Source organism: Carica papaya, chromosome 2 (genome assembly GCF_054855325.1).
Source record: "Carica papaya isolate Zhongbai chromosome 2, ASM5485532v1, whole genome shotgun sequence".
NCBI classification, from domain to species: Eukaryota; Viridiplantae; Streptophyta; class Magnoliopsida; order Brassicales; family Caricaceae; genus Carica; species Carica papaya.
In genome coordinates this window covers 7,646,684-7,772,063 of record NC_142310.1, presented here as the reverse complement: position 1 = coordinate 7,772,063, position 125,380 = coordinate 7,646,684, and the positions used below count along the sequence as shown (strand labels likewise).

General features: G+C 35.2%; 16 protein-coding genes and 1 long non-coding RNA gene across 30 annotated transcripts in view; 7 read left to right on the top strand and 10 right to left on the bottom strand.

The window, feature by feature from the left end:
- The first annotated feature begins 7,085 nt into the window (after positions 1-7,085).
- On the top strand, positions 7,086-16,376 carry LOC110824092 (uncharacterized). Its single transcript, XM_022054626.2, has 13 exons — positions 7,086-7,226; positions 7,971-8,417; positions 8,946-9,192; positions 10,724-10,836; positions 11,102-11,181; positions 11,535-11,676; positions 11,803-11,883; positions 12,059-12,163; positions 14,335-14,517; positions 15,232-15,324; positions 15,532-15,671; positions 15,753-15,819; positions 16,002-16,376. The coding sequence occupies exons 2-13, from the start codon at positions 8,025-8,027 to the stop codon at positions 16,119-16,121; spliced, it is 1,764 nt and encodes a 587-aa protein (XP_021910318.1). The 5' UTR covers positions 7,086-7,226; positions 7,971-8,024; the 3' UTR covers positions 16,122-16,376.
- A 1,270-nt stretch (positions 16,377-17,646) lies between these two features.
- LOC148268732 (alpha/beta-Hydrolases superfamily protein) lies at positions 17,647-19,211 on the bottom strand. The gene has a single exon (XM_088213080.1). It carries the CDS (start codon positions 19,035-19,037, stop codon positions 17,988-17,990), a length of 1,050 nt encoding a protein of 349 aa, XP_088069206.1. The 5' UTR covers positions 19,038-19,211; the 3' UTR covers positions 17,647-17,987.
- Positions 19,212-21,120: 1,909 nt separating this feature from the next.
- On the bottom strand, positions 21,121-22,113 carry LOC110824000 (protein PLANT CADMIUM RESISTANCE 11-like). The gene is made up of 4 exons (XM_022054507.2): positions 21,948-22,113; positions 21,771-21,842; positions 21,474-21,689; positions 21,121-21,348 (listed from the first exon to the last, which is right to left on the bottom strand). The coding sequence occupies exons 1-4, from the start codon at positions 22,111-22,113 to the stop codon at positions 21,272-21,274; spliced, it is 531 nt and encodes a 176-aa protein (XP_021910199.1). The 3' UTR covers positions 21,121-21,271.
- A 418-nt stretch (positions 22,114-22,531) lies between these two features.
- On the bottom strand, positions 22,532-23,786 carry LOC110824002 (protein PLANT CADMIUM RESISTANCE 7-like). The gene is made up of 4 exons (XM_022054509.2): positions 23,429-23,786; positions 23,184-23,255; positions 22,899-23,093; positions 22,532-22,758 (listed from the first exon to the last, which is right to left on the bottom strand). The coding sequence occupies exons 1-4, from the start codon at positions 23,784-23,786 to the stop codon at positions 22,670-22,672; spliced, it is 714 nt and encodes a 237-aa protein (XP_021910201.1). The 3' UTR covers positions 22,532-22,669.
- A 1,513-nt stretch (positions 23,787-25,299) lies between these two features.
- LOC148268731 (protein PLANT CADMIUM RESISTANCE 9-like) lies at positions 25,300-26,445 on the top strand. Its single transcript, XM_088212311.1, has 4 exons — positions 25,300-25,508; positions 25,626-25,697; positions 25,808-26,017; positions 26,180-26,445. Exons 1-4 carry the CDS (start codon positions 25,403-25,405, stop codon positions 26,254-26,256), a joined length of 465 nt encoding a protein of 154 aa, XP_088068437.1. The 5' UTR covers positions 25,300-25,402; the 3' UTR covers positions 26,257-26,445.
- Positions 26,446-26,752: 307 nt separating this feature from the next.
- On the top strand, positions 26,753-29,027 carry LOC110824003 (PLAC8 family protein). 5 transcript variants are annotated; one of them, XM_088212310.1, is made up of 5 exons: positions 26,753-26,988; positions 27,105-27,260; positions 27,384-27,447; positions 28,065-28,274; positions 28,486-29,027. In XM_088212310.1, the coding sequence occupies exons 2-5, from the start codon at positions 27,135-27,137 to the stop codon at positions 28,623-28,625; spliced, it is 540 nt and encodes a 179-aa protein (XP_088068436.1). In that variant the 5' UTR covers positions 26,753-26,988; positions 27,105-27,134; the 3' UTR covers positions 28,626-29,027. The 5 variants fall into 5 exon arrangements, with proteins under 5 accessions (XP_088068436.1, XP_088068435.1, XP_088068433.1 ...); XM_088212307.1 differs by having other exon boundaries at positions 26,774-26,990; positions 27,092-27,260; positions 27,376-27,447; positions 28,486-29,018; XM_088212308.1 differs by having other exon boundaries at positions 26,779-26,988; positions 27,376-27,447; positions 28,486-29,018.
- An 843-nt stretch (positions 29,028-29,870) lies between these two features.
- On the top strand, positions 29,871-31,127 carry LOC110824144 (uncharacterized). Its single transcript, XM_022054700.2, has 2 exons — positions 29,871-30,694; positions 30,812-31,127. The coding sequence occupies exons 1-2, from the start codon at positions 30,163-30,165 to the stop codon at positions 30,919-30,921; spliced, it is 642 nt and encodes a 213-aa protein (XP_021910392.1). The 5' UTR covers positions 29,871-30,162; the 3' UTR covers positions 30,922-31,127.
- A 119-nt stretch (positions 31,128-31,246) lies between these two features.
- PAN (bZIP transcription factor family protein) lies at positions 31,247-36,267 on the bottom strand. Of its 2 annotated transcripts, none has more exons than XM_022054698.2 (11): positions 35,935-36,267; positions 35,633-35,733; positions 35,424-35,497; positions 35,137-35,331; positions 34,674-34,736; positions 34,516-34,575; positions 33,579-33,656; positions 33,328-33,385; positions 32,188-32,459; positions 31,856-32,101; positions 31,247-31,728 (listed from the first exon to the last, which is right to left on the bottom strand). In XM_022054698.2, the coding sequence occupies exons 1-11, from the start codon at positions 36,000-36,002 to the stop codon at positions 31,582-31,584; spliced, it is 1,362 nt and encodes a 453-aa protein (XP_021910390.1). In that variant the 5' UTR covers positions 36,003-36,267; the 3' UTR covers positions 31,247-31,581. The 2 variants fall into 2 exon arrangements, with proteins under 2 accessions (XP_021910390.1, XP_021910389.1); XM_022054697.2 differs by having other exon boundaries at positions 34,674-34,751; positions 35,935-36,265.
- Positions 36,268-48,255: 11,988 nt separating this feature from the next.
- Positions 48,256-60,807, bottom strand: LOC110824005 (Plasma-membrane choline transporter family protein). Of its 2 annotated transcripts, XM_088213077.1 has the most exons (8): positions 60,792-60,807; positions 59,953-60,592; positions 58,783-59,240; positions 57,300-57,483; positions 56,946-57,170; positions 56,706-56,822; positions 49,379-49,612; positions 48,256-48,606 (listed from the first exon to the last, which is right to left on the bottom strand). In XM_088213077.1, exons 2-8 carry the CDS (start codon positions 60,022-60,024, stop codon positions 48,391-48,393), a joined length of 1,506 nt encoding a protein of 501 aa, XP_088069203.1. In that variant the 5' UTR covers positions 60,025-60,592; positions 60,792-60,807; the 3' UTR covers positions 48,256-48,390. The 2 variants fall into 2 exon arrangements, with proteins under 2 accessions (XP_088069203.1, XP_088069204.1); XM_088213078.1 differs by lacking the exon at positions 60,792-60,807 and having other exon boundaries at positions 59,953-60,639.
- Positions 60,808-62,238: 1,431 nt separating this feature from the next.
- LOC110824265 (Eukaryotic aspartyl protease family protein) lies at positions 62,239-64,300 on the bottom strand. Its single transcript, XM_022054843.2, has one exon. The coding sequence runs from the start codon at positions 64,083-64,085 to the stop codon at positions 62,613-62,615; it is 1,473 nt and encodes a 490-aa protein (XP_021910535.1). The 5' UTR covers positions 64,086-64,300; the 3' UTR covers positions 62,239-62,612.
- A 5,281-nt stretch (positions 64,301-69,581) lies between these two features.
- LOC110824181 (GDT1-like protein 4) lies at positions 69,582-75,675 on the top strand. Its single transcript, XM_022054744.2, has 13 exons — positions 69,582-69,793; positions 69,908-69,976; positions 71,707-71,766; positions 71,849-71,896; positions 72,923-73,011; positions 73,127-73,163; positions 73,243-73,290; positions 74,266-74,334; positions 74,425-74,469; positions 74,555-74,616; positions 74,721-74,793; positions 74,888-74,979; positions 75,196-75,675. Exons 1-12 carry the CDS (start codon positions 69,776-69,778, stop codon positions 74,957-74,959), a joined length of 690 nt encoding a protein of 229 aa, XP_021910436.1. The 5' UTR covers positions 69,582-69,775; the 3' UTR covers positions 74,960-74,979; positions 75,196-75,675.
- Positions 75,676-78,941: 3,266 nt separating this feature from the next.
- On the bottom strand, positions 78,942-81,922 carry LOC110823944 (Ribosomal protein L12/ ATP-dependent Clp protease adaptor protein ClpS family protein). Its single transcript, XM_022054451.2, has 3 exons — positions 81,756-81,922; positions 79,810-79,960; positions 78,942-79,390 (listed from the first exon to the last, which is right to left on the bottom strand). Exons 1-3 carry the CDS (start codon positions 81,817-81,819, stop codon positions 79,129-79,131), a joined length of 477 nt encoding a protein of 158 aa, XP_021910143.1. The 5' UTR covers positions 81,820-81,922; the 3' UTR covers positions 78,942-79,128.
- A 1,882-nt stretch (positions 81,923-83,804) lies between these two features.
- Positions 83,805-86,861, bottom strand: LOC110823914 (Transmembrane amino acid transporter family protein). 4 transcript variants are annotated; one of them, XM_022054411.2, is made up of 9 exons: positions 86,543-86,861; positions 86,240-86,298; positions 86,002-86,141; positions 85,519-85,902; positions 85,031-85,424; positions 84,834-84,939; positions 84,474-84,565; positions 84,285-84,353; positions 83,805-84,202 (listed from the first exon to the last, which is right to left on the bottom strand). In XM_022054411.2, the coding sequence occupies exons 2-9, from the start codon at positions 86,261-86,263 to the stop codon at positions 84,104-84,106; spliced, it is 1,308 nt and encodes a 435-aa protein (XP_021910103.1). In that variant the 5' UTR covers positions 86,264-86,298; positions 86,543-86,861; the 3' UTR covers positions 83,805-84,103. The 4 variants fall into 4 exon arrangements, with proteins under 4 accessions (XP_021910103.1, XP_088069202.1, XP_088069200.1 ...); XM_088213076.1 differs by having other exon boundaries at positions 86,401-86,860; XM_088213074.1 differs by having other exon boundaries at positions 86,002-86,144; positions 86,401-86,858.
- Positions 86,862-88,884: 2,023 nt separating this feature from the next.
- Positions 88,885-102,288, bottom strand: PFT1 (phytochrome and flowering time regulatory protein (PFT1)). 4 transcript variants are annotated; one of them, XM_088213073.1, is made up of 16 exons: positions 101,695-102,288; positions 99,703-100,008; positions 97,991-98,021; positions 97,019-97,082; positions 96,699-96,766; positions 95,919-96,128; positions 95,771-95,836; positions 95,030-95,234; positions 94,650-94,717; positions 93,672-94,523; positions 92,186-92,239; positions 91,969-91,997; positions 91,322-91,390; positions 91,135-91,219; positions 89,999-90,085; positions 88,885-89,497 (listed from the first exon to the last, which is right to left on the bottom strand). In XM_088213073.1, the coding sequence occupies exons 5-16, from the start codon at positions 96,699-96,701 to the stop codon at positions 89,048-89,050; spliced, it is 2,178 nt and encodes a 725-aa protein (XP_088069199.1). In that variant the 5' UTR covers positions 96,702-96,766; positions 97,019-97,082; positions 97,991-98,021; positions 99,703-100,008; positions 101,695-102,288; the 3' UTR covers positions 88,885-89,047. The 4 variants fall into 4 exon arrangements, with proteins under 4 accessions (XP_088069199.1, XP_021910574.1, XP_088069197.1 ...); XM_022054882.2 differs by lacking the exon at positions 99,703-100,008 and having other exon boundaries at positions 96,699-96,829; positions 101,695-101,849; positions 101,945-102,288; XM_088213071.1 differs by lacking the exon at positions 99,703-100,008 and having other exon boundaries at positions 96,699-96,829.
- Positions 102,289-103,821: 1,533 nt separating this feature from the next.
- Positions 103,822-107,650, top strand: LOC110823936 (Endosomal targeting BRO1-like domain-containing protein). Of its 2 annotated transcripts, none has more exons than XM_088213070.1 (6): positions 103,822-104,264; positions 104,774-104,941; positions 105,110-105,362; positions 105,451-105,617; positions 105,769-105,918; positions 107,014-107,650. In XM_088213070.1, the coding sequence occupies exons 1-6, from the start codon at positions 104,223-104,225 to the stop codon at positions 107,359-107,361; spliced, it is 1,128 nt and encodes a 375-aa protein (XP_088069196.1). In that variant the 5' UTR covers positions 103,822-104,222; the 3' UTR covers positions 107,362-107,650. The 2 variants fall into 2 exon arrangements, with proteins under 2 accessions (XP_088069196.1, XP_088069195.1); XM_088213069.1 differs by having other exon boundaries at positions 103,823-104,264; positions 105,101-105,362.
- Positions 107,651-108,622: 972 nt separating this feature from the next.
- Positions 108,623-109,907, bottom strand: LOC148268730 (uncharacterized). The gene is made up of 2 exons (XR_015816919.1): positions 109,767-109,907; positions 108,623-108,824 (listed from the first exon to the last, which is right to left on the bottom strand). It is a non-coding gene; the product is annotated as an uncharacterized LOC148268730 (long non-coding RNA).
- Positions 109,908-124,909: 15,002 nt separating this feature from the next.
- The window catches only part of LOC110825065 (Metallo-hydrolase/oxidoreductase superfamily protein), a 6,357-nt gene continuing 5,886 nt past the window's right edge, over positions 124,910-125,380 (top strand). The window contains exons 1-2 of the mRNA XM_088213068.1: positions 124,910-125,256; positions 125,326-125,380. The exon at positions 125,326-125,380 is cut by the window's right edge and continues 39 nt beyond it. Of these exons, the coding sequence (XP_088069194.1) occupies positions 125,102-125,256; positions 125,326-125,380 (210 nt within the window). The 5' untranslated portion in view covers positions 124,910-125,101. The remainder of the gene's footprint in view (positions 125,257-125,325) is intronic.

Genomic DNA, 125,380 nt, shown 5'->3' with positions numbered 1-125,380 from the left:
TAAACCGAGCAGTCTGGGAGGGTTTGCTTATGAAGGATGTTGGCCGGTTATTTGAGATGATGGAGAGGCTCATTGCTGCCCAGCAGGCCCGGGAGGAAAGAAGGGAGTTACCTGACCCTTTCCTGTTGCCACAGGTTGAGCCACCCCTGTAGCGAGAGGATCTCGAGCCACCCCGATATGACTCTGCTCCTCTAAAGTACCACCCGACATTACCACAGTATGACCTAGTGCCCCAGCCACTGCATCACCCGACACCACCATAGTACAATCCGGTGCCTCCACCGTATCATCAAGTACCTCCGCAACGCCATCCAGTACATCCTCAACACAGTCTAGTCTCTCTTCCACGGGATCCAGCTCCTCCTATGATGGACCCAGAGTACATTAAAATGTATAAAAGACTAAATCTATCTACTTTTGCCGGCGGGTCCTCCTTTGAAGAGGTCAAGTACTGGTTAGTTAAGACAGAGAAGGCCTTCACGACCCTTAGGGTGATTCCCGAACAGAAAGTCATCTTTGCTACCTACATATTAGTGGGAAAAGCAGACTGCTGGTGGCAACTCAACCAGGCCACCCTACCCGTTTCAGTCACTTGGGAACAGTTTCTGATGACTTTTCATACAGAATACCTTCTAGAGCATCTTCGATATCTGAAGGAGATGGAGTTTACACACTTGGTCTAGAGGGATATGACGGTATCAGAATATGCTAGCAGGTTCCTAGAGTTTGGCTGGTATTTTCCTGCGAGCATGATATATGAAGGTAGGAAGGCTAGAAGGTTCGAGTAGGATCTTCATCCTGAGATCAGACAACAGTTATATGTGCTCAAGCTCAGTACTTATTCAACAGGCCAATCCACAGTTAATAGATATGAACCTTTGCATTTTTCCTCTAGCAGTGGGGAACCCCAGGCCCTCGGCTCCACACCGCAGACCAACACCTACTGTCCTTGTTCAACAAAACAAAAGCCTCAGGCCGATAACTCAAGCTTCAAGTTCCAATAGCAGGATGCTGTAAAACCTGTCAATACTGTGGTAAGGATCATAGGGACTGACTCTGCTATCGTCTCAACAATACTTGCCGCATATGTGGTAGCACCCAGCATTATGTAAGGGAGTGCCCGAGGAACCAGAATCAAGCCAGACCTCTTATCTAGGGTAGGACTTACAATCTCACTCAGCAGGATGTAAAAGCTAACTCGGACATGGTACATGGTATGTACACTATCTATAACTATCTTGCTCATGTTTTGATTGATACTGGTACATCACATTCATTTATTTCACATCTTTTTGCATCAAAATTAAATTTATTACATGAGAAACTTAATTATGTATTATTTGTGTATACTCTTAGGAGTAGGACACTACTGGGGGAGGCTGTATACAGAGCTTGTGTCATAGATATAGCGGATAGAAAGTTGAGTATGGACCTAATAGAAATTGACATGGGAGATTTTGATGTAATTTTAGGAATGAATTGGCTAGCGGCGTATCACGCAACTGTAGATTATTTTAGTAAGAAGGTTATATTCAACCCTCTTAATGAAGAGTCATTTACAAATTAATAAAATCGTTTAACATTGGTTCCCTTATAGTAATTTTTTTTATTATCAAGTACTTTAACCCAGCTGTTTTCTCTAACTAGACAAACTTAATAAAGAAATTTGTATTCAAGAGATTTTGGTAGTCTGAGACTTTCCAGATATGTTTCCGGATGAACTACCTGAACTGTCAGTGGACAGAGAAGTCGAATTCACCATAGACCTTCAGCCAGACACCCAGCCTATTTCGGTTGCTCCTTACCGCATGAGTCATGTTGAGATGGAGGAACTGAGGAAACAACTCACTGAATTGCAGGACAGTGGATTCATCCGACATAGTGTGTCCCTTTGGGGTGTCAGAGTCACATTTGTAAGAAAGAGAGATGAGACATTGAGATTATGTATTGAATACAGAGGTCTGAACAGGGTCACGATCAAGAATAAGTACCCTCTCCCCAAGATCGATGACCTATTTGATCAGTTAAAGGGTGCCCAGGTCTTCTCCAAGATAGACCTGCGTTCAGGTTATTATCATGTAAAAATCAGAACATAAGACATTTCTAAAATAGCCTTTCGAACTAGATACGGACACTATGAGTTCCTAGTCATGCTATTTGGACTAACCAACGCTTCAGCCATCTTTATGGACTTGATGAACAAGATTTTTAGACGATTCTTAGATCAATTTGTCATTGTATTCATTGATGATATCCTATTTTATTCAAAAAGTAAAGAGGAACAAGCTCACCATCTGACTCAGATTTTACAGGTTCTTAGAGAGAAAAAGTTGTATGCGAAGTTAAGTAAGTGTGGGTTCTGCCTTGAGCAGACTACTTTCCTATGACACATCATACCAAAGGATGGAGTGTCAGTAAACCCCAAAAAAATTGAAGAAGTGCTCGGATGGAAAAAATTGACTTTGGTTAAGGAGATCCGTAGCTTTCTGGGGATAACAGGTTATTACCACAGGTTTGTTAAAGGGTTTTCTAGTCTAGCTGCTCATCTGAGTAAGCTCACAAAGAAGAATGTCAAGTTTGAGTGAAATGAGAACTGTGAAAGAAGTTTTTCAGAATTAAAGAAATGGTTGACTACCGCACCGGTGTTGGCATTGTTGAGCGGATCAGGTGGATATACAGTTTACAGTGATCCCTCCTACCTAGGGTTGGGTTGTGTTTTGATACAGCATGAGAAGGTCATAACCTATGGGTTCAAACAGTTGAAGAGTCATGAGAAAAACTACATCACCCATGACTTAAAACTTGTTGCAATCATTCACACCTTGAAAACTTGGCCTCATTACTTGTATGGGAAAACCTTTCAGATCTATACCGATCATAAGAGCTTGAAACATATATTCACTCAAAATGATCTCAACATGCGTCAGAAGAGGTGGATAGAACTTCTCAAGGACTATGATTGCGATATCTTGTATCACCCAGGTAAGGGTAACGTGGTAGCCGACACACTCAGTAGAAAAAGTGCAAGTACATTAGCTCATTTGATGGTTTCAGAATGCAGGCAGATAGAGGTCGCACAATAGGTACAGCTTCAGGACCTGAAGAGAGTCACATGTTTGGGCTACTTAACTATTCAACCTGAGTTAATCCAAAGAATAAAGGAAGCTCAGTCCGCCGATTTCACCCTAGCAGCCCTCAAGAAAGATGCAGAATAGAGAATTAATTCAGAATTCTGAGTCTCTGCCGATGGGTTGCTCAGATTCCAAAACAGAATGTGTGTTACAGGTGACAGTGAGTTGAAAAGAGACATTATGATAGAGGCCCATAGCTCTAAGTTTGTCTTGCATCCCGGAAGTACTAAAATGTATCAAAGTATGCAACCCCAATTTTGGTAAAACGGGATGAAAAGAGATGTAACTGACTTTGTTTTAAATGTTTGGTATGTCAACAGGTCAAGATAGAGCATCAACGCCCAGCTACTTTAACCATTACCGATTCTAGAATGGAAGTGGAAATATATCACCATGGATTTCGTGACAGGATTGCCTAGAGTACGCTCAGGACATGATGCCATCTGGTTAATTATTGACTGATTTACCAAGTCTTCCCACTTATTGACCATCAGGATAATCGATCCATTGAATAAGTTAGTAAGAATGTATATTCGGAAGATAGTCAGATTACATGGAGTGCTAGTAACAGTAGTGTCCGACAGGGACTCCAGGTTCACTTCTTGATTTTGGTCTAGCTTTCAGCAAGTCATGGGAATGAAACTGTCCCTTAGTATTGTATTTCACAATCAGATCAATGAACAGTTAGAGGACGATCAGCACACTTAAGGATATGCTCCAAGCTTGTGTTCTTGACTTCGGGGGCCATTGGGATGATCATCTACCCCTGATAGAGTTCGCTACAATAACAGCCACCAAACCAGTATTGGCATGGCTCCGTATGAGGCATTGTATGGCCGCCCATGCAGATCACCGATATGTTAGGAAGAAGTGAGTGATAGAAAACTGTTCGACCCATATTTCATAGTGAAAACTAAAACAAAAATAGTTAAGATCAGGAAGAGTATTTAGACGGTTCAGAGCAGACAGAAGAGTTATGCGGACACCCGGATGAGGGATTTGGAATTTAAAAAAGGCGATCGAGTATTCTTTGAGGTCACTCCTTTCAAGGAAATCAGTAGGTTTGACAAGAGGGAAAAACTAAATCCCCGGTTTATTAGGCCATTTAAAATCTTAGACTGAATTGGATTCGCCGCCTACAGACTAACATTACCTTCAGAACTTTTCAGGGTCCATAATGTGTTTCATGTGTCTATGCTATGCAAGTACAACCCGAACTCCTCTCAAGTCTTGGCCCACGAGACTCTTTCACTCCAGGAGGATATGTCATACGAGGAAGTACTGGTCGGTATTGTGGACCGAAAGAGCAAATTACTCCACAACCAAAAAATTTCTTTTGTCAAGGTCATATGGCAGAATCACACACCGAGAGAGGCCATATGGGAGCTAGAATCAGACTTCAGAGCCCAATATCCCCAGTTGTTTGATTGAGAGTGAGAGATACAAACTTGAGAGACCAAATTTCTTTTAAGGGGGAGAGTTGTAATGCCCAAATTTAATTTAATAAAAATTAAATTAATTTATAATTGTAATTTTTTTTTAATTTTTTAATTTTAATTTAGTGTAAAAATGAAAAAAAATTTGATGGATGATGAAATTAGAAATAATTTTGGGAAAAATAGATAAAAATTTGGGTTCTATGAATATTTTTGAAAAAAAATTAGAAACTGGGAGTCAAAATACAATTTAAAAAAGTTATGCCACGTAGAATGCCCAATCAGCAGCCCCGATAAACCAGAACGCAACGCGTGGCAACGGACGCTGACGCAGTACCACGTGGGCGATCCACGCGCCCGCGATCAAACGACCCAGATCCGTTCCCGCACGCACCAATAGTCCGGATGCGTTTTCTCCCTAAACGCGATCGGACGATCAGATTTAAATGTGATCAACAATCGCAATGAACGGTTTAGATTCACTCCCTATTTAATCGCAATTAGATGGTACATATCAAACATGATAGACGTCCTAGATTAAATGGGGACCGATATAAATAACCCTGACAGACCCCCTCGCCAGAGAAGAAGACCCAGCCACTGTGAAGGAAGCCGCTGCCACCCACCACCGCACCGGAGCTCTTTCAGGCCACCAAAAGAGGTTAAAAAAATTTGTTTGCTCGGAATTCAATTTTAAATACCCCCATGGCCAAATCGGAGTAAGAGGACTGACAGATTGGCCGAAAATCACGGGCAAAACTCGGTGCCGCCGCTGCGAAAAATTGAAAAAAACTTCCTCCAATGAGGCCCTTTCCGATTCCCGTTCGGCGTAATTTTTCTACCATTTTGATTACGTTTTCTTCTCTACATGTTAATCGGAGCAAAACACCAAACTACAAAGTGAGTCGGCGGAGCCGTCGCACCGGAAAGCTCCACCGCCGGTGAATTTTGATTTTTCATTTTTTTCTGGCTAAACGAGACTCCTTAACGCGTTTTCTTGCAAGGATTGATTCAAAACTGGCCAAAAATAGCCAACCCGAGGCGAATCGTCACCACCGTGCCGGAATTCCAAAATTGGCCAAAAAGGGATCCTGACACTGTTTTTGAATTTTTTGGGATATTTGTAAGTATTTATAGCGCGTTTTAATTCCCGAAGAAAAATTCAAGGAACCTAGGGACTGCCAGTAGGTGCAGTCAACAGCTTAACTTTTCGGGTATTAAATTGAGTGAGAATCTCTCACTCTATTCCTTGTTACAAAATTAAAGTCTAATTAACGATAATACAGTATTTTATACAATTTAGAAAATATCCATAATTAATTACGGATTACTAATGGAGTCAGAACCGAAAATTATTTATTGTTGATTTTGTTTATTGATTTTACAGTTTGAATGGATGATAGTATATGATTGATTGATTTTATAGCTTTGAATGCATGGATTGTTTGTTTTGTATGGTTACGATTGAATTGAAAAACTAGAGGTTAAAGGTAAACAGAAATTGTGTGATTAAGTGAATGGATGAAACGACAGCCTTACTGGATATCTTGAAAGATGGTGGACGGACCAGGTTCATTGGAAACCCTACCTGACGGGGTGTCGAGACTTGATAATTTGACACTCATACCAGACGGGGTATGGGAACGACCTGTTTCACCCTCATACCGGACGGAGTATTGAGGTTTAGTAATTTGGTGCCCATATCAGACGGGTTATGAGGACGATCTGTTAATTGAGAATGTCCAGCAGGCTGATGAAAAGGGACAATTGTTGTTTTGATTAATTAAACATGGAATTATAATATGTGCATGTTATCGATTGAATATGAAATCATGATAAGTGTTATGCTATTGTCTCTATACGTTATTTTTATAAATCTCGTTACGTTAAGTGGACAGTAAATGATTTATTATTGATAAATGAATTTGTTTAATTAAGTGCTCAATTAATTATTTTTTATTTTTTTACCAACTTTTATTTCTGTGTCGGTGAGTAGCGTGATATTTTTATTGGGCTAATGTAGTTCATTTCTTATTTAACCATTTCAGATCAAAGAGATCAGGATCCGGAATCTAATCCACAAGAGAGTTGTGAATAAGATACCAATTTTATTTTATTTTATTATTTATTTATTTTTATAATTTTTTATATTTCATTCAAAAGGGTAATCATAACTAGTTATTTCGTTTCCACACTTAAGTTATTATTTATTTTCTTTGAATTTTCGGAGTCGTTACAATATTTTTTATTTCATTTAAATATGAATTTTTGCAAATAAATTGTACAATAATCTAAATATAACATAAATATGAAACTCTTTGAAGAACATTTGAATAATGACATTTAAAATTTTTAACATCTTTTAAAAGAGTAATAAAACAGATCCCAATATATTAAAAATACCCGCGCTTGAGAAATAACAAAATGAAATGGAAGAGGGGGTGAAGGACAAAATGGAAGCCCATTTTAAAAAGAGTTCAGTTGATCTTTTGGACCTTTTCTGGGCCTGCGCTCATACATAAATTGCACACCAATCCAGAGACGAAAAAGATTCACCTCCCTCTCTCTCTCTCTCTCTCTCTCTCTCTCTCTCTCTCTCTGTTTCTTTTTCTCTCTATCGATCGATTCAGAGACGGCCGGCGGGAACTGATTGGAACCGGTAAAAATCATTTCCATTTCTCTGTGAAGAATTGCCGTACATGTTTGATAATTTAGAGGTTGTTTTTCTTATTCCTTTTTGTGGGGAAAATAAATCGCGATAGCTTTAAATTCATTTCTTCTGTTTGGGTGGCGAGCAAGTCACTGAAATAGGAAAGGAAGTTGGATACTAAATTTAATTGATATGCCCTTGTTTTTTTTAGAATTAGCCGAATCTTGAAATTACATGGAACCTCCAGTTGCATCTGGAACTTCTTGTTGCTGCTTCTTATCTCATTGGCGTTTAGAGCTCCACTCAATTATGTTGTCGTTTTCCCATTTCCTTAATTTCTTTAGGGGATTAGAGTTTTAAGATTTGAAATCCAGTTTTTAACTCTTCTTCTTTCCCCATTAGAAACTTACTCGGCCTTCCAATTTCAATTCTAGGGTTTGTTGCGGATCCACAGTTACGATTTGACTATTTTGTATTATGTTTTGTTTAATTTCTCGAAAACTGGACGAATATGATGGAATGGTTTGTAATATTCGATTCTGTCATTGATAATGCTTAATTAGCGGTTGAAATATTTTAGATTTCTCTCCGGTTGACTGACAATTAGTTATTAATATGTTGGATAATGTGATGTATTGTTGTAAAAGATCGGATTTTTATGAAAAATACTGAACAAAAAATCTGCATGACGAAGTTGTTGGTTTAATCCTTTATTGCAAATTTATGACTAAGAATGTTTATGGTCATATGCAGTACTTTTTGGAAGATAGTTAGTATTGGAAGCTGTGCAAAAGAATTGAAAAAAAGATGTTTATGGTTGACGAACCGCTATATCCAATTGCCGTGCTCATAGATGAGCTAAAAAATGATGATATTCAACTTCGATTGAACTCGATCCGTAGGCTATCGACAATTGCTCGTGCTCTTGGAGAGGAGCGAACACGAAAGGAATTAATCCCGTTTCTGAGTGAAAACAATGATGATGATGATGAGGTGCTTCTCGCAATGGCAGAAGAGTTGGGGGTGTTTATTCCATATGTTGGAGGAGTTGAGCATGCCCATGTTCTGCTCCCGCCTTTGGAGACCCTTTGCACTGTTGAGGAAACCTGTGTCAGGGACAAAGCTGTGGAGTCACTATGCAGGATTGGATCTCAAATGAGGGAGAGTGACTTGGTTGACTGGTTTATTCCTCTAGTTAAGGTTAGATAACCATTATGCCTCTATCCTTTCCTTAAAATTGGGTTCTTTTATTCTCCAGACTGTTTTTGAAGCTGAATGCATATTATATATTTGCTGTGTGCTTATATATTCTAAATAAAAGTCTGCATTTTTGTTAAGTTCTTTGGTTCACGAAGCTTGTTCAATTGGAAATGCTTTTGCATTTCCCTGCATCAATGTGTCCATCCATTCATATCAGTCAGTAAACTTCCTCCTCTCCCTCCCCTCTTTTGTAGTGAAAGTATTTTCAAGGTTTTTCAACATAGGCTGAATTCACTAGTGTCTCTGGGAAATTTAGAGAAAGTACAAGTGTTTTATTACAACTGAAACACCTTTTTGGTTTTGGGATTCGCCCATTGTGCAAAATTTTAGGTTCGTGAGATTCAATCAGGTCCACTCGTATATCTGTTTATACATTTCTTGATTCCACTGAGAAATATTTCTTTCTTTTTCATTTTTCTGTATTTATACCACCATCTTTTTATTAATTCTTCACTTCCTACCTTCTAGAGACTGGCAGCTGGTGAATGGTTTACAGCTAGAGTTTCTGCTTGTGGTTTGTTCCATATTGCATATCCAAGTGCCCCAGATATGTTAAAGACAGAGTTGCGGTCCATATACACCCAATTGTGTCAAGATGACATGCCAATGGTTCGGAGGTCTGCTGCTTCAAATCTGGGGAGATTTGCTGCAACAGTCGAACCTGCTCATTTGAAGACTGATATTATGTCAATATTTGATGAGCTTACACAAGATGGTATTTAAATATCTATTAAAGCTTGGTTTTCATCGTTTCTGCATGTTCTTGACATGGTACATATCATTTTCTGGTAATTGATGCCTGTTGGTAGGTTTTTGTCCAATTCACTTAATTCTTCCTCTTCAACTTGTGGTTGGGTGCTTGAACTAAGGCAATATTTGTTTCTTGGATAGCCAATTGGTAGCTATTTGGGTAAGGTGAGGTAGTGATGGCTGGGATACAAGAATGAACAGGGTTGTACATGTGACCATAATACACTTTATACATTCTGTTTTAAAATATTATAATTATAGTAATCAATCAATCTAAACATATATATCTAATCATAATCCATAGATATAAGTCACCTTATTCAATTTTAGTTATACATTTAATTGAAAATAAAGAGTTGATCATAATGTATCATAATTGATGAAGCTAATGATACAATAGTTTATGTTATTCCCAAAAGAAAAGGAGGTCATAATCCTATGTGTCGACCTTTTATAGTTCAGATCTACACATTTCCAATATCTTTTCTCTTAACCAGATGTTTCCCTCATGTCTCTCTGCAACTCTCTTGCTTTTCTTTTCTTTTCACCCAACTATTGACATGCATGACGGCGTCTTGCCATAATCAAGCTGCTGTATTTAGATGGCTGATTGGGTTTCAAGTTCATCAGCAGGAGATGAAGTGAAGACAGAACTAAGATTTGTCAAGTGAAGATGGCTCCTTTTGATTTAGGTTTCCGAAAGTTATAAGATTTTTATATCATTTTGATAAATATCTATCAATTGGAAAGTTAGAGCAAGTGGGAGAGGGTGAGAAAACTGTAATGTTTTGTTGTTTGGGTGTTTTCCTGCGAGTAGATGTTTGGTAATAACATCATGTATTAATCGATGATGTGGATTGTGGGGCCTTGTTTATTTCTTATCTTTTGATCTTTTATAATTTTCTTCTGTGTGGGCTTTATCTCAAAAAAAAAAAAAAAAATTCTTCTGGGTGGGCAGCACTCACTGGGTGCCTTCTAATGATATTCCCTTGTTATCTAATAAAAGATCCTTTATTAATTGGTTGTGTGGAAGGAGAGTGTATATTTTGTAACCAAAAATAATTAATAGGTGAACTAAAGTATGCTAGCATACAATATTACACTATGCAGGTTGGGTATTCACCCCTGGTGGGGTGAGTAGCACTACCAAGTCTGGGTTGGATAGCAATTTACTCTACCCACTCTATTTCTTAAACCAAACACCTAGTATGCTGGTGTAAGGGTCTTTTACCCACCTTATTGCTTGTTCCAAAAATTGGACATCAAAATTTAAAGAACAGTACTTTTCCAAAAATCATAATGTAGTGGTTAAAAACTAGTTCTCACAATTAGTTTTGTGCGCTTGAGTTTATTCTCCATGCTGAATATTAAATATTGTGAGATGTTAACTGGAACTGTGATTTTCTTTTGCGTGTGTAGTTTTGTACTAATATATTTATGCATATTGATGCATAAGCTGGTACTAATTTATTTCTTTAATTTCTTTTCCAATTCAGATCAAGATTCTGTTAGATTACTGGCTGTTGAGGGTTGTGCTGCTCTTGGAAAATTGTTGGAGCCCCAAGATTGTGTTGCACACATTCTTCCTGTTATTGTAAATTTTTCTCAGGTAAAAACATATGGAACTGTTATATGTTCGAACATTACTATAAGTGTGTCTTTTCTAATTTTCTGACTTATGTTCATTTCAAAGTTCCTTTTTTGTTCCATGCGATTAATCAAATATCAAATTTCTAATGCACGAGGGAAAAAAAGGTCTATTCATGATTGAGCATGTATAACCTTGTAAGAAACATATGCACCTACGCATATCTGTTACTGTTCTTTGATTTTTTTATTACTGTTCTTATGTACACTTTGTTGTCCTGTGACAGGACAAGTCTTGGCGTGTGCGATATATGGTTGCAAATCAATTGTATGAACTTTGTGAAGCTGTGGGACCGGAGCCTACCAGGTATATACATATTTTGAAGCCAAATGTAGTATGTTTATTCTATACAGTTACAATTAAAGTACTACTTCCCAAACCTTGGGTTTGCGGGATTTGCCATGTCAAGTATATGATAAGATGATTTCTTTACTTTTTCTGATTAGAATTCTGTAAGTTGACTTTCTTGTGTGATGCAAGCATGGTTTCTTCTTTTGATTTTTTTCATGTGTAATTTTGGTGACAAATCACATTTCCTAAAACTTGGACATGCAATTTAAAATATGGTATAAGATGATTTCTTTATTTAGTCAAAACTCTGCAATGATAGCTCTATATATTTGGCTTCCATGTGCTTTTTCGACTTGGTGATTTTGAAGAACGGACTTGGTCCCTGCATATGTGCGGTTACTTCGAGACAATGAGGCTGAAGTAAGAATAGCAGCAGCAGGGAAAGTGACTAAGTTTTGCAGGATTCTAAATCCTGAACTTGCTATCCAACACATTCTTCCCTGTGTGAAGGTATACATTTTAGGGGAATTCAAATGTATAATCTATATGTGATCTTTAACGCAGAGTACTAACTTTCTGGGAAAAATTTCCCTTCCAGTGCTACCTGTCTGAACTCTTTCTCACTGCCTTATGCAGGAATTATCATCAGATTCTTCCCAGCATGTCCGTTCTGCTTTGGCTTCAGTTATAATGGGGATGGCTCCAGTCTTAGGAAAGGTACAACCTTATTTACTGGAAAAGAAAAAGTAAGATTTCATAGAATTGTCAATATAGTAAATGCTTATTTAGGAATATGAGGAAGAACTTGATGTTCCACTTATACTCGTGACATTGGATTTGATATTGTATATTGTCATTTTATATTCAGAACCTTATCAGTGTGTTAATGCAGGAAGCAACAATTGAGCAGCTTCTTCCAATTTTTCTTTCCCTGTTGAAGGATGAATTTCCTGATGTACGTCTCAACATCATTAGCAAGCTTGATCAAGTAAATCAGGTTTGTGACAAATCCATACTTTCTGCTTGAGTGGCTCATCTATCACCCCCTTGATAGATATGTGAATAAAAATCTTTCTTGCATAAGAAAAAGTTAAATGCCCTTGTGGTGATTAAATACCATGATTTGCTGTTTTATTGTTTTACAACTGTTTGCTTTCTGACCTGATTTTTTTTTTGAGTTGCCTAACTTGATTTATTACTTGGATTAAATGGCTATTTTATGGAACCTGATATTTGTGCAGTATTTCTTAGTCCCTAGAAGGAATGATAGTTGTTGAGTTGGATCTGAACTATCATTAGAAAATCCAATTTTTTGAACGACAAATCGTAGTGGCTCGTAAGATTCAAAACATAGTTTATTAACCAAAATCTACTGTTATTTATATGTAATTTTTTAAAAAGAAAAAACATTGAAAACTAAATTATTATAAGAAATTTATACTAATATTGTTTTCAAAGTAAATTGTGTAGATGTTGTATTTTATGCTTCAACAAAGTTATGTAATGTTTAATTAAATTTAATTTTAATTAGATTCAAGGGAATCATAAAGCTTCTTGCCTAGCCCACCATATTAACATACACAATCCTAGCTAAGCTTTAGATCAAATCCTATTTATATATATGATATATCATATCAATCACATTAACATATGGACAACCCCGGCACCTCATTTTGTGTGTGTGTGTGCATTCCAGTTCTTATGGGGAAAGTCCCTTAGAGCTTAATGTTTTCCATTATTACACATAAAAGGAAATTGAGAACAGACAAAAAAGAAAGTTCAACATTTTAACAGCAAAATTTTCTATTTTACTTTTAATTATCTGATTTGCTATTTTATTGACATTCAATTTTTCGACATGTGACCCAAACAAAGAAGAAAATATCTTGATTTTCTTTTCTTCTATCTTTTCCCCATTCGTTTTGTAATTTTATCTACACATAGAGTAAAGTAACTGCTGCCATTTGGAAAAAAAGAAGCGGAGAAATTCAATGGTACCTACTATAAAAAAATTATTTAATATTTTTACCTTGTCCATTGCATATTAATAAAGCATACAATAGAAACCGGATTGACTTAGTCATGATGGTTACTTCTCTGCTCTCCAAGATGGAGGGGGGCGGGGCTTCGAGACTCTTGCTTGATGCCTCTTCATCAAGTAGGGACTCATTGTTTGAATCAGCGTTCAGTTGCTAAGATTGTGCATTTGTAAATATTTAATAAAATTTAAAACCTTTTTTTATTGCCATTAAAAGATTGTAGAACTTTTTGTTTTGTCTTTCCTATTAAGATGAAAAAAAGTTAAACGTATATGTTTATAAACATAAAAACTAACTTCTGACAATAATATCAAATTTTCTTACCGAGAAATAATTTCAAAGATATAATGTTGAGTTGATTGAGCTTGGTTGCAAGTTTGTAAACAAAGGGAGAAGCTTCTCAATTTCATTCGTGTGTCTATTTTGTGGGTGAAAGAAAGAAAGAGGCCTATTTTTAACGCACTTGCTCTCCTTCTAATATAATTAGAGACTTTGGCTCTAGTCTCTGAGTATTTGTAAAGTTCTTTGAGGCTGTCAGGAGCTGAGCTTTAACTGTGCATGGACAATAAAAGCTTTACGAATCAGATGGTGGTATATGGTTAAGTGTTTATTGACAACTGTAAGACGGGAGAGGATACGGTGGGTTTGCTGAAATATAGTTAGTTGAGAAGATGACTCCAGAACGGATTAATTCCAACAAAGAAATCTATTTCTGATCTGCTTAAAAGAATATCTAATGTATAATCCTTGCAGTCCTTTTTCTCCTCTAAAAGATCATTAAGAGGGTATTTGAGATTGTTAAAAGAAATAGGCTTGAAGCAGTAGGATGCTTTTAAGTTCCTTAAAGCATTAGATAAACAGTTACGTGTTCAGATAAAATGTTGATTGCCAAATAAAAAATAAATAAATTACTTTGTTTTACAAAATTTTTAAGAAAAATGTATATATTTATTACAGTATTTTAGTACTTATCAGGTACTATCACCTAATTGTAAGAGGATATCAAGGCTGTTATTCATCCATAAAAGATTGATGTTTATTTGCATATGCTTGATTCTTCTTTTGTAAATCTTATACACGTGCTTTATTCCTCTTCAAGTAAGTGATGCTATAATATTCTTAATGGCAGGTTATCGGAATTGATTTGCTGTCACAATCTTTATTGCCAGCTATTGTCGAGCTTGCTGAGGATAGGCATTGGAGAGTTCGTCTTGCAATCATAGAGTATATACCTCTATTGGCAAGTCAGTTAGGTGTTGGATTTTTTGATGATAAACTAGGTGCTCTCTGCATGCAATGGTTACAGGATAAGGTATTTTTTTTTCTGTATCTTGCATTACTACAAGTAAAATTCTATATGCATTTTCCTTTCTCTTTTAGTCTTTTACTTTTTGGCGGTTGGAATGAAGCTGAATCTGTATCTATTATGAGCCCATTAAAGTCTACAAAAATATGAATGAAGACCATCGGAGAAAAAGCAATCAACTACTTCAGGCATAATCAACGCCAAAGAATTTCTTAAACTTCTAGTGCAACTGTGCAAGTGTTATGGGAAATTATCTTTGGTCCAGTACTATAGTTGATGTCCGTCTTTGATGGCTTTAAAACTGAATCCTGAGCATGGAAAACAATTTGGTAACTGGAGTGTAGCCAAATATATTGAATTTGGATATACATAATGTACTTGTAGTGTTGATCTGTGCAAATTTATTATCTTGTCTCTTTGAAGATTTAGGATACCTTTTTATCACCAATAGTAAATCCTATGGATTGTGGTATAGTTGACACTTCTAAATAACGAAAATGGTTTCAAGTAGAAGGCTTTACCTCTGCATCATAATTATCTTTATGTAGATTGTATTAAAAAATTCTGATTTAGGATACCTTTTTATCACCAATAGTGGATTGTGGTATAGTTTATACTTCTAAATAAGGAAAATGGTTTCAAGTAGAAGGCTTTAGCTCTGCATCATAATTATCTTTATGTAGATTGTATTAAAAAATTCTGATTGGGTGCTGTTTTCAGGTATACTCGATTCGTGATGCTGCAGCTAATAATTTGAAGCGACTTGCTGAAGAATTCGGTCCAGAATGGGCAATGCATCACATAATTCCACAGGTTGAAGATTAATTCCCATCAGCTTTCACAAGGGATTACTTGCTCATTTGAGTTTACACTTACACGAATATTATTATTTGTGTTGGTGCCTCAACCATACTGGAACTTGCAATTTTTTCATTTTTCCCTTTTTAAGAAATAAATGCATTTTCAAGATATTTATTTGATTGCATTTAAAATTTGCATGTTGGGATGCCATGTGGGCAGGTTTTGGAGATGACCACCAATCCACACTATTTGTATAGGATGACCATTCTGCGTGCCATTTCTCTCCTTGCACCTGTAATGGGCTTAGAAATCACATGTTGTAAACTCTTACCAGTGGTTATCAGTGCATCCAAAGACAGGTAAATACACTATCAAAACATGAATGATGTATTATAGTCCATGTGGTTTCTGATTGTTGTCTGAATCTCCTCCATTTGCAGGGTTCCTAATATAAAGTTTAATGTGGCGAAAGTGCTGCAGTCCCTCGTTCCCATAGTTGATCAGTCTGTAAGTACTGTGTGCCATTCATTTCCTTTTTACTTTTCCACGTCAAATACGTCTGTTCCCATATTGGTGATGTGACGGATGGAAATAGTTTCTCAACTTAGTTTTTCTTTTGATTGTTTTAAATCCTTTTCTCTCACAATTTTATTGTTAAACTGGGTACGAAAAAAAAAATATTACTATAGGTGGTGGAGAAGACAATTCGTCCATGTTTGGTCGAGCTAAGTGAGGACCCAGATGTTGATGTCCGTTTTTTTGCCAATCAAGCATTTCAGGCAATTGATCACATGATGATGTCTAGCTAATTCAAAGCTGATCGTGCACTTTCCATTGGAATTTTTTTTTTGGAAGTTAGGTATGCCACTGTTTTTGCTTAGTAGATGAGTTGTATGCTATTTCCTGATGGATTTGAGTGGGACAGTAGTTTTATCTTTGTGGCTAACGTGTAGGGCCATTTTTGGCTGTAGTCTTTGTAAACTAAATGAAATATTTTTTGTGAATTGTTTACGGTTTATGTACATTTTTTTATCTGTCCTGGTAAGCAAGAGCATTTTTTAGTATGTTCCTTACAGAGTGAGAATATTTTGTGTTAAAGAACATTTTTTGGATGAATCAAGTGGTATTACATATATTCACATAAAAAAAAAAAAAAAAAGAACTAAGGTCGATCGGGGCATCTGCAGCTTGATAGTCCCACAGTATTTAACTAACCATCTCACCATTTTTTGGATATCCATATTCTTTTCTTTTGTTCTTTTAAGAATTAAATGGCAATCCATTCAAAAGCCTTTTAAGCCCGAACTTGGTGAGCAAAAATGTCATGCAATCAAAGTTCAACCTATGTTACATGAAGAGAATCACGGGGTTTAAAAGTTTTTCTTTTGATCAACTCACAGGAAAATACGATGTCTCCTAGTTTATTTGTATTTGGTCTCTATCCCAGTTCTCAACCTCAATCTCAAATTTCTTGGTATCTGAATACAGTTGTCTTTCATCATGTATCCAACTACTAAAATTTATTTGACCAAGTCAGGAAAAACCAAAATAAAGAGGAGCAAATTGTCATACCATTAATCTGCCTGATGCCAATTTTGGCTTTTGTTTCTAATAAATGTAAAAATTTACAAATCCATTTGGGGTTTTTAAGTTGAAACACACTGATTTTTTAAGCCTAATTAATTTAGGATGTAATTTATTACTCTCCAAAATCACTACAAAATAAGCAAAACCCAACCCGTTTCAAAATTCATTTTGTATTACTCAAGCCCAAATTCTAGCCCTCGGCTAAAATCCAACCATAGTTGATTCTCGCCTAGTGGCTAGCCCATTCCCATTAGGCCTAACTTTATCCCATTTCCATTTAAACCCATATACAACCTGAGCCCAGTCCCATTTAAACATACATGTAAACTCACTATCTATCTTATTTTCATCTAAACATCTTATTCCGAACTTTGGATGATGTTGACCAAGGCAGAAAATTGGCGACCCACAAAAGCAAAGGAGAAGCACTGAGGGAAAATATGATGTTTTTTCTTCTTCAGGTTTAAACAAGTATAGTATTTCTTATATTACATATATCTTGGGGAGTGTGATGTAAGTTGCACGCATATATACACACACACGTGGATGTCCAGACTCCTCAATATTTGTTTGGGTAAAAGTCTACATGCATAAATAAATTTGTTGGGGTAAATGTGTGTGTGTGTGTGTGTGAGAGAGAGAGAGAGAGAGAGTACTGAATTTGTTGATTTTTCTTATGGCCCCTCTTAAAGGCACATAAGCCAATGAGTACATTGAAGAGCTAACATTAATGGTCATATTCTCTACAACGTCAAAACAGTACTTCCATTAATAGATTGATCATCAACACTTAATAGAAGCCACGATGCACCTGATTCTTATTACAGTGAGTTGACATATATACATATTGTACAAGATACAGCAAGTATGTACAGAATGTAACTACCTATAGCACACATATTCTATAACTAGCCACAGAAGGATGCACATCACACCCACAATATGTACTTTGAGGCATATATTTTTTTGTGCTCTCTAGGCCCCTATAGTTCCATAAAGACATTGAAATCAGACTAAGTTGAATACATCTACCCCTATACATACATATACACGTTGAAAAAGAAAAATTAGAGCGAAAAAGTAATATGTTATAAGCGCTGAGTAATGAAGGCCTTGACGTGGGATACAATTTCACTTGTTCGGGCTTGCGAGAGATGAGACTTGCTAAGAATCTGAAAGGCGTGGCCTACACCTTTATACACTACTTGCTCCACTTTGTGGTTGCCTGCTCTTCTCAAAGCACTGCAAAACTCCAAGTTCCTATCTCTCAGTATGTCCATCTCTGATATGCACACCATCATGCCCAAATTCCTCATCTCCTCCATCACTTTTGTTGACCCTTTTGTCAGAGGATTACACCATGGATGATCACGATTGGCCCCGCGTGGTAGCGACAACCGCCAGTACGTGTCAGAGGCCGACAAGCTCAGAGCAGACCGAGGCCGCTGCACCATATATTTCTCCGAGTTCGTGCGCGTCTCTCCACCGAAAAAGGGTTGGATCAAGATAGTGCCCTTAAATGTCAGAGGGTTTAAAGACAGAGCCTTGGCACCAACTACTCTTGTTGCCACATTGTAGGCTATATTGGCACCAGCACTGTCACCGGCTAAGAAGACAGTAGAGAAATTGCACTGCCCGCACCACCAATCATTATTGCTATTACACCCACTTAGTGCTTCTTGCTTTATCCACATTAAGCTTTTGAACCCATCTTCGTAAGCGGCTGGAAGAGGATTTTCCGGAGCTAAACGATAGTTAACTGACATGATTAGGCACCCTGCTTTAGCAGCTAGTCTAGCTAGGAACTCATGGTAGCAAATCCAAGAAGCCGAGCCAACACAAAATCCACCTCCATGGAAATAAACAATCAAAGGAAGCTGCTTTGATCCCTTGTTGGTCATATCATTCGGAACATAAAACCGTGCCCAAATGTTTGTGAACTTGTCAATCACTACGTCCCTTGACATCACACCGAGTTCCGGAGCCAGCTCGGTGTTGACATATGGAACAATCTGGGGTCTTTCCACGTGTCCATCTTTATACACTCTAATCAGACCTTCAATTTCTTCAACTATACCTCTACGTTGATTGTTAAGCATTTGGAGGGTTAAGGGTGGATCAAGAGCGGTGGCAGCCATTGTTGTTTCTTCTCAAATCTCAAAAGAATGCACACGAGGGGAGGATATTTGTCTTTTGGGTTACATCTTGTTTGTTAAGTGGAAGTTGTTTATATAGGAAAAAACGAAGAGATAAGGATAGGTCGAGTTAGTAAACGGAATAAAAGAATATAAATGTGAATTTTTTGGATGACAAGTGGCAAAGTGGGCAATTGGGAAATGGTCACATGTGTTCACGTGGATCCAAAATGTGAGGGGGATGGAGAGCTGGCATTTCAAAACGATACCTTTTAGTGTTTTAGATGAGTAGAGAATGTATCTTAAAAAGGTAAGTCAAAGAATCAACAATATTATAAATTAGTGAACGGTGTCATGCACTATGTGGCTTACACGGCCGCAGCGATTAAGTAACTTCATCTTCAAGGAATGTTTGTTGGGTTTGAACTCAAAGAACTTGTCATTTTGATTGCAACACGAGATTAAGGTGTCTAAAAAGTAATTGCAAATAATTAAGGTGGACTAATAAATATTGCTTTTCGGTTGACCGTGTATATATATTTATATCATGGCTTAACCTATCTAATTAATATATATAGAAGTCACAAGAATTCCCCATTTCCCTCCGGCCACCATCGTTGACATAATCCCTTACACACACAGTCAAGGAATTACAAACCCACTTAATGGAAAACCAACTTTAAAAAAAAAAAAAACCCATTATTAATCTATAGAAATATTAATTTATTTGTGAACTATGTGGAAACTTAGGATTGCTTCTCGTTAGAACTGGATGACCCATTTAAGATGTGAATATACATTATAATTGGAAGAGTTCACATTAGTATAATTAGAAATGGGTGGGGAAGAAAACTTTTTTATTTGAGAAAGTAAAAAAAAAAAAAAAAAAGGAAAATGGTAAACAATTATTATAGCTATAAGGTTGGCATCAGCTGATCAGAAATAAGGTTGGAAAGTGGGATGATATTGTTGACATTTTAAGAAACATGGCATGTGATGGAGTCAAAAGCACTATAAAAACCTAACTTTAGGCTGCCCCCCAATAACATCTTTTCAAAAGCAAGTGATAATTGGGTCATTTTTCTTCTAAATTTTTGGGGACATACCATTTCAGTTTTCACCATCTCCATCAAGTTGAAGGAGGATAAGTGGACTTCAATCTCGGACAAAACCACTTTCGTCATAGCTTTTCCAATTTTCACAAGACTAGTATTAGTAATCTACTCCCCCCCCTTTCCCTGTTTTTAGGCTACCCACCAAACGTGTTCCTTTACTTATTAATGGACGTACTATTCAACATATGCATATATAATATAGGTCAAGGACTCTGGCTTCGTGAGTGGGTCACACAAATTTTCTGCTTTATATTAATTATATCTGATATCAATATTGTGTGGGTATGTTCCTAAAAGCTCAAACCTCCGTATAAAAGAATTCCATGTAAATCACAGTTTTGTGGGAAAAAGGTTGGAGTCCAATGGGGATTTTACTGGGTCTACATGCAAAAGAAGTCCATATAAAGGATTTTACTGGGCCTGATACTAAAAACCCAAACCTCCACTTAAAAAGGACAGTTTAGTGGAGTGGGTTGATCGAAAAAGTCCAGTGGGGATTTTACTGGGTCTTCATATAGTCCATATAAAGGATTTTACTGGGCCCGAACGTAAAAGCCCAAACCTCAATTTAAAAGAAGTCCATGTAACTGACAGTTTAGTGGACCGGTAAATAAAAAAAAGACTGAAGTCCAATGGGGGATTTTACTGAGCTTCCATATAAAAGCAGTCCATGTAAATAATTTTACTGGGCACCTCCATTTAAAAGAAGTCCATGTAAAAGAGTTTAGTGGGTCGGGTTAATAGAAAAAGGGGCTTTTACTGGGTCTCCCTCCATATAAAGAAGTCCTTATGTTGACTGGGCCTGATCCTAAAAGCCTAAACTTCCATATAAATTAAGTAGAGATGTAAAGGACAGTTTAGTGGAGCAGGTTAATCGAAAAAGGTTGGAGTTCTATGGGGTTTTTACTGGTTCCTTTCTCAATATATTTCTCAAAACAATTCTTTGGTAAGTGATTAAAACATCCTTTTCGAAAGAAATTTATGTTCGTTACTGTAAATTTGAGTTACTGATAAATAGTTACTCTTTCAGAGTCTGTCATTTCTGTAAACAAGAAAGACAAATAGCAACTTTAAAATTTTCAGATAGATTACACAATGATGTATGAATGTATATTGGTGTATCTACCGAATCATGCCTCCTTCCGGTATTGGAGCAATTCCTGCTATTCGTTTCTGTCTTTCCATGTTTCCATGCCACCCTAAACAGAAAAATTCCATAAGTCAAAAAACACATTTTTACTGAAGTTAATCAGATATAAACACCCACATAATACATATACACAAATTTATACGTATGGATATATATATATATATATATACACACCTATAGACAAGTCGAAGCCCTGGTTCTTGAGTTCTCTGTACTCCTGGCACAAAGCACATTGCTCACAGCAGAAATGAATGCAACAATCGGTGCAGCAGACACTCTCCTCTAAAAAATATTGTCCTCTCAGTTTCGATCGATAAAAACATGAATATAAACACGAGCAACCCGTCATGCAGAGCAGCAATGTGTATAGAGCTCCACTCACTCCACATGCTAATTTTTCACAGAAAGAAAATTATAGATTAATTAATATAATCAATCTTCACTTGTTTAACCCAGAACTAGTTTACTTACAAGTCGATCCCCTGTCAACAATCTCTGCAATACGTCCAAATGCAATGCATGGACACCAGCACGTCAGGCAACCTGCACAAAATATACAATAATATTAATTTTCCTTTGGGTGGTAATTAATCAGATAAGAAAGTCAGGGTAATTTAAGAAAGGAAGGAGTGGGTCTAATGAACATACAACTGCTAAAATCAAGGCAGCAATCGCAGAGATCAGTGGACCAAGGCAAGGGACCATCTTGATGAGTGGTTGAAGGCCTTGAACGAGTGGCTGGTGGAGCACCAGTTGACAATGGTGGTGGCGGCGGACACGGCGGGGCCGATGGTGCGAAAGATAACGAGTCCATTTTGGTATTTATGTGTTGCAATAGTTGATAATACACATGATATGATGATAGAAACGGTGCCGAGGAATTAAAGGAAGTCACCGACGTGCCTTTTCGAGAAAAGCAGTTAATTTAATTAATTTATTTTATTTTTATAATTATTTTCTGGTTTTTCCTTTTAATTTTATTCATAACTTCCCCTCTCCCTCGTTATTACATATATATATATATATATATTTTAATATACAACCGTAAGTAGATAAAAGAATCATCTCTAACTTTCTTTTTAATTAAATATATATTTGCAAATCAAAATAACCACGTAAATTGTGAGATGCTCAAATCAGTCAATATGACAAAATAAATTTCAAAATTTTATTTTAAAATAAGCTTAATTACAATTAATAAAATTATGAATTATTGAAAAAGAATGCGAACATAGAGAACTACAGAAGTTAATTAGCAGACTAATTACATAAAGACAATTTTTTTCACGGGAATACAAAGTTAATTAGCACTCTCATGTGTATAAATTAAAACAACTGCCATAGTAGCAACCCTGTAAGCTCGCTCATCTTCAGTTCATCATTTGATTCTTGGGTGGTATCATCATGGTAGCACCACCTTGTTGATCAGCTTGATTTTTGTTCAAATTTCCATGATATCCTGATATAGACATACATACATATATATACACATACCACCATGCACTTAAATCAATTCATATTTGATCATTCAGTTAATTTTAAGATGTTTGTTTATGTAAATAAATAATTAGATTAATGTTGAGATAATTAATTAATTACCTAGAGCAGGGTCAATGCCACGGTTCACGAGCTCGCGGTATTCTTGACAGAGAGCACAAGGTTCAAACATGGTATGCACAATCCAATCTGCGGCGGGGGCCTCTATTAACCCAAATCTTTGGCGCAATTTTGTCCTGTACGGCCGTGACAGCAAACAAGGTGCCGACGCGTATATTATTCCACTTGTAACACAAGCTTCAATCAAACATCCAAAAATTAAAAGTCAAAACTACATCATTTGACTTTCTTTTTTAGTTTGATTTTAATAATGTATGCCATATTTACTTGTATGTCCACTGTCCAAAACATCTGCAATCTGCCCGAAAGTTATGCAAGGGAAAAAGGCTGTGATGAAAGCTGCAATGCCAACCAAATTTGTTAAACTCTATGCTCTTTTTCTAGTGAATTCTTTTGATACGTATATGTATATATATAGATACACACACACACACACACCCCATTTAGTTTGCAAGTATATCATCGCAAAAAGATGTTAAAAGTAAAAGGAATATCGAACAACATATAAATACCATTTTGTGGATCTTGGTTGCAATCGAAGAGCCCAGTCGTCCAAGGCACCGTGTTTGTGAAGTTAGCCCCATTAAATGTGGCTGAAGGGATGGTGCCAACTGCAGCGCGCTGCATGGGAGTAAACCCAGTTGGTGGGTTAATGTTTTGGGATTGGAAGTTAGTGGGCATAGACGTCAGGACAGGGCTGCTTTGAGGGTGTACTTGTGGCACTCCTCCATTAACATAATTACCAACTGGTTGCTGACCATTAACGCCCGGCTGGTAATACACGTTTTGATGAAAAATAGGCTGTGGCTGTGGCTGTGGCTGTGGCTGGGGAGGGTATTGGGGAGGGGTTTCAACTGGAACTCTTCCCATGATTTTCCTCTTCAGTGGTTTTTTTAGCTCCTTTGTTTCTTGTGATATAAGGGCTTCAATGCACGTACTTACCCTTCATTCTGTTTTGCAGCACTAGTTGACTTGACTTAAAAATACATTTGAAAATCCCAAAACCTTCCTACCGTTCCTTAGTAGCTAGTTTAGAAATAGCAAGTTGGTGATACAATATTTTGTTTGCTTCTCTACCTTCTTACTAAATTCTATCTTGTAGTTGGTCATCATGTTCCTAGTTGTCGCAATGCTGGAAGTGGCATTGACCTTTGATGTTTCATTGAGCAAACGTTGACTTTTAAAACTTAACTCACATGAAAAGCTCTTTAAATGGATTTTATGAATTTTTAGAAACAAATTTATTATATTTATGTTGAAGAAATTTAATTTAATTAATATTAAAAATTTTAAAATGCTTTCTCGTAAAAAAAAATACAGAAAATTTACATTTTTTTACATAAAAATATTTCAATTTTATACGCGTTACTTTGTTATTTTTAACTTTTCTTTTGTAGTTTTACTTGAGAATACTCTCCTAAAATAATTCAACAATTCTTGGAAAGGTTAGGGGAAGGTAGTGGTGGTGAGGAGAGAACTACTTTTACCACTCTCTAAATCCTAACCTTACATTTTCTTTATGGCTTAATTGTAATAATATATATATATATATTATCAAAATCAATATTAAAATCGAAAATAAAATTACCATTATTAAAGAATTAAATAAAATAAATACTTAACTTAAACAAACAGAGATTCATGGTTCTAATTTTTTCACTTCCCATTTTTTTATTTTGTAACTTTAAACTTTACTTGAGAGGCTCAATGGCCATATCTCGGATCTATCCCCGGCCATTTGATGCCATAGAAATCAAACTAAGTTTGTGAGAATAATATAAATCGCCTTTGGCCCAATTCCTCCTTTACTTGGAGCCCAGATGCAGTAAGCCCCTTCTTTCATGGGCTATCAAACAATTACAATTATTTAATTAATTAATATGCATAATAATCTATTAAACTATTTTTATGCATTAAGGTATAGTTTATACCATAATAATCTTCTAATTTTTTAATTAGTTCAACAATGAGTAACGATGGGCTCCTGGTTTTGAAGTTTACAGGTAACTTCCATGTCCCAGTTGAATTCAGAATTTTCCCCTTCAAAAAATTAATTTAATATATCTGCTACCTCATAACTGCTTAAACATGATACTTTCTTGTACTTCTTGTTTTTCTTCAGGCAAAGAAAATTATTTATATATATACATGAGTGAGAAAAGGGGAGCCAACTTGTAAAATAATGGCTATATACTCATTATTCAAATATTTCCAAGTTTGAATATATCCATCGTGTTTGGATATTCTTCAAAACGTATACAATAGATTTTTTCAATGATTCTATAAACTAAAGATTTCAAAATAATGCGAAGTTTCCATGAAAATTTATGTTAAACTTGCCAAATTCAACCGACCCTATGTATATATACATGTGCCATCAATAATCTCTTATTCAATCACTGACGTTTAAACTCTTGTTCCGAGCAAGAGTAAGCTATAGATATATAGATAAAAAAGTTATATACATATAGCAGGAGCAAGAAGCAATGGATCCCAAAACCATTCAATCCACTTCGTCACCAAAACATGGGCAGCCACCTCAAGGCCAATGGACCACTGATCTTTTTGATTGCCGCCATGACACCTCTAATTGTAATTCCTGCATATATACACAACAGACATAGACACACATATATATGATTTCTTTTGCTCTTGTCGATATTTTTTTTTTTTCCTTATTATTCATTTTAATCTTGGTTTGTGTTGAAGTTTTCATGACTTGCTGCTGCCCATGCATCACCTTTGGAAAGATAGCAGAAATTGTCGATAAAGGAAACACACGTAATTTACGCTTAAGCTCTTAATTCTTAATTCTTTATGATTCAATGAAAAAGAAATGAATTGAAAAACATCAATGGTTGATATATGTATATCGATATTTGCATGGGCAGCATCTTGGCTTGCATGTCTTTTATACTATGGCATGGGCTCTATCGGCTGCGGATGGCTATATACGTCTATGTACAGGGCCAAATTGAGGCAACTGTTTTCATTACCAGAGGCTCCATGCGCCGATTGGGTGGTTCATTGTTGCTGCTGTGTTTGCTCTCTTTCCCAGGAGTATAGAGAACTCAACAATCGCGGTGTTGATCCCTCTCTAGGTACTAATCTTTATTTAATTATAATCCTACTCTAATTAAATTATGTTAAAATATAAATTATATTTGTAAAATTTGTCAGTTCATTTATATTCAATATATAATTTTGATATTAATATAAGTAATTAATGTGTGTATGTATTTGGTGATTGATTGATGTTGAAGGTTGGCAAGGCAACGTTGAGAAATGGAAGCGGGAGGGGCTTACACCACCAATTGTTGCAGCAGCCATGGACCGTTAATTTGATGTCTCTTCAATTCCTTCCTACTAAATTTGTGTGTTGAATGAATCAATTTATTATATTTGTTGTTTTAATAAGTCATCTGCTTTGATGATATACGTATAATTAATGGTTGCACTTCTGTGAAGTCATATTATTATGATGTAATGTGTGATTAATGGAGATTTTTAGTGAAAACAAGATTGATCTTTAGAGCATTTATTTTTACTTTTTTTCTATCATTGAATAATACTTTTATTAATATATTCAATAATTAATTAAATATATATTTAATAAATTTATTAAGTAAACTCTTAATCGTAATCTTATTTCATGCACGGCAAAAGAAATAGAGAGAAATATGCTGTTAGAATACGAATTTATAAGTAAGAAGAGCAGTAAGATCAATACGCTGGTGCTTGCGTGTAATAATAATAATAATAATAACAACGATTTTTACTGTTGATAGGAATGATAATTATGAAGTTAAAAAAATTAAAAGCTAAATTTAGAAAAGAGAAAAACAAGACTCAGCTATAATTACGGTGATTAACGAGTTACCTTGTTAAAACCGTATGTTAATTTGTTAAATACAAAAAAGAAAAAAACAAAACAATAGAGGCCTGAATTATTGTTAACCCACAAATTAATCCCCTGCAGTTAATTAATCCATTTTGATTTATGTTCATCATAATCCTCTTAACGTCATCTTCTTCATGGATTCAAATTCCACGCAAGTTGTGTCCCAAGAAGGTGTACGTTAAAACCTAATTCAATTAACCCGCCACTAATTATTAATTACTGTGATTTATGAAATTTAATTAAGACGAGGTTACCAATAATTGATCTCCATTAGTCTACCGTTTCAGAAGAAGAAAACATAATGTGTGCAAATAAACATGGGGCAAATCAACCAATTTTCACTCCAGCATCTCCAACACTTCAAGATCAGCCATACGCCAAGCAGCTTCCTCAAGGATTATGGACGACTGGTCTTTGCGATTGTTGCGATGATCCTTTTATATGTATACAAATTAATTTACTTTACACCTTATATCTACTTTCTTTTAGATAAGCTCATCTCTTTCTTCCTTAATTTCTTTTATCTATGTTATTAATGGTTGGTTGATTCGTTTGAAGGTTTGCAGGCCTCCGTCTGTCCGTGCATCACCTTTGGTCAGAATTCGGAGATTATTAACAGAGGCACGACAAGTAAGCTTCGTCTCCTCCTCCTACTCATTCTTTTTTCTTCGTTTTCACATTTAGGCTTTCTCCCATCAATCTTATAACCGGATGAGTATACTTCCCGGTGCATGAAAAACCTATAATTGGACTGGTTCATGGAATGTGTTTACATCCCAATTGAGATGGAGATGGATGGATGGATGATTTTTAGCAGGAACTAGTTTCATAATCATGTTGCATGTTGCATGGTTATCCTAGTGAAAATGCGTTAATACATACCTCATATTTCCAGTAATCTATGCAAATATGATTATTCTATTTTAGAGTTTATAATGTTATTCAATATGTTTCGTACATTTAAGAAAATGACACAAATTGGTATATCGGAACAACGTTCAATTTGAGATATATTATGAATGCTAATAATTGTATTCCACTTTAGAGAATCGAGAACAAAAAATCTAAAAACGATTTTCTTAAATTTTGAGAGTAGGTAAATTTAGTCGTAGATATATACCAAATTACGTAACAATTTTTTTTATAAAAAAATTCTTTTTATTAAAAATCATTTATTATAACATAAAAATTATTAAAGAAACAATTTTATCAATTGAGTGTAACTAAATCCAAAATTATTGGTGTAGCATGTTTACGATCAACTATGATACATATAGCGATGGGAGTAGTTCTTTGTGGGTGGCTATACGGATGCGCAAACCGATCAAGATTGAGAGAACATTTTGCTTTGCCAGAAGAACCATGCCCAGATTACTGCACTCATATCTTCTGCTTGCCTTGGGCCCTTTCTCAAGAGCATCGAGAACTCAAAAACCGCGACGCTGATCCTTCTTTGGGTAAATAGCTCTCTCTACTTTTGCCGTTTTATTTTGACAACATTAATTTTTTTTTTTTGACATCTCGTAAGACAAAGTTCTGTGGTTAAAATCATGCTCAAAAGTAAAAAATATATTTTAGATCTTTTACTGTGTGTCATAATAGGGTAATTTGAATCTTTTACTAATACACTTAATCAAAGATTATACCAACAAAATTCAAATATTACAGGCTTAATTAAACTAAGATCACTACAGATTCTTCGCTTGATACATAGTTGGTTGAATTTTGAAGGTTGGCAAGGCAACGTTGAGAAATGGTCCAAGGAAAAAACCACTCCCCCAATTGTTGTACCAGGCATGACCCGTTAGCAATTATGGGTCGGGTCGAGTTCTTCTTTCCCCCTTTTTTTTTTTTGTGAATTCATATTTTTTTCCTCTTCCAAAATATCAAAATCTCAACTTCTTGTGTAGATAAAAAGAAATTGTTTACATATTTGGATAAAGCTAAAATCATTTGAATAATTTTTCTTCCGCAGAATACATAAAACAAAACGACATAGAAAATTTTAGAAAACGGCCAAAAAAAAGAGCCAATTGACCGTCGTTTTGTACTGAGCTAATTTTTTATTTTCTTATTGAAAAAAAAAAAGGGAGTAAAACGACTAATTAATATTATAATAAACAATTAATTGAATTTACGGTCTTAATGTTGGACTTGTAAAGGATCATTTATTTAGTAATACTAATTTGGATTCCATGTACTGGAGCTATTTTCTGTGAAATAATTTTTTCTTTTTTTTTTTTTTTGCATCCAAGGCAGAGTAGTAATAATAAATAATTATGGGGTTCATTTTCTATTAAATGACGGATTACAATTTCATACAGTAAAAATCCACCACAAGTTTTGATATAAGAAGAATATTTGTCACAACATGTTTTGGTTGAGTGTGATAATTTTGTGAAGTAATCAAATTCATTGTATATATATATTTTTTTATAATTATTATACAGCTTTTTTTGCATAAAAAGAATTAGAAACTTAGGCCTGTGATGTATTATAATTATACAGCAATGTATTTTCTAATTAAATAATTACACCATTATGTATAATAACAAGGATATTTTTAGGTATTTAAAACACTCAAAATATTTTTTAATTATTTAAACACTCAACAACTAATTATATATTTTAAGGGAGGGGAAATGGTTATATTTTCGTCCATAATAATAATATTGCTAATAAAATTAATTTCAAATATTTATATTTATTTTTTTTCCCTCAAAAATGTCGAATTTTCAGATTCACAACTATTTTTCTTAAAACCAACATTGATTTTTATGGAGGAGTAGAAAAATGTAATGATTTAATTATTTGAGATTTTTTAGATTACATAAGATACAGCTAGCATATTTTCTTAGTTTATATTAGATTTTCCTCATAATAAGAGAGAGAAAATTGGATATTCAAAGCACCCAAATTATATATGGTTTTATGCGTGTGATTTTTGGAAAAAAAAAAAAAAGAAATTTGCTTATAAAGTAATGATAAGTTAACATATAATTCACTTAATAATACATGAACTGTAACCGCGTATCACTCTTCTGCCTATATTTAGCCATCCCCCAAAACTGGAAATAATCAGCACATAAAGAAACAAACAGGCATTAGAGGACATAAATTCAGACATTCCATAGAATTTTATTTTTTTTTCCTTTTTCTGCCTCAAAACCAGACAATCCATGGGCCTGGCTCTATTTGGGAAAATCTTTTTCACAAAACCAGGTTCGAACCCACCGACATATACTGCTCTTCTCATCTATATAAGCCTGGTCAATAATACTCAATACTAAAACTCATGAGTTAAAGCTTTCGTCGCTTCTCAATTCTACTACCAAGAACGTCGGCATGAGCAACGAAGCCAACCAGAAATCCAGCAGTACCGACGAAGATGACGCTTTCTATGCAAAACTTAAGAGGGATATTCTGCTTTTGATGGATGATGATGAAGAAGAGTATCATGAGGCTCTGTTTTGGATGGCGAATATGGATAGAGATTTTCATGAGGCCAAGAAATCTGGCGTTGTTTCCGCCGGAGATTCCCCGGCTGTCGTGGCAAATAACGAGAAAGCGAATGGAGAAACAGAATATTCACGTGTCACGAGAAACAGCAATCAGACGTTTTGGAGGCCAAAATTCGATAACGAGTATCAGAAAACAGAGGATTCTAGAATTGCCTACGATGAAAACTGGAGTTTGAGTAGCCAACCAATCGGTTTCTCCTATCCATCGCAGCCCGAGGGAGGTTACTTGTGGACTTATATGATGCCAACCTGGTTCGGCAGCAACCCTGGGGGAAAATCCAATGGTACGGGAGTTTTTATCCCCCCTGACACCAAATCTCTTCCCCAGATCAAACCCAAGATAACAGACAAGCCCAGTATGTTCCCCTTTTTGCTTTTGTCTTTTGGTTCTGTTCCTGCTCTGTTTCTCAGAAATGACTTCAAAACTGTTTCATCAATTTGTACTGACACAAACTTTATTGGGCTATTCGCAGAACCAAACTTGAGAGAGCCAAGAGAACCAAACTCGAGAGTGCCGAGAAAATCAAACAAACCACCAAAGAAGAAGAGCTCAGAAACGTTCACTACCAAACAGAGAGTTTGATATTTTTATAGAATGAACATTGTTATTTGCCAACCATGTTCTACTAGAAATAATGTAAGCACCAAAGGCATTTAGGGCCTGATGGTAATAATAATTGGCGATACTTCCCTTGCTATTATGCAGTCAGCTATTCTTGTAATGTATCAGACAGAAATAAAGCATGTATTTGGCCAAAATTGATATGAAAAATACTCAATTATATGGCATCCCTATAATTTGAAGTCGCAGGATGCAGGTTGGTTTATCCATAGTTCAGGGAGAAGAAAAGACATCGACTTATTTGCTAGTTACCAGTCAATTTAACACGCATAGAGTTATTTGCTAGTTACTGCAAATTTGTTGTACTTGGCTAATAAGATTATAAACTTATAAGGCTAGTACATACATGCCAAAATAGACACGGATAATCACCCCTTATACAGCTACCTAATTAAGTAAAAAGCTTTTCCTAGTCGCTCCGCGATATACAAAGATTTTTTTCCTTTTCTTTTGACAAAGACATCTGTAAGCCAATAAAAAGTTAAAAGGACAACTGGCAAACCATTATAGCAGAAAAACTATCAGGCAATTTTCTGCTGCATCACGATTGACTTGTTCGAGGCCAGAATATAGGCAAAAATAACCATTTAGGAGAAATTACTTGCATGTTAAGAAAAGATGTCAATCCCTCGGCCTAGCTAACCATAAAGAACTAAGTGCCCGAAGTCGTGAAGTGTAATCACTTATAACTAGAAGAGCACGAGCAGCTTGTCGTGTGGTCAAAATTCGATGCATTTGTTGCAGAATTTGTTGCCTCAAAAGGTCAGCCTAAATGAGTAAATGAAATGATTACCATTTTTGAAAATGGATATTTAAATACAAATCATACTTGACTTTCTAGACTTAATTGTTAAGCAAGCAATATCTCAAAAAGATTCGGATAGTAGTAATTTACCTGGTGAAGGAAGCTCTCTAGCGTAGCAAGCTTGCCCATTGCAATTGCCATTTGGCCCATGTAGTCGGCAACATTTCCTGAACCACAAGGACCAAGACTGGCAAATGAAAGAGTATCTACAAGAGATTGTTGCAGAGCTTCCATTCCTTGAGACAAGGCATCTTCAGCCTGTTGCGAGGACTGCTGCAGATTACAAATGCCCATCAATTGCTGTTCTGTCAAGGGTTCGAGGTGGTTCCCAAGAATCTAAGAAAATAAAGCTTAAAGTGGTCAACCAAATGATCCTGTTCGATCAGCTATGAAAAGATTATCCACTCAAAATCACCAATTACCTTGAGAAGTTCAGATGAACGAAATCCACCCAACCACATGAAACACCTCTCAGCAGGTGTCTTCCACATGCCGGAAAGCATATGAAAGACATCAGCCTTGGCACCCATACTCTTTAGTCTGAAAATTTCATCATAATGTGCCATGACCCCATCCACAACAATGCACAATTCATTATCATCCATATGAGAATTGACGGCTGATCGTAGTTCATTTATGAGACGTTGATGATCATCAAGCCAGCGTGCATATTCCAGGTCAAATGCTAAGGGCCCTGGAAGTACCGAATAACAAAAACCATGTGAATTCCATTTGTCTTTTCTCTCAATAAAAGATATAGATAGATGGAGTAGTCTGGCACAAAGACTAAGTTATTCAAGCAGAAAAAGTCTTGCCTCATCTGAATTAATAATGGCTACACATTTGCTACATATACTTCAATTCCCAGCTGTATTTACTCTCTCTAGGCCCCATTAGGATATACGATAACAACTAAAAAAGGAATAGCTAAAGACAATACCAATATGATCTAGAAACAAGTCCTTGGCTACAGGATAGATGAAAAACACCCTAATTAGCAGCGAATGATAAGAACCATGCACATGTTTGTTATTCAAGCTAAATCAACGAGTAAATGACTTAGACCATGTTATCTCCTTATGCCATTTCACTTGCTTCTGTTTCATAATATTAGTTGTACTTATAATGCCTTGATTCTTGTCTCCCCAGATCCCCCAGCCAGGCCACCCCAAGGGTTAATAAGAATGTGCTACCCATCTTCTATCCTTCATCAAATGCTTGCTGATTTAGGGATATTTCCTGATTGAATTACTCTACAATCAGGATTAAAGAACAATCCAAGATGACTACAACAAAAAAGCTCATACCAAAAGACATTGATTAAAGCATCACATTCATGCTGTAGCCATAAGGATCGGTAATTTTAAAAACTGACAACGTCAAGTCCCATACAAACTACAAAAGAATATGCGAGCCATTCTCCAAAATCAAACGTTATTCCAACCTCTTAACATGTCAAACGAAAAATTTTCATAGCAAGTCCTATAGTTGTATGAATAAATATTATTCCAACAACATGACAACTAGGAATGAAGCTTCTCATAACAACCAAATCCTCTTACCATTTCCTGTCAATGTGTGTCCATATTCCCCTGTAGCCCCAGTTGAAATAAAGATACCCTGCATTAGAATAGATACTGGGATGAGAAAGTCCGTACCGAAGACTATTGGCCTATCTTAGAGTCCACCAGTTTTCATTTTTATGGTAAGTAGGTAAATAATAAGCGCCCCAGCCCCCCACCAACAAAAAAAAAATATATAAGCCTCGTCAAGTTCTAACCATTAAAATATATATATTGTTAAGTTAACACACCTGTTGCGTTGCTCTTTGAAGTTCTTGCTCTAGTTGTGTAAGCCTGAGGCGACTGTTCTCAAGCTGCTGAACATATGCCTATCCAAAACCAAAACCTATAAATAATCCAAGTATATTTCATTTATTAAAATAAGAAAAAGATTTAAGTAAATTCACAAATCTACGCACGTCACAATCACTCGCATCTGATCACATTACATTTGAACCCAAAGCTAAAGATTTTGTTATCTTATAAAATATGGTGATACAGAAGGAAAGTTAACGATTCCTTAAAGTGATCTTTAAATAGAAAATAAGAACAAAGTTAGACAATAATCTGCAAACAAAGAATATGAGAACCAGTGACAAGGCAACATTTTCTGGACTCGCATCAGAGGAAATTATTTAGTTTCAATCAGCTGATATGCAGTACATGTATATTTACATGGAAAGGAAAATATTTAACTTATTCTAGAAATTTGAACTTCCAAAACAACATACAAAAAGCAAGAATTAAAGTCAAATCAGAATCTATTCATAGCTTGCGTTTAAAACATCAACACAAAAATGCATCACTGAAAATTTCTTTATAGCTTGTAGTTTTCTATAGTTCACCCTGGAGGTCAACCAGGTAAGGATTCAGAACATTGACAGTCAATGAAGATTGCCGCCTGCTCCTGCAAAGCAACAAATCATTGCAGGGAAAAAATCCGATTACGCCAATTATGCTGCCTCTAGTTCTCATAATTCAAGTATTCACCCTAGATATATAAAACTAATGGCCGCAAAAGGTAGGTAGCAAATTCATGGCGGCATATATGTAATATGGCACAGATGCGTACATGTGAATGTATATGCTTACACATGAGGGAATCTGAATCTTGGAATATGAATACTGCAACACAAAGATAAGAATTATGCAACATATAAGAGAAAGAATAAAAAAAAAATAAGTTACTTTCTTCCTTAGTCGACTTTTCCTAGCAGCTTCTCGATTCTGCGCCAGCCTCCGAAGTGTCTGCAAAAAAGTGCAGAGCAAGCATAAAACCTCACATTCAAACATGATACTGATTCTTCAACCACAACATACTAGTAAAGTCAAATAAGGTGAATAACCTTTTGGTCACCAGCTTTTGCCTTGGATTGATCCATAGAATCAATGGCTACCAGTGCTCCTTGCTGAACTCCATAAAACTAAAACAGCATTTAAAATCCAGTATGCTAAACTTAATAGTAAACAAAATTAGGAAACTAACAAGAAAGATTAAGTTAACAAGTCTACAACAGTTTCTTGGACTTGCATAATCCATTTTGAAGTTATACTTCCCTATTAATAACTTCAGTCAATTTCAAAATGGAAGGAAGAATATAAAGACAATATAATTAGTGGCAGTAATCGCAGAGACTAAGGGTCTGTAATATTTAATTAAGTCCAAAATTGACCATAATCCATGTAAAAGGTAAAAGAGAAAATATGGTGGCATAGGAGATTCTGAAATTCGAAGATGACCCACCATTAGGACCTAAGATTCCCATAAGTGAAACAGAACAAATTTTAATGAAGAAAACGACACTAAACCTGGTTTTTGTCATCAGTATCAACATCTGTGGAAGTGTCAGTTTGTTGGCTGTTATCTGCTATCCCTGAATCGCCCCAGTTCTCGATATGTCCATTTCCCAGCGGGGCACCAACCGTTGTCCCCTTCTGGTACATGAACTGCCCCGTGTCCAAACACCCTGTTCCTGTTGAAATTATATCTGCCGACCCAACGCTCTATGCAAAAAGAAGATGATGAAAAAATATAAACCCATCACCAAACTAAACACAAAAATTTGTGTTAAAAGAGTTAGGTGGGGATTGAGTACCGTGTTTAAGGTCCCATAGTGCATATTATTGGAAATAGCAGAGACATTGCTGGACTTTAAACTGAACAAGGAGCCTACCAGAAGGATTTCAAAATAAGAGTTTTAAGAGGAAACTGAGAGCTCCAAGTAAAGAAACCAATATACAAACTACATCTGTAACTATTATATATAATAATATAGGTAGAAAAAGAAAGAGAAAAAGGGAATACTTGGGCTTAAATCAACAGCATCATCTTGATGAAAAGCGGTGGCGGAGTGATCAAGCTCTCCAAGATCCGCAAAACGCGTCTGGTTTCGGCTACCATCATCTCTGTTTTTTAACACAGAAACACATGAAAAAGAAAAGAACACCCACGTTAAAAAAAAAAACTTGTTATTCAGAGAAAGAAAAAACTAGCTTCCTCTCTGGTTACAGGCACCCGTCATAACAGCTTATGATGAAGAATCGTGAAGAAGAAGCAAAATCCAAAAAAGCCAGTAGCTTAAAAGTGAATGAGAGAAGAGTAAATACCTGAAAAAGAAGGAAGAGTGGGCATAGAGATCAGGATTAAAAGAAGCAGGCCTGAAGCTGCTCTGCATGGCTTTCTCTGTATAGAAGTTGTTCCCGCATGAAGGAAGTAAAAGCTTAAAAAGCAAAATAAAAAAGATACGGGAGATAATTGTTGGAGAAGGAAAAGGGGCAGTGAAAGAGAGTGAAGCAGAGAGAGAGAAGGGACGAGAAGAAGATCTTTAATGGAGGGGATAGCGTATCAGTACGGCTCTGTTTTTATAAAAAAAAAAATTTGTAAAGAGGAAAAAAACTAAGAAGCTTTTTATTATTGCGGTCTGACTTGGGATTTTAGTTTCCCAATACTCGCATATATCCATTTTTTATATCCTCTCTTTTCTTTCAGTCTCCTGTTGCAGGAGAGACTGCATTTGCACATACATATCACCTCTCACTCTCACCTCTTTTACATCTCTCCCTCCAATGTCTACAAGGTAAAAAATGAACTTCTGAAAGTTAATTTCTATTTCATTTAGCAGTAAATTTTTATATCAAAACAAGTAAAATACTGAATTTACTTTATTCATACTTTTTTTTCAACATTCGTTGTAAGACGCTGAAACTCAGAAAACAACAAATTAAAAATGTTTCAACGACTTAATATTTGCTCTTGCTCCAATTTAATTATTGAATTATCAATTTGGCCGTTCAACTTTAAATTTTCTCTTCTTAACAATTTAATTTAAAATTTACATAATTAGTTTAAATAGTTAAGATTAAACATTAAAAATCAAAAAATAATTATTATATATATCATTTGTACGACTAAGATAAACAAAAATTATTATTATTATTATTGAAATTAATTTTTAAATTATGTAAAAATGAAAATATAGACAAAATAAACAAAAAAATAATGTCCTAATTTATATATTTGTATTAAAAAAACCACTAATTCAAATACTTTTTTCATTTTAAAAAATAAATTTACAACTTTAAAGTATAAAATAATTCACAAATTAAAATATTAATTCATCTTTTTTTAATTAACAACACGATAATATAATTATTAAAATTATAATATTGTACTTAATAATTACGAATTTTGTTTATTTCTTAACATATATATTATGAGTTAGTATTCGTCAATTTATAATATTTAATTTAAAAAAATTAATTATTTAATTTATTAATATGTTAATAATATTATAGCAATTAAATTAAATTAAATCTTAATAAATATATTATGTTTTTTAATTGAGTATTAAATTTTTTTAATCGAGATAAGAATTAAAAAATTAACCTAACATTTTATTTATTCAAAAAATCATACCATTTAAACAAAAAATCCAATTAGTAAGTTCTTTTATGAATTTGATTTCATCATATTTATATTAAAAATAACATAATTGGTAATTGATTGAATTTAATTAATAAGCTTATATTTTTGTTTGAGAGTTAAAGTTTATATTTTTAAGACAAAAAGTAAATTTATATTTTAACCCTCAATTAAATTAAATTATGATAAATAAAAAAATGTAATGTTCTATTTTGGCACCCCCTCGTTATGTATACATATGTGCGCGTGTGTGTATATACATATATATATATATATATGTACACACAAGAGTTCATGTATATCCTCTATATTTAAAGTCGTAGGAAAAAGTACATGGGCTATTTCCGAGATCATCTCCCAAATATTTTATACATGCATGTAAAAATGAGTGGATCTCTGGAAAGTTCATATGATAAAGAGCCTAAATAAAAGAGTCTTTTTTTTTTTAAATGATAAAAAAAAAAAGCCTGTTCTAAGAAAAGAAATTAAGATAATATTCCCGCTTACCAAAAAATAAAAAAGCATCAAGAAATTTTGAGGATAAACTTCTACTATATTGTATAATTTACTATATTTAATTATAAATTTATAATACTAATTTTTAGATTATATAATTATTAATAATGTTATGATAATTAAATTAGATTAAATTTTAATAATATTATTATATTTTTTGATAAAATAAATATTTTATAGTAATTAAATTATTGATACCATACTTTAAATAGGGTCGAAATTATTTATATATAATTTTAATTAAGTAACGATAAATGATTGATAGAATTTAAAAAGAGTATTTCAGAATCAAGCAATGTTGATGTTGTATGATGAATGATAATTTGATGATACAAGAGAGAAGTTTTGTCAAAACAATAGAAAAAATTGTTCAACCAGTTGATGGTCGATTTGAAATTTTGGCTTCGAAATCTTAGTTAATTGAATATTCCGCTTCTAGTATTATTTATTTGTATTATTTTCTAATAATATTACTTAGTATTAATATCATATGATAATTTAAATATTTTTAAAGTTGATTTAAACTATAAAAAAATTTAAAGTTGATTTAAACTATAAAAAAATTTAATGATACAATTTGAATAATTTTTAAAAGTAAATGATTAAATAAGGTATTTTTGCTAAAAATTAATACTAAAAGCACCACATGATATTTTTTTCTTTTTAAAAATAGAAAATAAAAATAATGTGTTAATATTACTCACAATTATATATGTTGAATAGAGATAATTATATATTATCCATTCACATTATAGATAATAATAATATATATCTATTTAAAAATTTTAAAATATAAAAATAAAACTTAACTTTTAGTTCATTACAAATTTTAAATTATATAACTTAAATGTAAAAATAACTTTAATAATACATACAATAGTTATTTATTTGAAAATTTTAAATATAAAATAAATTTTAATTTGTAATAATTACAATTTATATAGTATGTAACTAATATATTTAAAAAATTATAATTAGTGTATAACACAATATTGAAATTTATTTCGTACGAAACTAAAACTATTTTGGACACATAATATTTCTTAAATGAATTATGCTGTGTGTGAGGTGGTTATGTAATTATTTGATTTTTGATGACTTCTCTCTTGAAGAACCAAAAAGTTTTATTAACATGTAACTAATATTGGGTTTTGGATTCCGTCCTATTTTAAAAAATTTAAATACTTTTGACTCTACTAATTTTTTAGCCCATTAAAGTTATTAAGATTTTTTTTTTGGTATACTATTTTAACCCTAAAAAATAGTATAAAAACAAATTTTTAACCACTAAAATAAAAAGTGAACATAAAAGGAAATTTTTGCTAGAAAATTACACCAAATATGTTTTGCTTCTTTCTACGATCTGACAGCGATCTTTATTTGAATCAGTCTGAACTTTGATGAGTATTTAGAAGACTCATTATTCTTCATTCTGAACGGTGGAGATTGATTTTCGACTGTTGAATTTTCGACACTTTAAGTTCGAAGTTACTGTTTACGTTTTTCTTCCCTACACCGACCAATTTGATTTTCTCCGACGATCGGACTGTCATTTGTGGTTTGATGAGTCTGAAATTTGGTGAGCATGTTCAGGATAAGTTGTTCTTTAATTGGAATTGTGGAGATCAATTTGAACAATCAGAACGCATCCGTTTCACATGAAGAGTAGTTGCTTTGGTGATATTTCTCAATTTCCTTATTTATTTCTTGTTGTTCGGTTGATTTGTCATTGAGTATTTGTTTGATGATTATAATGGTTGCTTATTGTTGTTGTAAACACTAATTTTTATAGTGAAAATATTTTTATTTGAATCAGGTGAGGTCCCATGGTTTTTGTCCTTCATATTGAAGGGGTTTTCCACGTTAAAAGTTTTGGTGTTTTTGTGTGATTGTTTTTGAGCAATTTGAGGCATATTTTATTTTATTTATTTTGGCTGAATTTTTACTTAGTTTTTACTCCTCATAAATTCATTCAAGTGTTTCCCCACAAGTGGTATCAGAGTTTAGTTCACTAATTCATTGGTTGATTGTGGATTTTCGTTTGTTTGTTTGAATGATGGAGGTGAATTGGAGTAAAATGGTTTATTTGGATGGTACAAATTATCATAAGTGGAAAGAAAAAATGAAAGATCTTCTTGTTGTGAAAAGATTGCATTTACCTATGTTTGCTTCTTAAAAGCCTAAGTCTAAATCCGATGAAAATTGAGAATTTGAGAATTTACAAGTATGTGATTTATTCGACAATGGGTAGAAGACAATGTGTTGAATCATATTACAAACGAAACAAATGCCAAAACTTTGTGGGAAAAGCTTGAAACCTTATATACTTCAAAGATAGGAAACAATAAGTTATTCTTGCTTAAACAAGCTATACGCTTACAATATAGAGAAGATAATTCTATACTTGATCATGTGAATGAATTTCAAGGTATCTTTGATCAACTGTTTAGTATGAGTGTCAAATTTGATGAAAATATTATTAGACTTTGGTTGTTGACTACACTTAATGACTCATGGAAAAATTTTCATGTATTTTTTACTAATTCTGCTCTTGATGGTGTTCTAACTATGCAGTAGCAAGGACTGGTGTTTTGAATAAAAAAATGAGAAGAAGAACTCAGGGAACATCTAGTTCACAGTTAGAAATCTTGGTTATTGAAAATAGATGGAGAAGTAAAAGTAAGGGTTAAGATCAGAATAGAAGCAAGAGCAGGAGCAAATCAAAATCAAGGTACAAAAACCTTGAATGTCATTATTATGATAAAATAAGGCATATTAAGAAATATTGTTATAAGTGGAATAAAGAGAACATAGTAGACAAATGGAAGCAAGAAAAAAAGGAAAATGACAACATTACTGATCGTGTTGCCACTACCACTTCAGATGACGATTTGGCTATAATTTATCAAGAGAATATGATCAATGTAGCCTAAGAAGATACTGTTTGGGTTATTGACAGTGGTGCGTGCTTTCATGTTACATCAAAGAATGAATTCTTCACATCTTATACTCCAGGTGATTTTGGGATTTTGAAGATGGGTAATGATGGAGTGTCAAATATGACAAGTATTGAAACTATTTATTTAGAGACCCGAAATAAAACAAAGTTAGAGCTCAAGAATGTTAGACATGCTCCACACATTAGGTTACATTTAATTTCCACTAGTAAGATTGATGATGATGACTATTGCAGCATTTTTAATGATGGGCAATGTAAACTCAGCAAAGATTCCTTAGTTATAGGTAGAGGAAAGAAGGCTTCGAACTTATATTGGTTGCAAGCTTCAATCTCTATAGATCTTGTTAATGCAGTTTAAGGTGATAGCTCATCATAATTATGACACAAGAGACTGAGTCATATTAGTGATAAGAGACTTAATTGTCTAACTAAAAGGAATTTACTTTCAGGATTAAAAGGTACAAGGCTAGACATATGTACTCATTGTTTGGTTGAAAAACAAAAGAGAGTTTCTTTCAAACATCATTCTTCGTCCATAAAAGATGATTTGTTTGAGCTAGTGCATTTAGATGTTTGTGATCCTTTGAATGATAAGTTATTTGGTAGTGCACTTTACTTTATGACCTTTATTGATGATTATTCAATTAGACATTGGGTTCGTACCTTAAAGTCAAAAAATCAAGTGTTTGGTGTATTTAAAGAATTTCAAGCTTCTCCTGAGAGAGAAACTGAAAAAAAGTTGAAATATATTTGCATTGATAATGGTGGTGAGTGTTGTGGGCATTTTGATGCATATTACAAAGAACATAGTATCAAACATCAGAAGACACCTCCTAAAACTCGTCACTTGAATGGTCTGATAGAAATGATGAACATAGCATTGACGGAGAGAGTCAGATGCGTGCTTTCAGAGTCTAAATTGTCTAACTCTTTTTGGAATAAAGTTTTATATACTGTCGCACATGTGATCAATTTAACTCTCACTGTTGCATTGGGAAATGATGTTCCTAATAGGTTCTGGTATAGTATAAATGTTCCTATGAATACCTACGAGTATTTGGTTGTAAATGTTTTTTTGCACGTTCCCAAATATAAAAGGTTCAAGTTAGATGCCGAGACTAAGCAGTGTATTTTCATTGGCTATGAGCAAGATGAGTTTGGTTACAAATGCTATGACCCAGTTGAAAAAAAAAGTTGTCAAAAACCGTGATATAATCTTTGTAGAATATCAGACTATTGAAGATATTAACAAAGTGGAGAAATCCAAGTCTTATATTGGTGATTTGATTGACTTAAACCCATCTCCTACAACTCATATACTTAATGCAGTTGAGGTTCATAATCATGATGTACAAAATAACAATCACAATACAGATGAGATTGGTGCTCCTGAATATGAAGCAGCTGATGTTTAATAAGAAGCACATGTTAAGAAACTTGAAGTTCCACTTAAGAGGTCTACTAGAGATCGAACATATTCTACTAGGTATTCACTTAATAAGTACATATTATTGACAGATGAAGAAAGACCTAAATGTTATAAAGAGGTAATTGAGAGTGAACAAAATGTAGAATGGATTGCAGCTATGAAAGATGAAATGCAATATTTAATTGATAATCACACCTTTAAATTGGTGCAGCTTCCTAAAAATAAAAAAGTCTTGAAAAATAGGTGGGTCTATAGAGTGAAACAGGAAGAGAATTCTAAATCTCCACAATACAAAGCCAGATTAGTTGTGAAGAGCTTCAGTCAAAAAAGAGGAGTTGATTTTGAAGAGATTTTCTCACTAGTGGTCAAGATGTCATCAATTCGTGTTATTTTGGGGTTAGCTGCTAATCTTGATTTAGAGGTTGAACAAATGGATGTTAAAATAACCTTCCTTCATGGTGACTTAGAGGAGGAAATCTATATGGAATAACTTGAAGGTTTTGTGGTGAAAGGAAAAGAAAATTATGTTTGCAAATTGAAAAAGAGTTTATATGGGTTAAAACAAGCATCTAGACAATGATATAAGAAGTTTGAGTCAGTTATGGTTCAATGGGGCTACAAGAAGACTATTTCTGATCATTGTGTTTTTATGCAGAAATTTTTGATAATGATTTTATCATCTTGTTGTTATATGTTGATGATATGCTCATTGTGGGTTCTAATTCTTCTAGAATTGATAGCTTGAAGAAAGAGTTTAGCAAATATTTTGCAATAAAATATTTAGGGCCAACAAAAGACATTCTTGGCATAAGAGCCATTCGCGATAGAAAATGCAAGAAGTTGTGGTTATCTCAAGAAAAGTACATCGAGAAGGTGACCAGAGCTAAGCCTATACGTACACCTCTTGCTATGTTTTTCAGATTGAGTATCAAACAGTCTCCTTTTAGTGAGTAAGAGAAAGAAAACATGCAAAAAATTCTTTATGCTTCTACAGTAGGTAGTTTGATGTATGCTATGATTTGTACTATACGAGATATAACTCATGCAGTTGGTACTGTTAGTAGATTTATATCTAATCCAAGAAAAGAGCATTGGAATGCCGTGAAGTAGATTTTAAGATATCTTTGTGGTACTACTAATTTAAAGTTGTGTTTTGGGATTAAGAAGTCTATTCTCAGTGGTTTTATAGATTCTTATTTGGCAGGGGATACAAATTTAAGAAAATCTAATTCTGGGTATCTTATTACTTTTGCAGGGGGAGCTGTGGCATGATAATCTAGGTTACAGAAATGTATTGCATTGTCTATTACAGAAGCTGAGTTCATTGCAGCGACTGAAGCATGCAAAGAATTGCTCTTGATGAAGAAGTTTGTGAATGAGCTTGACTTTACACAAAAGAGATATGTCTTATTTTGTAACAGTCAGAGTGCAATTCATCTTGGTAAGAATCTTATTTTTCATGGTAGATCCAAACATATTGATGTGATATATCATTGGATTCATAATGTTTTGGATTCTAAATAGTTTGAACTTGAGAAGATATACACTGATGATAACGGTTTTGATATGTGCATAAAGGTTTTACCAATAGTGAAATTTGAAACATGTAAAGTGGTTGCTGGTTTGGCAAACTCCTCCACATAATCGGGAGGGGGAGAATTGTTGGGTTTTGGGTTCCCTCCTATGTGGAAAATGTCAAATACTTTTGAGTTCACTTATTTTTTAACTCATTAAGGTTATTAAATTTTTTTTTTGGGTATAGCACTTTAACCCTAAGGAATAGTATAAAAATAAGTTTTTAGCCACCAAAATAAAAAGTGAACAGAAAAGGGAATTTTTGCTGAAACATTACATCCAACGTATTTTGCTTTTTTCTACGATATGGCAACGATCTTTATTCGGATCAGGCTGAAATTTGGTGCGTATTTGGAATACTCATTATTCTTCATTTTGAACGATGAAGATCAATTTTCGACGGTTAGATTTTTAGTACTTTCAGTTTGAAGTTACTATTCACGTTTTTATTCCCCTCACCGATAAGTTTGACTTTCTTCGATGATAGAATGATCATTTGTGTTCTGATGAGGTTGAAATTTGGTGAGTATGTTCGGGATAAGTTGTTCTTTAATCTGAATAGTGGAGATTAGATTTGAACAATTAAAACGCATCCGCTTCGTATGAACCGTAATTGCTTTGGTGATATTTCTCAATTTCCTTATTTATTTCTTGTTGTTCGCTTGATTTATCGTTGAGTATTTGTTTGATGATTATAGTAGTTGCTTATTTTTACTGTAAATACTAATTTTTATGGTGGAGCTCATTTTTACTTACATTAGGAGAGATCCTGTGGTTTTTATTCTTCATATTGAAGAGGTTTTTCACGTTAAAAGTTTTGGTATCTTTGTGTGATTGTTTTTGAGCATCTTAGGGCAGATTTTATCATATTTATTTTGGTTTAATCTTTACTTAGTTTTCACTATTCATAGATTCATTTAAGGGCTTCCCTACAACTAACAAGTATAAAATGCATACAAAATGTGCAAAGGGACTAAGTCTTCCTATTTATAAACTAGTAATATATTTATAAATAACATATGAAGGGAAATTATTGTTAGACTCGAACAATAATAGTAATTCTGACTAATTGTTGCACAATTGTTAGACTTATTATGATATACATATTCTCTAACTTTTTAGAGTTTTCTCCAGCTACAGCTTACGTTACAGACTCTTCCAACTTGTTTTATAAAATTTATTATATTTTAAAACAATTTTATATACCATAATGCTTTTTTCTCAAGAAAATGACTCCTTTATTATTTTATTTGTTTTTAAGCTAAAATAGTTATTATCATCCTTAACCTTTGAAAAACGTTCGAATTATATCATAAAGCTCTTTTTTGTTTAAATTAACTTTCAACGTTTTAAAAATATTCAAATATCCTGTTTACGTCCTTACAAGTTTGTACATGTTATTAATAACGTATGAAATTTTAAACCAATGGATGCCATGTCCATGACATGCGGTTTCTACCTATAGTCATTCAAAACAATGGACCCCTTTTCCATTTGTGCCATAGAGGCATGTTTGAGAACCAGTTTGCAAATAAAAAGTCTTGTTGTCCTCTACCATTTTTCCGTCCTTCCACCGTCGGCTTCATAGTGGGAGAATCTTACTGTTTCGCCCATTGGTTGATATATAAAAATACTAGTTATCGCAATCACAAATTTGCGAACCATATAAAAGTAATCTTATTGCCTCGTATAGATTGCGTCGTAATCTTTTTATCTACATCATAACATTTTTTTTTCCTCTATTTTGGTTGTTTGTTTTTTACTACTTTTGTATATGATTCAATATTTTTTTATTTTCTAAAATATTTATTTTAATTGTATAAATTTAGTAGTACTTAAAAACTTTGTATGCCTTTGTGTCTATTGTACTTATAATTTATGCATGCCGTACGAGTGGAATGTAATTAAGTTTGTCAATATTGTACAGTTTAGCATGGTGAATTTTTTTTTTTTCCCCACACTATGTAGTTTATATGCTGGAGTTGACTATGACATTTGCATGCACTTTATTTATTTTTATTATTTTCCTTGTTGTTTTAGTGAGAAAATAGAAACAATAAAAAAGAAAATATAACTTTCACCTTATTAAATACTGCTCGTATGAAAAATCACACTATAAAAGTAAAACAACTAATGGTGACAACGATTGCAAAGAATCCAATAGCGATGTGGTGAGGCTTTTTTGATATTTTCGACGATTAAATCGACGGTGGAAGAACAATGAAGATGGTGGAGGAAGAAGGCAAGGCAACAAGGCTTTCCAACAAGGAAATCGATGGTGGAAGAACAAGAAAGATGATGGAGGATGGCGAGACTCTTACTGGTAAAGGGAGGGGGTTCTCAAATGTGCCTCTAGAGCATATAGATGAAAAGAAATCCATACGGACACTACATATCATGGATGTGGCGGCACCTACATAAACTTCAAATTTCACAAGTCATCATGGTAAATACAAACTTCTAATGGTATCATTAAGTAATATCAATATTTTGAAAAATTAGAATTTGATTTAAATAAAAATAATAATTTTAAGAATTGGGAGTTATTATATTATCTGGGGCTTGGCGTCGTAGGCTTCGAGCTGGTCTTTTTTAAGTAATAAAATATTCAAATAAAAACTCAAAAGACTGTGTAACTTGGGAAGAGGGTAGGTTCTGAGAATGATGTGATGGTGATGATATTCAAATGAAATTTAATAATAAGGTAAGTTGAAAAAAAATATTCAAACAACATAGGAACCAATTTTGTTTTTTTTTTTGTTCATAAAATAAATTATCATTAATTTTACATTTATAATTATCACATCAGCGTATTACTTTATTTATAAATTTATATATTATAAATATAATCTAGTGACTAAAATTTTAATTAAATTTTATTCTAATAAAAAATTATAGAAAAATATAATTTAATGAAAATAGATATTAAAATAAATATTAGCAGCAAAACATTCGGTATGTTGGTGTTTTATTGTTTTGGATTTATTTAACTAAAAACTCAATTAAGAATAATTAAAATAAGAACTTTGCTTGAAAGGAACCACTTTGTCATATCATAGTTAAGAGCTACAAGACACTTTTCGAATCAGCCCTGCTTTGTTTGCTTCGTAGCAGAGCAGCAACCTACATTTATTATTGGTGTTCTTCTATTTTCTGTTTTTTATATTCTAAAAAAATGGGTATTAAATTTATATTTTATATATATATATATTTTTTTTTTTCTTTTTTGGGGATGATTTTACGTGATTCCTGGAAGAAAAAAATAAAAAATAAAAAAAATTGGGGTAGGGATATTATAAATTAATTACAATGACGCGGTTGATACGGCAATCGTACAGTTAAATGGCGTGGAAGCTTTTGTCTGGTGATCTGGGTTTTATATCAGATTGGGATTTTGTTTGTTTCTATGCATACAATTTTTCTCATACTTGTCTTTTTAAAACTCTCCATCCATGATGTCACGTGCTCTTTCTCTACTTAGAATTGCTCTTACCCCTGCCTGCAGAGTCTCTGTTCCTTCTGCTTCATATGATTGTACCTTCTCACTTTTCCATTTATAATAATAATTCAACTACCATCTTTTATTTATTTTTGCACACTGTAAAGTTAAAAAAAAAAAAAACTAATTACATTTACAATTTTGTTTTTGCATTTAAGACAAAAGGAACCCAAGAAATCAAAATGTTTTGACATGCTTGATTTCGCGTTCGTTTCAGAAATTAAATGACATGATTAGAAAACATGACGTTTAGTGGAAGGAAGAAAAGAGGGGAGAGGGTTTAATTTCAAAGTGGAAAAGAAAACATATACTTTGATAAGATTTAAGATAAACTAGGGTGTGAGGGAGAATTTTTAGATGGGGTTTATTTTGTTCTAAAGGATTAACAGTGTTGATTGAATTTTTTTTAAGTCCCTGTTTTTCTCTTAGAACTAGAAAAAGTTACATGAATGGCTGGAGTAGATCTTTAGATGAGAATGGTCCCAAAAGGATAAAAATCAAAGAAGAAAAAGGGGAAAAACAGAGGACGCTCTGAAATGGAGACAGAGAGGTACAGGCCTCGGATCAGAACACAGACTTGGGGCACATTATTGTCTTTGATATTAGGCTCCTCCATACGTGTACTTTTATCACCCCGAAGAATTTATTAGAAAAAAAGTTAGCAGGATTGTTTCTTTGCTTCGCTTAGTTTCTCCTAGTTTTTGTGTTCCACTTCACTGACGAAGATGTTTATTGTTAGGCTTTTCATGGGCATTCTCCCTGCATAAGAAACAAAACAAGTGTGACTTTAGGATATCGTTTTGTTGCATTATTATATTAGGGTTTTGCTTGATTTGGAGAGACGTGTTTGGCCGTTTGGGATTTGGGCCTTTTTACAAAAGCTAAGCACCTTTAGCTTTTTAGCTTTTAGCTTAAGGTGTAAAGCAAAGTTAATGGCCACCAGAAGACCACTTATCTGCTTATCCACAGCCAGTAGGCCGCGGGCCACAATAACTACGGAGGGAAACAAAAAAAGAGCAACTTGTGCATTAGTCTCAATATTTTCTTAGCAAGGAAGGAAAGGCCTTGATTTGCGACCATTTTAACTGGTAATTTTGAACCATCTCAAAAACAATTTCATACATTTGGAAGAATGACTCGAGCAATAAAATTACACTGATCTTTCAAATATGGATTGATTCTTGCATGTGGTCATCAAGTTGGTTGTGGGTTAATACTTCCCTGGCCCGTGCACTCCTATGTTGAAGACGTTGGTGTAATGTCTCGGACATTTGGTTAAAGAAGTCGGTATCCCATCGATGGATCAACAATGGATCTTCCGCATAACAGATGTATATAGATGTTACAGCACTCTCCACAACAACCATTGCCAGACCCACCTGAACAAGAACATTACGTGAGATAACAGATAAAAACAAGCATCTCACAAGGGCAGTTGGTGAAAGGGAAAAAAAAAAAAAGGAAAAAAACAAGGGGGAAAAAGAAACAAAGTGAAGCAACTTGTATTCACTGTAACATGATGTCCAGTTGATAGCAGCTGGATTTTCCAATTAATGTTGCAGTAATAGAGTTTATACGTGACAGAATCCCATATTTATCTTTTACTTGACAATTCAACGTGAAAAGATGAAAGAATGCCAGAAGACGGGACAAGTGACTATATCTTGAAAACGGGACAAGTGACTATATCTTGAAATTTTCAAAGAAAATGATCATTTAATTAACTCTGCTATCATAAACTGACTATATCTTGAAATTTTCAAAAAAATCAATTAATTAACTCTGCTGTCATAGATAAGCACCATCTGTATATCATTATTACAATATAAATTGCATTAAATTATGCATAAACTGGAAAAAAAAGTAAACAAGGGAAGCACGAGATTCTGATAGAATGGATGGGTTCATTAACTAAATATAAAGATATCTGATTCTGCAAGGTAAATAAAACAAGAACATAGCAGTGTAATTTAGAAAATCAAGTGAGCCCCAAAAAGGTCCACAGTGAGCTGCTGCCAGATAAACACACTAAATCCTAAAACCCAATTTCTAAATGAACAAGGTGCAATGCCCTCAAGAAATCCCGTGTAAGAAACTCCCAATGGAACTTACGAGAGGAAAGGGAGACACCTTTTAAGAGAAGAGACTTACCAAGACCATTCCCATCAACATTGCAGTAGAACCCACCATAATCATTCTGTCTCTGTATTTAATCCATGCCCAAACACCCGAGCAGGTTCCAGTAATAAGCCCTCCAAAAATAGTGCCCATCAGCAAAACAGCACCCGAACAATCATAGGCAACAAGTGCTTCAACCCCTGTTGATTGGAATAATTCCCAGGCATCCCTGGCTGAACGGTTAAAACCTTTTCCGTAAACAGCTATCTGATGGAGAAGAAAAGTAACAGACCATGCTAAGGTTACTCACTTATGCCACAATAGGTTACTTTCCACAAATCAAAGTAAGATATTAATTGAACAAATAAATCACCTAATAATTAAAAAAAGAAATCACCTATAAACTTATTGACTTTTGGTATGATGGGTAGGGTACGACAAGGAGTTCGTAAACCCTTTATGCCATCCTACATAATTTTTTGCAGATCTTTTATGAATAGAGTAAAATCTTTCGTTGGGTAATGTTATTTACCCATGAGAGGAAAAGAAGCACTACTCCACAAAGATACAATAAGCAGTATCCGATCTATAAAGGAAAAGCTAGAACGTTTTGGTCCTGGAGTCAATGAAGTATAAAAATAATAATCAAAGTGATCAGAATTACAAAAACTATTAAGAGGTCAGAATTATCTTTAGGATAATTAATTGTGCCAAAATGTTAAGTTATTGGGATTAATGAAACCAAAGTACTAAGAACTTTAACAAAAATATTTTCTATAGCAGAATCAAGTGGGTCAATTGCGGCTACTTTTACTTCTACTTCTATTCCTTGATAAAAATATTTGTAGAAATATTAGGATAAGTTATATTTACTATTACTGTTCACTTATTTTATTCTTGTTAAACAACCAAGCATCCGTAACAGAATGATAACTGTCATTTAGTATGAAAGGTTATTAATTTGTTTTGTTTTTTCCTTTCTGTTTTGCCTATAAAATGAGGCACAAAACTTGATGAAATAAGATGAAAAAAAAGAATTTTTCCTACTCTCAAAATCTTCATGGTATCAGAGCATATACCTAATCCAAATTCTTCAGCATCCCTCTTGCATTCAATAGGGCAATGGATGAACAGATTTCCTCTCCGCCCGAAGTCCTTTCAGGCTCCTATCTTCCGGTGCCTGACAACCATACTCTTATTGATCCGGCTCCTTCTTTTGTTACTGAGCATCGACTAAATATCTATAATGGTCGTTCTCGGTATTAATATTCATCCGAGGGAAAGATCAGGATAAATACCTCATTGGAGAGCTCTCACCACCTCCCACGAATGATCCAAATGCTCGGGCATGGAAAGTAGAGAACAATCTTGTTATGTTTTGGTTGGTGAACTCAATGACCATCAATATTAGAGAAAATTTTTTTTTTTATGAGACTGCGCACAATATCAGGGTCGCAGCCTATGAGTTCTACTCCACCCATGACAACACTTCTGCCATCTTCGAAGTTGAAGCAAAGTCTTCACGACCTGCGCCAAAGAGAAAAGACGGTAACCCAATACTACAATTTTCTTACCTGAAAATGGCAACAACTTGACGCTTTTGAGGAACATGTTTGGAGCTGTTCAGAGGACGCTAGAAGATTCCTAAGCATTGTGAAATAAAAACGAATATTCAAATTTATCTTCAGACCGAACAAATACCTCGACGAGGTAAATTACTAATATATTCTTTACTGTAATGTGATCCTAATCCATATTTCTTAACGTTTTCCCTTAAGCCAGTGAATAAATATTAGCTATCCCATCAACAAATTGGGAAGTAGTGGACATGTATGAAGTGTATATCAACCCACTATCCAACTTTTTTTTTTTAAAGTATCTGTATACTCAATACACAACATGGCAAACTAACACTTTTATCGACTTATTGTCGCAATAGCGTCTCATAGATCCATCCCACTGAATCTTCAATTTTTCTAAAATCATCTCCAACCATAAATAGAAGTTGACACACCCCTTGAGCCATATCCCTGAATTTTGACTTTGCACTAGATCGAACTATCATATTCTACTTCTTACTTCTTTAAATCACTATATTCCCTCCGAGAAATGTACAATATCCAAAAGTTGATCTCCTCAAAGCTAGTGATCCTGCATAGTCCTTATAATGTATGCTTCAAGAAGCAGCTATTCTTTCTTTTGAACAAAATTCCCTTTCTCGGAGTACTCTTCAAGTAGTGGAGTATTCTGCAGGAAACTTATATGTGCACATCTTTGGACCTGCACATGAACTGTCTTACCACAATAACTGCCTATATAATAGACGACTTGATATGTGACAAGTATATCAATTTTTCTGTTAGTCTTTGATACATTTCTTTATCCATATATGGGTCTTCTTCTGTCCATCTCAGTTTATAATTGGGATCAATAGGTGCATTAGCAGACTTAAATGCTAAATTTACCAGTTTTCTTTAAAAGGTCCCTAACATATTTTTGCTGTAAGATAGAATACTTAAGATTTTGAGTAGGCCACTTTATCCTAAAGAAATGTATCAATTTTTCCGTTAGTCTTTGATACATTTCTTTATCCATATATGGGTCTTCTTCTGTCCATCTCAGTTTATAATTGGGATCAATAGGTGCATTATCAGACTTAAATGCTAAATTTACCAGTTTTCTTTAAAAGGTCCCTAACATATTTTTGCTGTAAGATAGAATACTTAGGATTTTGAGTAGGCCACTTTATCCTAAAGAAATATATCAATTTTTCCGTTAGTCTTTGATACATTTCTTTATCCATATATGGGTCTTCTTCTGTCGATCTCAGTTTATAATTGGTATCAATAGGTGCATTAGCAGACTTAAATGCTAAATTTACCAGTTTTCTTTAAAAGGTCCCTAACATATTTTTGCTGTAAGATAGAATACTTAGGATTTTGAATAGGCCACTTTATCCCAAAGAAATATTTTAATTTTTCCGATTCTTTAACCTCGAACTCTCTAGCCAAACATTACTTGAGGACCACCTTTTCTCCTTCATCATTCCTTGTAACCCATCCTAATATACCTGCAAGAATGGAAGCTATTTGTCTATGTGGCTGGTGCAGCTTGCCTGTTTGGTAAAGCAACCGCATCTGGGGTGGCTAAGTAAAAAGGGCAATGCGCAGCTGAGCCGTAGCAGGAGGGGTGGTATAGGCAGGAGTGTCCGCGGCTTGTGGCTTGCAGCTGCAGGAGAAGAAGTCACAGCTTACGGCTGGGTTGCTGACGCTGTTGGCGATCAAAGCCAATCTTGTTGCAGGTGATTGGCAGCCGGCAGTGATAGGCGGCTGGTGGTGGTGGTGGCTGGACTATGGTGGTCAGCTATGAAAGTCGACCCCCTTTTAGTTTATATATATATATTTGGCAATTAAGGCAAAAAAAAATTGTAAAAGAGTAGAATTTTTTTTAAACAAAGGCTTTGAAACCATATGAAAGAATAAACTGTTATATATTCCATTGGATATAGGGCCCTATATAGAGAAGTGAATATTAATAATATAAAGAAACAATATTAATAACAAAGATCACAAAGATTGGGATATATTAATAATGTATCATTTACCCTAATGTAACCCTAATGTATAGATAGCTTCTTGAGAATTTATAAAGCCACTCTCCCCCTCCTAAACTTGCTTCTTCTCGAGCATAGAGCTAAATGATCAAAAGCCTCCCAAGAAGCATGTGTGTGAGACAAACCTTCCCAGTGAATCAAGGCCTCTCTCTGCACAACCGACACACAATAATCCAGGATTGCTTGAGGTGTAGGGAAAGGAACACCTTGGCAAACCACATACAACAAGGGTTCAACCGATTTTACACCATGAAATTTCTTCGTACAAAAATGGAAAACAGGATGAAGCTTGGATTCAAATGGCAGCGCCAAATGATAAGCAGCATTACCTGCTTTGTCAAGTAATTCAAAAATACCCATGGAAATGATGACAAATCTTTTGATTGCATTCCAAACAGAACGAAATTAGCCTGTAGGCTGCAGGCACAATAAAACCCATTTATCAACTAGCGTAGGAGAGATCCATGTGATGCCCATCATAGTGATGCTTCATAGCATTCTGGGCCTTTGACAATCTGTTCTATAGAGAGGTTCAAGATCAACTGCCTTCATCTCAGACAACCCAGGGGAGGGTGACCATAAACAACCTCAACGGGAGTAGCTCGAAGAGAAGTTTGATAACTGGAATTGTAACAGGATGCAGTGAAGGAAGGAGAAATCTGGGCTGTGCTTGGAATCAGTGGGGTCATGGCAGGTTAGGTGAAGACCGAAATTTAGGTTTGGGGGGTATTTGTGGTTGAAGGAAACATGTGGAGATTATCCCATCAACTATATTTTGGGTGGTGCGGAAGAGATGAATAAGAGGATTTTTGATGAGGTTGAGGATGCTGATGATTTTGATATTCTAAAAAATAAATGGTTCCAGAAACTATGGAGAAGTTGACAAATCTTGTGAATAATTTGATTAATTTGTAAATTTTTATACCTGTGCTGCATCCCCTTTGTGCCTATAGAAATATACTATTTACAACTTTTTATTTAAAAAAAAAACAGTATGCAGTGGAGGACACCCAATCTACCTACTTGCATAGTTGATTACTAGTGTCGCAATGAAGATTCATCTCCACCATTCTACTGACTACCTAGGTTTGCTCGTCCAATTGAGGATGGGAGGCAGAACTAAAAGAAAGCTTGACCATGCTAAATTAATTAATTTTGTCCAAAAGAGGTGATTATAGTAACATCTCTTATTTCTGACCAAAGTTTCTTGCAGCCCATGCAACTTAAAAAACAGTATCATGGAAGAGTCTACTAACCTTAACTGCTGTATAAGGATGGGACATGGGAATAAAATTGGCATATTACGAAAGACAATCAACCACAAGAATTGAAACTTGCTTACCTCAAGGTGGAGGGAGACCTTTCACAAAATCCAAAAGAAAAATTCAGCCCATCTTTGTACTAGAACTAGAAGTAATTGCAATAAACTTGCCACTTGTAGGTGTTCAACCTTATGATAGTGGCTAGGAAAAGAAGTGTGGACAAAGTGTCAAACCAGCTCTCTCATGCCGTTCCAAAAGAAATCAGCCATAAGTCATCTCAAGGTTTTCTGAAATCCGTAATGGGCTTGATTGTGAATGCAGGTAGGATAGTGAGAATGGAGAAGAAAGTCATTTACTTACAGCCCAATGAAAGATTATATTGCCGCTTGAAGATTTCCTAGGTAATATCTGTTTTTGAATTGGCAGTCTAAATCAAAAGATTACATTGCTGCTTAAAACACTTCCTACATAATCCATTTTATCCCATTCAACTTTCGAAAATCAAAACTGAATATCTCCTTCTAAATGAAAAGATGTTAACCCAACTTTTTCCTCCTCTGGAACACATTGCTGTTTAAGAAACATTCAAAGAAATTACGCCAACCTAGAGGATCAATCACATCATGGCAAGAATACTTGGGATCAAAGCCGGGTGCTCCTGTAAATCTTCCCCTTGGCCCTGTCAGCTCCCTCCTACCTCTATTATATTATCCTCACCAACTTCAAGCCAACCTGCTGTCTCCCAGCTGATAATTCTCTGAAGAATTCCTTGAGACGACCCGTAGTAAGGACCTGTTGCTTTTCTATGAATTGTTCATATTGCGTGTGATCTTGTGCTTGGTCTCATTGCTACAACTTGAGAAAACACTCAAATTGTCATTGAAAAGAATGGGAGTCAGCCATAACTACAGGCTCCAATACTGAATTGTATGCCCTACGCACTAAATCTAGTTATATGTCTCTATAAACTAAAATCGAATAAAGAAAGACCAGAGCCTCAGGTTTTTGCTTCCTTTTTAACCTATCTTGATTGAATGCGTGGATTCGCCAAGAGAGAGCTCAAAGATCTCCTAGAGTTTGAAATATTCAAGAAACTTATGAACGATATCTGCCTATTTACTCCAACTTGAATAGCCTTTTTAGGGCATACATTGATATGACATAACTGCTTCCACAAGAGTATGAAAGACCTCCTCAAGAGTAATATAACTGAGCGCATAATTTTCAAACATAAAAAGCAGGCGGTACTGGTAACTTTAAGTCACGACTGCTAATTAGACACATAAATTGTTAAACAGAGAAAACAAAGACTTAAGCAAGGTGACTAGGCCTTCTTCTTATGCTCCCAATGTGAAAATCTTTGTAAATTCAACCACTGAATGGTATCCTTAAATCTGATTAGATTCTTGAAAATACATAGCAAACTGCCACTCTCACACCATCGTTACCGCTACTAAGCTCTCACCTTCACTAGTGCCCATTACCGCCATCACCTGTCACCATTACCATCATCATCACTGCTATTGTTATCACCATCCTTGTCATTACTGTTGCCACCACCGCTGCCATTGTTGTTGACAATACCACCACCAGCACTACCACTGCCGCCATCACCACTGCACCAATACCATCATCATTGCTGCTACCACAATTATCACTATTGCCACTATCATTATCATCATCACTATTATTGATATTTCTCATTGCTACTTTAGGATCACCATTGCCACAATTATTATTATTGTCATCACTATGATTATCAACCTACCCCTGTTGTCACTATTTTCACTGTTGCGCAGTTATTACAGCAGCTAGAGTCACTACAACCACGATAAGTTATATGAATTAGGAAAAATGTAATATGGTGTTTTGTGTTATCTTAATTATTTTTTATCCAGTCATCTCAAGAGATGTCAAGGACAATAAACATATCCATCAAGACCCTTGCAAGATCGAACAAAAATAACAAATTTTAGTTGTCTTGTCATGTTAAGCATTTGACACGGTAGAATAAGGCAACTAAAATTAACTTTAAATGACATGGATATGAATCAAAAACTGAAAGAATGTTCAGTTAAGAGAATTAAAATTGGATAAGAATTGAATTTTAAAATGATATGGATAAAAAATCCAACTATGAGGAAATCATGAAGTTGAATGCTCTAAAGATTTCTACAACTTGTGATTGTTTGGAATTTGGAATTTTATGTTTGCATTATATCATGTAAGTACAAACATAAATCATAGAACACTATTATTTTGCAAAAGGCACATAGAAGTAAGAAGGTAGGAAAGTGTTCGGATAACGAAAGGTGTAGGCATATAAACATGGTAAAAAACCTTTAGAAGATCATCCATTTTCTCCGGATGATATTAACTTTAGAGGACGAACATTAAATGTGATGTCAAAGTTTTGATAGTTGTTGCATTATCCTAGCCTACCACTCAACAATCAGATAGATTATTGGTGCAGAAATCAAATTACCTGGACATATGCATACTTATTGAAGAAACGTACAAGAGTCTCCACAAGATGAAACAGAAAATCAACACAGCAAAGCAGACACTCATTGCCTCCAATCTTCGATCTGAATCCCCGGATCTAAAATGCATTCTACGAGTTAACAAAATGAACACAAAAAGAGAAAGAGAGGTTCTAAACAGGTACTTAAATATGAAATAACATTGCCAAACCAACTAGAGTATGCAAAAGCTCGGACGATACCTCCCACCGGAGAGTCCGGATAGCAGCAGTGAAAAGCGAGCCATAGCAAATGCTGCCAAAAGATGTTGTCGTAGCATATCGTAGAGACTTCATCAATGGTTTATGAGGCATTGATGATGCTTCTCGACCACCATGAATAAGAACAAGAAACACCATTCCTGATACTATAACATGTACAGTATTACAAAGGACAGCACCGGTCCAAAATAAGCTTACAGATAGAACCTGCATATGCAAATTACGAAATCAGTGGCGACAGTATTTCCAACCTGCCAAAGTTTTACCATAAAAGACTGGCCCCTATACTTCTAACAGTTCTTGAGATTGAATGCAGTACAAAACTTGCCAGCTCACCAAAAGAAGCCACCAGCATCCACCATCACCCAGACTTGAAGCCACAACACCAGCTGCTCCAAAAGACCATAATCCCATCCATAAAAGCATGACTACCATGAAAGCATATGCCACTTTCATAACCTCAGGAAGACTCCAAACCATCTTCACGGCTTTTTGCAGCACTAGCATCGTAAATGGAAGTCTATGGAAGACACTACATGGTCAGAGAAGACTGCAAAGGATCTGATTATTCCAATTCTGATTTATCCACTTCTAACTGTGTTTAAAATATATATTAGACACATGACAAATATTGAGGTTTACACACATATATAATGTTTTTGAAAATCATGATTCTGGAATTAATCAGTAAAATAAATGTTTCCATTGGCATTTATTGAATTCAATGTATTCAGAAAAGCTTAATGAGAATACAGCATTCATCTCTACAATAAAAAAGAATAAAAGAAAAACCCCTACAACATTAAATAATGTTGATGGTTTCAGCCTTCCAGCCATTCAATCACTCATGTTGCAGATGCTATCATTAAAACCATGCTGCATTTCTAACTATCAACTTTTCAAATTTTGTACAAAAATGTGAAATTGCCACCAATTGAGAGAGCATCTTCTACCATTAACTGCCTCATAACATCATGTTTTCATTCTACATCACGTATGCATTTTTCCTTTCTCTTTCCGACCGACCTAAACATTTTTGTCCTTGTTCCTACTTGACATTCAGTAGCTAGATTTTGGCCCTTGCCACAAATAACCAAATTATTTACCATTTCCATCACTTTCAAATTCAAATTGATTTCAGATTAGATGAAGAGTAAAGTTTTCCCAGAAAAATTAAATCAACACAATTTTTGGAAATTATAAGTTCTTTCAGGTCCTAAAAGAAGCAAAAAATTCTCTATGCTTAGTCAAACAAATCTCAGAATGCAGCTAAACAGACAGAGAGTCTCCAGGATGTACGTTTTCTCTCCTCCAAAACTTGATAGGAGAAAAAAATGGCCAGCAATTAAAAGAAAGCAAAGACAAAAAGAGAAATGACAGTCTGAACTACTTGTTTTCTAGTTTTTGAATCTCAGAAAAGATTAAAAGTTTTAAACCATAGCCTCAAATAATTAATAAATTTTAAAATTAGAATAGAAATTGCTTAGGACGGATCCTCATCATTGCTGCACAGCATACACAAATCAAATGGAAAAATTACATATCTTGGAGCTATGCTTTACCATATCTTGTATGAACCTCGGCAGCAACATAATTGCCTTACATATTTGGGAGCACATACACATGTCAAAGCATATTTATCCAACAACAATGAAATAGTACAAAAACAATGAAATAGCCTTACATCTCGGTGGGCAGATACAAATGTCACAGCAAACTTATCCAAAAACAATGAAATAGCACAACAACCATATGACAGATTTCACTATTGCCACGCATCTTCAAGTCATATTCATACTGAACACAAGTCATCACATACCTGTCTATAACCGATACAATGTACAAGAACTGTAATGCAGCACCAGTTGCAAAAGCAACACCCCAGAAAAACTGCTCGCACCAGAAACATAGGACACTAACCACGGCAAGATAAGTGGTCAAAATGTGCACGGAGACTTTTATCATTTCCTTTGCACGAGAACCAAGTAACACCAACCAAGTCCACCCAAGAGCAGTCCCAACTCCACCAGCGGCAGCATAAAGAGGCCAATAATTCTCGGTTAAACCACGATGATTCTCCAAAATTCTGTTGGTGTATCTATCAATATTTAACCTATCTGATTTTTTAAACCTATTGAGTCCAAGAACTGCGAGTACAAATCCTAAACCAATCAAGTGAAGTATAAAGATCCCCAACCAGAAGACATCACGCCAGTGACGTGACTCAGTAGCAAGTGTTTGATTACCGTCACCACTTCTTTGATTCCTCACAACATTCTGAACTCGCAAAAAGCCAACATTACGAAAACGGAAATAAACTTGAGAACTTTCTTAATATATAGACATTTAAATGAATACGTAACCTAAAGTATGTCTATATATATCATATATGACGATGGGTGCGGGAACTTTAGAGTGAAAGTGAGAATACATAAATGTAAATATGTGATACAATTAGTGATTTATAAACTGAATACAAAATGGAAATAGAGACGTTGAAGTTCGAAAGACAACGAAGCCAATCAAAATCATTGTAATCGTAAAATCAGAACGAGACACGAACTCGTCGGAAAAAGTGAAACCATGAATTTCTCCAAAAAAAAAAACTGAAACCATGAAATATACCATAAACGAGATGACCAAAATCGAAGTGATTGACAGCCGTAAAACTTTACGGATAAAGGCTTGAAGCTTTGAATTTATTAGTTGCTTTGACAAAATGATTTAGCCAATGCATGATCAAGGTAACCAAAACCGGACTCGTATCGTTTTTTTTTTTTTTAAAGAAAAAAAGGAAAGAAAACTGGCGAACTTAAGTTACTAAACACAGAAAACAAATAATCCGTTACAGTTTTTTTTAATAATTAAAATATTTGAACCGAAAAGAACTTGCCATCAATTTCTGCAATTCAGGAGAAAATGTTCACTTCATCAACGCAAACTTAGTGAAGTAGACAGAACATAAGAGAAAGATGGGAGAGAGGATTACCTGATCGACAGCAGAGACGGAAGCGGAATCAGAGGAGGAGATGCTATGAGAGTCGCTCATGGTTGAGATCATCAGTCCTGATCAGAGCATTGTTTATGATGAAATGTCAGAGAGAGAGAGAGGGAGAGAGACAGAGAGTAGTAAGAATAGATTTAATATGAAGGTAAAAGGAGAGAGAAAGAAAGTGACGAAAACGTGAAGAGCAGGGGTAACAGAGAGAAAAAGGTCAACTAAGGTTCAAAGTAGGCTTAGGGAGTTAGGGTTTATTCCCTTCCATTGTCCAATGGAGGGGAAACTGGAAGTAGAGAAATCAACCCAACGGCACGATGAGCAACAACAGAAAGACGCATCGGTTGGCACATAGACCAGACTAGAGAGAGACGTGAGTTTTTTATTGGTGGGGTTTGATAGTGGCACGGGCCGTTTCCCAGTAACCGTAAACGGAGCGGCGTCCCGTTTTGCTTTCTGTTGTCCCTGGCGGACTTAAATTTCCTTTTATTTTCGCTTTAATTACATTTTTCACCCAGAAAAACTCTTCAGTTTCTTTTTACATAATTTTGGACGCAAAAAGAAAAAGTGGGAAAAGCTTAGTGAGGGAGAAATCATTGTTCTTCTTCTTCTTCTTCTTCACCTTGCTTGCCTGTATAAATAAAACGAAAGAGTAATATAAATCCGTAAATCAATTTTAATTTTAATTTTAATTTTGGATGATTTGTATAATTGCTTTAAAATATATTATAAAAAAAAAAATGGTAAACGAAATTATAGGCCGGGGGGATTCTGTTTACATAATTTTGCAAGAAGCAAGTTTTTGTTTTGTTTGAGATTCTGAATGATACCTTTATCCACAAATCTTCCTACTTGTCTACTTCCATAACTGTCTGTCCGGTGAAAGGGACGGATTAAAGGAAGGAGCAGAGACAAAAAGATAGTAGACAAATGGCGGTTATGACACGTAAGTGACTGTAGGAATCTCAAATGAATTGTAGAGTAGAGGATTGGAGCTCTGGCGCAATTAAAATGAACACGAGTTCCATTCTTACCTGTACAAAAGGATGGTTGCCTTTAACTAGTTGTTCCAGCTGGTTTTGGGCGTGCATGTAAAATACGCAATGATGCAAAGGTGCGTTTGCTGCTGCTTTTTTGATAAAAAAATATATATATATAAAGAAAGGAAGAGTATAATAATTGGTAAAGGCAATTAATTGTAAAGTATATATGGGTGGCCATATCAGAGCATCAATGCGAATGTGAAACAGAGGGGCTGCTATTCATGAACCATGCTTGGGTACTTTTTTGGGCTCAACAAGATACTGGATGGATTCTCTTTGTCCGCACTTTTTGTAATGGCTGTTTAATTACAAACATATCTTATTGCTATCGTGCAAATTAGGCCGACCCACATTCAGAATTTTCATTTCATCTGTTTAAACCAAAAAAAAAAAACTTATAAGGATGATTTTGACTGGTATTCCCACAAAGAAAAAGTTTCGGGCGAGAGACCATTTCCTGAATGTGGCCCCGTAAATGCTTTCAAAACAAGTGTCGAACTCGGGTCCACTAGTCCTTCATAGCTAAGCTAACGGGCTGGGCTTAGTTTATTCGTCATTTTCTTGCGAAGAATAGAAATGAATTTCATAGTGTGAATCCCTTTCTAAATAGTCGAGTCTTTTGTTGGGATTGTAACATTTTTACTAACAATATTTTACTTATCCTTAAAGTTGTTGAAGACACTTTTTATGAGCAACAATTTTTTCTGACCATTGAAATTGGAAAATGCTAGAGAAGCCCAATCTCGCAAGTCAAAACCAAGGCAAAGAAGATACACACATGGGAAAATAGAAATCATGTTAACGTCAGACAAATGGCAATGGCAAAAGATAGTCCATTCAATATATTGCCATAAATTCGTCGGTGATACCTCCATGGAAGCATGCTTTTGACGTATAATACATACTTCTTCCCAGAAAATCAGTTTCATACAAAATTCTGCATCATCAAAGCCCACGTAGTGAAAAAAGAGGAGAGAAAAAAAGCGCATGTGAACTGTTTTTTGCCAGTAAAAAGTTTCTTTAATTAAAATATTGCACCCGCACGAATAAAGTTGATTCCTGTCAAACTAAAGTAATTAACAATTATCGAGATAGTTAAACGCTAACACCAAACTAATTTGACCAAATTTTATTGATAAATTACTTTTTAAAAAAATTAAATTAATTAATTAATTAATTAATTAACACAAACTTAGGCGTTAAGTTCGCCATGCAGTTACCAACACAATCAGTCTACTGCCAATTTGGCCAAACCACAAGATTCTTCTTTCAAATTTTCAATAACAGCATCTACAGCGCAACGGTCATATTAATCCCCGTGCTCCGCTAAATATTAACCCCATACGTTCCACAAATTTACTATACATGCCATTACATCGCATCAACGATCGCTTGCCGAGTGGTCCCACCACATGCCACTTACTTCTACTGGACGGGGACCCACACCCTTTCACTTACCCCAAACGGGTTTAAACGACCATAACAAACAAAATCTTCTTTTCTTTTTTTACCGCGTGGTAAAACCGCTAATATAATAACCTAAACGGCTACGCAGATAAATAAGTCAAAACATAACCTGTCTGTTTCCGTTGCTGTTAAAATAAACTCCTAGCATTTATTGGGCGAGAACCCAACGAGAGAGTTACTGATATCGAAACCGACACGTGTCCCCTGCTGCTGCACGTTTCCGATGATTGATAACGATGACGATGTGGGCGCGAAGGCGAAGCAAAACGTACCATCGGAGTCAACCGGAATCAGGAAATTCTTCGCCGGTAACGGTAAAGCTTTCCCATCCGGAAAGTGAAATGAAACCGTTGGAACCTCTACGCTACTCCTCGACGATAAATCAAAGCATGTGTCAAACAAAGCCACGCTGCTTGCTGACGGCAAATCATGCGTTCCCCTGGCGAAGGCGTCACGAAGCGAGTTGTAAGTTTCAGTTTGTAGCCGAGTTACGGCGGTGCCAGAGTCCACGATGATTCCGCCGTTTCCTGACTCGTCCATTTCGAAGGATGACTGCGGAATCGGGAGTAACCGGCCGCCCACACTGATCCCGGTTAGACCGAGGTAGTAAAAAGTGTCCAGCTCGTGGTTGCGTAGTAACGGAGCGGTAACGGCGTCGGGAGATATAGGTGAGTTGAACTCAATGGTCGAGGCGGAGTCAGAATCACGGTCCACGAGGCAGTAAGAGAAACTAGTGCTGTTGAGCTGGGAAGGAAACGACAACGAGCCACCACCAAGGCCGAGCAGGCCAGCCGCGCCAATAAACAAGCCCTCGTTGTTGTGACCGCAGCCAAGGGCTATATTATTGATCGAAGCCGAGCCGAGTGTGATTGTCTCGGTGACGAAGTCCCCGACTGTGTATGAACCATCGCCATAGGACACCTCGTAGAGACATGTCTCATTGCGACACTCGTACATGTCGAGTGCCTTGCATTGTTCGGTTTCGCATGAGAGAGGAGAGTAAGAGGCCGATGCAGACGGCTCGAAGATTGGGTCGGCTTGCTGGTAGCAGTCGGCGCAGGGTTCGCATTGCACCCAGTTGATATCACTGCCTGTATCGAGCACCATATACACGGACTTGGGTGGTTTACCGATTCCAACTCGGGAGAAGTACTCACCGCTTCCCTGACTAGACCCGGACACAATGGGTCCCTGCAAATCCTCTGCCTGGAACTCGAACCCACTATCAAGAGGTTCAAGATTCGACTTTGAGACACCGTTGACAGCCAGATCTAAGCGAGCCGTGAGGGATTTAACTCGGGCTGAGTCGCGCTCGAGTCTAGCCAATGTCAGCGACTTGTAGTCTTTATGCTGAGTTTGTTGAATGGTAGTTCTGGAATGTAACTGCAAAGTAAGCGGAGATGACGAAGATGGTGAGGAGAGGCTCTGTTCTTGAGGGTCGAAGCTAAAAGGTTTCATTTGGGGGTTAAAAGAGAAAACATCCTTGGTTTTCTGGATAGAAGCTGCGACATCAAGAACTGAAACTTTTGAGCTGTGTGGCAAAGTTCGGCAACGGACAAAGGGAGAGGTGAAGAGGAAACCAGATAAGAGAAAAGAGAAGATAGAGCACCACATTTTAGCCACTGAAAGAAGATGATAGCAAATGCGAGAAGTGGGAATGGTTCAGTGGGAGGTCACGGGAGGGAGTTTATAAACACTACTAGGTTGTAGTAAGGTTGACTAGTGAGTAAGAGTCACGCCGGGCTTGCTGGGGGAGAAAAAAGAAAAGGTAAAAATTGGAGGGTGGAGGAGCTTTGGATGAAACCCAGCGGGTCAGACACAAAAAGATTGAGGGGATACAAGAAAATATTTTTAAAGATTAGATTTCATGGAAATCTTTATCACTTTCTATCTAATCATCGTCTTTACATGTTTATTATCATAAACTTCACAAAATCCAAATTAATTAGGATTCTAATAACTTAATTAGCATTACTATGTATACCCATCATTACCTTACAAATAACTTAATCCAAAGAAAGTTGCAGAATAAATAAACTCCCGTGATTTGTGCCTGTTTATTGTTAAATCTATTAAACATACAAATCACGAAGTATTATACCCATAATTAGCTTGTCCTTCACTCCTCTGCTTTTGATCTGGTGGACCCACATTAGATCGAATTATTGCCTTAATTGATGGAAGAGGACTTTTTTTTCTTCTTTTTTTAATAAAAAATATATAACATTGGGTGGCATGAGAAAGATAAATTATTTTGGTAGTAAAAATATATAAAATAATTTATTAAAATGATTTACTCTTTATGCACAAATCATCTTATGTTTATTAATATTTATATAATTTTAATAATATAATAACTATTTGAATTTGAAAACAAATACGTGTAAAATATATTACACTTTAAAGCATATTATTGGGTCAAAAAGTTAGTTTGAATTTAAAGAGTATTTTAAGTGGAGCTTTTTGTACTTGCCATGATGAAGACGACTATTTTTAAGAGGTTAAAATTACTGCAAGTTATATTGCTTTTTAGTTGTGTGATGATAATGCTCGTGCATTGTATCTCTGTAAAGTACTGTCTGTCGACATGGTAAATTTTGATCATTTGGTCCATGTTACTTGATTTCATTGCTTGTTACGGCAACAATGTCCATGTGAATTTAATCTAATTCCCCATATCTTGATCAATAGTAGAACACAAGGAAATCAGTTTATTTTACCAACAGACAGGAAAATACCATGTCTATGGAACAATGAAATTGAGAACAGACCCACCTGTACTTCAAAGCTGTTGGAGCAAATTTTAAGTTATGTTTTTTTTTTTTTTTGCTTTTTCTGCTTTTTTTGCTTCTAGCTAATCAATTATGTACACCCTTCCACTCCACATATATATATATATATGTATATATACACACACACGCACGCACACACAAAAGTTAAAAATTAAAAATTAATTTTTATTTTAATCTTATTTAAATTTTGTATAATTTTTTCTAAATCTATCTATTCCAATTCAAGTTGGATCAAAACTAAAAAATACATATAAAAATTAAAATAGTATGATGTTTAATCCACATTTATGTGGAGTTTAGTTTTGTCCAATTCAATCCACATTCTCTTAATTTCAAGTAATTAATGGTTAATGGGCCGTTTGAACGCACAGAACGGGTATGGGCTTATGGTGACACTTGGACCTAACCCAAATAACCCATTGATACTGGGATTACAAGGCCCAGGCGAGGATACATTTATAATATAATTGAAATTATATGATATAAGCATTTATTACAGTGTAATATTTACTTAAATAAATAAATAATAATAATAATAACAAGACGTTATCATATCTGCCATATTATATTTTATTTTATTCATTTAAATAACCTTAACATTAATTTGGAAATTATTTTCAAATTTGTACATATTTTAACTAGAAGATGGTAAAAATATTTTATAAATAATGAAATGTCAACCCATATATAATTTTATATGGTATTGAAATAACATATCCTAGATTTTATCAAAATCTTTGATAAAACCCAGCATGCATTATTTTGATTTCATATAAGGCCATCTCTAAATCAATGTTATTATGTATTTGCATAATTTTTTTAATTAAACTAAATTTATATATATATTTAAAGTTATGTGGTTCAGTTGAATAGTAAATATGTTTAGATGAAATTAAAGAAAAATGTACAACCTTAAGTTTAAAAATAAAAATATAAGTGTAAAGAAAAAAGTAGAAGATAGATGAATTGTATATATTAGTTTATTGATTAAGAATTATAAAGAAATGCACTAGTATTGATAAGCGAAGAATAAGGATTTTTAGGGTTTTCTTGAAAATGGAGGAGGAGAGAAATAAACTTTGTTTATTACATAAATTTTTTTTTCTAATTTTTATTTTATAAATTCGCACGAACTTATGCACAGAATTCTTGTAACAACCCCGTAAATTCAAAAGAAAATATATAATAATTTAAATACAAAAGTAAAATAAAATGTTAAGATTTACATCCCTTATATAATAATTTAAAAGTAGTAAACAATATTATGGAATGATAATTTCATATCCATTCACAATAAACTAAATTATAACTATTTCTCATTTCACCAGCCTACCAGTATCCATAGGGGTTTATAGGGGTGTCTCTGCTACACGTGAACCATTTTCCTTAACAATTTCAATTACAGGGTCGTCTCCATACCTTGTCCGGTATGAGTGCCAAGACATTAAACATAAATACTTCGTCCGGTATGAGGGTGAAACGGAATGTCCTTATACCTCGTCCAGTATGAGTGTCAAATTATTAAGTCTCCATACTCGTCCGGTATGAAACAATATTCACGGTAGAGTTCCCTATGTATCCGGTCCGTACACCATCTCCAAAGATATCTAGTAAGCCTGTCATTCCATCTATTTATTTGATCACACCCCTATCCTGTTTTCCTTTAATCTCCATTACCAAATCAAATATAATCACATAAATAAATAAACATGCATCCAGTAATGCGATCATGTCTCAAATCCCAAATCAAACAGTAGTCAGGTAAGATAGTAATACATACATTTAAACAATAAAATAGATAAGTCAGATACTATCATGCTTTTAGACTGTAAAAGAAATCAACAGAGAACAATATCCGGTTCGGGCTCAATTAGCAATTTGTAATTAGTTATGCACATCTATTTTATTTGTACAAAATATCGTATTATTATTTATTTAAACTTCAATTTTATGATAGGAAATAGGGTGAGGGGTTCTTACTCGATCTGACGTCGAAAAGGTAAACAGTTTACTGCTTCTACGAGCAGTCTCTAGGGAGTGAATCTGGGTCGTCCATCGCAATTCACTCTGGACCGTTCAATCAATTTTAATTTGACTGTTCGATTACGTTTGGGAGGGAGCGCATCCAGGCCGTCCGTGTGCACTGGAACGGATCTCAGTCGTTCGATCGCGCGCACGCAGATTGTCCACGTGACCCCCCCGCGTGGCTCCCCGTGTCAGCACCTCTGCCACTTGGCGCCACCTGATTGGTCAGGGCTGCTGATCAGGCGTCTAACATGACAAATTTTTTCTAAATTGCGTTTTAACTGCCAGTTTCTGATTTTTCTTTCAAAAATACCATCAGAACCTAATTTTTCAACTATTTTTTTCAAAATTATTTTTAATTTAATCTTTCATCAATTTACTCCATTTTTTTTATTAAAATAAAATATAATAAAATAAATTAAATAAAAAAAATTATATTTATTAATTAAAAAAAAAAGATTTTAATGGGTGTTACAACTATATTTAATGTTGAGTATATATCTACTTTTCCTTTATAAGGTTATACTAGTTACCTAACTCATTGTCTTATATTTTCTTGTCATATCAACTTAAACATTTATTATTTGTGTATTATGTTAAAAATTATTTAAATTTTGACAATTTAATATTTAATAAATAAAAATATAACGGAACATTCAAATAAAACAAAAAAATTTAAGCATAAAAGTAAATTATAAAACTCTAATGTACTTATAAAAATTCAATATATGATTTTCAAACATCTCTATTTCAAAGGCTGTTAGGTTTAATTTTTTTCTTTTTACTCTCTCTATTATCTTGCATTAAGGCAATGGACATGGTGTCTTGGTGGCTCATTCAAACACAATTTCTAATTATCTTGAAAGAGTTTTGACTATTCATCTTTGAAAAATTTCTAAAAAAAAAATATTTAATTTTACATAATATTTTAAATTTTATCATATTGTCTTAATTTTTCCTATCCAAAAAAGAAATAATCCAATAATTTATTGCATTTTTGTTGAGATTCTGTAAAATTATGAATAAGATTAAATATAAATATTTTTTTTTAAAAAAAATTATGAATTTAATAAATTATATGTTAAAATTGTACTCTGACAATTTTATTTATCAGTTATTATTTTCATATATTTATATATATATATATTTTTAACTGAATATTAATTAGTTTTGTAATGCTTTTATGATTCACAATATGGATGATTGGATACAAAATATTTTTCAGTTTTTTTCAAATAAAAGTTTATAAAGTTTTGACTATGATTAACTGTTAATTTTTTTTTTTATAAGATTAATTACTTACACGAGTTATCATTTGTTGTTGCTGAAATATTGGAATGGTAGATACGATGACAAAATCCAATTGCAAAGGCATTCTGAATTCACTAATGAACGTATTATGAGATTATTAGTCTACAAATTATCATGGTTTCTCCCTCAAATTATTCTCCTTAATCTCTCTATTAATATGTTTTTCATTTGTCAAAAGGGTGCGTTGACGTAAGTTTTAGAAAGCTAATTTCCGACACAATCAACGCGACATTAAACCCTCTACTAATTAAATCATTAACGGAATAATTAAGGTCAAACCTTTTTATTTTATTTTTTTTATGATATCTTGTTTTTTTTTTTCTGAACAAATAATTTTTTCTAAAAGAATTTTATTATGTAAATTAATAATTAACTTCAAACAAAATATAATGAAATTTAAAATTAAACTATGACACTTTTAAAAAAGATTTAATTTAATTACCTGAGCTTATATTTTAAGAAAATCAAACAGGAATAATTTACACAAAAAATTATTCACTTGTTTCAAAAATTCCTAAATCTAATTGACAGCAGAACTGGAGAGTGTATACATACATACATACACACACATATATATATAAATTATCACTTTATCTGATTAAATTTGGATTAGAGAGAGCATCTTATTTATACTATAAAATAATGAGTTACTTACTTGTAATAATATCTCTGTGAATCTTCTTAAAGCAACATAATATTCATTAAAAGTGGAATTAAATCATATTCTTAAATATTCCATTTTGGTGCATCATTTTCGTAAAAGCAAGATCAATGGACCACTCGAAAGAGTGGATATCACGCGCTCCTTGCTCGCGTTCTGTTACTCTTAATCTCTAGCTCCAGAGGTCCCTGCGTCCAGTAAGAATCCGGATAACCCCTCTTTTGATTCGGGATCTTCCATTGTCTTGATTCATGGGAACTGTACCCCACGCTCCCTGCCGTAGCCAGCACTCTTTTATTCTTATTTTATTTGTTTTCTTCCGGTCCTAAAACTTGAGCCGCGGCCCCCGAGTTAGGTGACCTCTCAGCCTCGCTTCTCTTTTGGAGAGAGACCTGGCAAGAGAACGAGTAAAAATCCGAGATTGTCAATTTCTCTGACATTATTTTCTCTCTCAGTTCTCTGCCAGAATCTAGGGTTTCTCTTCAGCACGTCCCGTTATCGTCTACTGAGGAAAAATGAGCTCCCTTGTACAGGTAATTAATTGACTGATAAATCGGCTTGGTTTTTCTAACTTAGAACACCGTTTATTTTATCTTAATTTCGATTTTGTTATTGCTGATTGATCCATTTTTTTTTTGTTGATTAAGGGCTTTACCAAGTCACTTGCCATGACCGTGCTATCCGAGATTGGCGACAAGACTTTTTTTGCTGCAGCGGTTATGTTTTTTCCCTGATTGTGTTCTTCCTATTTCAGTTCGACTTTATTTTTTATATCGAATTTGAGAGAATTGATAACTTATGTTAAATTATTTGTATGAAAGCTATACGGATTTAACTTCGCAAATCATCGATCCTAGAAAGGAAAAGAGAAAAAAAAAATTGCTACGTTCACGTCATCACGGTGGATTATTTAGAGAAATTATTTTGAAAACCAAATTGATTTGAAATATTGGTACTTGAAAGGAACTGAGCGAAAAAAAAACCTCATGATCGAAATTATTGCATGCACTATGCAAACATTCGGCAAACACCTATCTTATGGTTGATTGGTATGAATAACTGAGAGGTCAGTTGACTTATCAAATAGCTAGTTAGTACCATTTGAATCCTAAGAATTTTCTCTTCTGAGGTGAAAAAACCATACTCCTTGACGAAGCTGCAGCCAAAAATCTATGGAAACTGCAATTTGCACTACGTAGCTAGCTAGTCTTTCATGATCTGATGGATTTTTGGATTCTGTGGGGTCCTTTTATGTCGATATCAACAATCAGTTCATTGTTTAATATTTCTTCACGAGTTTCATGTTTGATGTTTTCTTATCTGATTTATACATATTTTTTGGTTAGTATTTTCCCCAGAAGCAACCTGGCTGGTAAACTCTATGCCCACTTTAGCGCTTTAAAGTTTAGTGCAAGTATCTGTTTCTTTTCTTGACAATATTCTCGAAGTGTTAACCTCCTCTAATATAAAACAAATGGAAAGATTAAATATTGAGCTTGATTTTCAAAAAACGAATTACTTTGTAAAGGTTTGCTGATAAAATCTGTGGAACCATGAGCAATAGATATACAGAAAAGTTAAATTACCGAGTTGTATTTGTAAATCTAATTTGATACTGTAGAGAGTTTAAGAAATTTAATAATAAAATTCTCCTTGGATCAAATATAGATATAGTAACGATAATAGTAAGTTTGATTTTCAGTAACCTCGACTAAAATGAAAAAAGAACTAAGAGATTATTAAGTATTGCGATGGCTTAATTGAGGGTGAATACACAGGATATGACGGAGCAACAGATATTTGTGTTGTGTTGTGTTGTCTGAGGGAAAAAATATAATAAGCAGGCTTGATGAAATTTTTGTATGCTTGTCTGATTGTGTTAGAGGAGGTTAGAGCTGGTACTTGCACGAAAAGTTATGGGCAATTCTCTGTAGTATAACATACAGATGAACCACCATTAGATAGATTACTTATATACTAACTTCTGCTTTGGGGCTTACATATACCCATAACTGCTGTTATATTGAAAGTTGATTTTCTTCTATCATCAGCGAAACACAAATTGAAATTCAAATACAAGAAATTTTTATTCTTTTTTCGAGAAGAGATGTACAGCATTGAAGACTTTCAGTTAGTCACGAACAGTTAGTCACAAATACATCTATCATTTTAAAGCAATTTATGCCGTTTTGGTTTCGATTTACTTGACTGTTTTCCTCACTGAGGATTCCCTTCTGTCTCCTTGCTTCTTTCCAATTTGTTCAAGTCATCTTCTTGGTTACCATAGGAGATGATAATATCTCTTTTACAAGAGTGTTTGATAATATCACTCTCACTTAGATTAATTCTTCTTTCTATATGCATGTGTAAGTCGAAAGATAATTTTTTTCCCCCCTTAAACTGAGTGATTTACAATTTTACTGATATCAGAGTTGCTTTTTCATAGATCTTGGCCATGCGTCATCCAAGGAGACTTGTGTTATCTGGTTGCCTGGGAGCTCTAATTGTGAGTGTTTTATATGTATAATAGTAGTTTAAAGCTTTCCTTCCTGTAAATTCATCAAACCTTAAGTTCTGTTGATTATTAGGTGATGACTATTCTTTCCGCCCTTGTTGGTTGGGCTGCTCCAAATTTGGTAAGCAATCTATTTTTCATCTGGGAAAACTTTTGGATTTGGATTGTTAGTAGATCCTTGAACAGGATTCTATCTGATAGGACGCATGTCAGTGACAATATTAATCAGCATTCAGTCCATTCATACCATAGGATATTTTTACTTAAAATGTATTTGGGAATGCAAATCAATTTCAATATGAATGTGCCATTTTATGGGTAGTTCTTTCAGAATTATATAATTTGATTAGGTAAGTAATAATATTTTCTGAAAACTTCACTCCAAAACGTTAAATAAAGAAAAGTCTTATCTCAGTATAACTTCAAGTGACACATTGATTGGCAATTGTTAACCTAAAATGAATAATCATTATTAAAAACTTTCAGTTGGGAATTATAGATTTTGTGGGATGTGGATGATCAATATATGCTGAGCTATTCTGATAATCTCAATAAAAAACTTGGCTGGGTTCACATCAATTATGAACTTTCTTATATCAGGCTCAACTTTACAGTTGACTATTTTCGGGCTCAAGGTTTATTATTCAAGAGCTCAGCTCATGACAGCACAAGCCTTCATTTTTGTATGCATAATATATTAAGTAATTCTTTGACGTAGACAGTTCAAAGAGCTCTGTGTTTGAACTTAAACTAGTTTGAGAGAACTAGATAACCTTATCAAGTTAATTCTACTTGAGCTTCAGCTTGGCATCTCAAAATCAAATGCAGCTTGGTCATACTTCAACTCGTAGAACTTGGTAACGCAAGGTTGAGCTAAATATAATTTTGTCCTTAAACAATCATTGAAATCCAACTTTATTTAACTTCTAGCATCACATTCTTCACGTCAAGATTTTACTTTCAACATAAATATGTTTGTATTTCAATCATGATTTCATTTCTAGAACACACTATCCTTGCAAACTTTTGTCATTGATTAGTTTTGTTGGTTTGTCATGTGCCACATTGTCAAAAGTGTCTTTATTTCAATTTTCCCATAAGAGACTCGTATTTTTTGGGTTACAACATGTCTTGTGACTTTTTGCAGATCTCTCGTAAATGGACCCATCACATAACAACATTGTTGTTCTTTAGTTTTGGGCTATGGTCTTTATGGGATGCATTCAGAGATGGAGGGTAATCGGTTTCTCACGATCATTTTTTATTTGCTATTTTATTGTGCATGGGCTAAATTCTTAAATGAACATAGACTCTGCTTGTATTGGAATCTGATAATGTATTAGCAAAACAGGGAGGCTGAAGAATTGGCTGAAGTTGAAGCAAAATTGGTTGGTTTTCCGCTTATCATAACTTGTACTCGATGTTCATCCTATATGCCTTCTAACTTCACATTCATTATACAATCAGGATGCTGATTGGAAGGCTAATGGAGGAACAGCAAAACAGAGTAATAAGGTATTGCAATGACAATTTCTCAAGTTGGAGTCGCCAACTACATTTTTCAATTTCATCACCAGCTTTTAGAAAGTTTTCTTTGGTCTCCTAACTTATTAGATTGTTTCAATGTTATTACTCTCTCATCATTAAGTGTAGATTAATTTCATGGTAGAGTTCTAACTATTACCTCTGTGGTAAACATTGACAGGCATTATCGTGTTTCCCACATACACATTGATTGGTCAAATCTTGTGGGTTTTGTTTGCATGTCTAGTGCAAGTGGCTGGTTATGAACAGCTTCTCCACTGGCCATGGCAATTAGTTGGTGTGTGGGTGGGCAGTGTTTACCTGTTAGTTTTTCATGTAGGTGATAGTTGGACTCTGGTGTGAAATTAACAGTTTAATTTACACCAGGTGCTGACTGGGTAAAGAGACTAAAACAATTTAATAAAAATTGATGAATAATGTAAGCATCAAGCAGAGACACATATTGATCAGTCAACTCTTGTGGTCTTGTAGTTAATGTGTGGGTGTGTACTTGTGTATGTTCTTGCGGTTGGTAGCGGGACTCTCAGAACAAAAAACTAACAATATTGTACACTTGGTGATGAAACACTAATTAAACTAAGAGGATATTTAGGATTGCTTAGAAATGTGTCTTAAGGTATTTAAAATGGTCGAGTGCTTCTGTTTAAAAAATTAAGCAATTATCTATGAGTTACAAAGAAGTAAATTAATTAAGTAAAAGATAAGCAGTTTCAAACATTTTAAAAAGCTTTTTTCTTTTTGCTTAAAATAACTTTTATGTATCTAGAAGCACTCTACTTATGAAAATTAAAACAGTCTTTAAAGTTACTTATAAGCACTAATAAACAATCTCAAATACACTCTTAAAACTTTTTAAAGTCAGACGATAAAGCTAAAAAGTGTAATATGAAGAGATAGCATCTATTTGGATGACCGCCCATATAATTTACTTATTTTTGTTCTCAGGATGATGATGACTTGAAAAAGCAGAAACGGCAGTTTTTCTCACAGTTTTTCTCGCCAATCTTTTTGAAGGTGATATGTTTCTCTCTGAACTATTCGATCTATAACACCAGAACCAAAGGCTGATTTAACCAAATTTGTCTCGCCTTTCTCATTCTGCAGGCATTTTCTATTACCTTTTTTGGTGAATGGGGTGACAAGAGCCAGGTCTGCACGAAACTATTTATATCCAGGTGCATCTGTATTCACTTTTGCCTCTTTACCATCATTATCCAAGCTTACTTTCTTGCAGCTTGCGACCATCGGTTTGGCTGCTGATGAGAATCCATTTGGTGTAGTTATTGGTGGTGTTGTGTAAGTTCCTATAGATCTTTCCATTTAATCCATGCACAATTTATTTCCTTCTGGTCTAATCAGGCTCCTAACCTTTTTGCATCCTACTTTGTGCCTTTCTTCAGAGCACAAGCATTGTGCACAACTGCTGCTGTCCTTGGAGGAAAGAGCTTGGCATCTCGGATATCTGAAAAAATAGTACTGATGGACACTTGGACTTTTCTTTGTGGCATATTACTGAAAGGCGTCATTATATCAAGTGGTTTGTAATTTCTGTAATTGTTTAATGCAGGTTGCACTGTCAGGTGGAATACTTTTCATTGTTTTTGGGATCCAATCTTTCCTTTCAACAGTTGACTCGTGATGATCAAATTATTGCTTATGGTTAGTACCTATTGTCAATTTGTTAATACCACTATCTTCTATGAGGATCCATTAGAGTAGTGAGAGTGTTTGGTTATCTGGGCCAAATGATTTACTGCAGAAATCTTCACCTTAATCTTTCACATGCACCAACAGGCACTAGAGTGCTTCCACAGGTGACTAGATAGTGAGCTACTGTGCTAATTTTCTAATAGTAGTTCCTTCTTGTTTCTACAGCTTGCTTCAGGGTTCGGAAGCTGGTTGGCAACCTAATTATTTTGACATCCAAAGTTATAAATTTTTCGCCAAGTTAGGCGTTCTAATGATTATTTCAGGAGCAAAGACCCTATCAGAGACAAACAACACGAGAAGAGCTAAGATATGCTTCACATGATGAAGGCTCTTTCATATCAGTTGTCTTTGATAACTATAAACTACCTCTTGCTTATACTATTTAAAAAATTTCATAGGCATCCAATTTTCTGGAACTTTCAACTCAAACGTAGTCTATTACCTTTCGTTACCACTTGCAATTTCTGCAGATGAAAACTGGAAGTTCAACTGGGACAAAAAAGAAAAAAAAAAAAAAAGAAGAGATGTGTATAAGCATGATTATTCATGAAGCTCAAATTACAGGGCTGGAAATAGTTTCTACCCGGATGATGTTTCATTATCATTCTTACAATTATTTTATTTCAAAAAGTTATCATTCTTACAGTTATGGATTGTGATTGAGTTTGGTGATGGTGGTGGAGATGAATTGAAGTGCTTTAAGATTTTGCAGCTTACTTTTATCAGCTTCTTGATGGAATTTAGTGGTGCATGGGCACTGTCCCTTTTGCAAGCAGTTTAATTTCTACCCAATTCTAATTAGATTTTTAATTTTTTTTATAAAATTTTTATATTAATTCTAATATATAAGTAATCTATAATTTATGATGATCAAGTTTGGCTATCTATAACTTACTTTTTTTTGTTTTTGTTGGAAATTCAACACTAACCTTGAAACGTCATAATTTCCTAGGAGGGAAAGGACTATTACACTTTAGGAATTTTGTTGTTGTATTGTATTATCGATCTGGATCTCTTCAAGTATCATAAATTGCCGTCCTGGATCTCCACATGTAAAAATTTTGTGTTGCATTCGTGGTACTTACGCCAGGAAGAGAAATCTTGATCCGCCCAATTTAGGGATCTGACCTTGCCGCCGTCATGACCATGGTGGCGCATGAGGTCACTTTTGTAGTTGCAGGCTTGGTCCGACTGATCATTTTTTTTCCTTTAAGTTTCCTACTGATCAATTGAGGGATGTGCTTAGTTTGTACATTAACAGTAACCATTAATGTCTGCTAACATATTTAAATAAATAGCACATGGATGCCGTATCATCAACACATTGTCTATGGACCAACTAAAAAAATACATTTGTAATGCCGTGTCATGCCTTCTACGATGATCCCACCCCCGACACAGGAATTTGCTTCGTACCCTACCTCCTTCGTGCCCTACCTTCATCCATCACCATGCCATAGGAAACGTATTTTGGCTAATTAATAAATTAGGCTAATAATTATTTCTTGCTTTGTCTTCTTTCTTCTTCCATCACCCTGTACTCCTCCAATTGAATCATATACATCACATTTAGTTTGTAGCTTTGAGAAATAGAGTATCAGAGTATGCACACATTGGATATCTCTGCCAACGTCATATCTAATACGATTTGTGCTCATATATGTTTGATTTGTCCAACAACCGTTTGTTGGATAATATTTCAGCTGATCTAGCAAAATGTTCTTTCTTGAACAACTTAATTTTGTCTATAAATCATTTGCTTGGGTCTGTCCCATTTTAGTTGCCCAATCTAGGTAGGCTGAAGAAGTTTTATGTGGTTGATGATGATCTTATGAACACCCACCCACCCACCCTTCTTTAAGGATTTTTATTCTGCAGATTTTGCTAGGAATAACGGGCTTTGTGAACAACTTTTAGGGTCCAAATATGGTGGGTTGAGCAAGATGCATCTTGCCATTATAATCGCAACTAGTGTGTTTGGTGCTGTTACATCATTGCTGTGAGCGTTTACGATTTGCTGGTGATACCATTTAAGGTGGATGGAGGAGAAGGAGAGAGGGTCTGAGTATGGGGGCCATGCGTCAACTACGCGGCATCCACATGTCATATACATTGTGTCCATATAGATTATAGCTGATGAATATGCTGATGTTTAACGACATTAATTTTTTTTTTTTAATTATAAGAGAGTGATTTGCATATTTTTAAAAATTAAGAGTTAATTTAAATAAAAAAAAATCAGAGTGTAGTTTAAATATTTTATAGAAATTACGGATGAAATAAAATATTTTGACTTTTTTTATTCAAAAATTTTCCCCAACTTTTACAGAGTATACACAATTTCCAATCTCCATCAATTTTTTATAATATTGTTTAGATGAGTTACTGTAGCAGACGACATGTCAAGCCACGTATATATCAGTTTTGAATTTGTCGACAGAGCGAGAAATAATGTCCAAATTTTCGATTTAAACCATTTTTATCTCCCTACGTCGAACCCCTTTTGATGGTGGGCCCTGCATCCCCATGATCACCTACAGGGTAGACCTCAGCACCTTCACCATCATTGGACAACCACTCCATATCTGTAGTCGACCCAATTACCAGCGATAGTGGGCCCTGCAAGACCTCTTTTACAAGCCCATCACCATTGTCAGAAACAAGATGCTTCTCGATCGGAGTCAGGGCCGCACCTATATGCGGTTGTCATTACTGTGCACTCCTTGCTCCCCTCAACGCCAACACTAGCGGTAAATTGCTTCTTCATGCCTCCGCATCTGGTGGCGGCAACACCAAATGCAAAATTAACAAACACCATCAAGACCTTAACAAAATTGTCTAATAACGTAAATATTCACGTGTTCGGCTCGCCACCCAAGTATGATTGTTAATATTATGGGTTGTTGACGCATAGAAATCTGATTGTGTAGGGACTGAGGGGGTGATTAGCTCACTGCGTGAGGTTATTTAGGGAGAGATCTCACTTTATGTTGCATGACGCTTGCAGAGTCCACGAGGAGGCGACGGGAGCTTGGGTACATGATGCTGACTTGAGGTCTATGCGTATATCAATAAGAACGTCATATTAGCAAATTTAAAACTAATGCATACGTGACTCGACACATCAATTATTACATCAGTACGTTAAATAATGTTAAGAGAAAAGAGAAATTTTGTCTGCTTCTTAAAAGTTCATGGAAATTTTGATTAGAAAAAAAAAAAAAAAATACTTTGAAGGAATTTTATTTTATGCATTTTTAAATAATTTGAAAGATATTTTGGTATTTTAGCCATTTTGAATGAGTATTAAAATCATATTTTAAATAAATTTTGTTAGATAAATTTTTTTCTTTCTTAAAATCACCCTTTTTATATTACCAAAGGTAGAGAGAGATTGAATAAAACATGCTTAAAGCTACTTATAATAAGTAAATAGGTAATAACCAACAATCTCTTAATCTACATTGTTCTTTCATAAAATTGTTTTTAGCTGAGGTATTTTATGTTCTAAATAAAAAGTAGAACTGCCAATTCCAAAAAAATAATAATAAAAATTATCAGAGACAAAATAAGCTCCAGGCCAATAAAAATGGCAGATCTACTATTTCAAGAATGTTTGCATTGGCCTTTCGCTTCAACTTTTACTATTAAAGAAAAGCACTTTTATAATTAAATAAATAAAACATATATATTTTTTTTGGCGACAACCAAAATATGCTCTTAATAAGCTTAAAGTTAAAAATTAAAACGTTTAGCTCTTAAAAAATAATTTTAACTTGAAAGGTTAATTTTATTAAACACACAGTCATTACTTTTCTCAAATGACGGCAGTTTTGCTAACTATTTTTACAAAATACTGATCAATTTTTAATTAAAAAGATTTTAACGAACAACTATTTTACTCAATAGTATCAATAAGTTACTTTTTATTCAAAATTACTACCTGACCACATGATGACAACAGTAGCTCATACAAATATTGGCACTACAGATTTATATACACCATCTAACGCTTTTCAGAAGAAAGCTTTTAGCAATGATAGCCACAAGGATCCTCGAAAACCTTTTCTTTTTCTTTTTTTTCTTTTTTTTGAAGTTTCAGCACCCGCCACTAGCGGGTTCAATTGAACTCAGAAGTCCATTGCCCCTCAGTTGCATGCAGTGATCTTCAGCATCAGCCTGAGCACAGATAATCACCACTGACAAGCCATTGTAGTGTGCTTCTTGCATTATATTGACAGCATTGTCGAGTGTCATCCCAGGAATGACTTTCATCAGCACCTGGACAACATATTCCCTTTTATTGTAGTTGTCATTATGCAGAATAACACGGTAAGGTGGAGCAGTTTTCCTCGATTTCCTGAAGAAGTTTTTATGATGTGTAATTTACAATGAAAAAATATGGAGTGGTACGCTCATCATAAGGTAAAAGTTTTTCCTTTTTGCTACTTCTAGTAGATTGAGGATTAATATCAAATTTCCACTTATTAGCCACTGATCAACATCTTTGTAAACATTGCTATAGTATTTATGATTAAAATGCAAATTTGACCTACTTTGAACTAGTGATATTAAGACTTAGCCAGAATCAGCATACGTTGCAAACCACTGACATTCACAAATCCAAATATATATCAAAAGACTGCAGAATTAAAAATAAATTTATTTTGAGAAGATTATAAATTTGTGAGTTCGCAATACACTAGTTTGACATGACTGATATAAATGTTAATATTACCACATGGAATTAGTAAAAATGAAAAGCATTTGTGCACATACCTCAAATCAAACTCAGATTCTCGGCCAGGAGTAGTTTTCTCTATCACTGGTCTTTCCAACACTCCCCCTCCTTTACCTCCTCCTGTCGCTGATAAAGCCATGAGAATACCTCGAGTGATGCATGGTCCTTTACAAGGAGAGTGCTTCTCTCCTTTTAAAAGAAAAATAACTCCATTATTAGAGGGTATAAATAATCATGCATCTAATGCTATAAAAAGGTTAGTGATAGATAACGAAAAATAAATTAGGCAATAGAGACAACAAAGACAAATATAAAAAACTAAATGACAACATTCATTGTATGTTCACATGGTTGGCATATCCTCATACAGATTTAAGAAATTACAGAATTCTACACAAGACGAATGGGTAAACGTGCAGTTTTTAAACAACAAAGATTCTCATGCACCACTGCAACTATATATTCCAATAGACAAACTAAACCCCGTGACATACAGATACTCCAAATCTTTGCAAAGTCCTATACAATTTCCCAGTAAGCATCTTGACTCTTAATCTAACCAAAAGCATCTGGACTGTTACTTCAGCCGATGATCATTCTGAAAGCATATAGTATTTGCTGTGACTGGTACAAGAGAACAGCACACAGAGCCTTAGTAGAAGACAAAAGTTTGTACCTTTAAACCTTATCCAATTAAATATCTTCCCAATCTATGACAAACTTAATAGAAGTTTCTATTGATCAAGTTTACGCTATGTTTATAATAAGTTCTACACTAAATATAATTATGAAAATTTGTAATATACTCGGATAAAAAAAAAAGCACACACACGCACATATATAGAATTCATGTAGAATTAAAATAATATATTCCAAACACCATCAAAGTTGATAGAATTTGGAATATATTGCTTCAATTCTGTATGGAATTCTGTATGAACCCCATTTTTATCATTTTAGTTGCACTTTGATAGTCTTGTAGTTAAAAGAATGTGGATTTGCAAAGAATTTTTGTGGAATTAAAATAATATATTCCAAACTCCATCAAAGTTGATAGAACTTGGAATATATTGTTTCAATTCTGTATGGAATTCCATATGAACCCAATTTTTATCATTTTAGTTGCACTTTGACAGTCTTATAGTTAAAAGAATGTGAATATGCAAATGAATTTCACCCAAATTTTGAAATTATTCCAGATATAAATTTAAACACTAATCATGAACACATCTTCAGATTCCTGAGCGTCCTATACCATTTACAATCCCTGAATCACCAACATAACCCAAATAGATTGTCCATTTTTGTGAATAAATCCACCTAAAATAGCCAATAATCACTCGTCAATGTGGACGAATTGTTTCCTGAAGTTAAATTAGAAGAAAGAAATCACTGCAAGTAACTAATTAGACAAACTATTGCAATGTTCCACCAACATATGATCTTCAGAGAAACGGGATATCGTTAAGATCTTTGCTATCCAGAAAAGAGACAAAACCAAGTTAAACAGACCTAAATAGTAAGTAAGTTGAAAAAATAAAAAATAAATTACTAAAACTGAACCTCACTCACATATCAGAACTATTCAGCAAGAAAAAGACCACTATAAACTAGGAAATGCGTCCAAACACGAACAGTTTTTGCCACTCAAATCATTCAGCATTTATCCTGTTGTTTCCTTTAATCTTGCTTTTCTCGTTAACATAAATGGTATAATTGCGCAAAACCTAATCATACTGCAAAGGTAAATCCTATTCACCAAAGGAAAATTGCAACGAATTCAAAAAACGAATTTAACACAGCCATCAATTTATCCAAACATAAAGCTTCGAATTCAAAATAAAAAGCCGCCAAGAAATACCTTTGAAGGTTTCCATTGAAAAAACCTTTTGGAGTGAATGAAATAATTAACACCTAAATACTGAATTGAATAAGAACAACGTACAGCACATCAAATGAAGAAATTCAAAGAAAGAAGAAGAACCTGGTTTGGGATTGAAGACAGTGCTGGGCGAGAGAGAAAGTCTCCCACAAATCGCAGTTTCCATCTCTCTCTTCAACCACAGGATCACAACGAAGTCTCCCCTCTCTCGACCAATACTGCCTCTGGCTCTGGCTCTGGCTCTAGTTTTTATATTTTATTAAAAAAATAAATTAGAAAAAAAAAAACAGAGAAATGGGTGGTTATGGCCTTAAACGACTCCAGTGCAATGAAGTGGCGTCGTTTTTGCACTCTATCTGGAATTGGTACTTCCGAGTTAAACGGTGCGTTTTCTTCTCATGACTTCGAACCGCAAAAAAAATCCCCCTTCTATAATTGTGGTGTACATGTTGCTTGTCACACATCATTGGAGGTTTATGTAAATTTATATTTTGTATTTACTAAAAAAAGTTGGTAATTTATTTAATTAATACTAAAATTTCATTTAAAAAAAAATCTTTTAGAATTTAACTTGCATAAACTTATGGACACAATGTATTACAAGGTATCTCGAAACTTCTTCATTATAATTTATCCATCAACATAGTTTTCATAAATAATTGATATGGAATTGAGATTTTTTTGGGTACCCAAAAAAATTATTAAGCTCAATTTCAAAGTGCATGAAATTTGTCAATTTTGTTTTGTTTTGAAGCAATTTAGAATTAATTTTAAAAGTTATTAGTAGGATAATTGAACAAAATTTATTAAAACTTCATAAGTTGAGAGTCTAAATTCATTTTTCTAATTCTATATAAAGCTCAATTTTTAATATTTTAAATAGAATGATTAGCCTTATTAATTAAATTATGAATTAATTTTTAAATAAATTTTAAAAAATGTCCCTTGAGGCACAACTCTACTCAGACTATTCTTTTATTATGAGACCACAAAACATGCATGTACACAGTTTAACATAAAATCTAACGTTTCTCGTAATATATATAATGTTTATATATACAGAAAATGAGTTCAAAATATAGAATTTAATAAAACAAGACGGTAATATCTAGAATATAAATAAAATTTACATGAACTAAAATATTTTCACGAGTTATACTCGTCTGGTAATTGTTCTGATTTTTTTTACTTATCTGAAAAATAACATGATAAAATTTAATAAATTTCACAAACTCAATAGGTATTCATATTATTTTAAAACTCAAATAAGATATTATGCAAAAACACACGACATGTAACATATGCAATCGTGATATTTTCAATGCAAAATTTAGTTATAATTTTTCACCTAATTTATTCCAAGTATATCATCGGTCTCGCAAACAAATGAAGATGTTATTTTTTTCTCTTTCACAAAAGCGATACTTTAGTGCATGAATAACAATAAAAAGTTAAAACAAATGTATGTTGTTACGTTAAATACTTTGCATTTGGTGTTAAAAAATTTGAAGGCAGAATAATAAAGTGGTAGTATTTTAAATAGAACTATATTTATGTAATGTGCTACATACATAATATAATTTTTATAACTATTAAAAGATAATATAAAAAATAATACAAATATATAATCATGAAATTGAAGATATTTGTAAATTTAGTAATATAATTAATCCAAAATGTAAATTAAAATAGATAATTATATATTAAAGTATTATAATTTAATAATAAAATAAACATAAAACAGAATTTAATATATATATATCTATGTATGTATGTAAACAATCTGAGAAGCTTTCTCTATGGTATAATAGCCCCAAGTTTATAAGTTATACAAAATTCATATTCGTATAAGTATATATAAAATAAAAATAAAAAAGAAAGGAATTTTTTTGGGTCCAATTATTATGCTTCGAAGTTGAAGAGAAATTTCAGTTTCCAGATTACTTTTAAAAAAAGTGATTAAACTGAAGTCTCCATAATTCTTATTTCAATTCCCACTTTCTAAAGTCCTGCCCTGATCGATCACCATCTTCTTTTTGCTTTATTAAATTTGTTCCATCTACTAAAGAAAAATCTCAGTTTATTTCATTAATCACTTGAATTTCTTTGATAGAAGATACAACTAATCGATTAATTAGTACGTAAGCTAAGTGATTTGGGAAGTACCCCAAATTAAATCTTTATTCATCTCGGTGACTATTTATACATTAAAAAAGAAAATGGTAGAGACAAAGCATTTTAGGATTGCCTTTGGATTATGTACATTATACTTTTATATATATATATATATATATGTATGTATGTATGCATATGTAAACGATTGATTGCTCAAACATAACCAAAAAAAAAAAAAAAACATTATTAACGTAGTGCAGTCTAGTTAGTCTTGCTACATCAATCAAAATCTCTCTCTCTCTCTCTCTCTCTCTGGACATCATGATTTTTCACAATTATGTATAGAAACTGTATGTGGAAGCATCTGCAACGATATTTCTTAATCCGCCAATGGTTGATGCAGACATGATGAACACCCCAATGAATATGGAAGCCTGAAATTGATGTGCAAAATTTGAAAGTGTTATTGTATATTTCAATAATTACGTGGAGTAATTAGTACATAATTCTGATTACCCAGTTGATGAACCAGTTAGCGCTGAATCTTCTTGGTTTCACGATAATCAGCCACATTATGCTAGGGAGCTGCAACAATGTTCAGCACATGGATATAACTGAGAATGAGGACCCAAAGCTTCAACAACACACACACACACACACACACATGTATACATATATCTGTATAGACAAATGAAAAGAGCTTACAAAGTAGGAAGTGGGTGCAAAACCAAAGCCACCAAAGAAACCAAGAAGATCTCCAAAGAAAGGGAAAGTGACTGCAATGAAGAGCGTAATTGCTGCAACTCAAAGTAGATTTGTCATTAATTTTAGAAAAGGTGATCATCAAGTTGCAATTATGCATACATATATTTATATACATAATCGCAAACTACTGTGCCAAACACTTTTTTACCAAACTATCAGGTCCTAAAATCTCGTATTGAGATTATTAATAATATGCGATTTATGATTTTATATAGATTTTAACAATTGCATAGTTTTACCATATGATATTGAGGTATTTCAACGTAAATTCTCGAAGAAATTAAAAAAAATGAATCTTACCCACATAAGCAGATCGAGTAATGACTCTGAGAGCAAACCCTGGAGGAAACCTGAATCTTTTTACCATAATTCCTTCCAGCAACGCAAAGACCGGCATAGCAAAAACCTGTTAAAAAGATTCTTTATTTTTCAATACATCCATATTGATCATATGTATGTATGTATGTGTGTATTTTTGTATGTATATATTGATATACCTGGTAGCTTCCAATGACATGGACGACGACCATTAGATTAGCAGAGGCAATGAGCCATTCAGGTCTTTTGAGTTCCATGATGACATTATCTTCAACATCTTGTCCAAACGCCCAGTAGCCTATAAGTGCTACTGGGAAATAGCAGATTGCATTAATAAAATAAGCTCCAATCACTCCTTTCCACATTGCTAATTTCGATGGCTTCTCCGGAGTCGATGGAATGGTGGCCTGAATTTCTAAGGCCACAGCATGGCCAGCGAATGCAAATGAAATTTGCCCCAGTGCATTAAACACTCGAAACATCGAATCCACCCCACTCGTTTTCTTGTAATCGTAACTCACGTTATCAATTCGTCCTCTACTCAAGCAACCAACCCAAGCTATTGTCGAATAACTGCAAATTCCCACCATGATTTTTAGATACATAAACAATCAAGTCGTTTTCTAGTTATGTTAAGAGTAAGAGGAAGAGGAAAAAGAAAATTGACCTCAAAGACATGACTGCTGCTGCAAGTGAAACACCAGCAACAGAATTGAAATTAGGGAGCTGGGATAGGAAGAAATGGATGCCACCGAAGATTAAGATCCAGTAAGATTGTCTCAACTGGGTGCAATTAGTACAAGCCATCTCCATGAACTTCTTCAAACACTTCCCTCCCGTCACCATGTACACGATGTTACATCCAACCTGGACAATCAGCTGTTGAGGCAGAACGATTAATGGTCCTAGTTTTGGACCGAAAGCATGTCGACCCAAGTCTAAATACCGATCAAAACGAGTCCCGGGAATGCATTCATGGAGTTGGACCATTTGCCACATTGTGTTCAAGGTCATGCACCAGGATAACACCAGAACCATTATTCCTGGACCCCTGGTATACAAAATCATACACCAGAATTTATCTTCTTATAAGCCAGCTGATATGTATATATATGTATATATGCTACGACTTGCTGAGAAATATATGTACCATCCCAAGTAGGCCATAGCGTAGGGTAAGCTGAGAACGCCTGCACCTATCATGGCTGTAACAGTGTGGAAGGTTGAGTACCACCATTTGGCCCGCCGAGATGCCTCTGCTTCCTTGCATGTTTCAATGGACAGAACTTCCTGCTTCAGAGTTTTCAAGAAAAGAAATCTCAGAAACAAAGAATATCAACCGTTTGACTTAGCTGCAGTCGGACATAGCCTAATAAGTTAATACTCACCTTTGAAGGAGAAGTGGAGACCATTATCTTCAAATTTCCTCGACGATAATATGAAGACCCTGTGAATGTGGAACACAGATGATTGTCATCGTGTATAAGTAGTAGTCAGTAACATAACTTTTTTATAAGGAATAAATCTAAGAAGGTAAAGGAATATTTACTTTGGTACTAGCAATTTCCAGGAATTTGCTTCTCACCCAACTTTTCTTCTTGATTATTCTTTCATATAAGAAGAAGAAGCCAATCGTAGGCGAAGGTAGTTGCAGCAAAAAGTAAAAAAGCTCAACTGAAAAAAGCAATCACCTGTATTTATGTGGAACACTGATGTTAACGAACCACCCACTAATTGATAATATAACTTTATGAATATGTATATAAATCAAGGGTTTGTTCAAAAATCAATTAGTGTAGTAAGCGACCGAGCTTTCCATGGCAAAGAACAGTGACAAGGTGATTTTGATTGCAGAACATGTTTAAATTTCGTATAGAAGAAGTGTTCGAATTTTTTGAAGATTTGTCTGGCAGCGAATGATGGAAACTTTTGTTGGGTGGTGAATTTAAACCAAATCTATCTCGAAATGATTAGGGTAATATCAGTGGGTTCATTAAAAGGCCTTGGGTTCTGGAACAATGATTAAAGGGAGGAGGCTCCTTGTGCTTCAAAGTTTGTGCGGTTCACATTCTTTCCTGCCTCAGTGTCCCCATTTGTCTTTGGGGGCCGAAAGTTAGACCACAAATCTTTGTATCCCAACAAGTACATAATATATATATATATATATATTCCATAGTTAGATTTTAAGTTTTTTTTTAAATAAAAAAATTAATTACATTTTAAGTTAGTTACCTCGTTTTGATATTTTTTTTTTGATAAAAATTTATATATTTTATTAATTAAATAACTCATACAAATTAATTATAACAAAAATTTAAAAAAAAATACACAAAATATTTGGAAAAAAAAAAAAAAAACCAAGAATAGAGTTAATGAATTGTTACTAAACCCTAACAACATTAATATCATCATGATGTATGCATTATGGTAATCATGATCTAATTTTATGAACTTTGATTAAATCAAAATATGGTCATTTGGTCTCATTATATTATGGTTTAAATTGTGTAACTTACGGATACACACACATATATGGTAAAGTCAGATTACTAATATATATATATATATATATATATATATATATGGTTATTTGGTTTTTTTCACATATGATATATGTAGGTTTTCTTTTTTATAAAATTATCAAAATTTTCGAATTTTAAGAGTTATTATAATTTAATTTTTAACGTTTTTATTTATTCTAAAAATTAAAAAAAAAATTAGAGTAATTAAATAGATGCTTTAAAAAATAATTTTAACAAATATTTTTTGAGTAATTAATAAATTAATAACAGTGAAAAACATAACATTGTTATTAATTTATTAATTTAATTAACTAATCAAATTTTTTTTTTCGAATTAATTTTTAAAATAATAAAATATAGTTTAACTATTTCAATTTTTTTAAGAAATAAAAAAAATTAAAAGTTTTAAATGAATAAAAAAAATCAGGTATCAAATTATAATAACAAACTATTATGAATCAAACTTTAATAAGTACTAAATTTGGAGAAGTAATATGATAATTTTTTTTTTTAAATTGTTGAATTTTTATATATTTGTATATGTACACATATGCACGCATGTATGTATTTAGAAAAATGTAGACATAAAAATTTCACAAGTTAAGAAAGCAAAATTAGGAGAAGAAAAAAAAACTCAACATGCTAGAAAATTTAATATAAAATTTACTAATGTTAATAAAACGATAAAGAACTATAAGAACTGAAGTGTCAGAAAAATCGATAGCGGATATTAAAAAAAAAAAAAAAAAAGAGCCTTCTATATTAGTGAATCTAGGCCAATTTAACTGATAAATTAATGGAGGAAATTAATCTTAACTAGTAAAAAAAGTAGAGCATGAGATAAGAACTTCGCTCAAAATTTTCTGGTCAGAGTAAAACTTCTTTGGAAAAACCAGAAAGGAAGAACAATTTTCAATTACTGTAACTTGACAATCTGACAACTCTCTTTTCAAATTTTCTTTTTAAACCAGAAAAAATATTATGGGATACATCAGTGATACTGAGACTGGCACTGGAAATCCAGCGGCTTGTACATTCGTTAACTGGAGAGGTTCCTTGGCTTTTATGGTTTTCTCCTCTTTCTTCTATTTCAATTTTCGATCATTAACTTTCCCAATAAAAGATGGGGGAAAAGAAAAATATGACAAGCACACTCCTAATCTTTCAAACTAACTTTTCTGGAAGTTGGTATTGACCTTAAGAAGATTGTTATCGTGTAATGCCATTTAATTTCTACAGATCATGTGGAAATAACGAAAGAATGGCCACTAAAATATATCTGCAAATTTTGGCCCTTTTATTTCACCTACTACTCTTATCTTGTACCGTAACTATAATTCCGCCAGGCACTGGCAATCTTTTTATATATATATTATCTTCCTTCACCAAATTCACATTGGAATCCTCCCATCCAATGCTAACATCCCGGTTTCAACCCCCCAGCGTGCTCCACGGGCCAGCTAAAACACAATTCCCGATCAATTACACGCTGGATTATTGAACTGAGTAGATTTCATAATAAAACAGAACTTGAATAAAACCATAAGATCATTCTGAAAACCTTATTACAGTTTCAAGAAACTGATTGAAGAACACAATGGGAGTAACGACAGATTGTCCACATAGTTTTCCACCAGCTCCTAATATTTAATGCCAGAATATAGCTGAAGGGCACTAACCCATAAAGCCTGCCCCAGGGATGTCAGGCGGCCCTTGTGATGAAGTCTGAGCAAGCAACTGCGCACGCGTTGGATAGACTGGAGCCATGCTGGACCCAACAATTTGCTGCTGCCGTGGTAGTTGCTGCTGTTGCTGCAGTTGGGGAAGCTGCTGTTGTTGTTGCTGCAGCTGTGGCAATGGTTGCTGTTGTTGGAGCTGAGAGAGAGGTTGCTGCTGCTGCTGTTGCAGCTGCGGAAGCTGTTGTTGCTGAAGCTGCGGGAGTGGCTGTTGCTGAGGTTGCTGCTGCTGCTGCTGCGGATGTTGCTGCTGTTGTTGAAGCTGAGGAAGCTGCTGCTGTTGCAGCTGTGGATGCTGCTGTTGTTGCATCTGTTGCTGTTGTTGCATCTGCTGCTGCTGTTGTTGCTGCTGCTGACTTGGTAATTGTGGTTTAAAGACAACCATATCCTGATCTCAAAAAAATTTAATTTCTGGATAATGCATATAGTATTAAAGTGGAAAAGCATAGAGCTGGGGAAATCTTCCTAATGAAAGTTCATTATTAGATGCTCAAAAGACATGCAGCTTTTTAATTTCCATGAAGAATTCCTCCAATGGCCCTGTCATTTGAGGAAACAGGCTGGAGGGGAGGGGTGCAGAGGGGCATATCTTAGCATGTGTATGTATAGTAGTATAAACTAAAATTATTTTCTAAAAAGCAAAAGATAAATTTTATTATTTTCAAATTCATGCCATATCTTTGCTTTTATTATATATATATATATATATATTTTTTTTAAATTTTAATTACCACACATATTTCCAGGTATAAGAATTAAAATAAAAACAAAAAACATAGTACTTACCAAATGCAGCCTTAAGTTTTAAAAATTTGTGGCTGCAAGAAGAGAGGATTTCCAAAAATCTTTATGCAACCAAATTTCATAAACTCAATAAAATGAAGCTCACCCCAGGGAAAAGCATTCCTATCAGGCGGCAGGCTTTGTCAGAAACAGAAAGCAACAGCGTCTGAGATGGTAATTGGATGACTGCACACTACAGAGAAGACAAATGTCAAGTTCCTCACCAGAATACCATTAAAGATATAAAATTAATCATTTAAATCCACAATTACTGAATAGAATACATCATTGAGCAATTCAAAACCTAGAGCTCAGATGCAGTTTCTTGATGAAAGATAAAATGTTACTCGTGACAATATAAATGCCGAAATAAAGAATATAAATATGTATCATCTTGCAATTGAAAATTTGTAGACTTCTCCTTTTTCCCCCTTTTTGTTCTTTCCTAGATTTTGGGTTATTTGATGTCAGATCAACTATTGCGGCTAAGAATCTATTTAGTTCTACCCTGTGTGATATCATAATGAGTTTCATTTGCTTCAACATCTTTAGGTGCACAATATATATGTGGTTAGCAAATCATCAAAAGAGCAATGCTCATACAAGATCAGTAATTCAGTCCAAGAGAAACAGACGATTGATAACTAGGGGAAATTGGAAGGAAAATGTCTTGGAAATCTAAGAAATCTGGTCTTCCTTTCAGTCTATGCTCTAGATGAATCTAGAAAAGACATCTTTCCCAGCAATGCTCTCCCTCAATGTAAAATCAGAAAATATTCTTTTTACCAGAGATAATGAGTGCAAGATCAAATTGCAGATGTGCTCTCACAAAAGAAGATGAGCAATAACAGCGCTCGTCCTATTTAATAAAAAGCGAGTTTCTGTCATTAACTTAGCAAACTAAGAATTGGATTCTCAATCAACCCCCTTTTACAGAGGTGGATGATACTTGAAAACTCTCCTGTAGCAGTGATCTATGCTTTCTGCTCAATAAAATGGTTTTCAAACCAAAAAATTGATCTTATTACCCAGCATTCCAGATCAACACAGGAAAGTCCTGAGTGAAACAAGAAAACTGAACAAAATGGAAATTATGACAAATTATGTGGTTGAATAATGAAAAGATCGAAGAAATCATCACATATTATGCAACACAAATGCAGACAAAAACATATCTGCTTTGTATATTGAGGTTGATTGGAGGATTTTGGGAATGGGTGGAGAAGCATTTACGAAACTTACAAGCTTCTTTTCTTGCAGCTGTCCAAGAAAGCCATGCTGATTCATAGCTCGAAAAACCAGGAAATCTGCTTTCCCAACATATTGCCTGATATAAGATCAAATGAAATTAACATTACTCATAAGAACAACAGATCCACGTATAAACTATTAATAGCCAGTCGAAGGATTTCAATTAAGAAGTTGTTACTTGTTGTTCATATGATCCTGAGATATGAGACGAACTATTTGCATGGTTGGTGGCCAATTTGCTGCAAGCCTGAGAAGATCCAGGAAGGGAGAATAGCTCATGTTATTAAATAACTATAACATGAAGTTTACATGTAGAATATACTCACTATAAGAGAAATCAGAACTTGAAAATGCAGATGTAGGATATATTACTAATGTCAGAAGATCAATGCTATATTTTGAAAATATTTATTATAAACAGGAGATAAAAAGAACAGGAAGAAAAAAGCAACGAGACTCAGAAGTTTTGGGCCATCTCCCACATAGGACCTTAGCCCAACATTATCCACTCCAAATGATTTTAAAAAACGCCCGGAAGAAAAAGATTACTATGAGATTTTGATCAGTAACCAATCATTTTATAACAGCTATAAGCACTGCCCATTTATCAGTGAGTTACCTCAAAAATTCAAGCCTGGTAAAGGAGAAACAACCCCAATTGTATAAAGAGATAGCCAACCCAAAAAAACTCAATTAATACTCTGTATAACAGTAATTGATAAGTATATAGTTCAATAAATATGGATCTTCAAGTATAAGATAGTAATCCATCCCACTTTTCATAGTGATAGGGTTTCAAGAGATAATAACTATCCAATAACGTACGTGTCAGAAGCTGATGAGCTCCTATAACCCTGTAAAAATGAAATAAAACTTTTTAGACTAAATAAATGATAAATCTGAAGCAGGTGAAAGATCTAACGAAGTAAAAGTGAAATTGAATTGATAGTGCTCAAGAACAATCATCATTGAAGATGTGCTAAATTCAGGTATATATGAAAAAAAAAAGTGCCAATAATATTATCAGGTGATAAGAACACACCTCCAGTCTGGTGATAAAGACAGGCTGCCCTTGTCTCTGTCCAGATAAATTACCCTGCATGCATTTTGGCAAACAAGAAAACTTGGTAATTCCCAACCAAACTAATGTATAGAGAAACCAGGTAGTTATATTTTACAGATTCTGATATCCTTTAATGATAAATCAACTTGATTCAACTAATGCCAAACTAGTCACTGTCAGCTACCTGATTCTATTCCTCCACTTTGCAGAATCAAGGACTCAAACATCATGAACAGAAGTGCAGACAATCTACAACTTTTTGTGTGAAATATTAGAATTAACTAAAAAAAAGTTCAGAAGAAACAAATCAATTATTAATCAGTTAAAAAGCAGGTTTGCCCTTGAGGAAGATGGCTTTTTTATATTTCTTTTATAAAAAGAGGTTTTTAGAATTATTTGGTCTCAATTAGAACCAAGCAGGGTATCTTAAAGGACAAAAAGTACTACATGAGCAGAAGCCTGGCTATTATCAGGTATAGTGGCAAAAGCCTCGTTCTACAAGAGAAACCACCCACTTGAATCTGGTAAGAAGCTACTTTAAGCAAAGAAACTACAAGTTAGAAGCCGTGTTGGTGACAGACATCAAAGTTCTAATTCTTAACACTGGGTTGGCCTTCCTAATCATTTTAACTCAGATTGTGAGGACTTTGAGAGGAGCATTCATCAATCTTGCTTACAGAGAATGTGGAATGTTTTAGTGAAAACACTGATTAGATATCAATCCCACATTTTACCTTCCTAATAATTTTACCCGAGATCAGGAGAGGGCTTTCGGAGGAGCATTCAGGATTCTTCTAAAATTTTATAAAATGTAGAATGTTATAGAGGGAACACTGGCTACATCTCAATCCGACCATTTCCAAACGCCTTTGAGAATGCAATAAAATGAGGAGTATCTTGAGAAGTCTGAATTCACAAGAGTGGAGATTTAAGCAAAGTTACTACTTCAGAGCATCATGCTTATTTTTTAGGATTAAGGTTCTCATTTTCCTTGGAACAAAGAGATTAAAAAGCAATAAGGGAGAGTTCTAACCAATTTCTGGTTACACTTGACAAGTGCAAGGCTTCTGTTTTCTGATTTATTATCAAAAAACTAATACTCACGGTTCAAGCAGTAGATTAGCCCCACAGAATAGTGCACTGCATCTGAATATACTTTAGATAGCATAAATTAGCAATTATGAGGAAATCTAAGTTTAACAGATATAAATTACATAACAACAGAAACAGACACAGGTTCCAGGACAAAACTTACTCGAACCAGTCCAAAGTCAGAAATTTCAAAGGTGAGGTTTCAACAGAAACAGATATGAAACAAGTTCAGAGATATATAGAGAGATATGTATATATATCCATAGACTGAAAGAGAGAGAAAGAGATTTTAGTGTAAAAGTTACTGTATAAAGACATTAAAAGATTTCCATAAGCTGTCAGCATCTTTGTCAGTCACACAAATGGAACTTACCTCCCAAACCTTGACATATTTGGACTGTGATGAGGATGCCAAAGAACTTGATGCATGTTGTGACAATGGCATGTTGACTGCTGAACTGTTGTTCACACCAAGTGGCTGCATGCCAGGCTGGACTTGTTGAGACATTCCTGAAGTGGGAATCATTGCGCCAGTCCCAGATGAAACACTTGATGGACCAACTCCAGTCATCGTGTTTTGGTTCATTCCAATTCCACTTTGTACCATTTGTGCTCCTGAGTGACTTCCTTGGTTCATGCCAGTCACAGCTTGGGCAACACTAGCACCTCCTTGAATAGTAGCCATTGATTGTGAAATTCCAAGATTTGCATTTCCAGAAACACTAGGCGTTGCAGAAGTGAATGTATTAAGACCTGAGTTTTGTGCAACCTGTGAAGTGCCAGTAATGGTCCCTGACCCCGTTATTGAAGTAATAACTGATTGCCCCGAAGAGAACACATTTTGGGCAGCAGGCACAGAAGATGCCATTCCACTAGATATCATATTTGACATATGCATGGCAACAGGAGTTTGGCCCATTGATTGAAGTCCTGCTGAAGTTCCCCCGGTAAGGGCAGCAGAGTTCATCACTTGTCGTACTTGAGAGAGATTATTCAGTATGCTCACATTTGCAGCACCAGGAGCCATTGGCCTTAAGGGCTGTGTCATAGAACTGACAATAGGTTTAACTTCTTGCACGTTATCATTATTTATGATCATATCTTGAGAAGTAGACAATGGTGAAGAAGTTTGCAAATTCGGGATTCCTTGAGAAACAGGACGAGCAACAGATGGAATATGTGGATAAGCAGGCCCAGTTACCATGGAAGTCACAGTACTTGGCTCCTAAATAATCACATGAACATGTTTAATCACTTATATAAGGGCAAGCCACTGCCATGAAAAAAGCAACTTTTCCTTGCCATAAATAAGCAAAGAAATTTTCAAAAAGTAAAGACATTTGACACTTACAACTTTTACAGTGGTAGAAGGAACATTTCCGACAGAAATTGGTTGCCGGTTCATGACAGATCCATTCACTATTAACACATGAATTAAGTAAGCTTTTCATCAAGATAAATGTTAACCAGGAATGGTTGATTTATTAGCCACACGTAACGGTCGACAGAACTGTAATTAGCCAATTCTGCCTCACAAGTGAAGGGATATAAGCACAAATACTCTTGGTAGTGATGTATAACTTCTACCTCTTTAACCACAAATTCATTGAGCAATATGTTTAAAAATTGTAAGAAATGAAGAGAACATGCAAGTTAGAAGTAACTGAAGACAGTTAAACAACTTTAGTATAAAAAAAGGGTTGGTCAGACCTAATGTATGAACATAACAACCTGATGGAACAGAAGCAGGGGGCTGCCCTGTAACTGAAGTAGCAGAAGCTATGTCCATTTTCACAGGGCTCTGATTTGCCAAGGTTGATCCCGGACGGCTTAAAGCAGCACGTGCCTCCATAAAGTTCTCTGATATCAGAACAAGAAACTGAGGATTCTTAACATTGTCAACCTGTGGATCTGCAGCTCGGGAATTGCGCTTCCCCTAAGTTTAAAGGAGTTACATATCAGGATCATGCACAGGTACATGCAACCACAAAAAGGAATTTACATTATTCATTTTTATTTTTGTTGAAATTTTTTTAAAAAAGAAAGATTATAATTTAAACATAAATCTGTCACAGAAATCTCAAGAAAAAGCTACCAATGCAATACTTCTGCTTACTCATATCATTATATTATTTGCAGATCTTTGAAAACTTAATTATGTGGAGCTCATTGCCTTACCAAGCTTAACTGGAGCCAAATCCAAACCTTAGCATGTTTTATATGAACCAACTAGATATTCCAAACCAAACATGAGTGTAGCTTTCGGCTAAAGCAGCTCGAATATCTAGGTATTTAGACTGGCTCAGTTTGGATAAAGTTCTGTAAAATTGTTATTGACATTCATGCCCTTTGCTCCAGTGACAGCATGCACATGTAATGTTTTAATAAAAAAGAGAACTGGATGAACTAAGTAAAAGGTTAGCCTAGATACCAGCCAGACAAGTTACGAGAAAAGAAACCTATAATCCTTACCGAATTGTAGATTGCTCTAAGTTTTGGAAGCTGTTTCGGACATATGACTGATAAAGACACAGAGCACTGAAATGAAAATGAGATATAAATAAATCCAAGAAGGAAAGAAAGAAGAAGTAAGAAAAATAACAGTAACCAATAAACACACCATTGGAAATGATTTAGCCAGTGACTCAGCATCTGATAGACGACTTTCTGTCTGACCTTCAACATTTTCATTCTGATCCAAATTCTGCAATTTTGGTCGATAGACTGGTGTTGGCAAAGCATAAGGATTGCTTGCAGCAATAAGGATACAATGTCTTTGCAAGTCAACATTTTGTTGAGCTTGGCTCCCATTTAAATTGATGTCAAACATCTGAATGATGCATTCCAAAAGAAAAGTTAGAATAGTGCACACTTGTGATCTAAAACTTCATTGCAGAAAACTCAGTACGTCAGTGGCTGAAGTAAAACTCTAAAAGAACTCGTGTGAGTTTTCAAAAATATTTAAAGACATTAGGTAGTTCAATTTACTTGAAAAAAAAAAATAAAGGGAAGATAAGAAATAAGTAGGAATTGTTTGGTCACATAAACTGAGACTAGGAACAAACAGTGGATGCTACAAGGAGATGAGGATGGGTAGTGGAACAGTGGCCGAAACTCAAAGAACAAGCAAAACCAGACAGCAAGATAACATGATATTGTGCTAGATAGAGCCAACTTGGAGGAAGAACCAACTTAGTCAATCCTTTATATCTTCATCATTGCCTTTTGCAATCAAAGATAGGCTAATCTCTAGAGTGGTAGGGCTTTTGTAGATTTAGAATATGATCATGTTGCATATGATGGCTGCAAGATCTCAGAATTCTTGAGAGAGAAAATTTACAGTACAAGATATTGCAACTCAAACTCTGCAAGAGGAAGTAAAGCATGTAAAAATATGCACCATCAGAGCCTCAGCAAGCCCTTCGGCAATGGCAGCATCATCCAAACCACCACCAGCGAAAGGAAGAGCTGTGAGCCACAGCAAGAAAGTATCAACATCTTTGGTCCAGCCACTCCGTTGAACAAGGCAACCTCACAAAGTAGGAGATAAGGACAGAAAACAGTATTCTGTTAGTCGCCCTAACAACATAAACTAAGCAATCCACATGTGTGTGTGTGTATATATTTGAGTAAGCAAACCATATATATTTTCCATGAACATACTCTAAAATAACGAATAACTGATAATTACAACTTTATGTAAGAGAAAATACTACATACCAGAATATGATCCATGACAATTAAAGGTAACCAGTGAGAGCTCCACATTGGAAGAAGAAGTCTTCTGTAATTTTACCAGAACAAAAGCTACATTACATTAAAATATAAGACAAAAAGAATAAGTTCGCAAGCTAGACATAAGATATTCAATTGTCTATTTACAGATGAACAGGATGTTGACTATCAAGTCTCTCTTTCTATCAATGAATTATGAATTTGTAAGGAAGCAAAATTCTGTATTCCATACAGAGTTATAATAAATTTATACTATAAGCCAAAGTCATTATAAGCAGATGCATAACTTGAGAAAAACATAAGTACAGTTGATACTACATCATATGATAAGTGATTTGTAGAACACCTAGACTACCATGCTTTTGGATTGAGGGGAATAGAGAGAAGAGGAATGGAATGTTATTCAGCAAATGAAGAGTAAAATGTTGCAGGCTGCCATCCCTCTCTGACTCTAACTTTCATTGTACTTCACATATGGCGAGAAATACAACCATACACAGTTGACATACTTTAGCTACCACAGTCATCCCTCACTTTTCAGAGTAGTGATTTCTTTTTTGTTTCTTCTATTACCAATTTCATTATTTTCATTTCTCCCTATCCTCTCCTATCACCTTTCTTTCCTTGCAGCCTACTCAAAAACATGTTGTACTCAACCTAACAGTCAATGTATGAAATTCATAACTTGGGAATGCTGAGTGAGAGTCAATTAGCTTAGTTAGTAAGGTTAGCAAAAATATTGTAGAAGAATTTTGCATTTCATGCTACTTACACTTAAATTAGGATCTTTTATGAAAGAAAAAAAAAAGTTGTCACCGTTTGGCAATATATTGTACAATAACTACGATCTTAGCTCAGGTACTGAAGTCATCAATGGAAAAATTGAGATCATAACCTGTTGTTGATGAAAACAAGGACAATAATTGAGAATAAGAGCAAAGAGAGCAAATGCTTTACCTGCCCCGTTAATTCATTACCACAGAAACACCTGAGCAAATACCAAAATATATTAGAACAGCTTTAAAGAGACCTACGAACATAAAAAACTTATGCAAACCAACCCAAAATAGAAATCTAAGAGCCTTTGAAAGAGAATGTTCCTTCCTTCCAAAAAGTGCAGGGATTTCTGGTGAAGAAATTTATTTTTTGTTCTATGGCCATTATATGTCAAATAAGATCATTTATACCTTCCTTATACAGATATTCTATTGCAAATTTTTGGGGTTTCCAATATCTTTTATAAATGGACCGCGCCCCTTTGTGCCTTGTTTATAATACAATTCTTGTATTCCCCAAAAAGCACTTAAAGATCACTCGCTAAACCAGCAATCTGATAAGTCAGTATCAGATGATTCGTGATTTAACCTTAGAAGTGAAGCAGGTGATATTAGTTTAAAATCAGACCTAACAAATCATAATCTTGAAAATAGACCATGAAATGAAAAAAAGTGGTTGAGAAACATGAAGTCCAATAGTGATAAAGATTACGCCAGGACAAAATAATCATTAGTTTTTTTTTCCTGAAATAGACAAAATAATCGCTAGTAGCTGGCATCCCCACAAAGAAATCATAATCCTAGCAAACCAATAAAACTTCGTCCCGTAATTAACAGAAGAAAGCAAGGGAGAGAGTTAGGAAATTTTTCTAGATCTGATTCCCTAAAAAAACACTTAAAGAACTCACAGAACTTGTCATAACCAGTGAGGAGACAAGTCGAGACCAGAAAATTCGTGATTCATATCTTAAAAGTGAAGTGGGTGGTACATTTAACATCAGACACCTGACAATGAAAACATTTTACCGGCTGGAAAAGGAAAAAAATTTAAGAAATGTGGAATCAATAGTTGTTCTTCTACACAGAAGAGAAGAAGAAAAAAAATTACAGTAAAGAAGGGAAGAGTCTAAAATTATCAAAGGATAAAACCCACGGAACACTTCCCAGCTAACAAGATCTACCCAAAAAACAAAGATAGATAGAGAGCCGAATCATGCATGTATTAGATCTGCTCCACCAATAAAACAGAATTAGAAAAAAAGCAGAATGACAAGAGAACTAGGGAAAGGAACAAAATTTTACAGAAGGAAATTGCCATACCTAACAATCTCTTCCAGATAGTCAGAGAGAATAGACTTCCAGAAGGGACCCATTGCTGCAGTTCCTTCAATAATGACAACTAGTTTTTTCTCAGCCATGCTGATTGTTCAATGTTGTATATTATTTGAAGCCATGTGGTGGTTCTGTAATTCATTAGGTAAAAAGGAAGAGGAGAGAATGGAAAGGATTTATTTTCCTATTTCTCAAGGAAGTTAAGATAGAGAGAAAAGGTGCTGCCAAGATTTGAATGTATATAGTGGTTTTGATTTGAATCTATAGAGTAGTTCTATAATGCATTTAGGTAGAAATGAATGGAAGAAAGCAAGGGATTTGTTTTATGATCTCCATAGGAAGGAACAATTAATAAAGCTTTACAAAAGTATTTCTTTCTAATCCACCAGACTTATTCTCTTTCCAACAGGTAAAATATTGACCAAATAAAACTTCCTAGTTAAGTTTTAAAAACTGACCACCCGGTACAAACTCTCAAATTCACCATGCCTATTCTTTGTCCAAATTCAACAAATGAAACTACGGACAATATTGTGCTTATCTGTCAGGCTCATTGATTACCTTGGGACTACAATTTCTCAAGCTGTTGACACATCATCAGTAACGGAGACAACGAAAAGCACCAAGCGTCCTTGGGATCAGGGAACTACAGCTGTTTTTTAATTTGTCTCACTCAGTGAAATTTGATTCCCCATTTTGAAATGATTAACCGTTCTTTTCACTTCATATTGTCGGAACTGTAAGCATCTTCTCTTTTTTTGGGTCACCAAACCCAGAATTACTATCAATCAACTCCTTTTATGGCTTACTCTACTCTGATTGGTTTTAGGAGGGGAAACCACCATAGTCTAATGATCATGGCACCCACTAGCAGAAAAAAAGTAATGATTCAGCATGGATAGATGCATAAAAATTTATACTTTCCAAAAATGAAAAGTTAAGTATGAAAGCCTCGAGCTCTAAGAAAGGTTCTAAGCATCACAGTGGAGCAGACATAGCAGTCCAAAACCTCAACCAAAAGGTCCCTAACATTTGGTCAAGCTTCAAAGTTGAAATGAAATGAATCCCACTCATAAAACCAAGGGATACAAGACACGGTTATTGACATTAACAACATAAGTATTAACTGATATCTGGTTAAGTTATAATGTACATGAACATGTCATTGTCTATGTAGACTCCTGACTGTAATTTCTCAAGGAGTATAATGCAGAATTGAAGGTTTAACTTGAGCCACAAGACCATATGGGTTAATTTTTCAGTTAGCACGTTCAACATTATTCACTTTCAGTGTTTAAGTTATAATATATATGAATATGTACTTGCTAAGTAGACTCGCAACTGCAATCTTTCAAGGAGTGGTATCCGGAGTTGATATTCAGCTTGAGCCACAAGACCAAATGGGTCAATTTCATATTCAGTGGCCTTGCTAGATTTGCATTTAGCTTATACTCATTGAGGTTTTTCCATGCTTGATAAACTTATTATTCTGCTTAAAGTGGGAGAAAATTTTAGAATATTGATAATAAAGTTGGATTCTTTCAAATTATTTCACATTAACCAAGCAATAAAAGAAATAAACTAATTAGCAAATATATATTGAAAGACAAATGAAATCAAACATTGTTATATTTTGCAAGTTGCCATTTGAAAAAGAATCCACAACAACCAAGAATTGATACCTTCCATTTATTAGAAACTGTCAATAACATACTAATGCAATTTTCATGTCCATGATTCAACATGAAGAAGCTACTAAAAAATAAAAGCCTTCGAACAATTTTAGGAGTAATAGAATTTTAATAAATGCTGTCTGAATAGTCCATGAATAACGCAATCTTTTAATAAAATATAATACCCAAATGATTCCATATCACCAGATTTATCAAACCCACTTCTCATTGATTAATTTAAGGAAACAAAAGAACTATGATCTGTGGGTTTTAAGCTCTACTTTTAAAATAATAGTCCATTGGTAGTTCTTCCTTTTTTTTGTTTTTTTTTTCTTTCTCTTTTTTGCATCAAAATGGTAGCTAGGTAATTAAAGCTGACAACAGGAATGTTTTATCATCATTCTACAATGAACCCTGTGTGAAATCCTTCAGATGTACTTCTAACTCGAAAACACTAATTTACAGAACTTTATTATAGGCTGATCAAGATCACTAGATAACTAAAAATTGATATTTCTTAATTAAAGCCTCAATCAAATAGTTGGCAGAAACAGAAAATAAAGAAGCAAATATAGCTCCCATTGTTCACACAAACAGATTAGAATTCAGATAATGTTTGCATTTCTGAAAATACTGTTTATTGGTTTCACGCCAATAAATACAAGACTTGCTTTAGACCCAATATCACATCACTAGTCTAATGAGAAAGAAGAAAAGGATTAAGTATTATTCACAATCAATAAAACTCAATTTTGAATTTATGTGGCACCATTAGCAGGAAATGGTTAATCTCTCGAGTTCAGGAAATGGACAATTAAAACCCTAATCCTACTAAAAAAAATACTAATAATAAATTAATTGGAGAAGAGAGAAATGGTACCTGATAATCTTGTCAAGGTAATCAGAAACGACAGTCTGCCAGTAGGGCCCCATGGCCGCAGTGCCTTCAATGGCCACAACCAGCTGTTTCTCAACCATACTATGCGGTGCAAAGCGGAGAACCAGAGCTATTTAAAATACAGCATAAACTGAAAACTGGAATACAGTTTTCTTTAGATAGATATATATATATATATATAGAGAGAGAGAGAGAGAAGTAGTTTCAAGTTCCAGGAATGAAATGAAATTACTGTTCCCAAAGTCACTCCGAGCAAGGTATCGGTACGAACTGGCCTTTGATAATTCGGGTACCCCCTGATACTTAAACGAGAGCCAACATTAGCGAACGCCTCTTTGGTGGAGTAGAGCGGGGTAGGTTTAAGAGCAGAAAGAGAAGAGCTGGATCAACGGTAGACTGGAGGAAGAAGGAGACCAAAATGGTTCCGTGTTGTTTAAGATTTTAGATTTAAATCGTCCACTTAACGACATTCATCCGTCCGTCGCCCGTCCGTCCGTCCATCCGTCCGTCCGTCCGTCTGTCTGTTTTCTAGGAAAGGAAATGGAAAATCCGTTGGTTTTTACTTGGAAATAAAATTATAACCATAAAATATTTAATTAATGGTGAACGGTTCTTTTTTAAATAAAAAAAACAGTCAACACAAAAAGTCAAACAAACCAAAAACTAGAAAACAAAAAGTCCAAAAACCCTCAAGCTTTCTTACATTTTATTTACCTTTTTTTTTTTAATTAGTTGATGCATATTTTATACTACCTTAATTTTTTTAAAAAAAATAAACATTAAATATATTTCAATTTATATCGAATAAATATTTCAAACAAAATTAACAAATAAATTTGATTATTATTTTTTTTTTGTTTTCAAATGGCAAAGTTACTAAATTTCACAAACCAATTGCTCATTTCCCCGTTCTTTCTCTACAACTTCCTCATTCATCATTTTTTTTTTATTTCCCTCTTTTCTCTCCAATTGCTCGTCCAAATTTCTGGTTGAAAGTTTTTTTTTTTTTTTTTTTTTTTAATAATCAGTGTTTTTATATGCAAAACATGCTTAAGTTATGGTCTATAGCTTATGATTTATTTAGCATATGTTGGGTAATAATTTGTTATGTAAAAGAAAAATTACTCATTTGGAATGCGGTGAGCAAGAATTATGAACAAAGGACTCCATATTTTTGATTTTATTATATTATGACATAATATTAATTATTTTAACGATTTATGACTAATTATAAATATATTAATTGACATATAAATCTTTTTTACACAGAGTTGTTGCTCATTTAATGCATACATTTCAATATTTTTTATATTTTTATCTATAAAAAAAATACTAAATATATTAAAATAATCAAACATTATTTATGTTTATTTTTGTGATACATCTTGATATGAATCTTTATTTTTATTAGTAACTTTAATCTTTTTTTCACATTAAGAATATTTTGTATCAATTTTTAACAATAAGTTTTACATTATTAACCACTATTGATTGAATAGTTTGTATATTTATTTTTATATAAAAAATTGTATATTTGAATTATATTTTACTCTACTATGTTGTCATTTAGAAGTTTTTTTGTTATGTTAAAATTAATATTTATGTATCACATATTGATAATATATAAATTTCTACGGAAAAAAATTATATTTTTCTTTTATTTAATTAATTAAAAAGAAAAAAAATAAGGATGATGTTTGTATAAAGACTTCTCTATTCTTCGTTGACTTTTTTTAGTCTATTTATACTACAAAAATATTATGTTCTAATAAAGAAAAATGAATTTTATGATATGAATTTATTGATATAAAATACGTAAAAAAAATTAAGGAGATAAGTGAAGTAATTGATTATTTTTTTAGTATTTTCATTTAGCATTATCCCACTTAAAATATATTTTAAGTATAAAATTATTTTATCGTATGTTGGCATAACAACGATGATTAAATTAAAATTAATTTTAATAAATTTATTATATCTTTAATCGAAATAAATATTCTGTCAAAATTTAATTTTTTTAATTAAAATAATCAGGGCGCAGTGGCTGGCGAACAGTCGTAGAATCAGCCGGGCCCACCTCAATCATCATCATCTTCTCCTCACAGCCTCTTCTTGCAACCTTGCTATAGAAGAAATCGCAATTAATTTGAAAATGCCCTGAAAACGACGAAACCCTACGCACTTGCCGACCAAAAAAAATGGCGTAAACTTATCCCTATAAATTCATTCATGCTCCGACCAACAGCCAAACAACAACTTTCTCTCTATTGTCTTCTCATTTCTCGGAATTCCGGGTTTGTATCGCCAGTTTTGCAGAGTACGACAAAATATTCGAGTCGCTTTTGTGGTTTGGTTCTGCTAAACCTTCTTGTTATATGAATGCAAAGAGAAGATGAGTGTGGTTACACAGTTCCTTTGAGTCAGTTTTTTTTCTTTTCGCTCTTTTCCCAATCTCTCTGTTATTTCCTCTCGCGCTTCCTTTTGTTTCCTTTTTAGTGTGTGGAAAGAGGATGCTGAATTTTGGAGACCCAGCAGAGCTCAGGACTAAGAAGGTAGCTGTCTCTGCTATTTTACTTTATTTTCTAACGTATCTCCTAGTGTATTTTATTGGAATTTGCTTCTGTTCTATAGGTGTATTTGATTGTATTAGTTTTGGTAATCTAAGCTTAAGAGGATCGAATTTTGATTGTGTGCGGTGCTGATGTAGTCATATTAGATACTTACAATTAACTGTTATGTCCTCAAAGTATTGAGTTTAAGCTTGTAGTTATTGTAGAAGCTGAGAAAAACATCTGACAGTGAGAGATTTCTTGAGTGAAAAGTTGAAAATTGGAAAGAAGAAGATGATTAGTTTACCATCCTTTTCTTTCCTTACTGCGAAAAAATGATGGCACATTTTGAAACTCATGCTGAAGTTGTAAACATTTTTTTAATGACTGGATTCCTAGTCAAAACATCTTGTTACCTTAGAAAAAAAAAAGACATAAATGTTAAGCTACCCGCTTCAAGATGAGCTAATGTTTATTTGCTACATTGTTTAACATTTCAATGTTGTTGGTAGATCATTTTCGAAGATGTATATCCAGCACGTGATTCTGCTACCCTTGAGCATTTGAAAGAGTTAAGCTCTAAACGTAGAGTACTCGAGGAGTCCATTAATAAAAGCAGCTCTGTCACAGAGGCCATTGCACGAGAAATATCTGGAGGATTGACTACTCGTTGTCAGCAGGTGGTGTTTGGATTACTGTGTTATTTTAGGAATTCTAGCTTTCTGTGTCATCGGTTGTATTGTAGTTCAAACAGATTGATCAATTTGGTTTTGCTTGTGATGGCCAATCCCATTTGTTTCTTCCTCTCATTTTATTTTTGTCTTCTATAAATGACTCAGGACCTGCAGAAAGTGGAAAAATACTTACCTCTGCTGGAAAACTTGGTTTTTTATGTTGATTGTATTGGCAGCAACTTCAAGATGGTTCAGTATACTTCAGAACTGAAGATACGGTGGAGTAGTGCCTTGAATTCATCATCTTTCTTCAACTTTGGCGGTCCAAAGTTTTATCAAATTAACAATTTGCAATTTGAGCTTTTTATGACCCTTTTCCTTTATGCTGCAAAACTTCGGCAGAGATCTGTAGAAATTCTGGCAACTGGTAGGTACCAGTCCTTTTTCTAGGATAGCTGTTGGAGTGGTGTACGTTATTTGTCATATCGTTATTTACATCCTTCACATCATTGTAGATTTGGTGCAATCTGCCACGCTTTATAGAGAAGCTGCTGGAATTTTTAATCACCTGGCTCACGAGGTTATTCCCTCTTTGCAGCCTGCATTATCAGCAGAAAGGCCACCGGAGGCAACCTCATCCATATGCACTGTTATGAGCCTTATTTGCTTGGCAGAGGCACAGGTCAGTTTTCTGGTTACCACTTTAGTTCTTTAAGTAGTGTGTTCATCAATAAATCATGTACAACTTTATTGTAAGTCCTGGAGAAACTTCTTTTTTTCCTTTTTATTTTGGTAATAATTGTTATTTTGTTATTATCATGAAATTTGAGTAGGCTGTAACTATAAGAAGGGCTGAAGAAAAGGGAACTACAGTAGGTCTTTTGGCGAAGCTGCACCATGGTGTCAGTCAGTTTCTTGGTGAGGCTGCTGGTGTTCTCTACTCACCAACCAGGGAATGTAAGGATATTTCATCACGCTTAGAGGTATGCTTGTGAATCTTATAAGTTTTAGAAAAGTTTTTCCTTTTTCCAGTTTTTGGCTGCAAATTTGGGTGCACTTTTTCAAACAAAGTATATAATCAGTTGGTTCATCAATTGAATTGCCGACTTTAGTTGCGTCCAACTGATAGCTTTCTTAATAAACTTTCTTCTCTCTATACCGGAGTGGCCTATGGGAATGATCAATATTGGTGAAGATTACGTATGTAGAGAATTGACTGTTTAGAGCAGCCAGCTTGTTTTCTTTTTGGGTGTTGGGGGGGGGAGGGGGGCAGAGGCAGGGGTTTGGAGTAAGATCAATATATCACCCTTCAATTTAAAAACTAACATGGTTCTTAATTTGTATGAATGCTGAAATGTGGATATTGAAATTGTGAGTAAAATGCAAGAACATAAGGAACATGTGTAAATGTTGGAAGTTTAAATTATCACCACATGCAGACATGGAAAATTGTGAGAAGGTTGCCTTTTAAGTTCAGTCCATGCTGCTCAAGTGATGATATTTGATGGACTTTAAGGCAGTAAGAAGACAAATGAAAGCTTGACTAGGAGTTAAACTGCTGTGTGCAGAAAAAATAGCCGTTCTACAATTTGACAGACAATTTATGATATGTTTGATTGGTACCTTCTATCTTTCTAGCCCAAATCCCTACAAGTGAGTGGAAAACAATGGGAGGAAAGAACAAATATAAGGCTACTGAATTATTGGAGCAGAGGGTTACTGTATGGGCTTGTCTCTCCTACTCCCATACCAACGTTTGGTTACTAAATATGCTAACTGTAGCTCTATTGAGTCAGACAGTAAAATAGAAAATGGAAGCCCTAAAATATGCATGAAGAAAGTGGATGGGCAAATTATTTGTCTTAGTAACGTGTTTCTTAGGTAGTAAATTGTATTTGACAAGTAGCATTTCATTTGACTTACCAGCAAAAGGTGGATTGTTTGTCTCGTGGATCCTGCATTTAGAACACCCGGCAAGTATTTATGCTATGTACTTTGTTTTCTTAATTGGCTGAATAAAGGCATATCTTCACTGTACTCCTGTACATGCATGCTGATAATTGTTCTAAACCATGCAGGAATTTATATCATCTAGTGGAGCTGTACACGATTTGAGGAGTCAGAAGTACCTCGCAGAAAGTCTAAGGGGCAATGGCCAGATCGGGGTTGCCATTGGAGTTCTTCATGATGCTTTGGCCAATATAAAAAAGAAAATGCCTGGAGAAGAATCATGGAAAGTTGAGTTCAGGAAAGAAATTGATGCTGCTGCTACAATGCTCCGGAAATTTGAACATGAAAATGAATTTGTTTGGCATGAGAAAATCCCAAGCGGAGATGAGTTACCACTGCCTCAAGGTAGCAAGATTGTGAATATTATACCTTATTCTCCCAAAAGATGGGAGAGAGAACTTGCATTCAAGATATAGATTTATACCATGTGCCTAGATTTATACCATCCTATCGTTGTAAAAAGGCAAAGAATACAAAGCTCTGATTCCTCCTCTGATGAAATTGTGAAATAAAACATGCTCTGTTTTTGGGAACATTTTAGAATGCCCTTTTAAGTTCTTTTGCTCATTCTATGAGTTATTTGCTGGAGGACTAGGGTTCTCCATGCTCAAGTATTGTACAGATACAAAGGTTTGGCGACAATGTATAGATATAATACAATCCAGATGTTCACTGCTGTTAGAAAACAAAAAGACATTATCAGTATGGGAGGTACTGGATTCATGGAATGTTGTCAGAATTTTCATCAATTTTCTGGGGAAGCATTGCATCCGTCTTTGGTTCTTTTCTAGATGGCAGCTTCTGCAGTACTGTTATATTTCTGGGATATTTGAAAATCACATTTAAACGTCATCTCTAAATATCTCTTCAAAAACAGAAAAACGTCACCTCTGAATCAGAAGATATTGACACCAAAGTTGTGTGTTTATCCAAGTGCGTAGGCTTTTGAGAGTTGCTAATAATAGAGCATATTTAATTCTCAAATAAGCTAATTTTGCTAGAAACATATTAAATTTATTTATTTATTAGTACAATTGCAAGCAACAAGAAACCAAAAGTATACACTCAAAACTTAATTAATTTAAAAAAATTTAGCAATAAAAACGATGAATCAATTTATTGTTTATATCTTAACAAGAAACTTACAAATGAAAAATGTAAAATTACACAGGTATTTTGTAATAAATATTTTGTAAATGCAATTTGAATTGTTACAAAAACATATTATAAATTAATTTAAATTAATTATCAAAGTCTATATAGGGATTGACCCACGAACATTGCTGTCTTGACTTTCCGACAGGCTTGTTAATTGATATTCAAAGCATTGTCTAGCTTAGCTCAAATTCTAATTTAATTTATTTTAAAATATATTTTATATTTTTATAATAATTCAAATTGTATTTAAAAATATTTATTATTTTAATTACTTAAAAATATAATTATTTTTGTTAACACTATAAAAATTTAATAAAAATAATAACAGATTTTAAATTAACTTAAAATTTCGAGAATTTATCTTAAATTTCTTTTTTTTTTTTTAATTAGGTACTTTAACTTAATTTTTTAATAGTATATTTATAACATCTAAGATGTCCTTTGACACACATCATATCCAAACACCTTATTTATAATGTTCTCCAAATTAACTATGCTCTTCGCATTAAAATAATCGAGTTTAGCTAACAAGATATTTATTATTCGAGTTACAATTTCACTATATCAAAGAAAATCAATAAAAAAAATTCATGAAATATTTTCATGAAAATCAATAATGAGTGGGCATCCTTTACAATCTATTAAACATTCATCTCTCTAATTTCTTGCTTCCCGGATTTCCCAAGTTGGGACTCTGGTTCCTCCTCTAATTCTACTGAATCTGCAAATGACATATAATGAGCTCAGTCTAACTCAATAAAATAAATTCAAAACTTAAATGTCGTGTATGGAAATACATTTGTACATCTACTCTAGTATTCCCCTATTCCGTCCTCTGCCCACACCCTCTCTTTCTCTCACCCTACTCTATTCTTACTTTGCCTCCAAGCACCAAACACTCCACCGGTCTTAGTTCGGCCACACAAGCCACTCATCGGCCTCAATCTAGCCACACACACACTCACACTCCTCGGCCTTGGTTAGCCACACACACTCCATTTTCGCCACTCCACCATCGGCTTCACTCAGCCACACACACCAGCCTTTCCTCGGTCGCACACGCACACATACCAGCAATATACAACCACACACACCAGCCCCCACTTGGCCAGAAGCACAACAGTTGTACACCGCCACACACACACACCGACCTTTTCTTGGCCACAGATATCGGCAGTACACTGCCACTCACACAACTGACCTTTCCTTGGCCACACACTCCGAGCGTCCCTGGCCACAAACACACACGCACCGGCCTACTACTGGCCACCCATACACACATACAACCACTATATACACGTACCACACTACTCAACCCGAGTATTACCACACAGAATGCACTACACACACGCCAATAAATGCAGGTACCAGAATCGGTACCACAACGTCCCACTCTACCACCGCCAACATCGGCGCTCCAATATTCGTCTTCTTCAGTACCGATATCGGTACCTCACCAGCAAAATCACCATCGATTTCTCGCCATTCCTCGGCCTAACTCCATTTCGGCTGATTCCCTTCCTTCTCTCTCACTTACACTCGGCTCACTATCCATTTCTCATATCCCTACCTCCTCCCGATTCAAACTCTTCCATAATGATAATCTGCACAGAAATCCAATCTATATCACCATGACAACATCCGAGTATAGGAATTTATTTACCTCTAGCCTCCATCTTCTCCTAGCTCGGTAAAATCCTCTCCACCGGTACGTTTCTTCAATCCGCTGTTATCGATCTCTCCTTCCCCTCTTTTCTCTCCTTCCTTTCCTGTCGATCGACTCCCTCTCTTTTCCCCTCTTTCTGTTTTTCTTTTTTTTTTTTTCTTTTTCACTCCCTTTTATACACCCTCCTCCCCATCAAATCCTACCCATCCATCCTAACCCTCTAATCCCCACCACCCACTGGTTTGACTCCCTCCCCTCTTTGACTCTTCTAAAGTATTACAATATTTTATATATCCAGTACTAATATTAAATTATTAACAGCTTATATGAGTAATAGTGTTGAATTTATTCATGTGATTATTGACAGTTTTTGTAATAAATTTTTTTTAGAAAAAGGTACCGCTAATTTTAATATTATAAAGGTTAATTTTAATTAATATTTAAATTTAATCTCTACAACAAAAAATCTGGTAGATAATAAACATAAAGAAAAATTTATAAAAAAAAATAAAGATAAACGGGTTATAAAAAAAACCTAAAATTAATGACTACTGATTTAATTGTTTGTAGTAATTTTTTTCTTGAAATAATAGTAATCGACACATATGTAGCACTTCCTATTATAAGAAATTTATAATTAAAGATAAATTATTCAAAAATATTATTTTCGTTTCAGTTTATCAATTAATTTAATTACATAGTTGATGTGTGTAATAACTGGGTTTTAGGTTGTAAAAAAAATAATGATAATAATAATAATAATAATAATATATGTGTGGAAGAGGGAGAGGGATGAGAAGGAACGGTGCAAATTGTGAGATGGAATGGACTGCTAGGATGGGTGCAGATTGTGAGATGGAATGGAAGACTAGGATGATTAGTAGGTAGGATATAAATAGAATGAAGAAAAGAAAAAAAAAGATGGAAAAATGGGAGAACATGAAGGGAAAAGAGGAAGCTGGTGATAGAAGATTCAAGAGAGAGAGAAGCCGGAGAGGGAAGGGACGAGAAAAGAGGAAATGAGGAGTCGGTCTAGGACGGGAGAGGGAGCTGGAGAAAGAGGAGACGATTAAGGCGACTGAGTGAGCTACGGCGGTGCGGAAGACGATGGAGACCGGAGGTATTGTGAATTTGAATTTTAAACATGAAAATGGTAAATTGTAGTTAAATTTGTTATCTGGAGATGTATACCAGTGGCTTGAAGTCTAGCCGAGAGGGAGAGGATCAACGAAGATGAGCTGTAGGAGGGGAAAGACTTATAGAGAGTCGGTAGAAGAGTGAATAGGGAGGGGAAGAGCGGATAGACGAAAGTATGGTGAAACAGAACAGGAGGTACGAATGGGAGTGCGAAAGAGGAAACTGGATAGCTTTAAACTTCAGTGTTTATGTATGTATGTATGAATATAAATATCCGAATGTCAACAGAGAGAGAAGAAGTCTGATATTAGTGCAGGGGATTGTAAATGCAGGAGCAGTTGAGAGGGACTAATAAGAGAGGTGAGAGAGACAAAGATACCAGTGAGAGGGAGAAGTTCGAAAGTAATATGTGAGGGAGATGAAATAGAGCAATATCAGTGGAAAAGGAGTGGTCTGAGAGTGGTCTTTGCCAGAGATGAGTGAGAGATAGCAATGAGAGGGAGTGGTCCGAAAGGGACTCTTGAGGGAGGTAAGAATTAGAGTTACACTGTGACAGAAAAAGTGTGTGTGTACAGTCCGAGAGGGATAATTGAGGGAGTTAAGCGAGAGGGATATTAGTGAGAGGAAGTGTGTATGTGTAATTCATAGGATAGGTTGATGAGTATGCGTAAGAATTCAGTTGATTGTACATGCGTCTGGATATTAATATGAACTAATTTGTGTGCTCGATGAATATGAATGCATATATGAGCTATTCTATATGTTTGTTGAATATGTATGTATGTATGATGTTTGACTGTGATCGTGAAAATTATATAACTCCACTGATGGTCTGTTTGGGGAATAAATATGCTGATGTTGGCTATTGGTGGTTCTTTGGTACTGGTGATGAGTGGGGTCGCCAATGTTTGTGACGGTTAGGGGGTTGCTAGTAGGGTAACGGTGTGAGTGTGTGGTCAATTTAAGGCCGAAGATTGACGAAAATTGAGGATGAGTTGAGTCGCCGATATTGGTGATGGAAGGAAACGGTAATGGTGTGAGTGGGTGGCCAGTTGGGGGTCGAGTGGTGAGAGAAAGGGGTCGCCGATATTGATGACGGCTGGGGGGAGGGGGGTTTAGCTGGGAATAACAGTGTAGGTGAGTGGCCGAGTCAGGGTCGAGGGGATAGGTACGTTGGATATATTGGGGTGGTTTAATGTGGTGACTCCACATGGGGGAATTGATAATTTTTTATTGATGAGATATGGTAATTATGGTAGGGGTAGATGAATAAAAGGAGGAGAGTGTGGGTAGAAAAGATGGTGTGACAAATGGAAGGGGAAAACTATGAGATTAGGCATTTAACTGAATTTTCATACTATATTTATGATTTAAATTTATTTTACTGAGTTTGTGTATACTCATTACCTATCACTTACAGATGAAGTAGTACCGAAAATTGGACTCGAGCTGCGTGCTTCTAAACTTAGCGGGTGTAAGGACTAGAAAGACTAGAAAGAAAAAATAATAATAATAATAATGAAAATAAAAATAAAAATATAATAATTAAATAAATTTCTATCAGGTAGGAAACGACGTCATTTTAGAGAGGGAAAAAACGATATCGTTTTGAAAGAAAAAAAAGACGACGTCGTTTTGGGATGAAGGAAAACGACGTCGTTTTGGGGTAGGCTGGTAGAGTATAAAGGGAGGTCGGGAAAGGGAGAAGAGGAAAAAAAAAAGAAAAGAAAAGGAAAAAGAGAAAAAGAGAAAAGGAGGGAAGGAGGGTAGCGGAGACGAAGAAGAAGAGGAAAGTTCCAGAAGGAGAGAGGAGAGAGTCGGGGTGGAGGGGAGCGAGAAGGGAGAGGGAAGGAGGCCGTGGACGGACGACGCGACCGGCAGGAAGAAGGAAGATGGAAACGGGAGGTACGGTGAAAATTTGAGTTGTTTGGTGTGGTGTGTGTGTGTAGTGAGTTTTTGTTGCAGGTTGCGGCGTCGGCAATGGCACGACGGAGTGGAGCGGTGAAAGAGGATGGGGGAGGTGGCGGGTAGGGGGCAGTAGGAGAGGGAAGGGGGCTGGAAGGTACGGCAGAGGGGACTAGGAAATAGGATTTGAGGGGGATTGGATGAGAGAAGAGGAGTAATGTGGTCAGTAGGAGTTAGTAAGTTAGAGCGCTTGGGACTAGCATGGTATAAGGGGAGATGGGAGCAAGCGGTTTGGGATGGGATATTTGGAGGCCGTTGGTGGGGGCGGTTTGAGCCGCCGATGTTGGTGGCGGGGGGAGGGGATATGTGTGTGGGTGTGGCCTAGCAAGGTCGAGAGGGGTAGGAAGGTGTATGAGTCACGGGTGGTGGTGACGGGAGGTGGAAATGTTTGTGTGTGTGCGTGGCCCAACGAGGTCGAGAGTTGGAGGAGTGAGTATAAGTCGCCGATGTTGGTGACGCGAGATGATGGTATTCGTGTGTGTGTGTGGCCTCTTTAGGTCGAGAGGTGGAGGAGTGAGTATGAGTCGCCGATGTTGGTGACGCGGAATAATGGTGTTTGTGTGTGTGTGTGGCCTATTAGGTCGAGAGGTAGAGATATGGATATGAGTCGCCGATATTGGTGACGTGGAATGAAGGTGGTTGTGTGTGTGTGTGTGGCCTCATGAGGTCGGGAGATGGGGGAAGAGCGTATGAGTCACCGATGTTGGTGACGGGAGTTAATGGATGATTGTTGGGTGAGTGTGGTTGCTTGGCCGTGCTATTTCCTTGGAATAAGACCTTGATGATTAGTGTAGGGAGGGGGTTATGAGTTGTTTTGGGTTGGGTAGGATAAATGCATATAGACATTTCTGAAAATTCTTGTCACTGCATATTGCACTTACAACTTGATTTTTATCGTATTGAGTTATGTGAACTCACTTCTCATCATTCACAGGTGGAGTAAGAACGAAATTGGGATTCGAGCGGCTGGTAACGGAGCCCCGTCGGTAGTGCCATAGGGCACAAGTTTTGTTTGTGATTTAAAGTAGTTTGAAAGGATGGTTTAGTCTGGATATTGAACATCTAGGAATGTTTGATATTGTGTTACTATGTGTTATAGAGGTGGAGATGTATGTACAATTGATTTGGAACAATGAAGGTGGACAAGTTTCTCTTGTGCATGGTTGGAATAATATGGGATTTCGGTATTGTGTTGTATGAGTGCTTTATCGTATACCGTTAGAAAAAATAAAAAAAAACGGGGTGTTACAGCGGGTAAAGGAGACGGAGCTGGGAGTATGATTAATGAAACAAAGTAATTACATAGCTAGTAGCAAGTAACTCATATTGAAACAAGAAATTGTGAATTCGTAATCTACTGTAAATATGGATATTGTAACGGTCCCAGAAATTTAAAAAGGAAATGTATATAAAGAATATAAGTGCGGAATTGAAATAAAAGGTTCTGGTTAATATCCCTTACACAATAACTTAAATGTACTAATAATACCGAAAATAAATCCTCTAAAGGAAAATACTGGAAATGAAAGACTATAAAAGAAACTAATAAACATCTAGGTATCTACTCGTCGTCTTCTTGTAGATCGGGCTCGAGAACCAAGCCCTCCTGATCTGAAATGATTAAGTAATGAATGAGCTACACTAGCGCAGTAAAGACATCACACTATATCACTGTCACATAAGTAAAGGTTGGTAGAAAACCAAAGACAACCAATGGAGTACAAGTTTCAAGTAAATTTATTTATCAATAATCAAACAATTTACCGTCCACTTACCTCAGTGGGATTTATAAAAACGACTCATGGAAACAGTAACATCATAAATATCATAAATTCGTACATAATTTATATCATAGTACATGTCATACTTTTATATTTCAATCATCAAACAACAGTTACCCACTTTTTATCAACCTACCAGTATCCGTGGGGATCCATAGGGGTCCCCGCTACACGTGAACCATTCCTTTAACAAACTTAATTCTCAGGACCATCCCCATACCCCATCCGGTATGGGTCCCAAATAATAAAACCTCAATTCCCCGTCCGGTATGAGAGTGAAGCGGGCCGTCCCCATACCCTGTTCGGTATAAGCGCCAAAACATTGAAAGTCTCCATACCCTGTCTAGTATGAGACAACGTTCCCGGTAGGGTTCCCTATGGACCCGGTCCTTCCCCCATCTCCCAGGATATCTAGTGAGACTGTCAACTTATCCATTTATCAATTCACATACATTTTCTATTTTTTCCTTAGGTTTCTGTTTCCCACATAAACATGAATACTTAAACAAGTAACGAGCGTCCAACAAGGAAAACATATAATTGAATTCACAAAATCAAGCCATAATGAAGTAAACAGTGATTCATGCATTCAAAACCATAGAATAAATAAATCAAATGTCATACTACATTTAGATTATAAAATAAATCAAATAGGAACTGACAGAGAAATATGTCTGGTTCGGGCCCCATTAACAACCGTAATAATTATGTATATCTATTTAATTCATACAAATACAGTTTTATCATTTATTAGACTTTAACCCCGTGATAGGAAATAGGGTAATGGGTCATTACCTGATTCGAAGTCGAAAATTGGATTTTTTCACTGCGCCAATGGGCAGTCCCTGGGTTCCCTGAATTTTCTCTCAGAAACTGAAAACACCCTTAGAGCCCTCGGTGGGCCAAAAAAACACCGAAAATTGAAACTTACCTGCGGCGGAGCTCTCCGGTGCGGCGACTCCTCCAGCTCGAGTCGCGATTTGGTGTTTTGCTCCGGTCAACTTGTAGAGGAAAGAACGGTGATCACAATGCTGTAAAAATTACATAGAACGAGAATCTGGAAGGGCCTCATTGGAGACAAAAATTAAGAAAATCTGCGGCGGTGCCGTTGGGCTTCTGCGGCATTTTTCGACCAATTGGCCGGTGTTTTGGCTTCAATTTGGTCACATGTGGATTTAGAATCGAATTCTGAGCCAAGGGGAAAATTTTTACCTCGTTTGGCGGCCGGAAAGTACTCCGGTGCGGCGGCAGGTGGCGACGATCGGCTCCCCGGCGGCTGGGCTGTCTTCTCCGGCGAGGGCTCTGGCGGCTAGAGTTAGGGTTTGGGTGTAGATGAGATTATTTATAACCTTCCGCTTTTAATCTGAGCCGTCCATCGCGATTTAATCTGGACCGTCCAATTGCGATTAAAAAAGAAATAAATCTGGACCGTTCATCGCGATGTAATCTGGGCCGTTCGTGCGCGATTTAATATGGGTTGTCCGTGCGCGTGCAATCTGGGCTGTCCGTGCGCGCTTTTGATCTGGGTCGTCCATGCGCGCGGGAACGGATCTCAGCTGTTCGATTGCGCGCACGTAGATCGCCTACGTGGCTCCCTTCCGCGTGGTCTCCTGCGCCAGCGTCTCTGCCACACGGTGCGTTCTGGTTGGCTGGGGTTGCTAACCGAGCAGCTGACGTGGCACAATTTTTCTAAATTGCGTTTCTACCATCAGTTTTCAAATTTTCTTTCAAAAATACCATCAGAACCCAAAATTTCACCATTTTTTCCCAAAATTGCTTTCAATTAAATCCATAAAATAATTTTACCCCTTATTATTATTATTATTATTATTATTATTTCTATTTAATTAAATTAAACAAAATTAAAACTATATAAAAATTCATATATTCATATAAAAATTACAAAAAATCAAAATAAAATAATAATAATAATAATAATTGCGGTGTTACAACTCTCCCCCTTTAAAGAAATTTGGTTCCTCAAATTTGCCTCTTACTCTTGATCGAACAAATGGGGGTACTGGTCTCTAAAGTCTGATTCTAGTTCCCATGTAGTCTCCCTTGGTGTGTGGTTCTGCCATACGACCTTTACAAAGGATATTTTCCAGTTGCGGAGCAACCTACTCTTTCGATCCGTAATGCTGACTGGTACTTCTTCGTAGGATAAGTCTTCCTGGAGTGGGAGGGGTTCGTGGACCAAGACATGAGAAGGGTTCGGGTTGTACTTGCGTAGCATGGACACATGAAATACATTGTGGACCTTAGAATGCTCTGGAGGTAGTGCTAGTCTGTACGTGGCAGTACCAATCCTTTCTAAGACTTTGAATGGTCTAATGAATCGGGGGTTCAGTTTTTCCCTCATGCCAAACCTACTAATTCCCTTGAAAGGAGTGACCTTGAGGAACACCCGGTCGCCTTTCTCAAATGTTAAATCTCTCATCCGGGTGTCCGCGTAACTCTTCCGCCTTCTCTGAGCCGTCTGAATGTTCCTTCTGATCTTAACTATCTTGGATGTGGTCTCCTCTACCAGCTTCGGACCGAATAATTTTCTATCACCCACTTTTTCCCAACAAATCGGCGATCTGCATGGACACCCATATAACGCCTCATACGGAGCCATGCCAATGCTCGCTTGATAGCTGTTGCTGTAAGCAAATTCTATCAGGGGCAGATGGTCGTCCCAATGGCCCACAGAGTCAAGGACACAAGCTTGAAGCATATCTTTAAGTGTACAGATTGTTCTTTCTTATTGTCCATCAGTCTGAGGGTGGAAGACAGTACTGAGGGACAGCTTCGTTCCCATGGCTTGCTGAAAGCTACTCCAAAATTGAGAAGTGAACCTAGGGTCCCTGTTGGACACCACTGTCACTAGAACTCCATGTAATCTGACTATTTCTCGGATATACATTCTTGCCAACTTGTTCAAGGGATCGGTCATTCTGATGGCTAAGAAGTGGGAAGACTTGGTGAGTCGGTCAACAATTACCCAGATGGCGTCATGTCCTGCGTGTGTCTTAGGTAACCCTATCACAAAGTCCATGGCGATATGTTCCCACTTCCATTCCAGAATCGGTAAAGGCTGAAGTAGCTCGCTTGGGCGCTGATGCTCTACCTTGACCTACTGAAATATCAAGCACTTAGACACAAAGTCAGCTATGTCCCTTTTCATCCCATTCCACCAAAATCGGGGTCGCATACTTTGATACATTTTGGTGCTTCCAGGATGCATGACAAACTTTGAGCTATGGGCCTTAGTCATAATGTATCTCTTCAATTCACTGTCATTCAGAACACACTCCCTATCCTGAAATCGGAGTAACCCATCGGCAGAGACTCGAAATTCTGAACTAACTCCCTGTCCTGCATTGTTCTTGAGGGCCACTAGGGCGGAATCAGCTGATTGAGTTTTCTTTATTCTCTATATTAACTCAGGCTGGACGGTCAAATGGTTCAAACATGTGGCTCTCCTCAAGTCCTGAAGTCGAACCTGTTGTGTAGCCCCAATTTGCCTGCATTATGAGACCATCAAATGGGCTAAGATACCTGCATTTTTCCTGCTGAGTGCATCGGCTACCACGTTGCCCTTACTTGGGTGGTACAATATATCACAATCATAGTCTTTAAGAAGTTCTATCCACCTTCTCTGACGCATGTTAAGATCATTCTGAGTGAATATGTGTTTCAAACTCTTGTGATCGGTATAGATCTGAAAGATCTCTCCGTATAAATAATAGTGTCAGGTCTTCAAGGTGTGTATGATTGCGGCAAGCTTTAAGTCATAGGTGGGATAATTTTTTTCATGGTTCTTTAACTGTCTGTACCCATAAGCTATGACATTCCCATGCTACATTAGGACATAACCCATGCCTAGATAGGAGGCATCACTGTAAACCGTATATCCCCCTGATCCACTCGGTAAGGTCAGCACAGGTGCAGTAGTCAGCCACTTCTTCAGATTTAAAAAACTTCTTTCACAATCCTCATTCCACTCAAACTTGGCATTCTTCTTTGTGAGTCGAGTTAGGGGAGCCGTTAGGCTAGAAAATCCTTCGATGAATCTGCGGTAATAGCCTGTCATTCCCAAAAAGTTACGGATTTCTTTAACTGATGTCAATTTCTCCCAGCCGAGCACCGCTTCAACCTTTTCAGGATTCACTGATACTCCATCCTTTGATATGATGTGTCCTAAAAAGGCAGTCTGCTCAAGCCAGAATCCACACTTACTCATTTTGCATACAGCTTCTTTCTTCTAAGAACCTATAAAACCTGGGCTAGATGGTGGACATGTTCTTCTCAGCTTTTTGAGTAGACCAGGATGTCATCGATAAACACGATAACAAATTGATCTAGGAATTCTCTGAAGACCCTGTTTATAAGATCCATGAAGATGGCTGAGGCGTTGGTTAGGCCAAATGGCATGACCAGGAACTCATAGTGTCCATACCTGGTTCGAAAGGCAATCTTGGGGATGTCTTCTATTCTTATTTTCACCTGATGGTAACCTGATCGCATGTCTATTTTGGAGAAGACCTGCACACCCTACAACTGATCAAAGAGGTCATCAATTTTGGGAAGGGGATACTTGTTCTTAATTGTGACCCTGTTCAATCCTCTGTAATCAAAACATAGCCTTAACGTTCCATCTCCCTTCCTGGAAAAAGTGACACCAGCGCCCCAAGGGGACACACTGTGTCTGATAAAATCACTGTCTTGCAATTCAGTGATCTACTTCTTCAGCTCCTCCATCTCAACGCGGCTCATGCGGTAAGGAGCAACCGAAATAAGTTGGGTGCCAGGCTGTAGGTCTATGGTGAACTCAACTTCCCTGCCTACTGGTAGTCCGGGCAGCTCATCCGGATATACATCTGGAAAGTCTCAGACTACTAGGATCTCTTGAATACAGTTCTCTTTCTTGGGTTTGCCTAGTTAGAGAAAATAGCAAGGTTAAGGCACTCGACAAGTAAGAAAATTGTCATTAAGTAATAAGTACTAAATGATTTTATTCATTTATAAATGGCTCCCCATTTGGAGGATTGAATACAACTTTTTTTCTAAAACAATCTATGGTGGCGTGATATGCCGCTAGCCAATTCATCCCTAAAATTACATCAAAATCCCCTGTGTCTAATCCTATCAGGTCTACACTCAGTTTCCTATTTGCTATCTCCACGGCACAAGTCTTATAGACAACTTTTCCTAGTAATGTTGCACTCCCAACAGTAGATACAATTAACATCGAATCAAGTTTATCAGACAATACATTAAATTTAGATGCAAAAATAGGTAAAAAAATGAATGCGATTCACCAGTGTCAAATAAAACATGAGCAAAATAGTTACAGATAGTGTACATATCCTGTACTACGTTCGGGTCGGCATTGGCATCCTGCTGGGTAAGATTATAAACCCTGCCCTGGATAGGAGGTCTTCCCTGATTCTGGTTCCTTGGGCACTCTCTCGCATAGTGTTGGGCACTATCACATATGCGACAAGTGTTGTTGAGGCGGTAACATGGTCGGTCCCCGTGATCTTTGCCGCAATGCTGACAGATCTTACCAGGCCAGCTATTGGAGCCTGAAGAGGAGCTTGGATCACCGGTCTCAGTCTCTTGTTCGGTTGGACAAGCGCAGTAAGTGCTGGTCTGCGGAGTGGAGCTGAGGGTCGGTGGTTCCCTACTGGCCGAAGGAGGGTGTGGAGGCTCCTATCAACTAACTATGCCTTGGCCAGGATGGCTGAGTATGTCTTAAGCTCCAGTACAAATAGATGTTGCTTGATCTCTGGGCGGAGGCCCCACTAGAACCTCCTAGCCTTCTTGCCCTCGTCCATCAACATCTCAGGTGAGTATCGGCCCAACTCCAGAAACTTACGGGCATATTCTGACACCGTCATGTTCCCCTAGACCAACTGGACAAACTCCATCTCCTTAAGATGTCGGATGTGCTCTGGGAGGTACTCTGAATGGAAGGCTGCTAAGAACTATTCCCAAAGAACTAGAACAGGCAGAGTGGTCTGCTTGAGTTCCCACCAACGATTTGCTTCTCCCACCAACATGTAGGTAGCAAGGGTGACCCTCTGCTCGGGAGCCACTCCTAAGGTCTTAAAAGCCTTCTCCATCTCCGCCAACCAATACTGGGCATCTTCAAAGGAGGATTCCCCTGTAAAAGTGGATAGGTTCAGTCTCCTATACCTCTCTACGTAGCTTGCGTCAATCATGGAAGGAGTTGGGTCCCGCGGAAGAGGAACTGGGCCAGGATAAGGATAAACTGGGGGGCCCTGTGGTGGTACTTGCTGGTATGGTGGGGGCACCGGATTATACTGTGGCGGTGTCGGGCAGTACTGCGGGGGTGGCACCGGGTGGTACTGTGGAGGAGCAGGCTCGTACCAGGGTGGCTCGGGATTCTCTTGCTACAGTGGTGGCTCAACTTGTGGCAGTGGGGGAAGGTCGGATAGTTCCCTTCTCTCCTCTCGACCCTGTTGGGCAGCAATGAGCCTCTCCAGCATCTCAAATATTCTGTCAGCGTCCTCCCGCAGTGAACCATCCCGAGCTGCTCCGTTTAGTGGGGGTCTTTTTCTTCTTATCTCTCTGCACCTGTATTTCACAAGGAAGGGTTTAGCAATGATTCATTGGTTTGGTGTTTCTCTAAGTATCATTGTGTAAGGGACGAGTCCGAGGAACGCAGCTCTGATACCAACTGTAATGGCTCCAGAAATTTAAAAAGGAAATGTATATAAAGAATATAAGTGCGGAAGCGAAATAAAAGGTTCTGGTTAATATCCCTTACACAATAACTTAAATGTACTAACAATACCGAAAATAAGTTTTCTAACGGAAAATACTGGAAATGAAAGACTATAAAAGAAACTAATAAACATCTAGGTATCTACTCACCGTCTTCTTGTAGATCGAATTCGGGAACCAAGCCCTCCTGATCTGAAATGGTTAAGTAATGAATGAGCTACACTAGCCCAGTAAAGACATCGCACTATATCACTATCACAGAAGTAAAGGTTGGTAGAAAATCAAAGACAACTAATGGAGCACAAATTTCAAGTAAATTTATTTATCAATAATCAAACAATTTACCGTCTACTTACCTCAATGGGATTTATAAAAACGACTCATGGAAACAGTAACATCATAAATATCATGAATTCATACATAATCTGTATCATAGTACATGTCATACTTTTATATTTCAATCATCAAACAATAGTTACCCCCTTTTTATCAGTCTATCAGTATCCGTGGGAATCCATAAGGGTCTCCGCTACACGTGAACAATTCCTTTAACAAGCTTAATTCCTAAGGCCGTCCCCATACCCCGTCCGGTATGGGCCCCAAATAATAAAATCTCAATATCCCGTACGATATGAGGATGAAGCGGGCGGTCCCCATACCCCATCCGGTATGAGCACTAAAACATTGAAAGTCTCCATACCCGTCTGGTATGAGACAACGTTTCCGGTAGGGTTCCCTATGGACCCAGTCCGTCCCTCATCTCCCAGAATATCTAGTGAGGCTGTCAATTTATCCATTTATCAATTCATATACATTTTCTATTTTTTCTTTAGTTTTTCGTTTTCCACATAAACATGAATACTTAAACAAGTAACGAGCATCCAACAAGGCAAATATATCATCGAATTCACAAAATCAAGCCATAATGAAGTAAACAACTATTCATGCATTCAAAACCATAGAATAAATAAATCAGATGTCATACTACATTTAGACTGTAAAATAAATCAAACAGGAACTGACAGAGAAATATATCTGGTTCAGCCTCCATTAGCAACCGTAATAATTATGTATATCTATTTAATTCATACAAATACAATTTTATCATTTATTAGACTTTAACCCCGTAATAGGAAATAGGGTGATGGGTCCTTACCTGATTCGAAGTCGAAAATTGAATTTTTTCACTGCGCCTACGGGCAGTCCCTGGATTTCTTGAATTTTCTCTCGGGAACTGAAACGCGCTTACGGTACCTACACATATCCTAAATAACTCAAAAATCAGACCCGATGCCTATTTGGCAAATTTCAGAATTCCGGCACGGCACCGCCGCCGCAAGCGGCGGCGATCCACCTCGAGTTGGCCGTTTTCGGCCGAATTCGACCAAACTTGCATTGGTTCCTGTGAGAAAACACCCATAGGGCCCTCGGTGGGCCGAAAAAATACAAAAAATCGAAACTTACCGGCGGCGGGGCTCTCCGGTGCGGCGACTCCTCCGGCTCGAATCGTGATTTGGTATTTTGCTCCGATCAACCTGTAGAGGAAGGAACGATGGTCACAATAGTGTAAAAATTACATCGAAAGGGAATCGAGAAGGGCCTCATCGGAGGCAAAAATCGAGAAAATCCGTGGCGGTGCCGCTAGGCTTCGGCGGCATTTTTCAGCCAATTGTACGGTGTTTTGGCTCCGATTTGACCACAGGTGGGTTTAGAATCGAATTCTGAGCCAAGGGAAGAATTTTTACCTCGTTTGGCAGCCGAAAAGTACTCCGATGCGGCGGCGAGTGGCGGCTGGGCTGTCTTCTCCGGCGAGGGCTCTTGCGACTAGGGTTAGGGTTTGGCTATGGATGAGATTATTTATAACTTTTCGTTTTTAATCTGAGTTGTCCATCGCGATTTAATCTGGACCGTCCGGTCGCGATTAAAAAGAAAATGAATCTAAGCCGTTCATCATGATGCAATCTGGGCCGTCCATGCGCGCTTTTGATCTGGGCCATCCGTGTGCGTGGGAACGGATCTCAGCCGTTCGATCGCGCGCTCGCGGATTGCCCACGTGGCTCCCTTCCGCGTGGCCTCCCGCGTCAACGTCTCTGCCACGCGGCGCGTTCTGGTTGGTTGGGGCTACTGACCGGGCAGCTGACGTGGCACAATTTTTTAAAATTACGTTTTGACCCTCAGTTTTCAAATTTTCTCTCAAAAATACCCATAGAACCCAAATTTTTACCCATTTTTTCCAAAATTGCTTTCAATTAAATCTCTAAAATAATTTTACCCCTTTTTATTATTATTATTATATTTATTTCTATTAAATTAAATTAAAACCATATAAAAATTCATATATTCATATAAAAATTACAAAAAATCAAAATAAAATAATAATAATAATAATAATTAGGGTGTTACAGATATACAACGGAGAAACTTTAAAAATTTGAATGATTTGATTTGAATATTTTCTATGTGTATGACCGAAATTATTTGTGGGATGATATATGTTATGCTACGTATGCTAACAAAGTTGTGGTAATGCCGTTGAAGAAAAAAAAATCGAGGAATTACAATGTGTCTCTTTATTTATAGGAAATTATAAATTCAATTTGTACTACACTTCTATATATTTTTATTTGAAAATTATATTTATTTTATACTAATTTGTGTATGTGTGAAATTTAATTGATAAATATTTAAATTTTAATTAAAATAATTATCGACACGAAAAAGTGTCACAATAAACTATCGCGTATTAAGTGTTAGGAACAAACCCAAAGCATGTATGTTAATCCCTATACTTTATATGTTATAAAGATATAAATTTATACTCATTCTATCTTTAAAACGGATACTTTTTTAAAATAAAAAAACATGATATGATGTGGTATTTCACAAGCACTAAAAGGGACCAACTCATATGTCATGATAAAATTTTTTTTACTCACCACTTGTTTCGTGGGTAAAACTTTATATCTGTTATCTGTTTTTATTTCTATACTTTTAATTTTAAAAGATCTTATGAAATATTTAAATAATTTAAATTAAAAAATATTAAGTATTAATCAACACAAAATATAATTTAAAATAATAATATAATACTCAGTTATAACTATAAATTAACATTAATAAATACATAATATTAAATATTTATTAATTAAAATTTAATTAATTTAAATAAATTGAAAATAACATTTAAAGTTTATTAGTTTCATTCCATTCCTATCTATTTCAAATTTATAATTTTTATTTATATTTGTCTTACTAATTAAGAAATTTTATCTACTCAAATTTAAGGTGAATTGGGACTAATTAGCAGGTCATTGTCCTAATCTCCATCTCTATTAAGTGCCAACAATTACTCCTATAAGTAAATCTTTAATTGTAAGTTTATATTTACTTCTTAATATGTTTTTCTTGTGTTGCATATTAAGATCAAATATAAAATTTGAACAATTCATTTCTGAAATATAATTAATATTTTAAAGCTCAAGATCTTCGTGTGACATCAATACTTCATTTTTATATCATACGAGTCCGTGAGGCAGAGGATTGGCCAAGCGGTCGACTCAAAACCAACTAAGCGACTCATCGAAGATCCATGTCTGCCAGTTTTGGTTGGTTTCAAGGGAAAAGTAAAACAAGAAAGCACGATTATCCAGAGTAAAGAAAACACCTTTCACTGATTAATCGATGCCACAAGAGAGTGAAAAGTGAACCGCCATGGCCTGTCGCTTCACCTCTCTCTCTTTCCCTTCTACAACACGCATAACTAAACCCAGGCCTTTGTCCCCCTTACTCTTGCCCACCTGTTTCACCAGTGCCCGTAAGAGACCAATCTCCATTAACTACAACGCATTCAAGCTCTCCACAAGCAGGTATTTACTTGTGCCTTTTGATTTTTATTCCATGTTTAGCATGTGTGGTTCTGAGAGTGCATTTTGCAGGGTAGGGAAGATGGTCTCTGCTGTCGTCTCCGAAGAGAGTGCCGTTGGGTCGAGT

What these genes read in the sequence shown, in the direction of transcription:
- LOC110824092 (XM_022054626.2), top strand. Translation starts at nt 8,025, where the DNA reads ATGTTTATGGTTGACGAACCGCTATATCCAATTGCCGTGCTCATAGAT. An exon ending in TGGCTCCAGTCTTAGGAAAG is followed by an intron (nt 11,884 to 12,058) that starts GTACAACCTTAT and finishes GTGTTAATGCAG; the next exon opens with GAAGCAACAATTGAGCAGCT. An exon ending in TGCAATGGTTACAGGATAAG is followed by an intron (nt 14,518 to 15,231) that starts GTATTTTTTTTT and finishes TGCTGTTTTCAG; the next exon opens with GTATACTCGATTCGTGATGC.
- LOC148268732 (XM_088213080.1), bottom strand. Translation starts at nt 19,037, where the DNA reads ATGGCTGCCACCGCTCTTGATCCACCCTTAACCCTCCAAATGCTTAAC.
- LOC110824000 (XM_022054507.2), bottom strand. Translation starts at nt 22,113, where the DNA reads ATGGACTCGTTATCTTTCGCACCATCGGCCCCGCCGTGTCCGCCGCCA. An exon ending in CTGCCTTGATTTTAGCAGTT is followed by an intron (nt 21,843 to 21,947) that starts GTATGTTCATTA and finishes TATTTTGTGCAG; the next exon opens with GTTGCCTGACGTGCTGGTGT. An exon ending in GGGCTTCGACTTGTCTATAG is followed by an intron (nt 21,349 to 21,473) that starts GTGTGTATATAT and finishes TTTTCTGTTTAG; the next exon opens with GGTGGCATGGAAACATGGAA.
- LOC110824002 (XM_022054509.2), bottom strand. Translation starts at nt 23,786, where the DNA reads ATGGGAAGAGTTCCAGTTGAAACCCCTCCCCAATACCCTCCCCAGCCA. An exon ending in CAACCAAGATCCACAAAATG is followed by an intron (nt 23,256 to 23,428) that starts GTATTTATATGT and finishes TTGGCATTGCAG; the next exon opens with CTTTCATCACAGCCTTTTTC. An exon ending in TTTGGACAGTGGACATACAA is followed by an intron (nt 23,094 to 23,183) that starts GTAAATATGGCA and finishes GTTTGATTGAAG; the next exon opens with CTTGTGTTACAAGTGGAATA.
- LOC148268731 (XM_088212311.1), top strand. Translation starts at nt 25,403, where the DNA reads ATGGATCCCAAAACCATTCAATCCACTTCGTCACCAAAACATGGGCAG. An exon ending in TGTCGATAAAGGAAACACAC is followed by an intron (nt 25,698 to 25,807) that starts GTAATTTACGCT and finishes TTGCATGGGCAG; the next exon opens with CATCTTGGCTTGCATGTCTT. An exon ending in CGGTGTTGATCCCTCTCTAG is followed by an intron (nt 26,018 to 26,179) that starts GTACTAATCTTT and finishes TTGATGTTGAAG; the next exon opens with GTTGGCAAGGCAACGTTGAG.
- LOC110824003 (XM_088212307.1), top strand. Translation starts at nt 26,952, where the DNA reads ATGGATTCAAATTCCACGCAAGTTGTGTCCCAAGAAGGT. An exon ending in AAGTTGTGTCCCAAGAAGGT is followed by an intron (nt 26,991 to 27,091) that starts GTACGTTAAAAC and finishes GATCTCCATTAG; the next exon opens with TCTACCGTTTCAGAAGAAGA. An exon ending in TATTAACAGAGGCACGACAA is followed by an intron (nt 27,448 to 28,064) that starts GTAAGCTTCGTC and finishes TTATTGGTGTAG; the next exon opens with CATGTTTACGATCAACTATG.
- LOC110824144 (XM_022054700.2), top strand. Translation starts at nt 30,163, where the DNA reads ATGAGCAACGAAGCCAACCAGAAATCCAGCAGTACCGACGAAGATGAC. An exon ending in CAAGATAACAGACAAGCCCA is followed by an intron (nt 30,695 to 30,811) that starts GTATGTTCCCCT and finishes GGCTATTCGCAG; the next exon opens with AACCAAACTTGAGAGAGCCA.
- PAN (XM_022054697.2), bottom strand. Translation starts at nt 36,002, where the DNA reads ATGCAGAGCAGCTTCAGGCCTGCTTCTTTTAATCCTGATCTCTATGCC. An exon ending in TTCAAAGAGCAACGCAACAG is followed by an intron (nt 33,386 to 33,578) that starts GTGTGTTAACTT and finishes ATTCTAATGCAG; the next exon opens with GGTATCTTTATTTCAACTGG. An exon ending in ACACACATTGACAGGAAATG is followed by an intron (nt 32,460 to 33,327) that starts GTAAGAGGATTT and finishes CGGTACTTCCAG; the next exon opens with GGCCCTTAGCATTTGACCTG.
- LOC110824005 (XM_088213077.1), bottom strand. Translation starts at nt 60,024, where the DNA reads ATGATCTCAACCATGAGCGACTCTCATAGCATCTCCTCCTCTGATTCC. An exon ending in GATGCTGGTGGCTTCTTTTG is followed by an intron (nt 57,171 to 57,299) that starts GTGAGCTGGCAA and finishes TTGCATATGCAG; the next exon opens with GTTCTATCTGTAAGCTTATT. An exon ending in TGTTGATGGGAATGGTCTTG is followed by an intron (nt 48,607 to 49,378) that starts GTAAGTCTCTTC and finishes GTTCTTGTTCAG; the next exon opens with GTGGGTCTGGCAATGGTTGT.
- LOC110824265 (XM_022054843.2), bottom strand. Translation starts at nt 64,085, where the DNA reads ATGTGGTGCTCTATCTTCTCTTTTCTCTTATCTGGTTTCCTCTTCACC.
- LOC110824181 (XM_022054744.2), top strand. An exon ending in GTTGCCTGGGAGCTCTAATT is followed by an intron (nt 71,767 to 71,848) that starts GTGAGTGTTTTA and finishes GTTGATTATTAG; the next exon opens with GTGATGACTATTCTTTCCGC. An exon ending in GATGCATTCAGAGATGGAGG is followed by an intron (nt 73,012 to 73,126) that starts GTAATCGGTTTC and finishes TTAGCAAAACAG; the next exon opens with GGAGGCTGAAGAATTGGCTG.
- LOC110823944 (XM_022054451.2), bottom strand. Translation starts at nt 81,819, where the DNA reads ATGGAAACTGCGATTTGTGGGAGACTTTCTCTCTCGCCCAGCACTGTC. An exon ending in TGTCTTCAATCCCAAACCAG is followed by an intron (nt 79,961 to 81,755) that starts GTTCTTCTTCTT and finishes TTCTTTTAAAAG; the next exon opens with GAGAGAAGCACTCTCCTTGT. An exon ending in GAATCTGAGTTTGATTTGAG is followed by an intron (nt 79,391 to 79,809) that starts GTATGTGCACAA and finishes AAACTTCTTCAG; the next exon opens with GAAATCGAGGAAAACTGCTC.
- LOC110823914 (XM_088213074.1), bottom strand. Translation starts at nt 86,263, where the DNA reads ATGGTCTCCACTTCTCCTTCAAAG. An exon ending in TACTCGATCTGCTTATGTGG is followed by an intron (nt 84,566 to 84,833) that starts GTAAGATTCATT and finishes TTTGAGTTGCAG; the next exon opens with CAATTACGCTCTTCATTGCA. An exon ending in CTAACTGGTTCATCAACTGG is followed by an intron (nt 84,203 to 84,284) that starts GTAATCAGAATT and finishes CATCAATTTCAG; the next exon opens with GCTTCCATATTCATTGGGGT.
- PFT1 (XM_088213071.1), bottom strand. Translation starts at nt 101,792, where the DNA reads ATGGTTGAGAAACAGCTGGTTGTGGCCATTGAAGGCACTGCGGCCATG. An exon ending in GTAATGAATTAACGGGGCAG is followed by an intron (nt 97,083 to 97,990) that starts GTAAAGCATTTG and finishes GTAAAATTACAG; the next exon opens with AAGACTTCTTCTTCCAATGT. An exon ending in AGCTGCAAGAAAAGAAGCTT is followed by an intron (nt 90,086 to 91,134) that starts GTAAGTTTCGTA and finishes TCTTCTCTGTAG; the next exon opens with TGTGCAGTCATCCAATTACC.
- LOC110823936 (XM_088213069.1), top strand. Translation starts at nt 104,223, where the DNA reads ATGCTGAATTTTGGAGACCCAGCAGAGCTCAGGACTAAGAAG. An exon ending in TGACTACTCGTTGTCAGCAG is followed by an intron (nt 104,942 to 105,100) that starts GTGGTGTTTGGA and finishes TAAATGACTCAG; the next exon opens with GACCTGCAGAAAGTGGAAAA. An exon ending in ATATTTCATCACGCTTAGAG is followed by an intron (nt 105,919 to 107,013) that starts GTATGCTTGTGA and finishes TAAACCATGCAG; the next exon opens with GAATTTATATCATCTAGTGG.